The 137,272-nt window shown below is 33.7% G+C and overlaps 10 protein-coding genes, 4 long non-coding RNA genes and 1 pseudogene across 19 annotated transcripts; 6 read left to right on the forward strand and 9 right to left on the reverse strand.

Annotated features, from left to right (window-relative positions):
- Positions 1-6,556: 6,556 nt before the first annotated feature.
- Positions 6,557-6,898, forward strand: LOC123886556 (annotated as a pseudogene).
- Positions 6,899-16,679: 9,781 nt separating this feature from the next.
- Positions 16,680-17,763, forward strand: LOC123885155 (flowering-promoting factor 1-like protein 1). The gene has a single exon (XM_045934421.1). The coding sequence runs from the start codon at positions 17,106-17,108 to the stop codon at positions 17,448-17,450; it is 345 nt and encodes a 114-aa protein (XP_045790377.1). The 5' UTR covers positions 16,680-17,105; the 3' UTR covers positions 17,451-17,763.
- A 13,188-nt stretch (positions 17,764-30,951) lies between these two features.
- On the reverse strand, positions 30,952-31,878 carry LOC123887046. The gene is made up of 3 exons (XR_006801327.1): positions 31,450-31,878; positions 31,186-31,354; positions 30,952-31,041 (listed from the first exon to the last, which is right to left on the reverse strand). It is a non-coding gene; the product is annotated as an uncharacterized LOC123887046 (long non-coding RNA).
- A 5,301-nt stretch (positions 31,879-37,179) lies between these two features.
- Positions 37,180-37,836, forward strand: LOC123885396 (flowering-promoting factor 1-like protein 1). Its single transcript, XM_045934672.1, has one exon. It carries the CDS (start codon positions 37,266-37,268, stop codon positions 37,611-37,613), a length of 348 nt encoding a protein of 115 aa, XP_045790628.1. The 5' UTR covers positions 37,180-37,265; the 3' UTR covers positions 37,614-37,836.
- Positions 37,837-41,384: 3,548 nt separating this feature from the next.
- LOC123885423 (flowering-promoting factor 1-like protein 1) lies at positions 41,385-41,922 on the forward strand. The gene has a single exon (XM_045934706.1). It carries the CDS (start codon positions 41,469-41,471, stop codon positions 41,811-41,813), a length of 345 nt encoding a protein of 114 aa, XP_045790662.1. The 5' UTR covers positions 41,385-41,468; the 3' UTR covers positions 41,814-41,922.
- Positions 41,923-45,372: 3,450 nt separating this feature from the next.
- LOC123887120 (vesicle-associated membrane protein 724) lies at positions 45,373-49,008 on the reverse strand. Its single transcript, XM_045936409.1, has 5 exons — positions 48,714-49,008; positions 46,866-47,007; positions 46,641-46,761; positions 46,011-46,073; positions 45,373-45,927 (listed from the first exon to the last, which is right to left on the reverse strand). The coding sequence occupies exons 1-5, from the start codon at positions 48,901-48,903 to the stop codon at positions 45,778-45,780; spliced, it is 666 nt and encodes a 221-aa protein (XP_045792365.1). The 5' UTR covers positions 48,904-49,008; the 3' UTR covers positions 45,373-45,777.
- Positions 49,009-65,653: 16,645 nt separating this feature from the next.
- Positions 65,654-68,683, reverse strand: LOC123887492. Its single transcript, XR_006801522.1, has 3 exons — positions 68,417-68,683; positions 65,839-66,408; positions 65,654-65,726 (listed from the first exon to the last, which is right to left on the reverse strand). It is a non-coding gene; the product is annotated as an uncharacterized LOC123887492 (long non-coding RNA).
- A 4,748-nt stretch (positions 68,684-73,431) lies between these two features.
- LOC123884946 lies at positions 73,432-76,220 on the reverse strand. Its single transcript, XR_006801035.1, has 2 exons — positions 75,679-76,220; positions 73,432-73,671 (listed from the first exon to the last, which is right to left on the reverse strand). It is a non-coding gene; the product is annotated as an uncharacterized LOC123884946 (long non-coding RNA).
- A 2,911-nt stretch (positions 76,221-79,131) lies between these two features.
- Positions 79,132-80,723, reverse strand: LOC123885209 (coiled-coil domain-containing protein 1-like). The gene is made up of 4 exons (XM_045934481.1): positions 80,666-80,723; positions 80,308-80,409; positions 79,867-80,223; positions 79,132-79,415 (listed from the first exon to the last, which is right to left on the reverse strand). The coding sequence occupies exons 1-4, from the start codon at positions 80,666-80,668 to the stop codon at positions 79,266-79,268; spliced, it is 612 nt and encodes a 203-aa protein (XP_045790437.1). The 5' UTR covers positions 80,669-80,723; the 3' UTR covers positions 79,132-79,265.
- A 24-nt stretch (positions 80,724-80,747) lies between these two features.
- On the reverse strand, positions 80,748-82,242 carry LOC123885210. Its single transcript, XM_045934483.1, has 3 exons — positions 81,475-82,242; positions 81,118-81,389; positions 80,748-81,032 (listed from the first exon to the last, which is right to left on the reverse strand). The coding sequence occupies exons 1-3, from the start codon at positions 82,196-82,198 to the stop codon at positions 80,820-80,822; spliced, it is 1,209 nt and encodes a 402-aa protein (XP_045790439.1). The 5' UTR covers positions 82,199-82,242; the 3' UTR covers positions 80,748-80,819.
- A 13-nt stretch (positions 82,243-82,255) lies between these two features.
- LOC123885211 lies at positions 82,256-83,849 on the reverse strand. The gene is made up of 3 exons (XR_006801103.1): positions 83,707-83,849; positions 82,688-82,748; positions 82,256-82,344 (listed from the first exon to the last, which is right to left on the reverse strand). It is a non-coding gene; the product is annotated as an uncharacterized LOC123885211 (long non-coding RNA).
- Positions 83,850-95,280: 11,431 nt separating this feature from the next.
- Positions 95,281-97,092, reverse strand: LOC123886558. The gene is made up of 8 exons (XM_045935865.1): positions 96,955-97,092; positions 96,553-96,826; positions 96,393-96,451; positions 96,141-96,300; positions 95,965-96,055; positions 95,714-95,915; positions 95,472-95,629; positions 95,281-95,377 (listed from the first exon to the last, which is right to left on the reverse strand). Exons 1-8 carry the CDS (start codon positions 97,090-97,092, stop codon positions 95,281-95,283), a joined length of 1,179 nt encoding a protein of 392 aa, XP_045791821.1.
- Positions 97,093-99,747: 2,655 nt separating this feature from the next.
- LOC123884757 lies at positions 99,748-102,285 on the forward strand. Its single transcript, XM_045933951.1, has 7 exons — positions 99,748-100,024; positions 100,128-100,163; positions 100,271-100,324; positions 100,426-100,479; positions 101,689-101,742; positions 101,826-101,897; positions 101,993-102,285. The coding sequence occupies exons 1-7, from the start codon at positions 99,980-99,982 to the stop codon at positions 102,119-102,121; spliced, it is 444 nt and encodes a 147-aa protein (XP_045789907.1). The 5' UTR covers positions 99,748-99,979; the 3' UTR covers positions 102,122-102,285.
- A 7,765-nt stretch (positions 102,286-110,050) lies between these two features.
- LOC123885260 (heavy metal-associated isoprenylated plant protein 35-like) lies at positions 110,051-111,836 on the forward strand. 2 transcript variants are annotated; one of them, XM_045934534.1, is made up of 3 exons: positions 110,051-110,286; positions 110,404-110,479; positions 110,849-111,836. In XM_045934534.1, exons 1-3 carry the CDS (start codon positions 110,239-110,241, stop codon positions 111,607-111,609), a joined length of 885 nt encoding a protein of 294 aa, XP_045790490.1. In that variant the 5' UTR covers positions 110,051-110,238; the 3' UTR covers positions 111,610-111,836. The 2 variants fall into 2 exon arrangements, with proteins under 2 accessions (XP_045790490.1, XP_045790491.1); XM_045934535.1 differs by having other exon boundaries at positions 110,894-111,836.
- Positions 111,837-115,238: 3,402 nt separating this feature from the next.
- On the reverse strand, positions 115,239-119,790 carry LOC123885607 (probable protein phosphatase 2C 40). Of its 5 annotated transcripts, XM_045934894.1 has the most exons (6): positions 119,633-119,790; positions 119,485-119,534; positions 117,942-118,025; positions 116,732-117,820; positions 115,721-115,985; positions 115,239-115,638 (listed from the first exon to the last, which is right to left on the reverse strand). In XM_045934894.1, the coding sequence occupies exons 4-6, from the start codon at positions 117,809-117,811 to the stop codon at positions 115,511-115,513; spliced, it is 1,473 nt and encodes a 490-aa protein (XP_045790850.1). In that variant the 5' UTR covers positions 117,812-117,820; positions 117,942-118,025; positions 119,485-119,534; positions 119,633-119,790; the 3' UTR covers positions 115,239-115,510. The 5 variants fall into 5 exon arrangements, with proteins under 5 accessions (XP_045790850.1, XP_045790849.1, XP_045790851.1 ...); XM_045934893.1 differs by having other exon boundaries at positions 116,732-118,025; XM_045934895.1 differs by lacking the exons at positions 119,485-119,534; positions 119,633-119,790 and adding an exon at positions 118,544-118,739.
- Between the last annotated feature and the right edge of the window lie 17,482 nt (positions 119,791-137,272).

The raw sequence follows: 137,272 nt of genomic DNA on the forward strand, positions 1-137,272 counted from the left end.
ATCACTTTTCCCTTTCTGATATCCCAATGGCTGCATTACATACACATCTTCCATTAATTCTCCATGAAGAAAAGCACTCTTGACATCAAGTTGTAGCACAGGCCATTTTTCATAAGCAGCTAAGCAAAGAATTGTTCTTATAGTATCCCATCTTGCAACAGGTGCATATACCTCACCATAATCAATCCCATGTTTTTGTGAATATCCCTTTGCTACCAGTCTGGCTTTGTACTTCTCTATCTTGCCATTTTCATTAAATTTGGTTTTGAATATCCACTTAACACCTATTGCTTTTTCTCCTTGAGGAAGAGTAGTCAACTCCCAAGTATCATTTGATTCTATTGAACTGATTTCTGATTCCATTGCTTCTCTCCAAACTTTCAATTTTGCTGCTTCTTCATAAGTTTTTGGATCTTCACTTATGCTGAACATGGCTATTGCAAGGTTTTGCATTTGATCAATGTTGTCCAGCTCTTCAGTTCTGGTTACATAATCACTGAGATATCCAGGGGGCCTTCTTTGTCTGGGTGAAAGTGATTCATCACTGGTGTTTTCTAGGTCCATGTCACTTTCATGATTACCATTGACATCTTCATTGTCAATGTCAGCCTCATTATGATTAACATCTTCATTGTCTGCTGCAAGATCATTATTGTCTTCACTATCACTGATATGATCAACAATTTTTGACGCTTCAACTTTCTTATCCCAATTCCAACTTTTATTTTCTTCAAACACTACATCCCTGCTGACAATGATTTTCTTTTCTTTTGGATTGTAGAGTTTGTAAGCCTTGGATTCTTCACTAACACCAAGATGAATACATTTGATGCTTTTTCTGTTCAATTTCTTTCTCTGAGCATCTGGAATGTGTACATGAGCCATACATCCAAATATTCTGAAGTACTTTACTGATGGCTTGTGTCCACTCCATGCTTCTTCTGGTGTGATGTTCTTCATAACAAAGGTAGGACATCTGTTCATCACATGAGTGGCCCAATTAACTGCTTCTGGCCAAAATCTTTTAGGTACTTTTCTGCAAGATAACATGCTTCTGACCATATTTAATAGTGTTCTATTCTTCCTTTATGAAACTCCATTTTGTTGTGGAGTGTAGGCAGTTGTCAATTGTCTCTTTATACCTTGAGAACTACAGAAATCATTGAACATAGCAGATGTGAATTCACCACCCCTATCATTAAACAGTTCAAATGCAGAAGATTTTTCTTGCATAAAGCAAGTCCAAGTTTTCTAGTAAGATCATCAGTGAAAGTGATAAAGTACATGTTCCCTCCATTGGACTTAGGGTTTAAGGGACCACAGATATCTGAATGCACAAGTTCTAATTTTTGAGAAGCTCTCCAATTTGTCTGCTTTGGAATGTTGTCTCTGTGTTGCTTCCCTGATAAGCAATCACTGCATTTCTCTTCATTATCTTTTAGTTCAGGTAAACCTTTGACCATGTTTTTTCCAGTCAATACCTTCAACCCTTTAAGGCTGAGATGTGCATATCTTTTGTGCCATAGGTCAGTTTCTTCATCTTTTGTCATTTGCAGACAATTTGGAGTTATCACAGGTGCATTGATGATGTACATTTTATTCGTAGTCATAGCAGTACTTATGATTAATCCTTTCTCTTCATGAAATAGTTGACAAGTATTATTTTTAAAAATAATAGTGATGCCCTTCTGTTGCAATTGGCCTATACTAAGTAGATTGTTGCTTAAGCCAGGAAGGTAGTACACATCAGTAATCACATGAATTCTTCCTTCAATGTTTAATTTCACATTACATTTGCCCATTACAGCCATCTTTGAGTCATTCCCTAATTTCACTGATTCTCTAAAACTTTCATCAAGTTCAAACAACCAATCTTTGTTGCCAACCATATGATTGCTGCAGCCACTATCAAGGTACCAAGCCTCGTGCTTGTATTCAGTGTTCATATCAGAAAATGCCATCAGAAGCATTTCTTCTTCACTACCAAACTCAGCATAGTTTGCATTTGCATCCCAATCAGGACACTATAAGAATGAGTGCCCTCTCCCTCTTGAGGAAGAACTACGACCTCTCCCTCTACCAACATTGGAAATCTTGAGAGCCTGCTCCGCTCCAACTGTGACACCATGACTCTTGCCTTTCATTAACTTCTCATGAACAAGAAGACTGCTTTGTAACTCATCTATGGACATAATAGTTACATCATTTGATTCCGTGATTGAACACACCACGTAATTGAATTTCTCAGTCATTGATCTAAGAATCTTTTCAACTACTGTCACTTGTTCCATCCTTTCACCATGTGCAGTCATGTTGTTTGCAATTTTGAGGGTTCTTGCAAAGAAATCAGTGACAGATTCACTTTCTTCCATTTCAAGAATCTCAAATTCACGTCTTAGGGATTGCAATTGCGCACGTTTTACCTTGGTTGAACCTTGATACTTGCGTCGCATTGCATCCCATATATTCTTTGCAGTGTCACGTTCCAATATTATTTCTAAGATTGTTCGATCAATTGATTGGAAAAGATAGTTCTTTACCTTCAAATCCATGAGCTTACTTGCATCTGCAAGTTGTTGTTTTGTGTTGTTGCATTCGCCGGAGCTGCAAGAACTCCATTTTCAATCATTGTCCAGTATTCTTTCGATCGGAGAAGATTCTCCATAAGCATGGCCCAATGTTCATAGTAACCATCGAACTTTGGGATAGATGGTTGAGCGAAATTTGAAGATTTTGCCATGATAACTCGAAACAGAGGAAGGAAAGAATTGAACAGAAGGCGAAATCGTGCAAGAAAGATGGTGAAAACGATTAACAACCACCGTAACTGCTCTAACTGTCACCGGAGAAGAGAACATCAGTTCTTGAGAGTTAGTTAGCGCGTGCGAAAAACAGGTCTTGGATTAAGGCTTAACTGATACCACTTGTTGGTAATCAATGATCCATACTATTCATTCATTCACAAATGCCTCATATGTAGGCTTACAAAGTTGGGCCATAAGTAGCCAAGCCCAATCAATCTAGGCCCAATAACAAATGCTTCCTAACAAATAATAATAATATCACAAAACTTGTTACTCAAACAAATTTATCCGTAACCATACAAAAATACAAATTATATTTCTCAACATTCTTTCACACACATTTTCTCAACCAATTGCTAGAGCAAATTAAAGGTGTCTAACCTCATTATTCTCTAGCCAATCAATTATCATAATTTGCTATACATGATATTCATTTTGCATGTGTTAATTATTATAATCCCTCTTTGTACTAGAATAAGTTATTCTCATCAAAACAAAACAAAGATTCTCTAAAGTGGGGTAACAATACTTTGGAATCAAGAACCCCTCACCCTCCCCATCTCCCTCCCCCATTCTGATTAAGACCAATGCACATGAAATTTAACACCCACAACATCCTTTATTCAAATGTACGTACATGCTCATTGCCCCAACTTTTAGAATTAGTTTATTAATATTTTTATTATTATTAGAAGTTGCTTGTGTTGATTGTTGTGTGGTTATTTAATTATTTTGATGTGTTGAATAATTAATTATGGGGAAAATAAATGAGCAGAATGGTGTTGGTGAACTAAAATAAAATTAAAAGAATGAGTAGAATGATGTTGGTGAACTAAAATAAAATTTTAAAAAAAAGAAGTAGAAAAATTAGATAATGAGGTGTTGAGAGCTAAGAGGACGGGTGTGGATAAGATTGTAGTAAAAATAAAAATAAAAGAAAACCATGTTTTTAATTTTAATAAATTCATTTTAATTGTATTGAAAATCTTGTCCTTTGAAATTAAATGATTTAAAAGGGTTGGGGTTAGGAAAAATCAGCATATCGATACAAACAAAAACAAACACAAAAACTAGTGCTAGTGGGTGAGAGAGAGAAAGAGTTCGTGAGAGAGTGAAGAGAAGCAAGAGAAGGAAAAACTTAACATCAATCTAAGGAGTTCACTGCAATCCAAGTAAGGGAACTTTATACTTTTGAAATTCTGAATTCAATAGGAATACTTTGTGTACTTATTATGTGTGTGCTTTGTTGCTCTTATGCTTCCTTCTATTATATGATGTTGTTGTTGTTGTTGTCGTCGTCATCGTCGTTGTTGTTTTGATTTGAGAGGAATCTAAATCCGATTCTGATTTCCTTGTATTATGGTTTGTGTGTTCTGTTTCGTGAATAAGAGGTCGTGTTTATCGTTGTTAATACAATCCGTACGAGTCTTGGGGTTCAAGGATGGTGTTGATTATTTTGAAAAAGAAAAACTTTAAAATTGGATGAATTGTGGTTTTGGCCTATTAATACACAAGTCTCAGTTTTCATAACAATTTAAGGGTCCAAATCAGTTTAAGAGAGTTGTTACAATTTTTTGGGATTGTTCTTGAGTTGTTAAGAGTTTGAATTTTCGGAATTGAATGATTCTCAATTTTAAAACGTTTTCGAGTATTCTAATTTATCTAAAACGTGTCTGTAAAGATTTTAAACTTCCGGGATTCGTAAGGGTCGAAAACCAATCAAACCGAGAGCTTTGGGATGATTTTAATTGTGTTGTTGTTGAATTTCAAACAGAACTTTTGTCTCCTTTTTATATGCGATTCGATCGCCGATTTTAAAAACTAACACCGGGAACCTTCCTAAAATTGAACTACGATTAAAACGGTATAAGGTTCGTCGCCTATCGTTAAGAAATGACAGAGAACGAACCGGGTCAGAATCCGGGTCGCGTGACCCGTTTTACAGTAAACCGGGTGAAGGAGGTGAACAGTGTCTCCTCCCCTCGCTCAGTCGCAGCCCCGGAGCATGGGGGCGCGTGCAACGTCTATATGACTCCTGTATATTTTATTGTTTTTATAGAGAAATTTTAAATAATGTTCTTGAAATTTTGGTACCACTTTGGGAATTTTCGGACACCTGTAGCTATTTTTAGTTAATTATTTAAGGTAAAAAGGTCATTAAAAATATTATAATTTTATAAAAGTTTCTCAAAATTTTATGTACAGTATTTTGAATATTTTAGAACTCTCTAGTGTATCTTACTCTCCCTGCTTTTATATAATGTTTAGGATTTGAATTATTTCACAATTGTTATTAATTAAATTGATTTAAAATTCATACGTTTCGTTGATAAACTAAACCGAGTTAAAGTTGGTTAAGAGTTCTGTTAAAGACGAGTAATAAGTTCTTGTCCTAAGAGGAGTGAATTACTAATTGAGTTATTAAATTTTAGTTGGCGCTGTAATCGAAGTTGCTAATAATTGTTGTGTAGCGGTGTTGTTTTCAGTCGTTGCTCGTTGATAGTAATTGTGTTGTTTGAATTGTTGTTTTGTTGAATAATGATGTTGAGCTATGTGGTTATAACAATGTTGAATTATCTCTTTTAATGATATTGGAGTTGTGCCGAAATTATGATGTTGTAATCGTTGTTGTTGTGGTTGCTTATGGATGTTGTTTATTGATGTTGTTATAATGATGATGAAGTTGTCTATCGAATTTGTTAAATGATGTTGCCTATTGACGTTGCTTATTATAACATGATATGCATTCATTCATGTGTCCAATGACGTTTCCTATTGAAGTTGTATAAATGATGTTGAAAATGACGTTGCTTAATGAAGTTGAAAATAACGTTGCTCATAATGAAGTTGATCCTTCATGATGTAAAACTGGAAATGTCGTTGTTATTAGTACCGCATGCATGTAGCGAGTCTAGACGCATTGCATGCATTTTAATTATATTTGTTCATTTAAATATTGTTGTTTATTTCTCTTTATTTAATCGTTGATTGATGATTGTGGTTGATTGATGAATGCGCGTGGCCATCCGCTTAGGTGGTCTTGTTGTTGTTTATGATGCTGCTAGTTATTACGTTGTTTTAATTCAGTTATTTTCTTGATGTATTTTCGCTCACCTTTATATTCCCCCTTCTGGCTTGGCCCTACGGTGTGCAACCGTAGATTTTCAGGTAGGAGATGAATCATAACTAATGTGTTCGGATAGCTGTTGCTTTGCTATTTATTTGGCGTCGCTCTGTTAGGATGTTGTTGGGGAGAAACTTTATTTAATTATGTTGCTAACTTTTTATAACAATTGAGCTATGTCATTTGATTCAGTATTTTCAAATCGGACTTTGAAACTTATATTATTTTGGTTTAATTTTTATTCTCCGCTACATAATATCTAAACATTTCAGAATATAATTACGTTGAGTATGTGTGGCATACTTATTAAATAAATAAAATTAATTTTTTTCGAAAATAAAATAAAGGGATAAATTAAGAATGTTACACTCATAACACTCCCCAAGTCCCACTTTAGTTGTTCTCACATCCAAATATTATATCCTTACCATTTGGAACAATTTTGACTATATTATGTAAATAAAAATATTAAAATTGAGAGTATTCTCACCCATCATTTCATTTATAAATACCTCATTCACCCATCATTTCATTGCACACTCATCTCTAACCACATAACAAAACCTTAAACAAAACAACACACTTGTTCTTGTTTCTTTCTTTCTTGCTTCTATTGTATAATCCAAGAATGTCAGGGGTTTGGGTTTTCAATCCGAATGGCATAATGAGGCTAGTAGATGGTGTGGAGGCATTGGAAGGTTGTTCCCAGGGGTCAGGTGGACGGCGCAAGGTGCTTGTTCACACCACAAGCAATGGGATCATCACTTCTTACACGGTTTTAGAGTGAAAACTTTATTCGCTAGGATGGGAGCGTTACTATGATGACCCTGACCTCCTTCAATTCCATAAACACTACACCATTGATCTTATTTCCCTTCCTATGGATTTCAATAGGTTCAAGTCCATGCACATGTATGACATAGTTGTGAAGAACAAGCACTCCTTTGAAATTAGGGACATGATGAAGTAGTCCAACAAATTAACAACAATTAATCCCTATGCATGATCTTTTTTTTTAAGCAAAAATTGAATTATAAAGAATACAAGGGGTACTCAACCCTTACAATTCTTATAGCAACTATTACATGATAATAATGCATTTTAATGGATCCTTACACCAATCTAAAAACACAAGAAGACTTACTAGCTATTTTACCTATAAAAATACCTGATTGAGTAAGCCCCCATCGTCTGTTATCTGCGTCATTGCTCACATTAGTCTTGAACCACACATCATATTCTCAATATCCCCAATCTTCATAATATCACGCCACCACAAAGATTGACATTTGACATTGCTAAGATTAGAGTGCAAAAAATTATCAGCCAAGCTCCCATATCTATGCTCTAATAGTTTGGTCCATATGGTATTATGATCACACAAACCTCTCCACTTCCATTTACAAAATAAAGCTTGGTTGAAATAATTTAGATTCTTTATACCCATATCTATGCATGACCTTGTAATTTGGATTCTTGGTTTGGTAGTGTTTTTTTTTTCTTTTTTTCTTTTTTATTAGTGTGACTTTGCTTGATTTAGTCACATTAATCTGTGTATTTTTTGCATAGAGGCACGATGTGTTTGTACTTGAGTGTGGCTGTCATTTGTGTTGGGGTACGTACGTGCTGTTAATATTAAAGGCTGGGTTCTTTATTACAAAATTTATATCAATTATGTAAATTTTGTAAAACAAATTAAGATAATTTTTTTTTAATCAAGACAAAATGAGATATATCATAAGTAAAAATCAGCCTCGTCAGCACAAGGTGTGCCAGGATAGACTAACAAAGTTTAAAAAGAGACAAAGAAAGAAAAAAACAAAATTCATACAAAGCTCAAATATAACAAAGGACTAGACCACCAACTATGGTAGTTTAAAACTAAACTAACACTCGTCGTCTTCAATCACCTATAGGAAAAGTTTGATCTTGTCCAACAACTGATGAAGAGTACTATTTGAGCCTCTAAACAATCTATGATTTATTTCCGTCCATACAACTCATACGCTAGCCAGCCAAAAGAGCTGCAAAAAAGACCGCATGCTCAAAATCCACCAACTGAACAAGTAAATTGAACAAAGTGATCCTGGATAGTAGTGGAGCTCAGCGATGAAATGTCAATCCAAGTGCAAACTAGAGCCCAAAGTGAACCAAAGAAGCGGCAAGAGATGAATAAATGATGAGCCGACTCTGCCTCCCCACATCCAGATACGCATAAATGTGCTGCAAAAGATAAGATGCCTCGAGTGACCAGGTTGGACTTTGTGGGCAACCTGTCACGCAATAAACGCTACGCAAAGATGAAAACCTTCAAAGAAACCTGAGGGTGCGCTCCGCGTCATCTATAATAACCACAAGCATGACCTTTGTTTTTCCTCATATTCCTCAATTTGTTTAATCACCACCTTTCAATTCATTGTTTTTTTCCTTTTCCTTTTCTCTCTTCATTCAAATCAATGGCTCAAAAAACATTTTACCCTAAATTAACATAAGAGAATTCTCTCTCCTATACTTATTCATTACACCAGATCCACTTCTACTTGATTACCAAGCTAAACCAAGAATTTAAAACTATTTATTAGAGATTATGAGGAAGCTCTGATTGAAAAGAACGAGTTATAATGATGGACAACACTTACCGCAGTCAAAAAAGGACACAGTTTAACACATTAAATCTCAATCACTCATTTCACATTAGTCGGTTTAGATCATATGTATTATAATTAAAATGATTTTAACCATCTATGTCAACGGTTTTACAGCAGCAAATCTGTTCCTTATGAGGATGATATCAACCAAGAGTGTTGATCACAAGAATCATCAATTCCCCATCTCACAACAAATTTCTCAACCAATTGAAAAAAGCGAAAAATTAACTCAAGGATAAGGGCTTATTTACCACCCCACCTTTTTGGAGAAATGATTAATCATATCATATACTATGATAAAAAAGAAATCAAGCACGTGTGTGAAGACAAATATTCTCATCTAAATAATTAGATGATGAACACAAATTCAACTTTATTCACATTAAAATCATGGTCATTATAAGGCATATTATGTGGGTATTATTCAACATCGAAGTCACTGGACCAATGTAGCACGAGGAGGAGATGGGAAAAAGAGAATGTGCGTCCTAAAGCCCTACATTTTTTATGGCTCAATATCTAACTTCGTTTTCATTGGCTCAATTCCCTCTCAAGTTGTTGTGTATGTGCTTGACTTTTCTTAAACCACGCTAAATTCGTTTGTCAGACCAATACTTTCATGTATATTAAGAAAAGAGGGATAACAATAATAATCTCACAAGCAGTAAATAAACACCATAATAAAAGAGAGGAAGAAGAAATATACAAGAACTAACCTTCGATCTCAATTCTACTATTTTCTTGAATCTTTACTGTGGCCGGACTCAATTTTTTTTTAATAGCAAATATATTATATAAATATAAAAATGAAAAAAATGCATGAGAATGTTCTGAAAAATAATTGAGGTACCGGAAGTTCATTATACCAAAACCCAACAATCTCAAAGGTAAGACATAAAAACAAACAAGCAAATAAACTACAAGGAAATAATTATTGGTTTGATTGGTAATTCAAGCTCTGAAGCAGTATAACCTCTGAACCAGCACTTCAGAGTCTGAAGCAACATAGCCTCTGAACCTCTCTGCCTCTGAAGCTGATACAGGCTCTGAAGCATAGGAGGCTCTGAAGCTCTGTTTCAAGTTCTGATACGCGTTCTGTTTTGTTAGCTTTCAATTAGCAGTTAGTTAGTTAGTTTTGTACAGTTGTAATTCAGTTACGTTTTGTTTGTCCTAGGTAGTTATGCAGTTACTTGCATTTTGAAGTAACCACCTATTGTATATAAACAATTAAGGCCCTTTGTGGAAGAATAAGATTTTTACTTTTCCTTTATTCAATTTCTGCTTATTCAAAATTCATTCTTCATTCATCTTTCATCCTTCAGTGCTCTTTGTTTTGGGTTAATCCCCAACAAAGTGGTATCTAGAGCTTTCACGATCCAAGGGATCTTGATTCGGATCTTTCACCAAGAAAGAGCATCAAAGGTTGCAGTGATTCAATCATGGCTGGGAAGAGTAATTTCCATGCGAATTTGCCAATTCTTGATGGAAAGAACTGGGATACATGGGTCAAACAGATGAATGTGATATTCATTGTTCAAGAAGTGGATGAACAAGTGAAGACAGTTCTTGATCCATTACCAGCAAATGCAACAGCAGAACAGAGAACAACATTCAGAGAAGCACTGAAGAAAGATAGCAAAGCTCTATTTCTCATTCATCAATGTGTTGATGCCAAGGTATTTGAGAAGATTGCAGATTTCACAACGTCCAAAGAGGCCTGGGACACTTTGCAGAAGAGCTATGGTGGTGATGCAAAGGTCAAGAAAGTGAAATTGCAAGCCTTGAAGAGACAATATGAGCTGCTGGAGATGAAGAATGATGAGACAATTGCAGATTACTTCACAAGAGTGGTGACTCTCACCAATCAGATGAAGAATTGTGGAAGTAATCTTGCTGAACAGGAAACAGTGGAAAAGGTACTTAGAACTTTAACTTCAAAATTTGAGCACATTGTGGTGACAATTGAAGAAACAAAAGACTTAAGTGAAATCAAGATTGAAGACTTGCAGAGTACACTTGAGGCTCATGAGATGAAGCATGGTGGAAGAAACCATGGCAAAGAAGATGAGCAAGCTTTGTTTGTAAAGTTCAAAAAGTACCAAGATGACAAAAAGAAGTGGCAGAAAAAGAAAGAGTTCAAGAAAGGGAAAGAAAGTGTTGAAGACAAGCCTGAATCCTCAAAAGAAGGAGGAGGGAAAAAGAAGAATTATCAAAAGAAGGATAAGAGCACCATTCAGTGTTACAATTGTGACAAATATGGTCACTATGCTAAAGAATGTAAGGCTCCTAAGAAGAACCAAAGTCAAAACAGTGGAGAAGAAGCAAATGTGGCACAAGATGATTCAACATCAGAAGATGATGTGAATTTCATGGTGACAATTACTGATGAAGCAGCAGATTCCATGGTTTGGTACTTTGATACAGGGTGCTCAAATCATATGACAGGGAATAGAAGCATCTTAACTGATTTTGACAAGTGTTTCAACACAAAGATCAGGCTAGCAGACAGCAATTCCATTGCAGCTGAAGGCATTGGAAATGTAGTGATACAGAGAAATAATGGAAGGAAAGCAGTGATTGAGAAAGTTCTATATGTGCCTGGTATGAAATGTAACTTGATGAGTGTAGGTCAGTTACTTGAGAAAGGGTTCAGGGTAGTGCTAGAAGATGAAGCACTGAAACTCTTTGATTCAAAGAATAGATTAATTCTGAAAACAGCACAAAGCAAGAATAGAACCTTCAAGAGTCAAATCAAAGCAATTGAAGTTGAATGCTTAGTTGCAACTGCTGAAAGTAAAGACAGTGACTTATGGCACAAGAGGTATGGTCATTTGAATTTCAAAAGCTTGTCTATGCTTAATTCAAAGAACATGGTGTTAGGACTGCCTAGTGTTATACCTCCAGTCGATACATGCACTGTATGTTTGTTAGGAAAACATCCTAGATCATCTTTTAAAAGTAACTTGCCTATGAGATCTAGTGAAGTGCTAAATGTTGTGCATTCTGATATTTGTGGACCAATTGATGTGTTATCAACTGGTGGAAACAAATATTTTATCACATTTGTTGATGAGTATTCAAGGATGATATGGCTATATCATATAAAGGCTAAAAGTGATGCATTTGAAGTGTTTAAGAAATTCAAAACACTGGTTGAAAAACAAAGTGACAAGTCAATAAAAGTGTTGAGAACTGATGGTGGAGGAGAATATACATCAAAGGAGTTTGAGAATTATTGCAAAGAGCAAGGCATAATTCATGAAATTACAGCACCATACACTCCTCAACACAATGGTCTTGCTGAGAGAAGGAATAGAACTATCCTGGATATGGCTAGAAGCATGGTAAAGCAGAAGGGTTTGCCACATAGATTTTGGGGTGAGGCAGTTTCTACTGCAGTATATATCCTAAACAGATGTCCTACCAAATGCTTAGACAAAGTGCCAGAAGCTATATGGAGTGGTTCAATTCCATCTGTGAAACACTTGAAGGTGTTTGGTTCCTTGAGTTACAAGCATGTGCCAGATGCAAAGAGAAAGAAGCTAGATGACAAAAGTGAACCTGTGATATTTGTTGGATATCATAGAACTGGTGCATATAGACTGTATAATCCCACATCAGACAAGATAGAGATCAGCAGAGATGTGAAAGTACTTGAGAATGAAAGCTGGGATTGGAAACAGAAATCTGTATCTAAGAAAACTTGTGAAGTGGACTTAGATGATGGATTAAGCAACATAGATGAACCAGTTACTTTTGTTAATCCAAATCAAGGTACTAATCATGAAGAAGATATGCACACCTCAAGTGATGATGATGATAGAGTTCATCTGACACCAAGACCTCACAGAGTTACTCAGATTCCAAGAAGGTTAGCAGATTGTGAAATGGTTCCAGATAATGCTGTAGACAATGAGGGTGACATTGTGCATTATGCTATGCTTGCAGACACTGAACCTTTAGATGTCAAGAGTGCACTAAAGAGTAAAGTGTGGTTAGAAGCAATGATTGATGAGCTGAAGTCAATTGAAAAGAATAAGACATGGGACCTGTGCAAGCTACCTTCAGAGAAAAGAGCAATTGATGTGAAGTGGGTGTACAAAGTGAAGCAAAATCCTGAGGGCCAAGTAGTCAAGTACAAGGCAAGACTTGTGGCCAAAGGTTTTCTGCAAAAGCAAGGCCTAGACTATGATGAAGTATTCTCTCCTGTGGCAAGGCATGAAACTATAAGGCTGGTTATTGCACTAGCTTGTAGCAGAAGATGGCCTTTATTCCATTTAGATGTAAAGTCAGCATTCTTAAATGGACCATTGGAAGAAGATGTATATGTCAAACAACCACCTGGTTTTGAATTAAAAGGTAAAGAAGATAAAGTGCTGAAACTGAACAAAGCCTTGTATGGTTTGAAACAAGCTCCAAGAGCTTGGAACAAGAGAATTGACCAATTCTTTGTTGTACAAGGATTTGTGAAATGTAGTGTGGAATATGGTGTGTATGTTAAACACAGTGAGAACAAGCATATGTTAATCATATGTTTGTATGTTGATGACTTGTTAGTGACTGGTAGCTCACTAGCAGAGATTGAAGATTTCAAATCACAGATGAAGAGTGAATTTGAAATGACCGACTTGGGAAAGCTCACCTATTTCTTAGGAATGGAGCTGTTATATACTGCAAAGGGGGTGATACTGCATCAAGCAAAATATGCCACTGAGATTTTGAGAAAGTTTGAAATGCTTGATTGCAATTCATCAGTCACACCTGCAGACACAAGACTTAAGCTAGAAATAGATGAAAACAGTGATACTGTGGACCCTACTATATTCAGACAATTGATTGGTTCACTAAGGTACTTGTGTCAAACTAGACCTGATATTAGCTATGCAGTTGGCTATGTAAGCAGGTTTATGAGCAAACCACTGAAGCCTCATCTACTGGCTGCCAAGAGGATACTCAGATACATCAATGGCACAATACACTATGGTGTGCTATTTCCATATTCAAAAGATAGTGTAAAACTTGAATTAAATGGATTCTCTGATGCTGATTGGTGTGGAGACAAAGTAGACAGGAGGAGTACTAGTGGTTATTTGTTTAAATTCCAAAATGCACCAGTCTCATGGTGTTCTAAGAAGCAGTCAGTGATTGCTCTCTCTAGCTGTGAAGCAGAATACGTTGCAGGATCCTTGGCTGCTTGTCAAGCTAATTGGCTACAATCACTTCTCAATGAAATGAAGATCATTGACAACATCACGGTAATGCTGAAGATTGACAACAAATCAGCAATTAACTTGGCTAAAAATCCTGTTAGTCATGGTAAAAGTAAACACATTGAGACAAGATTTCACTTCCTTAGGGACCAAGTCAACAAAGGAAAGTTAAGCTTGGAGTATTGTTCCACTGACAATCAGCAAGCTGATATAATGACTAAGGCTGTGAAGAGAGATCAGTTCCTCAAGCTCAGGAGGGAAATAGGGATTGTATGCTTCGATAGCTTGTCTTAAGGAGGAGTATTGGTTTGATTGGTAATTCAAGCTCTGAAGCAGTATAACCTCTGAACCAGCACTTCAGAGTCTGAAGCAACATAGCCTCTGAACCTCTCTGCCTCTGAAGCTGATACAGGCTCTGAAGCATAGGAGGCTCTGAAGCTCTGTTTCAAGTTCTGATACGCGTTCTGTTTTGTTAGCTTTCAATTAGCAGTTAGTTAGTTAGTTTTGTACAGTTGTAATTCAGTTACGTTTTGTTTGTCCTAGGTAGTTATGCAGTTACTTGCATTTTGAAGTAACCACCTATTGTATATAAACAATTAAGGCCCTTTGTGGAAGAATAAGATTTTTACTTTTCCTTTATTCAATTTCTGCTTATTCAAAATTCATTCTTCATTCATCTTTCATCCTTCAGTGCTCTTTGTTTTGGGTTAATCCCCAACAATAATGATGCGCAACACCAACAAACTAGAACCCCTCAAAGGCACCACAATGAGAAGAAGAATACCGCTCAGGACGATCGAGACAAGAATCAACCACAGGCAGGACAAAACACCAAGATGGCTTCCAATCGCTCTGACCCATCGAAACCGAACACGACACCCCAACATACAAACTCAACCGATTCAAGCATAAAGTAGGGTAAATACCCCGCTCGTAAAAGGAATAGGGGAAGCCCGAGTTTTTACCTAGAAATCACTTCCAAGATATAAGTTAACCAGACATTCGAAATAAAAGGTCCCTTCCAAAAAGAAAACATAATTTTTAAATTTTCAAATAATTCACACAATAGTTTGCCAAAACAACAACCACCCCAATTTATTTTAAGTATTTCACTTTTGCCAAAATAACAACCACCTTAAAATCATGATCATTATAGGGAAAATTATGTGAGTATTTGTTCAACATCACAGTCACGGGACCAATGTGGCACGAGGAGGAGATGGGAAATTGAAGTAGAGTCACGACCATGGTGTTGGGTTAATGAGAATATGTGTATCCTAAAGCCCCTACAAGTTTTATATGTCTCAATATTTAACTTTGTTTTCATTGGGTGCATGGGATAGGGCGTTGGAACCTACCTCTAATTCTTATTCCCTCCCAAGTTGTTGTGTAATTGACTTTTCCTAAATCTTCAAGAAATGTAGGGATACTAATTAAATTAGACATTTAATATGGTGGGTGTTAATATAAGATGACATATGATTATTATAAATTTGAGAACTATAATATTATAGTAATAATATTGGATGTGTTTGGATATTATTTTGTGAAAAAAAATGCTTTGATCGGATTATTTATTTACTTTGATTGAAGTAAAATTTAAGGTAGATCGGATTAGTTATTGTCTTAAAATCGACCCAAAAACGGTACAACAAACACTCCTACTTTTTGCTTAAAAAAAAATCCTACTTTTAAGTAGGCTAACCGTTTGTTGAAATAGATATCATATTATATATTTTTTTATTTGAAGCAATAATATTATATATTTAAGATTCGTTTGTATTGAATTATTTAAATTTATATATTAACATAAATTTTGTGGGAGTATCTAAGGGAATTTATGAAAATAGCTTATTATAAATTTTCAGCTTATATATTTTCATAAGTTTTCCGATATAATTTATAAAAGCAGCTTATATATAATTTATAAAAATAGGAAGAAGGGGAATGTCATAGATAAAAGAGATGATTGTTATAATTTATAAGTGTTAAATGTTGCCACATAAATATATTTTTATTCTCTCAATTCACTTGAATTGAGAGCATTGAATTTGTAGTTTTTTTTTTTAAGAAGCTAAATTAGCCCACCCAAATTGACGTCAGAGAGAATCGAACCTCAGATCTCAGGAGGAGCACACTCCCAGGTCCCAAGTCAATACCAATGCATCAATCCAAGCGGGTTTATTGAATTTGTAGCCCTTGATTTGGTATGTGTAAGAGAAGAAATAGAAAGAAAGGGTAAATTCCAAAGTGAAGGTTTTCCGATTAAGAAACATGTAAAAAATGGAGAAAATCCTTTCTCTCACACTACATACGCATTTCCCAATAATTGATATCCTTCCTACAAATTATAGGATATATATCCAACGAAGAACTTGTAGGGTGTAGTACACAAAGAATAAATTATTTCATTTCAATCAAATTTTTATCATATATAAAAACCAGATATTAAAATCTTGACCACTTATATAAAGATCCAAATCCTTTAACATTTATATTAATTCACTATTATTTGAACATCCTCATTTCCACTCAAACAAATTTACTCCTTAACTACACCCAAATTATATTTCTCTACATTCTTAAGCAATAGCTAGAGTTAATCAAAAGGTTGCCTAACCTTGTTATTCAGTGTCCAATCAATTACCTTAATTTACTATTCATGAGACTATTTTGCATGTGTTAATTATTACAGTTTTAAGTGCTTAAAACTTAAAATCACAATGCTGTAATAAATTCACATTGTTACACACAATACGAAATCATATTACAAATCGGTCAGCTCATATTGTATCTTAACAAAATCAGTATAACATAATCTCAATCAATAATTTCTAATCATACAGTCATGATTAATAACTGTGCGAAAACCGTGTGGATATTTACGGTAGGAAATCCTGCTCCTAGAATAAGTTATTCTCCTCAAAATCAAACAAAGATTCTCTAAAGTGGGGGTAACAATACTTTGGAATGGAATCCACAAGAATCAAGAACCCCTCCCCCACCCCATCTCCCTCCCCATTCCGATTAAGACCAATGCACATGAAATTTATCATCCTTTCTTCAAATGTACATGCTCATAACACTCCCCAAGGCCCACTTTAGTTATTCTTATATCCTTATCAATTGGAACAATTTTGACTATTTATAAATAAAAAAATTTAAAAAATTGATAGCATTTTCACCCCATCATTTCATTTATAAATACCCCATTCACTCATCCCCAACTATCATTTCACAAAACCTTAAAAAAACACAACACACTTTATACTTGTTTATTTCTTTCTTTCTTTCTTGCTCCTCTTGCACTAATCTAAGAATGTCAGGGGTTTGGCTTTTCAACAACGCTAACGGCGTGATGAGGCTAGTGGACGGCTCAGAGGCCATGGAAGGCGGTCGCCATGGGTCAGGTGGACGGCGCAAGGTGCTTGTTCACACCGCAAGCAACGAGATCATCACATCTTATGCGGTTTTAGAGCGAAAACTTTATTCCATGGGATGGGAGCGTTACTATGATGACCCTGACCTCCTTCAGTTCCACAAACACTCCACCATTGATCTTATTTCCCTTCCTATGGATTTCAATAGGTTCAAATCCATGCACATGTATGACATAGTTGTGAAGAACAAGCACTCCTTTGAAGTTAGGGACATGATGATGTAGGCCAACAAATTAACAACAATTAGTCTCTATGCATGACCATGTAATTTGTTTGGATTCTTGGTTTTGCTTCTAAGTTGTGTGTTTCTTGGTTTGATTTTTGATTAGTGTGACTTAACATGAATATTGTTAATTTGTCACATTATTATTATATTCTATGTATATTTTGAGCATAGGTTTAATTTGTGTTTTGAATACTATACTATATATATGTAATATAGAGATACTACGGTGTGTTTGTGTTTGAGTAGCTCTCATTTGTATGAGAGTGCTGTAAATCTTAATTTGTAGTTGTTTTAAAGTTGAAGTTTTACCAATTTAACTCGTGTGTGCTAATTAAATGTTCACATTTTTGTGCTTCTACTGCTACTTCTCTATCCTCACATAAATTGAGGGTATATGCTCTATGCTGACATGACACCAATCAAATTCAGCCATATACGTGTCCAAGTCAAACATAAATAATTTTTTACCAAAACGTAATTTTGACTACTTTAATTTTCAAATAATTATATTTTAGGTTACTACTTTTCATTTATATTTTAGGTTACACACATTCATATCATTTACTAAAAAACACTTTTCACAAATCTTATTCATCTTTTCTTACGGATCATCTTTTCTTTCTCCGTAAGATCAAAAAATTTCGCCGTCGCTGCTTCACTTATGATCCTTCAAGATCGACGCTTCCTTAGGCTCCGGAATCACTTCTCCATCATCGGCCTCTTCACAATTGACTTTCAGAATTTTGTTTCGGCTACGTTTGTTCCAGAATCGGTTCATCTAGGTAATTAACATTGATTTTATTTTTTATTCTCTTGTATGTTTTAATCACTCTCTGTCGATTTAATTACTTGAGGGATTTGTAATTGTTATTTGAATTGTTAAATTGACAAATAGTGATTAAAACATACAAGAGAATAAAAAATAAAATCAATGTTACCTAGATGAACCGATTCTAGAACAAACGTAACCGAAACAAAATTCTGAAAGACAATTGTGAAGAGGCTGATCTTCAAGGATCACAAGTGAAGCAGCGACGACGACAAGTGAAGCGGCGGCGACAAGCGAAGCGCCGGCGAAAAAATTTGATCTTACGGAAAAAGAAAAGATGAATCCATGAGAAAGATGAATAGAATTTGTGAAAAGTATTTTTTAGTAAATGATAAGAATATGTGTAACTTAAAATATAATTAATGTAAAGTAATAATCTAAAATATAATTATTTGAAAATTAAAGTAGTCAAAATTAGTTTTGAAAAAAATTATTTATGTTTGACTTGCACACATATGACTGAATTTAATTGGTGTCATGTCAGCATAGGGCACCTACCCTCGAGGGTTAATTAGAAAAAACCCCAGTTTTTCAATGTTCATAAATAATAAATACTTGTATAAATGTGTATATACAGAATTTAAAAACTATGCATTGATCTATTCGACAAGAGAGACGCTTTCTCATATAGGGGATTCCTTAATCAACTTCAAAATATCTTCTTTCTGTCAATGATGCAATGTAAAACTGTATAACCAATTGATACACATTTGGATAACAACCTGTATGTTTGACAAATTTAAAAATATAAATAGCAGACATTGTTTCATCAGTTGGCAAAGTAAATGATAACATTTTAATTTCTCAAAAGTTTTCTTTTAATTTTCTATTAAGATTATTGATATACTTTGTGCTGGGGAAGAAGTTTTCTTGGTTTAGCCCAGACGGTATAGCTATGAGCCGCTTAGACAGGTTCTTGTTATCAGAGGGCTTCTTGAAGAAGAATGATGTTAAGGGGCAATGGATCGGAGACCGTGATATATCTGATCATTGTCCGGTTTGGCTCCTCAGCTCGTCATGTAATTGGGGCCCTAAACCTTTTAGGGTGATAAACGGTTGGTTAGAACATCCAGAGTTTAAGGGTTTTGTGGAATCAACTTGGAAAAGTTACGATATTAAGGGTATAAAAAAGCTTTTGTCTTGAAAGAAAAACTAAAACTTCTTAGAGAGAGTGTAAAGAAGTGGAACAAGGAGGTGTTTGGTTATTTGGATCTAAACATAGAGAAGACAGTCTCCGATATTAATGAGTTTGAAGGCCTTCTTTCAAGTACTAATGGGGATGTTGATTACCTTATGTTAGAGGGTCTAAATAAGGAGTTCTGGAAGCAACTTCATTTTAAGGATAGCTTACTCAAACAGAAGTCTAGATCAAAGTGGGTTAAAGAAGGGGATTCTAATACCAAATTTTTTCATCAGACTTTAAAGGGTAGAAGGAGGAATAACCAACTAGTGGCGTTGAGAGATGGTGACAAATGGGTTCAAGGGGTCGATGAGATCAAGTATTTTGTAAAAAATTATTTTGCTAATAACTTCACCGAAGAATGGCGTAACCGTCCTACTCTAGATGGGCTTTCGTTTAACTCCCTGTCGGAAGCAGATAATTCTTCTTTATTTTCTCCCTTTTCGGTTGAGGAAGTTAGAGAGGTTGTGTGGAATAGTGATGGCAATAAGTGTCCGGGTCCTGATGGGTTTAACTTTAACTTTTTGAAAACTTGCTAGGACATCTTAAAAACAGATGTTATGGAGTTTCTGAACGAATTTCACAGTAGTGCTTCCCTTTCAAAGGCGATCACTGCATCTTTCTTGACACTAGTACCAAAAAAGTATCATCCTCAGGTTTTATCAGATTATAGTCCAATTTGCCTTGTTGGTTGTTTGTATAAAATCCTTTCAAAGGTGTTGGCGGCTCGTCTAAAAAAAGTTATCGGTAAATTGATCTCAGATTGTCAAACGGCCTTTGTTCCTAATCGTCAAATTCTGGATGGAGTTTTGGTAGTGAATGAACTGATTGATTTTGCCAAGAGAAGAAAAGACAACTGTTTATTATTGAAGGTAGATTTTGAGAGGGCGTACGATACGGTTAATTGGAATTTTTTGGAGTATATGATGCGGAGAATGGGATTTGCGCAGAGGTGGCTGAAGTGGATGAGAGCCTGTATTTTTACTAGTTCAATGTCTGTGCTTGTAAATGGTAGTCCTACGGCGGATTTTGTTGTTGGTAAAGGGCTGAGACAAGGGGATCCGTTATCTCCCTTTCTTTTCTTGATAGTTGCAGAAGGTCTCACTCGCTTAATGCAGAAGGCTGTTGACAATGGCAATTATCATGGTTTTAAAGTTCATGATGACTTACAATTTCACACTCTTCAATTTGCAGATGACACCGTTCTAGTAGGTGAAGGGAAGTGGGAGAATTTATGGTCGCTTAAAACTGTGTTGAGAAGTTTCGAATTAGTATCGGGACTGAAGGTTAATTTTTACAAAAGTAAACTCTATGGCATTAATCTTGATGATAATTTTTTGTCTGCAGCGTCCTCCTTTTTACACTGTGAAGTAAAATCAATCCCTTTTCGTTTTCTAGGAATTCCAGTTGGAGCTAACCCAATGAGAAAGGTCACTTGGAATCCTATAGTGGAAGCTATGAAGAAAAGACTTAATACTTGGAGTGGTCGAAATTTATCATTTGGCGGAAGAGTTACACTCATTAATTCGGTACTTGATGAGATCCTCATCAGTCACTATTTTTAGAGTCTTTTTAATAAGTTTTAATATCATTTTATTAGTTTAGTGTTTAATTTAGAGTCATTTTAAATAAATTGCAATTATTGATTTATTGAATCAATTAAGTGTTTTTCTCTATTAAAATAATATTTTGTGTAGTTTTTATTTTCTTGGTTCAACTTAACATGTTTATGGTTGAGTGCAAAAATTATATTAACAAGTGTTTTAGTGTAATGGGTTGGTGTGAATAGAAAACAGACTGATGAATAGCCCAAGAAAATGCAACATGCTAAAGTGGCCCAAGAAGATACAGGAGAATTCAATGCATATTTTGCATATAACAAGAGGAGCTACGCTGGGGAAGGATATCACGCAGAGGAGGAGGAAAACATGAACAGTGCGTGGGGCACTTGAAGGAATGAAGGAACGACTCCAAGCTACAAGCTGACACCTTATTAATTGGTTTTAGTTTCTTTATTTTTTTCTTTTGTTTTCATTATGAGTAGCTAGTTCTCTTTTGATTGGTTTTGTAAGATGAACTTGTATGAATCTATGGGTTTATATGTTAGGTCTTTGAACTAATACTCTTTTGATTAATTCAATTCGTTATTCAATCAATCTTGTGTTTAATGCTTTATGGGTATTGATGAATGTTCATGTATGATTTGAGATTCATATTGATTAAGAGATTAATTGTATGAATTGGACCTAAATTGATTGTTCAACCTTGTAATTGATCTAGAGATAGGGAATTAGAGGTTGTGACTTATGGTTTAACGTTCAATGTTTGCCTATTTTAACTATTCAATTGGCCTAAGAGATTAGGGTATTATAGTGTAAAATAGTGAGTTATACACCATGAGAATGGGTATAGTGGCTTAGTTAAACCGTCGTGATAATTGGATTGATCATTATAAGGGTATTAGACGCTAACATCCATACTGAAATACGAGGGATTCGAAACAAACCCAATCGCTTTCTTTAATTGTTGAATTTAAACCTTTTTACTTTCAATTGTTAATCAAATGCTATGCATTCCCCCCAAAATGTCATTTAATTTCCTCCTAAGAAATAGTTTAATTGTTTTGCTTTAGATTAATCTCAATCCCTGAGGATCGATAATTTTTTACTACTTGGCGATAATTGGTACACTTGCCAATAATTCATCAAGTTTTTGGCGCCGTTGCCGGGGATTGTTGATTAATTTTGACAAGGCAATTTAGCTTTACTTAGGATTTTAGTACATAATTATTATTATTTTTCTTTCTATTATTTAGCCTTATTAGTTTTTCTTTTATATTGTTGTGCTGCTTGGGTATTTGTTTGTTTGTGTTTGCTCAGGTACAATTGAAATGGCGGAGGTGCAACCACCGCCACCACCAAGGAGAACCTTGGGAGATTATGGTAGAGGAGCAAATGGAGATCAAGATTTTAGAGGGTTTCAACCGGCAAACCCGGTAGCTTTTGATATCAGAAGTTCCGTCATAAAAGCTTTAAAGGAGAACAAGTTTTCTGGGGCCGACTCAGAGTGTCCAAATCTGCATTTGAGTAACTTCTTAGATGTGTGTGATTACACCGACCCTCCGGGTGTCTCGGAATGTGCTAAAAGGTTGAGGCTATTCAAATTTTCTCTTACCGGAAGAGCCAGAGATTGGCTGGATACCTTGCCTAACGGGACAATTAAAACATGGAACGAATTGAGAGTCAAATTTTCGGAGCGCTTTTTCCCAATTTACAAGTTCCTAGAAAAAAAAGCCGAGATCACAAACTTCGAACAAGGAGATTCCGAGTCTCTTTATGACGGATGGGAAAGGTTCAAACTCCTCTTGAAGAAGTGTCCCGATCATGGTGTGGATAATTTGGCTCAAATGCAATATTTTACTCAAGGTTTAAGAGCACAAACTCGCATGTTACTTGATGTATCCGCGGGTGGTTCCATTAATAACAAGGTTGCAAATGAGGCTAAAGAGCTTGTGGAAGCCATGGCGCAAAATGAATATAGAGCTCTTAATGAGAAAGGAGCTAAGAATAAAGTGAGTACGATGGAGCTTGACACTCAAAGGGCTTTGTTAGCAAATTTCAAGCTCATGAATATTCACATGGAGACTTTTATAAAACACTTGACCACCAACAAGCTTGTTCATGCTCAAGTACAACAAGTGTCAACATCACAAGCTCAACTTCCACCAAGTAGACCTTCACCATTGGAAGAAACTCTTTCTCAAGTCATGAAGATGATACAAGTAAATTTCGAGGCTATGAAGACAAGTCAAGAAGCTATGAAGATAAGTCAAGAATCAACAAATAAAAATCATGAAGCCTACATCAAGAATTTAGAAACACAAATGGGCCAATTGTCTAGGCAAGTTGCGTCGTCATCTAATGGCGGATTTGAAGGAAACACATGCAATAATCCTAAAAAGGAGAGTTGTAATGCAATTCATTTGCGAAGTAGAGTGGTGCCTACACCGGTAAGTGAGCCACGTTCCAAGGAAAATATGTCAAATGAAGTTGAGGATGAGGTGGTAAAAGGAAGGAGTGGAAAGGAAAAATATCATGAGGGAGAAGTTGAAAATGAGAGAAAGGTGGAAGAGAAGAAAAAAGACGATGCAAGATTTGTCGATAACGACTCAAATTTGAAGAAAATTAAGAGTAAAATTTTGAAAGATGGAGAAAAAGCTCAAGTAGTTCTACCTCATGAAAAGCTACCCTACCCTCACAAAAAGAAGAGTAAGAGAAAAGATATTGACTTTAAGAAGTTCATGGAGATGTTTAATAGCCTTCAAGTCACAATTCCGTTTATGGAAGCTTTGGAGCAAATGCCTATGTATGCCAAGTTCATGAAGGAGTTGTTGACTAAGAAGAGGAAGCCTAAAGAGGATGAAATCGTGTTGTTGACGGAAGAGTGTAGTGCAATTCTTCAAAGAAAACTCCCACAAAAGAAGAAAGATCCCGGTAGTTTCACTATACCTTGTTCTATTGGGAATTTACATGTTGGGAGAGCACTTTGTGACTTAGGAGCAAGCATCAACTTGATGCCCCTCTCTATGATGAAAAAAATACCCGGTGCCATAGCTAAACCCACCAAGATGCAATTATCTCTTGCGGATCGGTCAATCACGTACCCCTATGGAATCTTACAAGATGTTTTGGTAAGAGTTGCCGAATTTGTCTTTCCGGCGGATTTTGTAATTCTCGATATGGAGGAAAATGCCGAAGTGCCTCTTTTATTGGGAAGACCCTTTTTGGCAACCGGGAGAGCTCTAATTGATGTGGAGATGGGTGATTTAATGTTGAGGTTCAATGATGAGAAAGTTAACTTCAACATCTTTGAAGGTATGAGAAATCAAGATGAGATTCCACAATGCTTTAAAGTGGATGTCATTGAAGATGAGAGTGAGAACTCAAAGACAGAAGCAACAAAGTCAATTTCTCCGGATTTGAAAGCACTCCCTTCTAATGGGAAATTTGTATTTTTGGGAGATGATTATAAGCAACCCATGTGATCTCTATGGTCCATTTCTATCCTTTTTCTCTCTCTCTTTCTCTTTAAGTACTTTTATCTTTTCTTTTTAGTGTCTATAATAATTGACTGATCTTGGATGACTGTGATGATCACTTGCACATTTTACTTTGTTTTTTAATGAGCACCTTTATCTTTTGGAAAGTCCCATTTGTTTGACACCATCTTTTCATTCACTTCTATATACAATTATCTTGGTTTTTAATTTGAGCATCTGGAATGAAATTTCTTGCGGTGCAACAGATTTTTGCGATTGGTGGATTGAAAGACAAGCTGATGAACATTCACAATTTTGACAGTTCGATAATCCGGCCGTTTAAACCGTGAGATTTTGAGTCTAAACACTTGGATTGTTTCTCGCTATGTGAGTCCACTACTTTACTTATTCTCTAGAACTTGCTTGCGTTCTTTTAATTAATTGATTGCGATGATTACACACTGAGGCAACTTTTGTTGGTATCTTGAGCCTTTGTAGCCTACCCTTGCATGGTTATATCCTTTGCTTAGCCCCTTTGAGCCTTACATTTCTTTGTTCATCGATCACTTAACCCATATTTAAAAAAAAAAAAAATCATTTTCTTGGAGTTAAGTTGATTTTCATTACATATTGCAAATGCTTAAGTTTGGGGTTGCTAAGTTTGGGGTGGGTATACTAGAGAACTTGAATTGTGAAAAAAAAAAATGAAAAATGTTGAAAAATCAAGAAGCCAAATGTTTGTAATTTTGAAAAGAAAAAAAGTGACTTCTTCAAAAAAGATGAAGAGAAAATAATGAAAAGAACGAAAAATAGTTTGTGATGGTCTGATGTTTTTATGTGTTGAGATTGAAAGATAATGTGGAAATAAGTTGTTCTCTAGTGTGTTTCTTGAAAATTTTGTGAAATTGGGTATGTCCTTAACTCCAAGTTTTTAACTCACTTCCCAAAAACATCCACCCTTACCTAAGCCAAATTATGACCTTTAAGACCTCAAAAGTGTGTATTTAATTTGCTTATCGATTGATTGTTAGAATTCTTGCAAGCCTATGGTAGAATAGTTTGGTTTGTGTTGATTGAGTGATTACCCGATTAAACAGTTGAGAGAAAGCGAGTGAGTGAAGTGATTATTGAGCTTGGTCAAATATTGTGAATAATTCTTTAGTCTTGTTTGGATTGAAATCATTGTGAAGAGAAGTTGCATTGAAGGTTTGATCATTGAAGTGCTTAGAGGAATTTTCAAGTCGATTGTATTTGAAGTTGTGTAAGGAAGTTGTCAACCCTTTGTGATTGTTCATTTGATAAATTTGTTCCTTGAGGACAAGTAACAGACTAAGTTTGGGGTTGTGATGAGATCTTCATCAGTCACTATTTTTAGAGTCTTTTTAATAAGTTTTAATATCATTTTATTAGTTTAGTGTTTAATTTAGAGTCATTTTAAATAAATTGCAATTATTGATTTATTGAATCAATTAAGTGTTTTTCTCTATTAAAATAATATTTTGTGTAGTTTTTATTTTCTTGGTTCAACTTAACATGTTTATGGTTGAGTGCAAAAATTATATTAACAAGTGTTTTAGTGTAATGGGTTGGTGTGAATAGAAAACAGACTGATGAATAGCCCAAGAAAATGCAACATGCTAAAGTGGCCCAAGAAGATACAGGAGAATTCAATGCATATTTTGCATATAACAAGAGGAGCTACGCTGGGGAAGGATATCACGCAGAGGAGGAGGAAAACATGAACAGTGCGTGGGGCACTTGAAGGAATGAAGGAACGACTCCAAGCTACAAGCTGACACCTTATTAATTGGTTTTAGTTTCTTTATTTTTTCTTTTGTTTTCATTATGAGTAGCTAGTTCTCTTTTGATTGGTTTTGTAAGATGAACTTGTATGAATCTATGGGTTTATATGTTAGGTCTTTGAACTAATACTCTTTTGATTAATTCAATTCGTTATTCAATCAATCTTGTGTTTAATGCTTTATGGGTATTGATGAATGTTCATGTATGATTTGAGATTCATATTGATTAAGAGATTAATTGTATGAATTGGACCTAAATTGATTGTTCAACCTTGTAATTGATCTAGAGATAGGGAATTAGAGGTTGTGACTTATGGTTTAACGTTCAATGTTTGCCTATTTTAACTATTCAATTGGCCTAAGAGATTAGGGTATTATAGTGTAAAATAGTGAGTTATACACCATGAGAATGGGTATAGTGGCTTAGTTAAACCGTCGTGATAATTGGATTGATCATTATAAGGGTATTAGACGCTAACATCCATACTGAAATACGAGGGATTCGAAACAAACCCAATCGCTTTCTTTAATTGTTGAATTTAAACCTTTTTACTTTCAATTGTTAATCAAATGCTATGCATTCCCCCCAAAATGTCATTTAATTTCCTCCTAAGAAATAGTTTAATTGTTTTGCTTTAGATTAATCTCAATCCCTGAGGATCGATAATTTTTTACTACTTGGCGATAATTGGTACACTTGCCAATAATTCATCAGTACTCTCTAGTCTCCCATTATATTTTTTCTCTTTTTTCAAGGTACCGGTGTGTGTGTTACAAGAATTGATTACTATCCAAAGGAGATTTCTTTGGGGAGGATGTTCTGATATTAAGAAGATTTGTTGGGTTAGTTGGGACACAATTTGCCTTCCAAAAGATAAAGGTGGTTTGGGTATAAAGAATCTAAATTATTTCAACCAAGCTTTACTTTGTAAATGGAAGTGGAGAGGTTTGTGTGATCATAATACCTTATGGACCAAACTATTAGAGCATAGATATGGGAGCTTGGCTGATAATTTTTTGCACTCTAATCTTAGCAATGTCAAAGGTCAATCTTTGTGGTGGCGTGATATTATGAAGATTGGGGGTATTGAGAATGATGCGTGGTTCAGGACTAATGTGAGCAATGACGCAGATAACAGACGATGGGGGCTTACTCAATCAGGTATTTTTTCGGTGAATTCGACTTACGAGTTCCTTCACTCTCGCGAAGTTGTTGTGGCTATTGATGAAAATGTAGTGAAAGCTTTACAACAATTATGGTTAAATGATGTTCCATCAAAAGTAAGCATTTTTGGATGGAGGTTATTATTATCAAGACTTCCAACTCGAATGGCCTTGGCAAGAAAATCTATCCTTGTTAATCCGCATGAGCTATGTTGCATTTTTTGTTTTGAAGAACAAGAGGAATTATCTCATGTGCTCTTTAATTGCTCTTTTTCTCAAAAGTTGTGGAAGCGGATTTTTAAATGGATTAATGTGGATTTCATCTCTTTTGATGACGGGTGGAAACATTTTTCCTCTTTTGGAGCTTTATTGAAAAATAAGAAATATGAAAAAGCTCGTCACGTTATTTGGTTGGCCATCACTTGGTGTATATGGCGTGCGCGTAACAATGTGGTTTTTAGAGGAGAAGCTATTAATTGGAAAGCCTTAGAAGACAGGATTATTTATATTTCATGGTTTTGGTTTATAGGTAAAATAGCTAGTAAGTCTTCTTGTGTTTTTTCAGATTGGTGTAAGGATCCTTTAAATTGCATTATTAGCATGTAATGGTTGCTATAAGAGTTGTAAGGGTTGGGTACCCCTTGTACTCCTTATAATTCAATTTTTGCTTATAAAAAAAAAAAAACAACCGTATTTTTTTTTATGTTGACTGGTAAGTGCTAAAAATCAGCAATTTTAGATATGTAATTTAAACATTTATTGATTTGTTTTGTAAGTTATTTTAATTGGGAAAACCCAACTATGCGTAAATATTAGATTTTCACGTATTTTCCATCTCTTTTGTAGATTTTATTAGTTTAATGGAAAAAGGGAAGCAGGTAGACTACATACTTGGAGACCGATAAAAATTACAACATCCGTCCTAATTATGAGATTCTCTTTGACAAAAATGTACTATTTATTTTTCTTGTTTTGACCGTATTTTTTTAATAATATATAAATGTAAATATTAGCATATAAGATCTTCTTCAATTTGTTTCGATGAGTATTTTAAAAATATTAAATTTTTATAATTTTTATTAATAGACAATTAAATATATTAGTGATCAAAGTTGTGCATTGGCATACGTGCAGTGATCAAATAGAGTCTTATAATTAGGGACGGAGACATTATAATATAATTGGACCTAGACACCATTTGTCCCCTTAATTAATAAAGAATCTTTTCTATTGGACCAAAATGCAGCACTGATTTTTGTTGTTAGCTATTAAGCTTCCTTGACTATTAAGAATAGCATAAAAAGGTGTAACCACCGCCTTGTACTGGCTTAGCATTCTAGTTATCTTTGAAAGCCTATAAAAGGACATGCATCGGCCATTTCAAAATCATTCATTCTGGCAACACCAGAACCTCATAGAAACAGAGGAAATGACTCACGGTGGAGGAGAAAATAGTGAGAGGACCCGTAAACCTAACACCTTAAGGTTTTTGGTTAATGTGTGGTGTCTAACTCACTTGTAGAGTTGTTCTTAATTCCAATGTGGATGATCTCCCGACCACCTCATCGTGATGTACCCAACAACGGATTCAACTGCATTTAATTCTTTCTGTTATTGGGATTAGGTTAAATGATTATTAGACTCGGAAAGCTCTTATATTGATTAATCGCTCGAGACATCGAGGTTTAAAGGAATAAACGGAACTCTTGTCGTGCTCTGGATACTGACACGTATGTGAGCGATAGGTGAAAGTATAATTGAAATTTGAAAAGTATATAAATCGATTTAAGAGTTTGCATTAGTTAATGATATGTAATCCCAGTAACTTTATCTCTGTGTTATTTCTTCCTAAATTTCTATGTGTTGTAAGTTTGGAATTTAACAAACTTCTTTCTCTATACTTAGAAAAATATTAATTGTTGAATGACATTAATATTACATCAATCCCTACGAAGACGATACACAAAAATACTTACTTTTGATACTACATCATTGACACAAATAAGCAAGCAAACATACTTGATATATATCAACAAACTTGCGGTCGATCACTAAAAGGAAAGCCCAATTAAAATTGGATCAATTATTTGCAATTTTGAGTTTAATTGCGGAAACATTTTCCTCACATCCTTACAATTATACTTTTACCCCTACAAATTTATTTATTTTCTCTATTTTATCCTTTATTATTTTTGGTAGAATAGTTTTACCAATTATTATTTGAGTTTAAAAGAAATTTGACTTCCAGTGACAGACAAAGCTGTCACTAAAAGTAAAAATTCTATAGATAGATCTTGTTTTCACCATCCGGTTTCCTATTTCTTACCGGAACACCTTCTTTAAAAATTCTAGTACAGTGATTTAAGTACAAGAAAGTTGACTTATAGTGACAGACAAAACTGTCATTAAAAGTCAAAAATCTGTAGATAGATCTCATTTTCACCTATACAATTTTTTGATGTTTAGCTTTTTGTTTGTCACTATATTTAAAAGGCTTAATTAGTAAAATGGTCCCTTAAAGATATTTTTGGTTTCAGATTGGTCCCTTAAAGAAAAAAAGGTCCAAAAAGGTCCCTTAAAGAAAAAAAGTCTGAATAGGTCCCTTAAAGACATCTCCGTTAATCAGTTTGGTCCTATTTAGACCTCTTTTTAGGGACCAAACTGATTAACGGAGATGTCTTTAAGGGACCTATTCGGACTTTTTTTTCTTTAAGGGACCTATTTGGACCTTTTTTCCTTTAAGGGACCAATCTGAAACCAAAAATATCTTTAAGGGACCATTTTACTAATTAAGCCAAAATATTTAAAATATCTTGTATTTAAATAAGTATACCAGAAATTCTAAAGAATGTGTTCCGGTAAGAAATAATGAACCGGATTACATTAAAAAAGAGTTCTGGTACATGTGAAGACGCGAATATTTTTCACTTTTAGTGACAGCTTTGTCTGTCACTGTAAGTGAAATATCTTTTAAACTCAAATAATAAAGAGTAAAATTATTCTAACAAAAAAAATTGTATAGGGTAGAGGTATAATTGTAGGCATGGGAGGAGAATTTTTCTTAATTGTATACCGATATTCTCTACACAAAATTATAAGAGTTTAAAGATAGTTCACATACAGTGTTACTCTTTACATGGTCGGTTAATAATAATTTATTGTTTTGCCATGTCATATTATTGTTATTTTAATATTAATAATCGCCCCTTTAATAAATAATTAAATACAAATTTGTAAATCACTAGGCTACTTGACCAAAAAAAAAATACAAATTTGTAATTGTTCTCTTCCCCCACTATCTCCATCATTGTTTCTCTAGAATCAACAACTCATCTCCATTAATGAGAATCAATTCTCTGCAAATCCGATGTACTTCATCTCTCATTGCACTCAAAGCAATACTACACAAGATCTGCAATTGTGTGGGAGAATGGGGTATTTGATGGATTTTACAGCACAGCCAAACATCATCAACATAACCTCATCCAAATTAACAAATAAATGGATTTTACAATGCTTTAGAAGCAGTAGCACTGCAAGCAGCTGATGCTCAACACATGTAAAAGAACGTTGTTGCTGCACAAGTGAAAGTGAAGCAATATATATTAGTTATCTATGCAATAATTTTTTTTTCAAACTTAACTAATAAATCAAAATATATAATTAATTTATAACCTTGTGATTGATAAAAGGAATGTCAAATTAACCCATCAAACTTACCATTTACTAATCTTCACCATATTTCACTAGGCAGCTAAGCATTTATCAGCGTTCAAAATCACATGGAGCCAAACTCACAAGCATGCTACATTCCAAAATGCGAGGTTCAAAAGAGTGGCATGTGATGTTTGAGTCATATGTGACTCCAAAATATCAAAAAAATGCATCCCTACAAGTAATTAAATTAAATTAGTATATATAAATAAAAATTAATGAAGTACATAAAATAAGAGAAAGAGATAGACAAAAAATTGAATTGTATACCATAAAAGGGAATCAAACAGAAGGTCCAGCTGCTGGAAGTGCTTCCCCAGCAGTACCAGACCGAGATGCCCCACTTGTTCTAACTCCAACTGAGGGATTCAACCAACTTTGAGTACATATCAAAGCCTCTGCCATACGTGGGCTCAATGAACTCCAACATGTGTTTAGAACACTACCACCCTTGCTAAATGTGCTCTCAGATGAAACCCTTGACACATTTCCTATTCCCCATTCCCTCAATACCTCTTCAACTTTTCTTTCAATTGAGTCCTCTTTGTCATCTAGAATTAAAGTGAAACTAATGATTCGGTTTTTATCATTCCCATCATTGTCAGTGAAGAAGACAGTAATGACCAAGTAACTAAGTTTTTGAGGTGATGTCCAACGATCTGTGGTTAAGGCTACACTAGTGCAATTAGTTTTGAAAAATGTCTTGATCCTTAGCAAATAGTCCTCCGTGAAGGGGCAGTGAATTGTGGTTGTAACTGTCTACCCCATTGTCTAAACCCCTCACTTCCTACACATCTAAATGCATTTTCGTTACTGAGAACAAAATGTGTAATGACTTTTCTACACTCATCCATTTTGAATATTTGGCTTTGTGATTGTGGTTCAGCAGATTCTGAAACAATTATAATAAATTAAATGTTTTAGATTTGTAAACTATTAATTTATGGCAAAAGAAACTAATGTGTTTTTAAATATTGATATAACCTTGTGTGCTCCCAGTCCAAGTTCCTTGCAAGATCCTAGCTCTTTGCGCCATCTTTCAACATAAAAAGAAAAACATGTTTCAAAACATGCTTACAATCAAAACTAAAACAAAACAAAAAAAAACTAATTACAAGTGTTTTCTTTAAAAAAATTCTTAATAAAATGACTAAGCATCAACTAATGATAATAAACAAGATAGGTGTAAACAGAGGGAAACAGAGGAATCAAAAAACATCTGATTTATTTTTTTTTAGCAGCAAAAAAGATTTTATTGAAACTACTCACCAAATCATAAGGCATGATTTGAGAGCATATAGTTACAACAAGAAAAGAAAAAAAACAGAACAGTAAAACAAACAAGGCTATAACAAACACAGGTAGCCAAATAACAACAGTCAAATAACAACAGACATAGCAGAAAAGCAAATTAACATGGTAACAATGGATCAAAAACAGAAGAAAGCACAATAAACTGAGAATCATCTATGAAAATCATTAAAGAACTAACCTTGTAATAATAAGGAACAAATAGAAAACAAATAATACTAGACTGAAATTAAAAAAGCAACAAACAAATAAACAATGTTATTACCTTTCAAGAACAGGATAATAAAAACTCTCAGGGAAACAAAGTAATAAAAACTACAACACCTAAACTAGATAAAACTAGATACAAGAACAGGATAATATGATAGTAACAAAACCAACCACAAATGTTCAAGGAAATATATCATAAATAAATCCAATAACATAGATAAGTTCAAAAACAAAGAATTTTAAGTTTGAATAACAAGTTGTGATGATTTTAAAAACTACAGAAAATAATAACAACTTTGAATAACAAACCCTAAATCAAAAATCCTAAAAATCGAGTGAAGAAGAATGAGAATGGCGAAATATAGAAGATTGAGAAAGATGAAAAAGAATGAAGAACACAAACAGAGATATCTCTTGGAAAGAAAAGGTGTGATAGATCTTCTTGCAAAGAAAACCATTGAATAAAGAAATAAAACACAAAGAAAGAAAGGATGATAATCGTACCTTCTTTGAAGACGGTGGCTGAGTGTGCGAAGATGATGGTGGATCGGAGTTTCAGATCTTCACTCTTCTCTCTCTGGATGCGGTACTGTGCTAGGGTTTGAGATTGGAGAGAAAGATGTGTTGTTAAGGTGAATACGCGTATAAGTTACAACAATAACATAAATAATTAAAATAAAAATAAAAACTGTGTAAGTAGTACGGGTCGGTTCGGGTACCCGTGGATCTCATTTATAGAACCAGACCCGACCGCATGGACTCCCTTGAACCCGTGAAACAGACCCGCGGGCTCAAAAAACCGCACAGATCCGACCCAAATCAGTTTTTTTTTTTCCGATTTCAAGTGGGCTGGGCTGGTTTTGCGGGTCTTGTCCACCCCTAGCCCTTAATCTCTCCATTCTGCACTCGCACATCCATCTGGATGGTATAATGCTTGTACAGACAAGCTAGCTATTCATGGTCACTATTTATGGAGTAGCATGGTAGGATTCTTCACCTTTTATTAGAGCTGATTTTTTTTTTAGGACCGCTTTGGTCTTCCTTCTATTAGGTTTTCTTAACCCCATGTTGTATTATTTTTCCTTTTATATATATTATTAGTAGATTTGTCGCTTTGGGGGGAGGGTGTCAACCTTGTTGGGATGTTCACAACTACTTTGATACCCGATGATCTCTTAATTTATCCAAATCCAAATAATAATAAAGGGTAAAAGTAGAGTTTAGATAAAACAATAAAGATAAAAATGGAAGAAAATATGATAACTTATAAGCTCAAAAGTTAATTGAAATAGTGTATGAAATATAAGCTATAAGTTAGTAAAATAAGTTATAAGACATAAGATACATTTTTTTGTCTCGCCAAACAAACCAAATCTCTTACCGTCTACCATTTAAATTAAAGGTTTTGCTAAACAGTGCCCCCAAGGAACTCTTTATGCATTCCATTTAAAGAAATAATTTGTATAAAAATTGACTTCACATATTTTCATAAAATTTTAACAAAATCTTACTACTCCCTCCGTTCCAAATTGTAAGTTACTTTGAGAAAAAATTTGTAACAAATTATAAGTCACTTTACGTTACCGATGAAGCATTTAACGATAATTTTTCCATTATACCCTTAACTATTTATTACTCCCTCCAGTCCTATATATAAGGAACACATTGAGAAAAACACGCATACCAAGGAGACTTATTTTTTTAATTAAAAATTCTAAAATGTTATGTGTTATTCCAAAATTAACCTTGGGAATGTGTCTGTGTAATTAATGCATAACATTGGAATAAGTTGCATTTTATACAATTTAATAAGGGTATATAAGGGATTATCGATTTAATAATGAATAAATTTAAAGAGTGTTTCTTATAAAAAGGACCAAAAAAAATTTCCAAAGTGTTCTTTATATATAGGACCGGAGGGAGTATTCTCTCTTCTTTCAATTATTCAATTTATCTTTCATATACCATTAATGAAGAACAATTTTGTAAAGAGCCGTGCTATATGGCACGACGGCACCCAGCGACGAACTGCACGACATGGTCTTTTGTATATAAATTCGGTGCAGGTATATTAGTATTTGTTTTTTTTTTTGACTAAAAATAAAGGATATTCATTCATTCAAACTGATAGAGTACATCGATGTAATACAAATTCAAATTTGCTAAAAACAAAAAGGATGAATCTGCAAACAAACTCACAGCATCCATGTTAATAGCATAAAACGGCAAATTACATAAGCCTACATATATGACTATATTGAAGTGTCTGGAATGTCCATGCCCCCAGATCTGCAGCGTTGATGACACAAAAGTCGACATTGGATAGATTTGTACTTGATCGGATCTAATCCTTCAACATGAAACAAATGAACACCACACAAAGACGGGAAAACAAAATATACCGCACAGAGACGGCACAACAGAATACACCGCACAAAGACGGGATAACAAATAACACAAAACCAAACAAATATGTGAAAAATCACACTTATTTAACAACGAGAAAGAAAAAACAATTTGGAGGGGTGATTTTAGGTCAAGATTTGACCTGAAATCACCCCTCTTTGATAAATTAAGAAGAAGAAAAAAGGTGACGGCTAGGGTTAGAACTTAGGAGATGAGAGAGAAAAAAAAGGGGGGATATTTTGTTTGTCAACGTGCATGTGCGTACATTATTACAGTAATTAATATTTATTAGTCTAACAAAAATATAACAAGGGGACTAGTGCACAAAAATAATTATTTTAAGAAAAAAATAACTTTGTTCATATTCTCTGATTTCATATCTAAACAAAAAATAACTTTTTACATTGGCCAAATAACTAATAATTATAGATTAGATTTATTAATTATTCGATAAATTTTAAAAGTAATTTTTTACTTATAATTAAAATCGAACGGAGCACACCAATCATTAGTTGGTCTAGTGATGATTATCGTTGGATACCTTAACTAACTCCGAACCACCGTCAATGAGTAATTTAATTTGATGATTTAATAATTCTATATTTTATTTAAGAAGTTAAATTAGTTCATCCAAATTAACATTAGAGAGAATCGAACTTGAAACCTTAAAGAGAAACATATTATCAGGTCCCAAGTCATTATTATCGGACCAACCAAAGTGGGTTCAATACATAATAATTCTATATTAATTAATGCACCCGTGGTTAAAATCATTATGAATTAATTGAAATTAGAATAGAAAACCAAATAGCCAACGTAAATGAAACATATCGTGCAACTTGCACGACAACAGTGCCTCGTGCACTTTAGCATTTCTCTTTTGTAAATTAACTCAAAATTTCTCTTTTCCATACAACATTAATTACATTTCTTAATATATGTAATTTTCCCAAAGTAACTTACATTTGGAACGGAAGGAGTATTTAAGATACTTAAAGAGTGTCTGGGCACTGTATACCATTTTTCTTAAATTAATTCACTATTGTTTGAACATCCTCCATGCTACTCAAACTACTACTAGAAAAATTAAATTTAGAGAGGGAAGAACCGACGACACAAAATTCGTACCCAATTTATTCTTAGAATTTTGTCGCTAATTAGGGACGGATTTCAGTCCCCTCTCTAATTTACAACGGATTTCAGATTCCCTCACTAAAATTTGTGACAAATTTGAAATTACCTCACTAACTTTGAAATTTGTTAGATTTTGTGAGGGAATTTATGACGGATTGTTACGGAGGGATTGTTACGTATTCAAATTCCTCACTAACAATTATTTGTTAGCTTTTGTGAGGGAATTTGTGACAGGCTGTTAGTGAGGGATTTATTCCTTTACAAATTTTGTCACTAAATTTAACATTTTTAATTCAATAAAAGAATATAAGATTATGTCTATTTACATCACAAATTGTGAGGGATACAATTCCTTCCGTCACTAAATTGTATTTTTTTAGTAGTGAACAAATTTATTCCTCAACTATACCCAAATTATATTTCACCACATTCTTTCACACGCTTATATTTTTCTTAACCAATAGCTAGAGCTAACCTCGTTATTCTTTGTCCGACAATTAGCTTATAATTTGCTATACATGGCATTATTTTGCATGTGTTATTTAAATTACTATTATAATTTAAATTGATTAAATTAAAAATTAGTTATAGAATAAGTTATTCTCCTTAAAACCAAACATAGATTCTATAAAGTGGGGTAACAATACTTTGGAATGGAATCAAGAACCCCTCCCCCTCCCTCTCCCTCTCCATTCCGATTAAGACCAATGCACATGAAATTTAACATCCACAGCATCCTTTATTCAAATGTACATGCTCCTAACACTCCCTAAGGTCCACTTTAGTTATTCTCACATCCAAATATTATATCCTTATCAAATGGAACAATTTTTACTATATTATAAATAAAATTTAAATATTTTGATAGCATTCTCACCCCCATCATTTCCTTTATAAATACCTCATTCACCCATTCCCAATTATCATTGCACACTCATCTCTAACCACCTCACAAAACCTTAAAAAATAACAAGACACTTTATTTTTGTTTCTTTCTTTCTTGCTCATCTTGTACTAATCCAAAAATGTCAGGTGTTTGGCTTTTCAACAACGCTAACGGCGTGATGAGGCTAGTGGACGGCTCAGAGGCCATGGAAGGCGGTCGCCATGGGTCAGGTGGACGGCGCTACAAGGTGCTTGTTCACACCGCAAGCAATGAGATCATCACATCTTATGCGGTTTTAGAGCGAAAGCTTTATTCGCTAGGATGGGAGCGTTACTATGATGACCCTGACCTCCTTCAGTTCCACAAACACTCCACCATTGATCTTATCTCCCTTCCTATGGATTTCAATAGGTTCAAGTCCATGCACATGTATGACATAGTTGTGAAGAACAAGCACTCCTTTGAAGTTAGGGACATGATGATGTAGGCCAAAAAATAAACAACAATTAGTCCCTATGCATGACCATGTAATTTGGATATTCTTGGTTTTGCTTCTAAGTTGTATGTGTCTTGGTTTGATTTTTTATTAGTGTGACTTAACATGAATATTGTTAATTAGTCACACTATATTCTATGTATATTTTGAGCATAGGTTTAATTTGTGTTTTGAATACTATATATATTATATATATGTAATATTATAGAGATACTACGGTGTGTTTGTGTTTGTGTTTGAGTGGCTCTCATTTGAGTGCTGTAAATGTTAATTTGTACGTAGTTGTTAAAGTTGAAGTTTTACCAATTTAACTCGTGTGTCCTAATTAAATGTTCATTGTGCTTCTACTTTTCAATGTTCATATATAAACACTTTCTCATAGGGGATTCATTAATCCAACTCATGGTACCTCGTGTATTTTTATACTTTAGATATAGAAAATGGTAATCGTTTAGTTTTCACATGCCCCTTATATATAGGTCTTTATATTGGGAGTGGCTCATTTGAAGGGAGGGTAGAATTAATTCATGTTTAGAATATTATTTGGTGTTTTAGCATTAAATCTATATAATTATGATATTTTTGTAAGGTGTGTTTGTTTTCTGGTTTCAAAATTCATTCTTGAGATCATCTTTCTTAGGAATCCTATGTGTTGATGAATATTATTCCCCCAAACGTGTTTGGTAAATTTTTTATATTTTCAGGAACAAAATCTATTTAGGCCCCGTTTGGATTAGCTTATTTTTTAGCTTATGCAAACAACTTATGCAATTTTTATGTATTATTATAAGTTTGTCAAGGTAGTTTATGATAAAATAGCTTATAAAAATATAGTTTTCATTAGTGTGAACTTATAAAATAGCATAAAACCTAATTTATATTGCATAAGCCGTTTGCATAAGCTCAAAAATAAGTTAAATCAAACAGGGCCTTAGTTTTACAATATAAAATAGAAATATATAAAAGTAGTGAAAAGTGTGTAGTTATTGATAATTTATTTATTTTTGGAATTAAAAATTCCCACCCTCGGTATTAAAAAGTGGGTAGAGAAGATCAATTTAATGTCGCCAAAATCACCAAGTCGCTAAAATCAGTCTCTAAAAGTAGTTGGTGAATCAATCGCAAAACACTAACACTAAATTTCGGTCTCTAGTTTGGTGGCCAACAACTAGCGCTAGTGGTTTAACAGCAGAAAACATTTGTTCTCTAATTTGGTATCTAAACGAAATCGCAAATGATTTTATTGTTTAGTGACCAAAAAATTTCTAGTAGCGTATATATCCACATACTCGAAAAGGTCGTCCAATCACATTAGTGAATTCAGACATCACTCTTTATCCAAAATCATAAAGCAATACATATATGAGTGTTTGGGTCTACAACTTGTACCTACAATTTTGCTCTGTAGAAAGGGTTGCTTCATGGGGTTTTGGTGCATATGTTTTGTAGTAGAATAATGTAACACCTTATTACCCTCACAATTTTACCCTAAGAATCTAAGTCTCCCTTTTATAGTAGCTCATTTAGGACTTTGCCCTCACAAGGATCATCCCAATTATTGTCTTGCCCCAAATTCATAGGAGATGAGAGTCCCAAGGACAGGTTATATGGCATGATGTGGTTTGCACTTCAGTGAATGTAATTCTATTGGAGACATGTCAGACACTAAATATAAATACCTCTTCAATCAAGATTTAAACTGTAGTTTGTCACGTTTTGAGGGTCTAACTCCTTCTACGGACCCAACCTCTAGTGGCTATCCTATAGAGCTCTTTAAAGGCATTTAAATTATTTTTCTAAATGCTTTGCTAAATGCATTTAAATTATCCTAAACTCAATTCATACACCATGGGAATGAAAACGCAAAGAGAAATATATATATATATTCTCACTTATATGTCGTCGGCACTATTTCTAACATTTTATGGGTCTTAGGCCAAACATAAGAAAAAAGAACTTATTTCATTTAACATAATACACATTAATACAAAATAATAGTCTTACAAAATATCAAAAAAAAATACTTTTACTCGAAAATTCAAAAGGAGCAAAGGAGCAGTTTCTTCGAGCATTTTGAGATGCAAAATGTATAATCACATCAACATCATGTTCTCCAACATATCCTTCTCAATTGACAAAGCTCCCAAACCGTTCAATATCTCTTGTGACATTGAGGATCTCAAGTAGATTTTAGTCAACTTCAATTTTGAAAAACTTTTTCCATCGATGCTACAATCACGGGCATTGTCGGTAGTATAACTCTATAAACAATTGATACACATTCGGATAAAAACCTGCATATTTGACAAATTTAAGAATATCAATGGCAGACATTGTTTCAGTTGGCAAAGTAACACTTTTCATTCCCTGAAAAGTTTTGTTTCCAAATTTCTGTAATAAGTCAAAACAAGCATTTTTTTTTTTTTTAATATTCTGAAGTCTCGCAGTATTCACCTTAAAATCAGGATATTATAAGGAAAATTATGTGAGTATTTGTTCAACATCACAGTCACAGGACCAATGTGGCACGAGGAGGAGATGGGAAATTGAAGTAGAGTCACGACCATGGTGTTGGGTTAAAAGAGAATATGTGTATCCTAAAGCCCCTACAATTTTTTATATCTCAATATTTAACTTTGTTTTCATTGGGTGCATGGGATAGGGCGTTCGAATCTACCTCCCAAGTTGTTGTGTGATTGATTTTTCCTAAATCTTCAAGAAATGTAGGGATACTAAATTAGACATTTAATATGATGCATGATTATAAATTTGAGAACTAGAACATTACAGTAATAATATTATTTTATGAAAAATGTTTGGATAGGATTAGATTTTGGTTTTTTTTGTTTGCAGTAAAATTTAGGATAGATCGGTTAAGTTTTTATCTTAAAATCAATCTTTGACATTATAACAAACACTCATACTTTTAAGTAGGTTCACAATTGATTGAAATAGATCAGATTACATATTAAGGTTTATTTTGAATTTACTTATTTAAATTTATTCACTGACATAAAAAATGACCTATTGACATAAATTATGTGAGAACATTTAGGGCAACTTATGTAATATAGTTATGCAATTTATAAAAACAGTTCGTAGCATATGTAAAACTTATTCATAAAAATGATTTTTGCTTTGCATTTTTTGCTTCCAATATCATAGTCCGTGAGTTTTCTGTAAAATATTCAAAATGACATGCATAATAATGGTGTGTCTCTTACAATTGTAAATATTATTATTTTCAAGAGCAGTGATTTTGTTATTCAAGACGACGTGTCGTACGAGTGTCATACAAGTATCGGACACGACTACACACCTCATCATAAAGGTGTTTGTGTTTCATAGGTTAATTATTACAATTCTAACCTCCTACAACTTTGTTATAGAATAAGTTATTCTCTTCAAAACCAAACATAGATTCTCTAAAGTGGGGGTAACAATACTTTGGAATGGAATCAAGAACCCCTCCCCCTCCCCCTCCCCCTCCCCATCTCCCTCCCCATTCCGATTAAGACCAATGCACATGAAATTTAACATCCTTTCTTCAAATGTACATGATCATAACTCTCCCCAAGGCCCACTTTATAGTTGTTCTCACATCCAAATATTATATCCTTATCAATTAGAACAATTTTGACTATATTATCAAATATATATAAAAAAAAAATGTAAAAAGATTAAGAACATTATATTCTCACCCATCATTTCATTATATAAATACCCCATTCTCCCTTCCCCAACTATCATTGCACACTCATCTCTAACCACCTCACAAAACCTTAAAAAACACAACAAACTTTGTTCTTGTTTCTTTCTTCTTGCTCCTTTTGCACTAATCCAAGAATGTCGGGGGTTTGGCTTTTCAACAACACTAACGGTGTGATGAGGCTAGTGGACGGCTCAGAGGCCATGGAAGGCGGTCGCCATGGGTCAGGTGGACGGCGCAAGGTTCTTGTTTACACTGCAAGCAACGAGATCATCACATCCTATGCAGTTTTAGAGCGAAAGCTTTATTCGCTAGGATGGGAACGTTACTACGATGACCCTGACCTCCTTCAGTTCCACAAACACTCCACCATTGATCTTATCTCCCTTCCTATGGATTTCAATAGGTTCAAGTCCATGCACATGTATGACATAGTTGTGAAGAACAAGCACTCCTTTGAAGTTAGGGACATGATGATGTAGGCCAAAAAAATTAACTACAATTAATCCCTATGCATGACCTTGTAATTAATTTGGATTCTTGGTTTTGCTTCTAAGTCGTATGTGTGATGGTTTGATTTTTTATTAGTGTGACCTAACATGATTGTTAATTAGTCACATTAATCTGTGTATTGTTTAGCATAGGTTTTATTTGTGTTTGGAATACTATATATCTAATATATGTAATATAGAAATACTGGGTGTGTTTGTGTTTGAGTGAATAACTCTTGCAATTATAGACATGATATTTTTTTTCTTATGAAATAATTTTTCTTAAAATACAAAAGTCAACAAATAAATTTTTTATTCGTAAAAATATTTGTTAATTTATTGGTTTAAAAAGATATACTAAAACACTTCAATTAATAATGTATCATAGAAACTCTCATTTGAAAATAATGATATAATTACATATGCACTTCGAATAATTTTGTTTTGCATTTCTTTTATAATAACTTTTATATTGAATAATAACCAATAAAGAATATTGGTCGAAGTAGTAGGGACTTTTGGTTTCTTAGCAGGTAATCAAGTTTGATTTTTTAACTCCTACGTATAGAAAGAATTCAGTTGGGAGGAGAGAGCTAGAACTCACCTTATAAGCCCCACAAGCTCTTTAGAGATTAATCATCATAAACAGGAGTAAAAACTTCGTATTTATAAGATCATAAAAAAAACTTGTACTAAATACATTCATTTCTTTAAACGCCAAGACTATTATAATATTTTGTCTTTAAAGAAAGAATATTTCCTTTGTATTATCTACTTTGAAAATCTTCCATACCTAAAAATATTTTCTCTAAGATTTTACAATACCACCATGCATTATATATTTGACCAAGCAATGTATACCCTTTTTTATTGAAATTGGTCACAAGGATCTTTAATGCCCCATCCTACGACCCCCTTTTCAATCAATTGAAAAAAGGCACAAAAATTAACTCATGGATAAGAGCTATGTCTATACCACACCCCACCTTTTTGGAAAAATATTTAATCATATATGAAATATAAGAAATGAAAATCCCATAAAAAGAGATAGCAAGGAAATTCCATGCAAAACTTAAGGGTCTAACCAATAATAGTCAACGGTATGGTGCGATACATGAAATCCCATTATGGTATTGAATGAGTGGTCAGTTTCTTCCCAAAGATGAATAATCATATTTGATCATAATCTATTAATCTATATATAAATTCTAGATAGTTATCTTATTACTCGTCTAAACTCTAATCCTTAAACTAATAAAATTTCATCATTTAACCAAATCAGCCACTTACAATGCCACATCGCTTCTTCTTACATCATTGTCATCTCTATCTACTTTTCATATACATACGTTTATAACATTTATATATGATATAAATAGATGGCTTTTCATGTTGTGCACATTGAAACATGAGAACCTATATACTAAAAAAACTAAGTCCATTCCTTTAAAAAAAGAAAAATCGTTGCAAAGAGCAATTTAATAATAATAATGGAAAATGGGCTTTTTCTAATATGAAAGAGTTAAGGAAGTGGTGTACGGTGCACAAGTTCCGAATAACACTATAACGAATACGAATTTTACAAAATTCACTGTTGGATTGAAAGATTATATCATATAGATCATCCTCAATTTTTTTTAGAAAAATTGAAAATCATTTGATATGTTATTGAGACCCATCAAAATTAACGGTAAATAAAAGATAAACGAACAACAAACCGACAAGTTCTAACCTCTGAATTCATCTCTATCAACGGATAAATTTGTTGCAAAAGTCTCTGACCACCAACATTACCCCACTGCCTTATGATTTAAAGAGTTGAGCAACACTACCTTCTGATTTAATATATGTTTTGTGTGTGAATGGCTAGTTTATGTTTAACGTCTCAGGATTTAGAGGGTGAATATCAAACATCTCCATCCTCGAGGAAGTCTTGTATGGTCACAAAATCAAATGTATAGTGTTTAGGCTCGCACACACAAAGAAACACAATTCCCAAAATATTAATCAAATTTTTATTCATTTTATTTGTATGTGTGACTAAACACTACAATATATATTTGGTCTCGTGGCCATACAAGACTTGCTCCTGCTCCACCCCTAATTTCAATAGGGAAAAAACTAAAGGAAAAATTTGCGCAAAATTATTCATCTTTATCAAATGCAAAAAATGAATATCTTAAATTTTAACATGTTAAACAATGAAACAATTCGATGTTCACTCAATATTTAGGTCATTGTATTTAAGTGGTTAACGGACTACAACCAAGATTGAATCGATCGAATGGACACTTGGAATTCGATCAATTGAAACAATTATTAGTTAAACTTTACTAATCTTCCAAACAAACTTCAAATTATAAGAGCGATTGAAAAATCATTTTCACCTTAGTATAGCCGCATTTAAGCTCACTCGTAAAACTAAAATATACTTACCATTTTTCTTCTTAGTGACCCAGTAATACCCCATCAAAGAGCCTGCCTATTCGTGATAAGCCCTTTTCACCCTCACAGTTGATTGGGATGCAGATTCTCAAACAAAAACACATGTAGCTCCTTCTCAAAGACCGGGTTCTCAAGCAGGGGTTTTGAAGCTTCTTCTATCATTCTCGGTATCAACAAATTACCTCCTCTATTACGTATTAGGAAGAGAAAAAAAAAAAAGATAACAATATCTCCTCACTGGAGTTCTTTGCATTGGGCTCGGTTCGTCTGTTCATTGTAGGAAAGTGTGAAAATTTTACTAGAATAATCATATTTGCAATTGCTTATCTTTTTCTTTACAAGATTTGCAATTACTTATCATGATGAAGGCCGAGTTCAACCCATCGATTTTTAAAAACACGTTATCTATGATAAATTAAATTAAATAAAAAAAAAAAAAAAAAAAAAAAAAACTCAAATTCTAGCTTATCACTGAATTCAACTGCACTGCACAACCAGTCAACCATACATTTCATACACAATAACTCCAAAACAAATTCCAGCTCCACATTCCACCATTAACATGTATTCAAGCTCTCGACAAGGTAAGCATTTATATGTGTTCAGTTATGCATCTATAAGAGTTTAATTATTCCATTTATATGCATTTATAAGAGTTTAATTATGTGTTTGGATTGGTAATATCAAGTGGAATAAAATCGGATAGAAATCATGGAATGGAACAAACTAGTTAGATTTTAAAAAACTCAACTTCATCCAATACCACCAATCCAAAAATACCCTTAGTAAGAAGATTTACAGTAATGTGTTTAATTATGTGTTTGGATTGGTAATATCAACATTTTCATGGAACGGAATCCCTTGCTGTAAAAGAAAGTCACAGTTTCACACAGTAATGAATCTGAGCCACCAATTTGAGATCGGTCAATTCATATTACACATTTATAAAATCAGTACAAAACAATTTCTGCCATTGATTCAACACCGGACAGCCGTAATTCATTACAGCGGGCACACAGTCACTGCACGCAATCCATTTCTCTTTATGGTATATTAAAAAGTAAAAACTAAGAAGAAAAAAAAAGTAGAACTGTAACTGAGTGTAGATCAAAGTCAAACAGTCCATCACAGGATACACTGATATACATTTTCCCTCTATTCAACAATTTCTAGTAACATTCATATCTTTATCCACCAGCAACAATGTAGGAAATTTTTCCTATTGACATATTGCCCCTCCTGGGTTGATTTTCTTCTAAGTTGCACATTTAAACATCATTTATAAATAAAAAACAATAACTATATACTGGCGGTATACAAAAATTTTACATAAACGTCCAATCATATTTTCACCATCTTCGCACGATCAGTAGCTTATGAAGTGATATTATGGCGTAGTAAAATGGTAAAATATGATAAGAGGTCTTAGCAAAACTTTTTTATACCGTCAATCTATAGTTATTATAAAACTCTTAAAAGAAAAACCTGATTTGTAATCTTTCAATTATCGCTAATTTGAACAGTTAAATCCACCACAAATAGAGAGCCAGATAACCAGGACTAAAAACAAGAGAATTCCGAGAACAACCAATTTAATTTTCATGTTCTGATACCACATCTTCCGACGGACTTGTGTTCCTTGCTTTCTGAAATCTTGAGCCTGAAAATTATGAAATAACGTTAGTATTAGAAAGCATAAGTTTGAAAAACAATGGTGTCTAACCTCAGTCATGTTATTCTTACCTGTGCGCGCAATGTCTCAGTCTTGTCTGAAAGAACAGTTAAATTTTCTCCTCTATCAATAGCCTGAAAACATAAATAATGAAGATGTTAAGTATATACATATTGTCTTGTCCATTGAAATTTGAAATTACTGAATCTAGCTTCAATAAAACTTAAAATAAGGCAACTAATCAGAGATTCGGTAACACGTACAAACAGGACTTTTGTCAATAGGAAGGAAATTTTTTTATGGTTATACAAAAACTTCATAGGTAATAATTAAGTCACTCAAAGTTTCAAGTAGCTAGAACGATTTTTTATTTTTGTCTGCAAACAGCAGTGAATAACTAATTAGGAGCAAATAGTTTCTTTAAATAAAGATTTACGAGAATAACCATTAAACGAACATTGCAAGTCATAACCAAAAAACTGGCAGGGTGTGGAAGAAGCAAGCATATTGCTTGTCCAGGAATGTCTTTCACATTGTTTTTACATCAACACGTTTTGAAATTTTCTGACGAAGTATTGAGGGGGACATTAAATGATGGCGACAGAAATAGCAATTAGCAACCCAAACAGACAAGTCAATCCAAACAGACAAATATCTAAATAAAAAAAAATATCCAAGTTTTATTCCTAAGCAAACAGTACCTTGTCTATATTTTCTAACATGATGCTTTTAACTTCTGAAACTTGAGCCTTCACTTTTAATAGCTTTTCAATCTCTTCAGCGTGATCAATGATATACTTCATGTGCTCTTTCATAATCGGTCTGCAATTGCGCACCCATATTATTAAACTTTCTATACAAAATTTGTCTATCCAAGCATTAAGATATCTACAAATCACCAAGGGTTTAGAACAAAACAAGTATACCCGAACTCCTTGTTCAGACTTTTGGCAATAGCTGTATCTGCTTTTCCACCACCATATCTCTTCTTAAAGTCGGCTTTTACACGTTCAAGGAATGCAATAGAGATCTGCTTGCTAACAGAATCTTTGGCAACAACACAGTAAGCTGCAATTTATGGAAAGTGCGGATATAAAGCATTAAAACTAAAATATTCATTGTGCTGCGACTTAATGTTTATAATCATAAGTTGGCGAAAACAATCAGTAGTGAAAAATACACAAACATAGACACGTATACAAGGATTCTATCTGGTGAGAGCATGGGTTGATGTAATCTTGACCGTTTGTTTATGTTATAAAGTTAAGATCATGTTCCTTACTTACAAAGAAGCTTTTAATTTAATATTTTATATGTCTGTACTCTGTAGGTGTTTATGGAAGCTTTTAATATTGTGGTGTAGAAGTAGAAGCTGGTGTTAATTTATGACGAGAGTATAAGTTGACTATAATTTATGGGAAAGAATCATTATCATTGCAAAACCCTTTCAATTTTTCTTTACCTACAAGTGCCTAACTATAAAGTAAAAAGTTTATCTAAACTAACACTAAAAACTGCAAATACCTCCACTGACCATCCATTTCTTTTGCACCATAAGCACAGGTCAAAAAAATGTACACAACTTAACAGACACTGATTGAAAAAAATACTTCACAGACACAAAATTAACCCTGGTTTGAACATTATCTGTTGCATGACTATCTCTGAAGGATAGTCACGAATCAAGATTCTTGATAATTGACGGACAAGAGTATGGCATGATGGTGAAGGCTTGGGACTTTGGAGAATGTTCCCCTCAAGGTCTCATGTTCGAATACTCCCAGTGCCACTTCTTGTGTTGGGTCAGTCCATATAGAACAAAAAACTTTGGCTTAAATCCCCCCCCCCCACACCACCACACCCTAGTAGACGGTGGGATTGGTGTCCCTTGGATTAGTCGGTCCTTGGCCGGATACCGAGTCTTAAAAAAAAAAAAAAGGTGTTCCTAAAAAGCATGCATAACTAAAATCATATCCAAAAAATTCAACAAAAGGCACCCACGGATATTGGTAGCCAGGTTCATTCAAAAAATGAAAATATCGCTAGCCTGGTATTTTTTTTTAAAAACTCAGTATCCGGCCAAGGACCGACTAATCCGAGGGGTCCAATCCCACCGTACATGTGTGGGGGGCCCATTTAAAGCTAGAGCAAAGCTCTTTATTGACTAGCCCACTGAAATTAGCAACAGGGAAATCGAACCTAAGACGTTGAGAGGAGCACAATCCATAGTCCCAAGCCAACACCACTAGGCCAAGGTGTCAATGTCAATTCAGTGGCAAAAATTTGATCTTGTGATTTCACGGAACAAAGTTCAAATCCCCTCGGAAACCATGGTAAAATGCTTTTTACTGTCACTTCAATTGATATAAATTTCCTTCTTCCCAAATTTTTTCATAAAATAAACTTGTAGATGGATACATCATCTAATGGCACAAACATACACCCCAAAAATCACCATTTATCTTAATTAACTAACAAACCTTAATTAGAACCCAGTAAATCAAATTAAGCTCCTATTAACAATCAATTCATTTATTTACTTCAATCGCCAAAACATAACAAAAATCCATAAAACCAAACAAAACCCACAAACCAAATTAACTCAAAACCCAAAAAATCAAAACTTTATGCACAAACAACTGGATCCACCACCAAAACCATGCAATTCAGATTCAATTCCAATTTCAGCTCCAAACAACAAAACAAGCCATTCAAATCATGCAATGAAACAACAATACAAAGATGAACATAAAGAAACAATAGATCAAACTTACCATAACCATCTTCAACCAGAAAATTGAAAGTGTGATGGTCACAGTTGTAAGTGAACTTGTTATTTGAAGAAGGTAGTTTTTGAAGACACTGAGCTGCAATGGCAGGGAAGTTTCCAGTGAACTCGGTGTACTCAGCTAACACCATTGTTCCACGAGCTACAAAGCTGTATATGAACGATTCCTGACTCATTTTGGTCTGTAACTGAGTTAACTCGGAACTCAGACAGAATGAGAAAGCTTGGTTTGGTTGTTTTGCATCTATCTACCGCCCTATGTTATTATTACCAATTTCTAGAATTCTTTTTAGCCGTTTTATTAGAAAAATAATTTCCTTTATTCAAAAAATATCCTTGTCATTTTATCAACAAAAAAATCCTTATCAATAGAGATTTTTAAAATAAAAAATAATTTATTTGTATTCTTTTTTTTTTTTTGAGGAAACAAAATTATCTATAACCGTTACACATAGATATAATTTATAAAAAATAGTGCTAAAATTATCTATAAAAATATTTTAAATTTTCTTTAGTATCATATAAAATTTTCAACAATTTTTAACCACTTAGATATTTTTTGTTAAGAAATTTTATACCTATTTTTAAGTTAATTCATTTATATATCATTTGATTTTTATTTTTTTTGTAATCATACGTTATAGAAATTTCTTTTACTCTCGTCAAAAAAAGAAAAAAATTTCTTTTACACAAATTTTATTTTTTTTAACCATAGTTGAATTAAATATGTATTTTTAAATTTTTTACGTTAAAAACTCATATTTAATTATATTATGTTAAAAGAAATTAAATTTTTGTATGAAATGTTCTTAAATCCCGACTAATTTCTTCGAGGTAGCTGAGATTCATTCAAGGTGTTGATATCTCAAACAAATGTTTCTCCATATATGCACCTGCCAAGGATCGACCAAGTGGTTAAAAAACCCAAATATTTACTTGTGTCATACTATATTGGTTCATTTAAGACTAAGGTTCGTTTGACCTAGTTTTTTTGAGATTATGCAAATAGTTTATGCAGTATAAATTAAGTTTTATGTTATTTTATAAGTTCACATTAGTGAAAATTATAATTTTATAGGTTATTTTATAATAAACTACCTTGACAAACTTATAATAATATATAAAAATTGCATAAGTTTTTTTGCATAAACTCTAAATAAGAAAAAAAAAAGTCTGATCAAACCATACCTAAATAAATATGATTGTGTTGTGTCTATCTTAGTCTTTTTGAGCTGTCATGATCCAGTATGGCTGACTATGTTTGACGAACGAGTGTGAAACGAAATCTACAACTACACTACAAATATTTTCTTTCGGCGATATGTTAATTTTCTCTCATATGTTAATGTTAATTTTCTTTCGGAGTATTATATATGAAACTAACAAATTTGATTGGAAGAAAAAGTAGATGATTATTAAAATGACATAATTACATTATTAAAGTGAAAGTTAGCGGGAAATGTGGTTGGGGGATCTGCTTTATCTTTGCTTGTTTCCATTGTTTTGTTTGGTTCTTTCTAAAAGAACAAAATTAATATAATTATTGCTTGTATCCATGCTTGAAGAGGCATATCTCACTTATTACTTTAATATTTTTCTCCTCACTATTCTTTTATGTTTGTGTTGTGAATTCGGATTGAATCACACCAATAATCTTGATGTGTGGAGCAAATCAAATAAGCAATCAAAACGTGGAAATAGCAATAATAATCACGAACAAAAGATAAGCAATAAAACTGTAAAGAACACGAAGCAATTGTTTACTCAGTTCAGTCAAAACCGACCTACTCTGGGGGAGAGAGTCACTCTCCGTTCCACTATCAATGAAAAGCTTGATTACAACGAGATTCACTACAAAAGATTTGCAAGAATTAGACTTCAACCCTAATTCTACCCTTTTCCCAAATCTCTTCCCGTGACCAAGAGATTTCAATGATAAGTGATTACAAGATGAAAGAATCAACACCCAAAACCTAGAGATGAACCAAAAGTAACCCTGTTAACCCTAGCCGCCGTTTTGGTGAAAGAAACCCTCAGAACTTGCTGTCAAAAAACATAAAACGTGACCCTTTAAATACCCTGCAGCAATTTTCGCCCGAGGCACCATTTTTTTCGCCTGGGGCGAAACTTTTCGCCTGAGGCACCAGTTGTTTTCGCCTGAGGCACGAAAACAGAATATCAGCTCCATTTCCTGCTTCAAATTTCGCCCGGGGCACGGGTTTTTTTTCAACCGGGGCGAAAAAAAAACAGATTAGTGTTTTTTTCCACGTTTTCAAGGCAATTTGCAACAATCTCCACCTTGCCTTTAAAACGATGGTGATGCAAACTTCCCATCAACCACCGTGCTGCTCTCTCCACTTGTTTACACCACACCTTCTTCGGCCCCCAGAGTCTACCTCTCCGTACTCCCGAAAAATGCTTGCCTTTAATTGCCGTTGGATTTTTAGGGCAATCCACAAGCTACACCGTACCCTCTTCAAACCCCGGATTGTAGCTTTCCGTACTCTTGAAGATATGCTTGCCTCCAACCAACCTTGGAATTTTTAGGTGGTTTCACAAGCTACAACCTCAAACTCTCCTTGTGTCCAACTACCTCCAGCAGTCTAACAAGTTACCAAGCTTGATCACCATTACTTCCACACAAGGTCTTCATAGCCATACCACTTTGGTATACCTCCACCTCAAACCGAGATTCCTCCACCAAAGCCTTAAACCGGTATATCCACTATGTCTTCCACCTTGTAACTGAGTATTCTTACCACCGCCTCTCCAGGCTGATGTTGAGTATTATTCCACCGCCTCTCCAGGCTGATGTTGAGTATTATTACCACCGCCTCTCAAGGCTGATCAGCAAACTATGAGTGTCAACTGGTGACTATGAGTGCTCCCGCACTCTCATAGCCTTCCTCCTCATCAACGGCAACATGAGCTGACGAACTACCACTGCCCCTTCTCTGAGGACAGTTCTTCTTGAAGTGACCCGGATCCTGACAATAGAAGCATTTGAACCTGCCACCATTATCACCTTTTGGCCTAGACTTGGACCCATATTTCTTCCCTTTTCGTCTACCTTCGATCTCACTTCTATCCCTCGTCACATTCAGCCCTTCCGCACTATCATCAACCCTCAAGTCTCTCAACTTTGTCAACTCCTTGGTCCTCAAAGCCGATTGAACATCATCCAAGGTGATAGTACCTTCTTTGCCATAAAGCAACGCATCCTAGAGATTTTCAAGTGACTTGGGTAAAGCACACAACAAATGAAAGGCCTTGTCCTCGTCTTCCAAATTCACGTCAATGTTCGCCAAGTCGTCAATGATCTTGTTGAACTCCGAAAGTTGCTCCACCACAGGCTTGTTCTCCACCATTCGAAAGAAAAACAACCGTTCTTTCTAACACTGCTTATGTGCCAAAGACTTCGTCATATACAATGCATCCAGCTTGGTCCACATAGCCGCCGCAGTTTTTTCTTTAGCTACTTCCCTCAACACATTATCCGCGAGGCACAAGATAATGACACTCAAAGCCTTATCATTCATCTTGCTCTTTTCTGCGTTCGAGAGAGTATTTGGCATATTCGATATGCCCAACAATGCTTCAACACACTTTTGTTGTGTTAATATTGCCCGTACCTTCACCTTCCACAAACCGAAATCATTTTTACCGGTGAACTTCTCAATCTCCCACTTAGAACCCATGATACTTAATTCGTTTGATCTTATGCCCCACGGTGGGCGCCAATTGTTGTGAATTCGGATTGAATCACACCAATAATCTTGATGTGTGGAGCAAATCGAATAAGCAATCAAAACGTGGAAATAGCAATAATAATCACGAACAAAAGATAAGCAATAAAACTGTATAGAACACGAAGCAATTGTTTACTCAGTTCAGTCAAAACCGACCTACTCTGGGGGGAGAGCCACTCTCCGTTCCACTATCAATGAAAAGCTTGATTACAACGAGATTCACTACAAAAGATTTGCAAGAATTAGACTTCAACCCTAATTCTACCATTTTCCCAAATCTCTTCCCATGACCAAGAGATTTCAATGATAAGTGATTACAAGATGAAAGAATCAACACCCAAAACCTAGAGATGAACCAAGAGTAACCCTCTTAACCCTAGCCGCCGTTTTGGTGAAAGAAACCCTCAAAACTTGCTGTCAAAAAACAGAAAACGTGACCCTTTAAATACCCTGCAGCAATTTTTGCCCGAGGCACCATTTTGTTCGCCTGGGGCGAAACTTTTCGCCTGAGGCACCAGTTGTTTTCGCCTGAGGCACGAAAACAGAATGTCAGCTCCATTTCCTGCTTCAAATTTCGCCCGGGGCACGGGTGTTTTCGCCCGGGGCGAAAAAAATAGCAGATTAGTGTTTTTTCCACGTTTTCAAGGCAATTTGCAACAGTTTGATTTTATGATATTTGTCACTTCTTATCATGAATTTATTTCTTTGTTTTTTAGGTGAGAGGAGTGGTTGTATGAGAGGGTGAAAATTACACATTAGATTAGCAAAAGAAATTGACAATTTTATTCTTTAGTCAAGTTGCACTTCTCTCATGCAAACACTCATACCTTCACTTGGTATGTTTTCTTGCGTATATTATTTACTTTCTCACCTTAAAATTTATATTGGTCACAAGAGTTGATGTTCAATATTGAAATCTGGCACGCAGTGAACATAATGCTGCACAGGATGCTATAGCATATGTTGCAGCAAGACAGTCGCAGAACACAGTAAATAAATAAATAAATTGCAGAACAATAAATAACGCAGATAATTGTTAACCCAGTTCAGTGCAACGTCACCTACTCTGGGGGATACCAATCCAGGAATGAATCCACTATAATAGCTCTAGTTCAAAGCCCTCGACCAACACCCGGTACTTGACTTATCACCTAGACACTACCCGTGCAATCCTACCTAAGAACCTCTTAGATAATGAGACCCCGTCCCAAATTCCCTCTAACAACACGTACCATGTTGCTGTCAATAATAATAATCAAGATGGAGACACTCTCCTAGAAACTAGACCACACTCTTGCTTAAAAGCTTATGAGTGAATCACACACACTAACTCCGTGCTTCAAAGCTTAGGAGTAGCTTACAATTAACAATAAAAACACAGTCCTAAACTTGCATCAGAGTGACACAAGAAAGGCTGACAAAAGACACAAACTCTAAACCTTAAAAATTCACACTTTGTAAAAACACGGTTTAGAATACATGAAAATAATAGCTTGAGGCTTCACATATTTATAGTCTTCAATGTCTTGATGGGCAAGCTAGGGTTGCAGACAAAAACCCTTGCAACAGCTGCGGCCAAACCTAGATTAAAATTGAAAATATGTTTTGTGTTGTACCAAACAAAAAAAAGCGAACAAAAATATAATATAATTATATTTTTGTTTTTAATAACTTTCCTTAGGCCGACTTGGACAATTCTTGTGCAGTAAGTCTCGTCTTGCATATACACACGTGCTGGAATTAATATTTGAAGCAAATCTTGAACGAGATTGACAGAAAAAATTCTGCACTTAAAACAGAGCTTCAGTATGCTGTACTATAATGCTACAGCATCTCAGTCCAGCATCTGGCTGGTTGGCTTTTGCAAAATGTAGCCAATCAAAACACCAACAATCTCCCCCTTTGGCAAATTTTGGCTAAAACAACCTTAGGCCAGTGCATAGAGAGATACAGTCTAAACTTTCCTTCGAGTCAACATAAGCACACAACTAAGAAAGAAAGTAGAACGATGCTAAGCTATTTAAACTTTCCTTCGAGTCAACATAAGCACACAACTAAGAAAGAAAGTAGGAAATTCATCAGATGAAAAGATAGCTAGCACGTAAGCATCAGAGGCATGCAACAGCGGAACATAACACATCTTAGCCTCAAAGTACAGACAAAGAGAAATAAACTCTCACATAGTGGATTCAAGATAGGAGAAATAAACTCCTTAAAATTTAACTCCCCCTCAATATATGCATAAACAACTTTCACTCCCCCTCAAATTATGCATATCACATAAAACATGCTATACTAGATGCTATAGCATTCTTCATCACATCATTAGCATTCTTCATCACATTATGCACAACAGATATTACTCCCCCTTTTTAGCCATAAATTCTGACAAATAAAGTCAGTATCACACAGTAGGAGCAGAACTTCCACAGAGTTATCAGATCATAGAGAAACATAGAGTTCAGAGATAATCAGAGCATAGGAACTCATAAAGTGCATATTACAGATCATAAGGGCATAGAAAACCTGGAGTATCGGACCCAAAGACATGGATTATGCATGTTACAATCCAGAGAGCATCAGGGCGTAGCCCAACAAAATTAAAATCCAAAAGGACATGCAAATAAAGCATAAGCAGGTCACATAGAAGGACTTGCACCAGAGTCCTCCTCCTTTACCTCAGTATCACCACCTGCATTATCATCGAGAACACCAAGATTGACATTGGAAAACACCTTGAGGTCAACAATCATTTGCTTCCTAGGCAAAACATCAATTGACTGATTGACAGATGATGCAGCATAGTCTGCAGCATGTGTACCCTCAAACAGTCTAAAATGAAAAGACAAATCACAACCTCTCTTGCTAGGCACATCACCCTCACTATAGATGCTAGCATGTTGAGCTAGAATAGTATCACACATCAGTGTAGGAAAGGCTATAGGCATCTTCACAGCACATGACTTAACATCCAGAATAATTTCATCAAAAATATAAGAACCAAAGTCAGAAGGTGATCTGGTCCCTACAACATATATAAACCGAGTCAAACCTGTAGTCAGAGTATTGGAATGAGTAGTTGGAGTCGGTTGCAGTTTTCTGCTTTAATCAAATCAACAAGCTTTTGGCATTGTAAAAAGTCTTCACTTAAATTCCTTTCCACAACATGCCTTCTTTTTATCAAAAATTTCCACCTGTCAATATTTTCAACTCGATGAAAGGAAATGTTGCCCATGGGTACAAGGGATACATCTTGAGGGATCATCTTTTTCTTCACAGACTTCTTTGAGGATGCTGCAGGCGATGCAGTAGCATGTTGGTCTTCCTCAAACTCTGAATCACTAGAGGAAATAGTCTTCCTCCTCAAAAGCTTCTTCTTTGGCTCAGAGGGCCCAGTAATCTTACTCCACTGTCTTTTAAGACCATAGATTTTCTTTTCCTTGGCAGTCTTGACAGGAACATTAGAAACAGCTACACCTTTACCAGCATTGCTCCTTAACCTCCTAGTACTAGAAGCAGGAGTCCTCTCAGTAAGGTTGAGATTGTCCACATAAATAACATTTGAATCTTTCTCAGCAGATTCATCAACATTCAAAGGAACAAACATAGTTTTACCACTATCATCAACATAAGGGATCACATAGATATCATGAACAAAAACATTATCAGTAGTAGTTGCTTCAGAACCCTTTTCTTTGTCAGGAACAATAACATCGTCTGGAGACTCGGGTATCACGATGTTATCCAAATTTTCCCGTGCTGCAGATGTTGTAGCATCATGTGCAGTGCAGCATCTTTCTCAGGAACACTCTTCTTGACATGTTCCAACACAAAGTCATCTTTGACCTCAGTTGGAGCGCTAATATCATTACCAACAAATGTTAAACACAGCAGGGGGGAACACCACATAACTTTCTCTGACAAATACTTTCTCACCACAAGAAACATCCTTATCATCAACAAACACACAATTCTTACCAAATCTTCAGATGTTTCAACATTACCCATAACAACGTGCATTACTAAATAAGTTGAAGAGAAAACTGCACGCCACACTTGCAATAATTGCTATAACTCTTCAGATAGGCAAATCCCAAGTTTGCCTCGCAATTTTTCAAGTTGGACCGCATCTAGAGCCTTAGTAAAAATATCAGCCAGTTGTTCTTCAGTGGCAATATGCTCAAGAGTTATAATACCTTCTTCAACAAGATCTCTGATGAAATGGTGCCTAATATCAATATGCTTCGTCCTGCTATATTGGATAGGATTCTTTGAAATATTGATGGCACTAAGATTGTCACAGTATAATGCCATAGCATCTTGTACCACATTGTACTCCAGCAACATTTGTTTCATCCATAATAGTTGGGAGCAGCTACTACCAGCAGCTATGTACTCAGCTTCAGCTGTAGATAAAGACACACAGTTCTGTTTCTTGCTGAACCAAGATATTAGATTGTTGCCTAAAAAGAAACAAGCTCCTGAGGTGCCTTTTCTATCATCTGCACAACCTGCCCAATCAGCATCACAATACCCCTCTAGCATAGACTTGTTCTTGTAGACCCACTTGGTACCAATCACATTAGTAGTTTCTGGTCTAGGAACTAAGTCCCAAACTTCATTCTTCTTGAACTGATTTAGCTCTTCTTGCATAGCATTTATCCAAAACTCATCAGTGAGGGCTTCCATCACATTTTTGGGTTCAAACTTAGAAATAAAACAAGCATTAGGAACTAAGTCAAGTGTCCTTCTAGTAGTAATTCCATGATTAGGATTACCAATAATCAGATCTGTAGGATGATTCTTTTGAGTACGAATGGATGACCCTTTCTTTGAAGTAGCAAAGATTGGTTCAGGTGTAGTAATCTCTGTATCATTCTTGAATTCCTCAATAGTTTCAGAATCTATACTACCTGGGATAGATGCTGTAGCATCTTCTGTATCATCTTTCACAACTTCACTTGAAATATCATCTATTACTACATTTATAGATTCCATCATGGTTTTGGTTCTGTAGTTATATACTCTGTAGGCTCTGCTATTTGTTGAGTATCCCAAGAATACGTCTTCATCACTTTTAGGATCCATTTTAGTTCTTGGTTCTCTATCAGACAAGATATAACATTTACTTCCAAACACATGAAAGTACTTAACAGTAGGTTTTTTACCTTTCCACAATTCATACAGAGTAGATGTAGTTCCAGATCTCAAGGTGGCACGATTATGAATATGACAAGCAGTGTTCATAGCTTCTGCCCAAAAACCATGAGAGAGTTTCTTTGCATGTAACATTACTCTTGCAGACTCTTGTATAATTCTATTCTTTCTTTCTACTACACCATTTTGTTGTGGTGTAATGAGAGATGAAAATTCATGGATGATGCCTTCAGAGGCATAAAAGTCAGAGAATCTAGAGTTTTCAAACTCCTTTCCATGATCACTTCTGATCCTTAACACAACATTGTTTTTCTCTCTTTGAAGTAGAATACATAGATCTTTGAATACGTCAAAGGTCTCTGATTTCTTTCCAATAAAATTTATCCAGGTATATCTAGAGAAATCATTTACAACAACATAGGCATACCTTTTTCCTCCTAAGCTTTCAGTTTGCATAGGTTCCATCAAATCCATGTGTAGAAGCTCAAGAACTCTGGTAGTGGTAAGATGCTGCAGCTTTGGATGTGGCTTCTTGGTTTGTTTTCCAATTTGACATTCACCACAAATGCTTCCTTCTTCGATCTTGAGATTTGGCAAGCCCTTGATGGCTTCTTTAGGTATAGCTTTCTTCATGCTTCTTAGGTTTAGATGACCAAGTTTTTGGTGCCACAATTTTATTTCATCTTCTTTCGTGATTAAGCATGTCAACACATTTGCCTCTTCTTGGGGAACCCATAAGTAGCAGTTGTCTTTTGATCTGACGCCCCTCATCAAAATTTCACCCTCATCATTTGTAACCAAACATTCAGACTTGGTGAAGTTTACCTTCATCCCTTGGTCGCATAATTGACTGATGCTTATTAAATTTGCAGTCAATCCTTTTACTAACAACACATTGCTTAGTTTAGGCAAGCTATTACTGTTGAGCTCCCCTATACCAACAATTTCTCCTTTAGTACCATTACCACAAGTTACAAAACTAGTTGAGTAAGACTTTAAATCAACAAGAAATTTTTCAATTCCGGTCATGTGTCTTGAACAACCACTATCAAAATACCAGTCTTCCCTTGATGAAGCTCTAAGTGATGTGTGAGCAATCAGAGCAGTAATCTTCTTCTCAAGTTGAGTATCATCACTGGTCTTCACATTCTTACCTTTAGGTTTCCATTCTTGTTGAGTGGAGGCAGTTGTGGAAACTGGTTTAGGCTGATGATGCCTGTTAGGGTATCCAAACAATTTGTAACAAAAAGGTCTTATATGCCCTTTTCTGCCACAGTAGTGACATATCCAAGAGTGATGTTTTCTTTTGTTCTTTGACAAGGGATGCTGCTTATGATGTTGTAGCATCTGTTGAGGCATCTTTCGCTTATGAGTTTCTTTTGGATGCATGTACGTGAGATCTGGGCTGTAACCTTTGTGTTTGTTGACATTCTCATAACTAAGCCCAATATGTTTAGGCTTTAGAACATTTTTCTCTAAGATTTCTTCTAGTTGACCATCAGCTTTATGAAGTTTATCAAGATGATCATCATCTTTATACAACATGTCAGAGAATTTTCTCAAACGCCAAATGTCAGCATTTAATTTTTCAATGACTTCCTTAGCTTCATCAAGATCAGAGGATAGATAATTTACCTTCTTCTGGAGCTCATCCATCTTTGATATATTTTCAACTTTTTCTGCCTTCAATTGATTGATGGTTACCTTTTGTTTCTCAATGACTTTGCATATTTCTCCACTCTTGAGGCAGAGTTCTCTGTAAGAATCAGCAAGTTCTTCGTAGGTTACCTCTCCATCACAAGATTCTGTATCAGATGTAATAGTACCTGTTAAGACTGAGATATGTTTGGCAGTCACAGATGCTGTATCATCTTCTGAGTCATCATCATCAGACCAACTGACAGTTAGTCCTTTCTTCGTTCTTTTCTGATATGTTGGACATTCAGGTCTGATGTGACCATATCCCTCGCATTCGTGACATTGAATATTCTTGTTTAAGCTTGACCTTTCATCACTCTTAGGTTTTCCTTGATTCACAATACTGCGCATAGTGCCTGGAGCATCATTCTTAGAATTTGGTCTGGGTCTTTTGTCCATTTGTTTTAGAACTTTGTTGAACTGTTTTCCCAGCAACTCCATAGCTTCAGAGATACTTTCATTAGATTCTTCATCCTCTTCTAGATCTTCTTCATCATTTTTGGATGAAAAAGCAATGCTCTTATTTTTCTTTTCACTTCTTCCATTTACAACACTTTCATAAGTTTGGAGTGATCCAACCAGTTCATCCAGCTTCATCTGAGATATGTTTTTGGCTTCTTCCATAGCTGTGACTTTCATATCAAATTTCTTTGGAAGAGATCTGAGCAATTTTCTTACTAACTTTTCTTCGGGAATTTTCTCCCCCAAAGCATCAAATTGATTATCATAATCTAGAATAGTCATATGAAAATCTTGAATTGTTTCCTCATCCTTCATACGTAAATTTTCAAACTGAGTAGTAAGGATCTGTAATTTGGACATTTTTACCTGAGGAGTACCTTCATGAACAGTTTCAAGAATCTTCCATGCTTCCTTGGCTGAGACACATTTTTTGATCAGTTTGAAAATGTGTTTGTCTACCCCATTGTATAATGCATATAATGCTTTTGAGTTTCCCAAAGCAAGCTCATCTTCTTCTTTAGACCAGTCCTCCTCAGCTTTTAGTTCAAGTGTTGGCTTTCCATCCTTGTCCATGACCACAGGGGGGTCCCATCCTTTCAGAACAGCTTTCCAAGTTTTGCTATCCATAGATTTTAGGAAAGCAATCATGCGTGATTTCCAATAATCATAGTTGGAGACACCAACTAGAAGCGGTGGTCTGCTTACAAGCCCTCCTTCTTTGTCCATGTTGCCAGACATTCTCCCTGGAGCTCACCCTATAACCGGAAAGGGTGCCTGCTCTGATGCCAATTGAAATCTGGCACGCAGTGAACACAATGCTGCACAGGATGCTATAGCATATGTTGCAGCAAGACAGTCGCAGAACACAGTAAATAAATAAATAAATTGCAGAACAATAAATAACGCAGATAATTGTTAACCCAGTTCAGTGCAACGTCACCTACTCTGGGGGATACCAATCCAGGAATGAATCCACTATAATAGCTCTAGTTCAAAGCCCTCGACCAACACCCGATACTTGACTTATCACCTAGACACTACCCGTGCAATCCTACCTAAGAACCTCTTAGATAATGAGACCCCGTCCCAAATTCCCTCTAACAACACGTACCATGTTGCTGTCAATAATAATAATCAAGATGGAGACACTCTCCTAGAAACTAGACCACACTCTTGCTTAAAAGCTTATGAGTGAATCACACACACTAACTCCGTGCTTCAAAGCTTAGGAGTAGCTTACAATTAACAATAAAAACACAGTCCTAAACTTGCATCAGAGTGACACAAGAAAGGCTGACAAAAGACACAAACTCTAAACCTTAAAAATTCACACTTTGTAAAAACACGGTTTAGAATACATGAAAATAATAGCTTGAGGCTTCACATATTTATAGTCTTCAATGTCTTGATGGGCAAGCTAGGGTTGCAGACAAAAACCCTTGCAACAGCTGCGGCCAAACCTAGATTAAAATTGAAAATATGTTTTGTGTTGTACCAAACAAAAAAAAGCGAACAAAAATATAATATAATTATATTTTTGTTTTTAATAACTTTCCTTAGGCCGACTTGGACAATTCTTGTGCAGTAAGTCTCGTCTTGCATATACACACGTGCTGGAATTAATATTTGAAGCAAATCTTGAACGAGATTGACAGAAAAAATTCTGCACTTAAAACAGAGCTTCAGTATGCTGTACTATAATGCTACAGCATCTCAGTCCAGCATCTGGCTGGTTGGCTTTTGCAAAATGTAGCCAATCAAAACACCAACAAATATCATATAATTAGTAAGTTGACTTATAAACCTAATATGGTTTGACACTTTGGATGAAATCGTGGTGTTAAAAGTCGTTTGTGTGATTGCTTGTACGTAGTCCAATGTATCGATCCAATCTAGTGAGACTCTCCATCGCAGTCCAACAGTGGTATCAGATCACAGTTCGATTTGATGGGGGAGAAATAAATGAGTGGTGATGGATTGTGGACAGGATGAGACTCAGACTTGAGGAGAGATGTTGGGATATATCAAGTGTGAGTTAAGTCTAACATTGATCGAAAGAGTTGTTGAGCAATGTTTTAAGGTTTTCGGTGAAGATGTGGTGTCACTAGTTGCTCTTGGCCCAATATGCCGATTCAACCTAATGAAACTCCCCATTACAGCTCAACAGTGCTATTAGAGTCCGGTTGGTGAGCAATAAGGTAGTGGTGATGGATTGTGAAACATATAAGTAAGAGGACCTATAAACCTAATGTCTTGAAAATCTTAGGTGAAAATATCATATCAAAAGTCACTTGTGTGGTTGCTCTTAGCTCAAATAAGAACTCATGAAGTTTTTTTTTTTTTTTTAACATAGACAAAATGACAAAGTCATCATAAACTTGCACATGCAAATAAGATAGTCGGAGTTCGAACCCCAATCATAATGTCCGACCTAACAATTTTGTCATTTTGTTGTTAGTTGAGTTATGACTTTGGACGGAATTCATGAAGTTTTTACCATTATAAAATAAAATATTAAAACTAATTATAATTTTAAAAATATAAATTGTCTTTAAAATAATTAAAATAACACTTTAATTAGAGTCATTTAATTTTAACCACGGTACTCCGTTATTGAATGAAAATAGGCGATATATGTGGTAGCATGTTTATGTCTCACTAGCGGGCCAGGCAGACGCGTTTCGCATCTGCCTGTGTCTAACTTATGTTAAAATATAGGCTTAATTAGGAAAATGGTCCCTTAAAGTCATTTTTGGTTTCAGATTGGTCCCTTAAAGAAAAAAAGGTCCAAATAGGTTCCTTAAAGAAAAAAAAGTCCGAATAGGTCCCTTAAAGACATCTCCGTTAATCAGTTTGGTCCTATTTAGACCTCTTTTTAGGGACCAAACTGATTAACGGAGATGTCTTTAAGGGACCTATTCGGACTTTTTTTCTTTAAGGGACCTATTTGGACCTTTTTTTCTTTAAGGGACCAATCTGAAACCAAAAATATCCTTAAGGGACCATTTTACTAATTAAGCCTAAAATATATATGTGTGTGTGTGTGTGTGTGTGTGTGTGTCTTATGTTATGGACAGTTTGTTAATAAAATATTTTTGTTGCTACTAAAAAAATTCAAGGATATTGTTGGTATTATGAAAAGTTCACACCAAAACTCATGTATTCTCTTTATATATAGTATAGATATTCAATTGAAATATAGGATCGAGGGACAAAAGTATCACATTTATGTAAATATCAATAAAATTTACATATGATTTTCACCTAATTACTGAGTTTTATGATCAACGCAATCTAAAGAAAAAAATTACCTGCGTTAGGGGTAATATTCGTGAATGAATAAATAGATAAATAGTACGACGCAAGTGTCGTGCGAAATTTTACGAATGACCTGTAGGTTTCATTTTCGATCCGCTTCTCTTTTGAGTTTTAAAGGAAATGATTGAAAGTATTTTGCTTACTCTACATATTAGTATTTCAGAACTCCATCGGGCATCAATGTCTCAAATAAATCTGCATAATCACTATGACCATCACCTTTTTAAAAGTGAATCCACCTCTTGCATTTTGGTATAGTTACACAATTTCACAAAGACATAAATTCAAAACAGGTTAATAAAATGGTAAACATGTTCTTGTGAATTAAGTATAAAGATTATGTTAATAAACAGGTTAATTTTGAAGATTAGACAATTCATACGATTTTTTTTTTTGACAAAAATTCATACGAAATTAATTTCCTCTTGTTCTCATGAATTAAATATAACTAGAATCATGCATTTCATTAACAAAGAACGCCAACTAACTATATCTCCATCAATATACTATTACTACTATATTGTAATGAATAATATCTCATTTTTTTCATGTAGTAAATATGACTCTTCATATTACGTGATAATGAATATTATATGTGATTGAAATATAAAGTTATTGTAAATTTTAACCCTATTAATTTATTTTATTGTTATGAAACTCATATTACATTTATGTATCTATTATTTATCTCATTCAAAAAAAATGTATCTATTATCTATTAAATAACTTATTATAATTATATAATCGCATAAAATTTTGTAATATTCAATACTTTATCAAAAATTAATTACTTATTTGTTAATCTTTCACTTGTTTTCATCTATTCTATTCTATTGTATTTTATTCTTTTCATTTCTTTATTCTTTCTGAATACATGCATAAAAATAAGAGACACAGTGAAAAATACACTAGTATTAAAAATTGTTATCCTCTTATCATTAACATATACTATTCTTAAATATAAAAATTAGTAAAAAAAATTGTTACACCTCTAACAATTAACATATATTATCATAAAAATGTCCCTATATATGTATTATTAAATAACTCGGTGCTATAGTAAAGATTATTAAAATAGTGAAAATGTGTGAGTTTAAATGATTTTATAATTTTACAGAGACTTAAATCGTATCAACACATTTTGACTTGTGATTTTACTCAAAATGATTACATGAAAATGAAGGGAAAAAAAATATTACTAGTGCATTTTACTGATTTTACCTACATAGAAAACAAATGTAATTTTAGTGGTATGCACTAATTTTGTTGATTCAATTCTTATCATCTTGAACTTGGTTTTAAAGTGTCGGGCCAATAACCTCATTTTCTCGAACCTAGGCTTGAAAGTGCCTTGACTTGGGCTTGAGCTTGAATTTCATCATAATTTAGTTGATTCAATTCTTATTATCTTGAACTTGGCTTTAAAGTGTCTGGCCAATAACCTCATTTTCTTAAACCTAGGCTTGAAAGTGCCTTGACTTGGGCTTGACGCTTGAGCTGCCTGTACCTCAAATGTTCTTTTACTAACTATTTTGTCATCCATACGAGTCGTGCATATGCTATCCTATAAGCAATATAAACTAGTAATAGACCCGTGCATTCGCACGGGTCGTAACGTGACGCCGTTAATTTTTTTGAGTCACACTTTGGGATAGCAGATTAACAAAAAAAATATTTGAATATACACTCTAATTATAAGTTAAGCAGAATTTATTTAAATACGCAGTATGTAAAAAATAATTGTTCGACAACTTCTTTTTAATTGCTGAAAGATATCAATAGATAGTACATAAGTCATATGTACAAAGGATGTCAATAATATTTTATCAATGAAGCAATAGATGATGTAACCTATCAATGCCATTTGAATATAATTTTATTCATCGAAGCATTGTAATACTAATATTATATTCTAACATACCAATTGATAATAATTCTTATATAGTGGCAAAACAGATTCATAACAAAGATGATCTACATTAAGAGATAAGTAAAATGAACTTAATGCTTAGATAAGTATCAAATTTGAAATCAAGCAGCCAACATATTACCCAAACCATCATAGTTAAGGTTCTCTAACAATGTAAATACATCATAAAACTCATACAAAAGATAGGACATACAACTTGAACACCAATTAAGCTTGAATTTGTTCAACTGACCTACAATACTAATTATTAAATAGAGCACATACAACTAACTAGAATTCATTGTTAATGTTGGCACATAGAACTTCACATTACATAGATCACGTCATAAATTCCATAAAACTTCAAATACAACCTCAAGTAACATACAACATGTCATAAATTGTCACTGATCTAAAGCTCCCTATTCTGGTCATTGTTTTTTTCGAACAATGTCAATGTGAAGAATATTCGATCCCCTCTCAAGTTCGAAATTCAACTTGTCTCCTTCATTTATACTATTAGCCAAAACCCAGGTATACCATCCTTTGGTCAAATATTTCTCAACAATCTTTTTTTTTTCTTATCCTTGTTCTTTCTTTCATATGTTTTAATGGTGCACCTAATTCCACTCATTTTATGGGGAGTATCTATGTATAGGTACTCCTTGTCAGTCAGCACTAACTCAGCAGTTTTAGGTTGTATGTGCTATCAGATTGAAAAAATTACTAATCATAATCGTATTAAATCAAAAGGTATGATATTAAATAAAAGAATTTACTGTATGAATGGTAAAAAGAAGAGTTTTGTATTTGCTTACCAAAACTTGTGATTTAGTCCTGCTTGCATATGCTTTACTGACAATGAGGTCCCATTTATACAGACTTTCATCATTTATTTCTTCATTCTCATCAATTGGAGGTTCCGGGATATTCTCATATGAATGAGCAGATCTTTCAGGACTCGAAACAATAAAGCAATCAGAGTCATTCTCATGACCTGATATATCAAAGATGTCTTCATTATTTGTAAGAGTCATGGTAAAAAGATTATTGTAACACCCAAACCCGTTATTTAATTAACTCTGCCTTTATAAAATCTTTTTCAAAAATACGCAGCGGAAAAATTGAAAATCTGATTATAAAGCGCTGGTTTGAATATCACAAAATACAAAATCCTCCGCATCAACACGATGCGTTATAAGTTATACAAAACCAATACTTTTCACAAAGAATAATTCTTATATGAAAACATAAGCAATTACAGAGTAATTTTCTAAAGGAATTTATATATATATATACAAAACCCCTTTTCTCCCCGTGTCACAATCAGAGCGGAGCTTCACCATGCTACTCGGACAAGCTAACATATAACCTGTCAACCTGGATATCTGAACCCCCAAAGGTTCCAATTAACACAAAGCAGAGAGTTAGTTTACATGATCAATAAAACAAGCATAAGAATGCACCTACGCTTTACACCACTATCATCCATACTACTAACTCACACGCACATTCATCAACAAATATTCCATTATAATTTACCAGACAAATTATAATTCAAACATCACTTGTACATCAACAATTATCACATAATCAATCATCCACAAAATACACCAAACATATAGTTTCACGTCGTCTCGGACAATACCAAAACATCAACAAATATCACATAACTCAATTACCAATAGGAATATACATAAAGTTCCTAATGTAATCTAACACCACAAATACATTGTTCAGATTATGGTCATGACGGACCCTGCGTTGTTCATTTTATAGTCATGACGGACTCTGCTCCTCACATACGGATTAACAATCAACATTTACCAAGTATGTGTCAAACATCATCTATCATAAAATGCGCACATAATCCCTAATGCAATCTAATGCTTCACATTCATGCTATGTCCTCTAGACACCTCTAATGCATGTGGTATCATCGTCTTTATCAGAGTATCTCACCTCCGATATCCGTCTTTATCAAACAAATATAGTTCGATATTCGTCTTTATTGGACAAGCCAATATTCCTAAATATTCATGATGCATGCACTCAAAACTCATGAATATATCCATCAACAATTGGCATATAGCCCATCAACAATAACGTGGAACACTATCCAACGTCCGTCTTTATTAAGATAATCAATACCTTAATATCCGTCTTTATTAGAATAACAAGATCCTAATATCCGTCTTTATCGAATAACATAATTCGATATCCCTCAACAATTACGTCAACAACATCAACTAACATATATATCAACACATCATCAACATATACATCAACACATCATCATTCATCAACAAGCTATCATCACATAAACATCAACACAACCCTCATGCAATTAATATATAACAACTATATTAAGCATGCCTCAACTCATAAAACAAACACCGGAATCGGAGTCTACACGAAAAACTGAGTAAAATAGGTTCCAGGGTCGAAAACCCTCAAAAGTCAACCAAGAGTCAACATTTTCAATCCTGTGAACAGTGTCTGCGCTGGGGCGCCAGCCTTCGTCACAAAACAGAGTCAAAATGGCATTTCTAGACTTCTATGGGCGCCTGGGCGCGACTCCTCTAAAACGGTGCGCCACAGACAAATTGTGCAGGATTTCTGCAGGACAGCCTCTCATTGCAACGATCATAACTTGGGCTACGAAAGTCCAATGGAGACGCACATATACTGGTTGGAAAGCTAACAAACAGGGCTACAACGTTTATGTTGGCCACTAAAACCAGTTCACAACGAAAAGAGGTAAAAAATGCACGTAAAGGTTCAGACCTCATAGATAACAATTTTCTACATTTCTCATTTCAAACTCTAAACTCTCAAGACTCTCACATAGACCATTTTTCATATTCTAAACTCCATCACACATATATACATACTCAAAGCACTTACAAAAGTCCATTTAAACATCAATACATCATTCATTACTTATTATTCAAAGAAATTCATGAACATTTTGCAAAACTCATCAACACTTTGCAAATCATTGAGCTTGGCTAAGGCCAATCTAGGGCATAGGCAAAGCACACCAAAATAACCACACATCAACACAATCAACCAAGCACATTCATAAGCACTTAAACACAAGTATTTTAACCATCAAAAACACTTATACACATAGTTATGATTCCATTTATACAAGCTTGTGAACATATCAAAATTCATCAAGAACACAAACTTTTTCCTTAACAAACATCTACATATTCCCTCATACAATCATGTCATGAATAAATAACATCTCATGATCTTTTCCTTTCAATGATTCATGAAGAAAATCACCCAAAACCTCAAAGAAAATGAGTGAGAGAGTTTGGGAATGGAGGCCTAGACAACCTCCCCTCTCTTGAACCACTCATGAATCATGGAAACTAACTCTCTTACCTTAGAAATTTGATGAATACTCAAGCTCCTCATGTTCTAGCTCTCATGAGCTCCTCTCTTTCTCAAGCCCTAGCACCCTCTTGCTTTGCTCTCTTGCTTGCCCTAGCTTAGGGATGATGATCCTTGAACTCCCATGATTCCAACAAGCTTCTAATGGATCAATTTGGTGAAGAAATGAAAATTTGTGACGGAAGGGAAATGATGAAGAAATGCCACGGCCAAAGAAGAGAGAAGAAGAAGGATGAATGAACTTTGTGATTTTTCTCCTGTTCTTATCTCCTTTCCACCTTTATTGACTTTTCTTACCAACCAAGTAGAAGAAAATATCTTCTCCTCCCACTTGCATCATAAACCGCCCCCCTTTCCCTTGCCTTGGCCTATTGGGCTTCAAGCCCACTTAACATGGTTTCGCTCACGTAACGCTCCTAACTCGCATATTAACTTATATTCGCGCCAATTAATTATTCGCCGCTTAATAAAATAATTATGAATTACGCCCTCGCGTAATAAAATAATTAAATAACGAATAATAAATTTCGGGTCGTTACAACTCTCCCCCACTTAAAAGATTTTCGCCCTCGAAAATTACCCGACTTAAAACAACTCCGGATAACTCTTTTATCCGATTTCCAACAAAACACTTCAAACTCCACGTATTAATAAGTTTGACAAAATTAGTCTATCCCAACCAACACAATCTAGTCTACTACCAACAATAGATCAAGGACAGCTAATCCCTCGATTTGTCGATAGATAGTCAACAATCATGATGTCGGTATAAACCATTCTTATCAAACCACCAAAACGTCCACTTAATATCTTACGGTACTCACTGCACCACTCAAAACAAACTCTAATCAGTCTAATACACCTTGAAAGAGTAAACAGCCACTTTCGTCCCTGAAAGTGTCGTTCGCTGTCATAATAGTCCCTGAATCAACATAAAACATTTAAAAGTCCCTGATTCGAACCTCTGTTAGTCAAAACAGTCCCTAACGTTATTTTTCTGTTTGTTTTTTATGATATGTCCCAAATTTTGACTATTTGACCAATATGTTACAATTTTTTATTCAAATTCACAGCCACCTATGCAAGGATCAAATTGACAGTGAAAATCAAAATTATTCTTCATCTTCTTCCTCCTCTCTCCCTCACAAATCTTCATCAATTCAAGCATCAGTGTAGTACCACGTTCAATGAAATGAAGAAGAAGAAACATAATCCCTGAAGATAATAAATTATTCAAGTACCACATTCAACCTATAATCTTGAACTCAATTTTATCTTGGTCACATAGATTCATCAATGAAGGCTACAAATTGGAATTGAAAAAATCAAAACAAAAAACAATTATTTTTCATCAACAATCAAACTTGCACACGAAATGAACCTATTTTCCAAACTCAACTGCTACTAGAAACAACAACCACATCCTTGCTCTTAGCATACTCATTCAAAATACAAATCCCAGCAGTTTTAAAAGCAAAATAACCCAACCTAAAAAACTAGCACCATGAAGAACCAACCAGGGTTATTACTAAATTGCTACAAGAGAAGGGGAAAAAGGAATTGCAGCAACACCTTGCCTTACTCCATCGACACCAGATCCAGCAACTTGTTCTACACCGCCGTAACCCCCGTCATGTCCATCTAGCCACCATTCCTCTCAATCACAACCCCTAATGTTTTCATCCAAACTTCATTCCTTAACACGTCAATAGATTTTTGGGTGGTTCATGTATGTTCAACCGAATTGCTGTTGTTATTGTGATAATTTTTATAGTATTGTGATGTTTCTCAACTTTGGATGAATTTTCCAGGTTGGAAGGTAGATAGTTGGTATGAATTTCTTCTTTTAACTTTTTTTTTTTAATTTTTAAAATTAATGTTAATTAGAATAAAACACAAGTGGACATAAAAATTCAACAAAATATTAAAAATAACACAGTCAACTTGCCACATCAGCGTGTTCTGAGACACATCATCATAAGTTAACAGATGTTTAACGTTTTGGACTAAAATGACTAACGGAATTAATATTCAGGGAGTTTTTTTTAACTTTCATTGATTCAGGGACTTGTTTGACAGCGGATGACACTTTCGAGGATGAAAGTGACTGTTTACTCACCTTGAAAAGACGTTTTCGTTGAATACCTTACAACTTTTCAAGTTCCATAAGTCCTCAACTTTTCTTCAATCACTTAACTGCGTCGAATCTTATTCCAATCATTTAGTCGACAACACAACCTCAACATTCCTTTGTTGATCAACTCCTCAAATTTTTCTTGACACTTATCAAATTCACCACCTCTAACCGTTAAATTCTTAGATTACGTAACATAACATTTCCAATGTCGTTTTTCCGCCGCGATACCCTTATCAAAATATTATTTTAAGTCACCCATAGACTCACTGTTGTTTCACCGTCCATGATGAAAATATTCGAAATCCTTTACTCCTTTACCACATGGTATAACTTTACTATTCCAACGGATACGATGTGTCCAACATCTCAAATCTCCACCGACTTTTCCAATAAGTCGTTGTCAATCTCATTCTTACTTCCGAATGTTACAAAACACTCTCTCTGATACTTTCTTATTTCCAAACATCCAAAAATGATACTTCGCTCTCAGTTCCATCTCAACCTCCTAAGGTTTCATCCAACTCCGACACTAATCGTCCGATCATTATCCAAATGAAATTATTTCTTTCTCGACAAGCTCTTACAAAATCCATCAAATTGTCACCCCACTTCCATCTTGAAATAACTCTACTATTCATACCATCCTCTACTACTTGATACCCTCACAAGTTTACTAACCCTACTATGGTATCTCTTAATTCCATTCTCATCTACTATGAGAACTCACTTCTTTTCCTTGGTTATACAACACTAATGGTTCTCTAAGCTTAACATCTATATTCTAAGCTTCTCAAATCTTTCCAAGAAATGACTACTCGATTCTAACACACTCAACCGCTATAAATCCTTCCTAGGCTCTTCTCGATCACCTAGTAATTCCATATTCAATCTCGGTGACTATCCAAAAGTTGATTTCCAAACAACCACAGTTCATATCTTGTTGATTCCAACAACGTCCTTATTTGTCGCACACAATCCAACTAGTCACGTTCCTTATCGTTCTTCACTGTGACAAACATACTTTTCTCCATTCGACCAGTTCTTATTCGCATCTCGTGACTATCTTAAAGTCATAACATCCTAAAGTTCATCCACACAAAATCTTTATTCCAATCTTGACAAGTCTCTTCGAACTATTCAAAATGTTTACTTTCCTAAAAGGTTCACTTGCTAATAATTAACAAGTTTAGCTCACACCGATACAACTCTATAGGTATTCCCACCATTCTTATAACCATCACCTAATCATCACTAGGTTCGCCTACTCTTAACGCATAACGTCTTCTCCGTTTTCCAACAACGGTTTCCATTTAACATCTCTGTCCGTTCCACCATTCCACAATGGTCACATTCTCTTTACGGCTAAACAACTTTAGTTCGACTCATTCTGAATCTTCCGGAATGATCATCTAATATTTCCTCCAAAATACTCTCCAAATAAGAACTTTACTTTCAATCCCTTATCAAATTGACGTCTACTCGTCCTTACTCAACTTGTCTGAACGACAACGTCCTACTCCTTCCATTCCATGGTATTGCTTCTGAGAAATTCTTGTAGTTCTCATCCGCCTCTAGTCCATACTCTTTTGTACACTACACGATCTCCAATCATTTCCAAACGGTCTTCATCTTTCTTAACCAATCTCAGTGTTGATCCCATGACGAACACTTAGTCCAACAACTTTTCATCTAGCAATCCTCACAACTTGCTGTCCAAGTTCCTTCCACTTCGAACAACACTAATCAATCTTGAACAATCTACTTCAAGAGCATCTCCATCCATCCTAACTTCTTCACATTCGAACCATCTCGGAGAGACACAACTTTCTCCCCCACTTATCTCAAACCCATCTATACTCTTCCACTAGAACTTCCGGTATAAACTCCTAGTCATTCTATCGATTCTAAATATATTCTCCCAAAAAGAATCTAGTACCGACAACATTCACATGCGTGTCGCATATAAGGGTAAACGTAAGGCATTAAACCTAGACATCTACACAAATATCCTGTACAGTCCTCTTGACATATACGCCACTACGCAAATACATAAATATTCTATTCCCCACATATACTAGTGTAACAACCTTCATATCAACTAGCATATGCAAACACAACATGTCAATACATATATTTATAACTAAAATATATGTAAGACAACAAAACATCCATGTACACAAGACATCGAGTCAAGTACATGCATTACATTTCATTTGCTCGCATACTTACAACATCTACTCAAACATGTATAAAACATAGCATGTTCTCAAACAAGTTCTCATCATGAGAATACATTCACATAGTTCAATTAAAGAACCACACTAAGTACTAGTAATCAATCTACCACATATTATAAACAAACATATAACAACACACACTAGGATCTACTTACATCCTACTCCTTTCTCACTCTAGTGAAAAATTCATTTTCACTTACTCAAAAGAAAATAATCTTATATTTTCAACAAAATCTTCATCACATGCAGTTTTACATCATGTCGGATCATCAACAATTAGCAATAAGCATCTACAAACCAAAAGTTCAAACCACACAAATTTTTAAAACTTTAAGCATAAAAATAGACAACCACTACTTTACTTGATAACTTATAACAATGATAAGTATCAATCGCATCAAGTACACACAACAAGAAAAGACAGACACAACTGGCACACACGATCACTCGATCTGACTGCACAGAACGGCTCTGATTGACACATAACCTCACAGTCCGAAGATGACCCGCTCTGATACCACTTTGTAACACCCAAACCCGTTATTTAATTATCTCTGCCTTTATAAAATCTTTTTCAAAAATACGCAGCGGAAAAATTGAAAATCTGATTATAAAGTGCTGGTTTGAATATCACAAAATACAAAATCCTCCGCATCAACACGATGCGTTATAAGTTATACAAAACCAATACTTTTCACAAAGAATAATTCTTATATGAAAACATAAGCAATTACAGAGTAATTTTCTAAAGGAATTTATATATATATATATATATATATATACAAAACCCCTTTTCTCCCCGTGTCACAATCAGAGCGGAGCTTCACCACGCTACTCGGACAAGCTAACATATAACCTGTCAACCTGGATATCTGAACCCCCAAAGGTTTCAATTAACACAAAGCAGAGAGTTAGTTTACATGATCAATAAAACAAGCATAAGAATGCACCTACGCTTTACACCACTATCATGCATACTACTAACTCACACGCACATTCATCAACAAATATTCCATTATAATTTACCAGATAAATTATAATTCAAACATCACTTGTACGTCAACAATTATCACATAATCAATCATCCACAAAATACACCAAACATATAGTTTCACGTCGTCTCGGACAATACCAAAACATCAACAAATATCACATAACTCAATTACCAATAGGAATATACATAAAGTTCCTAATGTAATCTAACACCACAAATACATTGTTCAGATTATGGTCATGACGGACCCTGCGTTGTTCATTTTATAGTCATGACGGACTCTGCTCCTCACATACGGATTAACAATCAACATTTACCAAGTATGTGTCAAACATCATCTATCATAAAATGCGCACATAATCCCTAATGCAATCTAATGCTTCACATTCATGCTATGTCCTCTAGACACCTCTAATGCATGTGGTACTATCGTCTTTATCAGAGTATCTCACCTCCGATATCCGTCTTTATCAAACAAATATAGTTCGATATTCGTCTTTATTGGACAAGCCAATATTCCTAAATATTCATGATGCATGCACTCAAAACTCATGAATATATCCATCAACAATTGGCATATAGCCCATCAACAATAACGTGGAACACTATCCAACGTCCGTGTTTATTAAGATAATCAATACCTTAATATCCGTCTTTATTAGAATAACAAGATCCTAATATCCGTCTTTATCGAATAACATAATTCGATATCCCTCAACAATTACGTCAACAACATCAACTAACATATATATCAACACATCATCAACATATACATCAACACATCATCATTCATCAACAAGCTATCATCACATAAACATCAACACAACCCTCATGCAATTAATATATAACAACTATATTAAGCATGCCTCAACTCATAAAACAAACACCAGAATCGGAGTCTACACGAAAAACTGAGTAAAATAGGTTCCAGGGTCGAAAACCCTCAAAAGTCAACCAAAAGTCAACATTTTCAATCCTGTGAACAGTGCCTGCGCTGGGGCGCCAGCCTTCGTCACAAAACAGAGTCAAAATGGCATTTCTAGACTTCTCTGGGCGCCTGGGCGCCACTCCTCTAAAACGGTGCGCCACAGACAAATTGTGCATGATTTCTGCAGGACAGCCTCTCATTGCAACGATCATAACTTGAGCTACGAAAGTCCAATGGAGATGCACATAAAGACTTTTATAGATAACAAACAGGGCTACAACTTTTATGTTGGCCACTAAAACCAGTTCACAACGAAAAGAGGTCAAAAATGCACGTAAAGGTTCAGACCTCATAGATAACAATTTTCTACATTTCTCATTTCAAACTCTAAACTCTCAAGACTCTCACATAGACCATTTTTCATATTCTAAACTCCATCACACATATATACATACTCAAAGCACTTACAAAAGTCCATTTAAACATCAATACATCATTCATTACTTATTATTCAAAGAAATTCATGAACATTTTGCAAAACTCATCAACACTTTGCAAATCATTGAGCTTGGCTAAGGCCAATCTAGGGCTTAGGCAAAGCACACCAAAATAACCACACATCAACACAATCAACCAAGCATATTCATAAGCACTTAAACACAAGTATTTTAACCATCAAAAACACTTATACACATAGTTATGATTCCATTTATACAAGCTTGTGAACATATCAAAATTCATCAAGAACACAAACTTTTTCCTTAACAAACATCTACATATTCCCTCATACAATCATGTCATGAATAAATAACATCTCATGCTCTTTTCCTTTCAATGATTCATGAAGAAAATCACCCAAAACCCCAAAGAAAATGAGTAAGAGAGTTTGGGAATGGAGGCCTAGACAACCTCCCCTCTCTTGAACCACTCATGAATCATGGAAACTAACTCTCTTACCTTAGAAATTTGATGAATACTCAAGCTCCTCATGTTCTAGCTCTCATGAGCTCCTCTCTTTCTCCAGCCCTAGCACCCTCTTGCTTTGCTCTCTTGCTTGCCCTAGCTTAGGGATGATGATCCTTGAACTCCCATGATTCCAACAAGCTTCTAATGGATCAATTTGGTGAAGAAATGAAAATTTGTGATGGAAGGGAAATGATGAAGAAATGCCACGGCCAAAGAAGAGAGAAGAAGAAGGATGAATGAACTTTGTGATTTTTCTCTTGTTCTTATCTCCTTTCCACCTTTATTGACTTTTCTTACCAACCAAGTAGAAGAAAATATCTTCTCCTCCCACTTGCATCATAAACCGCCCCCCTTTCCCTTGCCTTGGCCTATTGGGCTTCAAGCCCACTTAACATGGTTTCGCTCACGTAACGCTCCTAACTCGCGTATTAACTTATATTCGCGCCAATTAATTATTTGCCGCTTAATAAAATAATTATGAATTACGCCCTCGCGTAATAAAATAATTAAATAACGAATAATAAATTTCGGGTCGTTACAACTGTCATCAATTTCATAGTTGAGAATGACTGAAGTGGGTTTTTGAAAGTAAAACACAGTTGAAGCAATTCTTCCAGAAGTAATATAACAGTCAACATCTTCCAAACATAAACTTATCTGAACTACATTTCTATTTGGATGTCTAATCCATCCATATGACTGTTTCTGAAGTTCATGAATCCAAGAAGCTTTAAATTTGGGACAAATTTGTATTCTTTCCTATATGGTCACAGATACAATTTATGATAACTAAATTAAATATTGTATGATGATAAATAATTTGAAATATCATGGTCATAGTCTAATTTGATAATACCTTTTTTGAATAAATCATGGTTTTAAATGATCTTGTTTTCTCTCTTTCAGACACATCTCTTGTCAATTTGAAACTGTAAATATGTAATGAAAACAGTTGGCAATAGTTAAATTGATAAAATGTTTTATTTGTTAACTTTATCAACGATAATAAAGACATTAATATGTTATGTTGTTATATGAATTTCAAAACCAAGATAGCAGCATATAAGGAAAATATGTGAAAACCCTAAAATAAGAATTTGATCCTTTAGGTAATGTAACATACAGGTTTGGTTTTTGATCAACACTTAGCGCCTTTTCAACAGGTTCATCATGACCAACATCTTGAAGCTCTTGTGCAGGTTCATCTTTTTCAACTCCATCCTGAAAATATAATTATATGTTACAGAATATTAAAATTGGAAAACCTAATCAAATTTGTCCCATAATAAAATGAAATTAAAAAAGTGTACTTTACCAATACTCCGGTTGATGTAAGGGATTGGTCATCAGACGATTCAATCAAACTCAATGAAAATATGTTGTTCTTAATTTGATATTCTAGACGCACTTTTGTTGGTCTTAGAATCCCAAATGTGTAGGAAACCTCATATCCATACATAACCTTTTCAGTATCATTGAATTCAAAATAAACACGTACTGATCGATCATTCCATACGATCCTACCATAATCAAGGCGATGCAGTTCTCTTTCCCATTGTTCATAAAAATCAATTGGAATTTGAATGTTTCTCTAAATTTGACAAAAAACTCAGTTATAAAATGTTCATATTTGCATTACATCAATAAATTTAAATATAGATTATATTAAAATGCCATATACCTCAAATGGATTGATTATCGTTACGAATGATGTTGCCCTATTCTGATTATCAACACTTCCAATTATTGTCATTTCAAACACATTGTTCAGGATTTGATAATCCAATATAACTTTGGTGGGTTTCTTAAAACCAAAGCTTTCAGCCACATAATGCGCATAATACATGAAACATTCGTCATCGGTTAAACACAAACGTACTGTTGAGGATTTTTGATTTGTTCTTATCTGGGCATCTTGTTTTTTCAGAAGCTCATATTTCCATGCATCAAAAAAATTCCTTGGTATTTCAATTTTTCCCTAAATTTGACATGAATTATTGATTATAGAAATACATGAAACAATATCGAAAGCAAAGTATGTAAATTTAATGATATACCTCATCAGGGGAAATAATCGTTTCAAATCTGTTGTTTCTTTTGAATTCACATCTGATATCAACAGTTCATCATCATCAGTTAACAAATTATGACCGTAACATATACAAAATGAATTCTATCGCAGAAACAGATGTATCACATCTTTCATTTTTTGTGAATAGATTATAATATATAACATTCTCATATTTTTCAAACAAATTTAATTGATTAAAAACTTGATGGCTTTGATAAACTCTAAAGCAATTTTCGACCAAAAAAATGAAAAAGAGTGAAGTATGTGAAGCATGCATTTGTCGATTTCGATGCGTAAAAAACTGAAATTAGTTGAGAAAGTTTAGATTTTTACCTTTTTGAGGAAGATTCCATGGAAGATCTTAATGGCTGGGTGAGTTCTTGAATATGGCGTTCGGAGATCCAATGGTAGGAGATGAAGGAACAATGTGATTTTGGCGTGTAGATAGTTAGTGATCTTTCTCAATTCTGTTTGTCCTTATCTTGAAAAAGGGTATAGTTACAGGAATATAATTGTTTGATATGGATAAAGACAAATTGATATGTTTGGTAAAATAAATGAAAACATTATTTAAGTGATATATCTCTATTATTTTGGCAAATGCACTATTGGGTCCACAGTTTGTTCTAAATATTTAAATATCAGGCACCATTCATATATCAGTTGGACATCAGAGTAAAATATTTTGTATATTAAAGCAACAACATGTCACCTAACAAATATATAAAAAACAAAAAACATTAAAAATCGATTATCTTGAAGACACTACAACATTTTTCGCTTTCAACAACTACTGAAAACCGTTGTAAAATGTACAAAAATCGTTGCCTAAACGTTTAGTCAACAGTTTATCAGGTGTGGTGTATACGGGCATTACCTATTCGAACATGCAACGCTTTTTGACTTTTTACCAACACATTCAGTAAACCGTTGGCTGAACATATGCAAAGACAACGATGTTTGCTCTAGTTTTAGGCAACGGTTCCCTTAAAGCAACAATATATAACCGTTGCTTGAAAGCTAAACGTCAACGGTTTTATACAGGCAACCCGTAAATAGCCGTTGCATAAAATATATGGAAAGGCAACGGTTTTTATCAAGCAACGGATAAAACTTGTTGCCTATCGGTTAATTCAACTGTTTTATATAAGCAACAAATTTGAAAGTGTTGTCTGAAACTTGTTGACTAAAAATATAATTAAATTATTTAAATTTACTATTATATTCATATGGTGATACAATTGTAGTTATCATGCTTTACGCAACATTCTCGATAAATTATACTAAACACAATAATCTCATAATAAAATGTTCCATATATCTTCAAGTCTAATTATATAATTGTCAATAATATTCTAATTTGCATAATACACATGGTACATAATGTATTTTTCAAGATAGATCCATGCGATATAAAGTAGAAGTTAACTTTACAAAATAGATCAAAACGAAATAAACTACAAGTTAACTTGTTACAAAAAGCAAAACATAATCTTCCATGCTTGAATCAATATTGGTCTTCATCACCATCTTGAAATTCATCATCTTGAGGATCATTTTGAGAACAATCAAGATTATCTTCTTGATCATAAGCAGCATCATCATCATCATCTTGAGGATCATCATCATCTTGATCATGATCATTTTCATTTCTAACCTAAAAGTATATGAAAATATAATACAAATCAAACTAACAATAGCAAAATTAAATACAAATCAAGCCTAAAAATCAAAAGCAGCCCTGCTATATATAACATCCAAAAACTCAGGTAAAGCAACAATCAAAACTCGGGCACACACAGAACAAACTCATCATCTTGACAAACAAAGCATATGTTCACAAAAACCACAATATCTAACAAAACAAATAATATCCAACAAAACTAACAGTTCACAAGTAGATGTCCCATAAAGACAATATCCAACAAAACTAACAATTCTTAAACAACCAAGGTCATCAAGGTGTCTGAAAAAACACTAAAAACAGTCCTAATCTAAGCACCAACCCTTTCAACTAGCAATAAAGATATCCTAAAAACTACATGATTTGTGCAGCAAAAAAAACAAGGTACAAGAACAATGTTGACTAATGCAAAATGAAGTTATACCTTAAGATGAGCAGGAGCATATGTCGATGTCGACGAACGTGCTATTGGACTATTATCATCACCATGTAAAGTATTTCTAATCATATTATCTACATCTTCTTCACTTAAATGTGGATTTTGTTGCATGTACATGTTTTTTAAAAGTACTTCCATTGCTCCCATCTTCTGTGACATGTCAGCAATTTTCCCATCATATTGCTTTTTCACTAAAGAAATTTCTTCTTTTTTCCTTAATGATGATGGTGTGGCAGTTTTTCCATGACAACGCACACTACCAGGCTTTTCTTTCCCAAATAGTGAGTGAAATGTTTCTTTGGCAGTTTCAGGTGAATTATCAATAGATTCTTGAAGTTTGTCCTAATTATACAAATTGTCGGTATAAAAAATAAAATGAAAAACTATGTACGTATTTTGGATGAATACCAGAATTTTATAACTTACTATAGCAACTTGTGTTTCTCCATCAACTTCTTTTCCTCTTCGACTTTTGCGAGTTTCAATAAACACCTCAGCTTGGGTGACTTCTCCATCCTTCTTAGCCCGCTACATTATTAATCATAGAAAAGAAGTTCAGTTGGTCATCGTTATAACCAGATTATGACAAACATTTGCATCAAATAAGAAAATAATTTAAGTCGGTCCTCATTATATATAACCAGATTATGACCAACATTTGCATCAAATAAGAAAACAAGTTCAGTTGGTCCTCATTATATGCATCAAATAAGAATAGTTGTCAAAAAGAAGCCTCATTATATGCATCAAATAATAAAAACTAGAACAAAATTTAATACCATACCATTTTTGCACGAATTCTAGCAAAGTTCGTTGGTCCCACACGATGCCTAAACTTTTGCTTGCTCCTGTTAACTGCATTTTTTTGGCTAATGGCCTACATACAAGAAAAAACTATTGAGCAAAAATTTCTTGAAACTATTGAGCAAAACAACTAGCTAACTTACTTGGACATTGCTATCTTTCCAATATATCAACAGTTTCTTGAAATGATTTTCAGATATGCTCTCAGGACGATTTTTTAATCTCTCCTTCATACTAGTGTATTTCAGAAAATGTTTTTTTTTCATATCGCACTTATGGTGTCTCCAAGCCCTATTTATTGTAATAAACACCACTTTTTGTCCTTCATCAGGAATAATGTACTTCCTCTACAAAAAAATAAAATAACAATGGTCATCAAAAGTTAATAAATATTTGATTATTGAAACAAAAATGAAATTTGACTCCACATACATTAACAAATCTCCATATACGTTCCTTACGGTCCATATGATCATTTTTTGTTTCCTTTTTCAGCATCTCTTTGAAGTTTGTATAGATCAAGGGACAGAAATCTGAATTCCTTGCTATAGAGCCAAGGAAATTGGCAAATTCTGCAACAGTTTTGTCATCGGGTCCAATTACATCTCCGTCATCGTCTAGAGTAACTTCTTCACGTTGTTTGAGAGACCTTGCATATATTTTTAAACACAGTGTTGGTCCCCGAGTTCTTTTCTTAGTTGTCTCTGCTTTGACATTAGACAATATAATGTTAAGATAAAACATCACACATAACATACACCTTTGATTAACAAAATATATAAAATTTACCATTTGTTTCAGCAGCTTCTTCACAATCCACATTTTCTTCTTGTTCTTCCATAACAATGTCTCCCTCATCTTCAATTAAATTCCGGATCTCGTTTTCAACATCTTTTCCATTTTTCTTAAGGTAGTCATCAATTAACATTGATGGACACAAAGGGGTTCTTTTTGACTTCTTTCTAGCACTTTCCTGCCTTGCCCTTGAGTCATCTTCAACAACTATCCTTTTCAAAGGTTTCTCTTTTACCCTTGACTCATCTCCAGACACTACTACCCTTTTCCTAGGCTGCTCCTTGGCCTTCAAACTACCATTTCCAACATAATTGTTTTTCCCAGTTTGCTGTCTTTCCATTGATCCATCTTCAATCATTGTTTTTTTCATGGGCTGCTCCTTTGGCTCTTGAATTTGTGTAGGTACCGGTCCTCTACCTTGAGCCAAACTTTGCCCTTTTGAATCTTGAATCTTCAACCCTTTGTGTTTTTTCATGGAAACTTCCTTTTCTACACTCCTTTCAGCAATAACATTAGGTTGAGTCCTACTCGCATTGTCTGAAATTTTTTTCTTTGGATTAGGCTTCGTGACTGGCTCTTTAATCGAATTCAAATTTGTTTTCGCAGTTGTTGCAAACATAGATAACTTGAACGGTTGAGTAGTTGGTGGCTGATTTTGTTTGTTACTAGGAGCTCCAACTTTAGTTATAGATGCATTCGTTTGTTGAAGATTGGCCATTCCCTCCTCACGCTTGATTTTGTAACGCTTAGCCAATAATTCATTGCTTGACTTAAACTGTGGAAGCTCCAAACTGGAAGCACCCCTTTGATTCTTGACATGAGATTTCATATTTGTCTTGTTGTTTGCTTCCTTTTTCATTTGTTCTGAAAGTATTTAAACACAAAAAAATTAGAGAAACATCTACACATAATGCACTAACTAACAACCAAAACAGCATAAAATCATAGACACACCAGCACTACCACAATTAATGCTTAAAAATCACAGACACACCAGTCCTGAAGCTACACAAATAGATTATGCAAGACAAGCCCTGAAGGCACACAATAGATTATTCATAACAATATTATAAATCAAACAATGAAGGATGTACAGGAAGATTTCTTGTCTAGTAGAAATTGTTAGAACATAAAGAATTCTTTTAAATCTAATGTAAAGATAACTCATGTTACATCAAATGATAAAAAAAAACTTATATTACGTTACCAGTTAGAAGCCGTCTAGATGAAAACTGCTTGAGAAACACTGTCCTGTGAGTACTGCTACCCTGAAAATAAAAATAGGAAACATATAAAAGTAGCAAAAATACTATGTAGTGGAAATTAATTAGCAAAGTGTATTTGGGTGAGATAACATATCACAAAGTACTTACGTGTTATAATCCCCCTCCCCTGTTTCTATTATTTTAACAAAGCTAATTAACAATCTCTTTGATTAGTGTGTGTGTGTGTGAACCCATTGATATATATGTTCAGTAGCTTTATTTCCATACTACTTTGCTCCAAATATTTGTTACTTTTATTAGTCCCTCTATAGAAATAAACACATAAAAGCTAGAGCTTGAAGCTCAAACAATGCTAATGGTATCTCATCAAAATTAAATCAATTGTCCTACTATATCTAGATGAGGACTACAAGGTCCAAACATGTATGATGGCTCATTTTGTTAACGGCAACATAACCATATGCAAATCTAAAAATTGTCAAGTATAATAAAATTCTATTAGTCACACTTCAATTTTACACTTAAATTACATTACCAATATGAAGCACATACACATAAACTGATACTGAACACGACACGGACACATCGACATCGATAATAATTTGAGAAAATAACACAGTTCAATGTAATTATAAGTGTCGGTGTTCGACATCGACGCGTGTCCGACACCGGGACACGCCTAATCCGAGATGTGTATGTGCTTCATATTAATTACTTAAGAACCTTGCTATGTTAAAGTAAACATATTGTCTCCATTGTTTCAAATTCAATGACCAGAATATTCTTAAAGCAAAAAAAAAAAAAAAAAAAACGCATAAACAAAGATGTGAAGGCATGTGTGTGAAATATTTAAGAGCCACAAAAATGAGATGAAATGCTTTAGAAAACCCTAGGTACAGAGCATAATAATGAAGTTTCTCATGTTTTCTTCTACCAAGGGAACCCTAACAAAGAAAAAGGTTTTATTCACTTGAGATAAATGAAATATTACAAACCTGACCTTCAATCACAACCAACTGAGAGCTTCAATCACAACCAGTTGAGAGCTTCAATCTTTGTTTTGATTACAAACCCGAGTAAATCGATGAAAAGGGATTAGGGTTTTTTGTGAGAATAGTTCACGCGATGGAGGAAGAGGAAGAAATCGATGGAATGGGAACAATGGAACGGGAACGATGGAAGAAGAGGAAGGAATTGATGGAAGAAGCTTAGTTCACGCGATGGATGAAGAAGCTTGGTTGAGTCTCCATTGTTTGTGTTTGCCTTATGTTTTTGGGTGAAGAGAGAGAACTGTGTTTTTTGTTTGAGTTTGGTGTTTTCTTTTTGCCTATTAATGTGTCTAAATTTTTTATTTTAAAATTTAATAAAAAAAAGAGGGAATCTTAGAAAAAAAGAGTGGGAGAATTTAGCGCCCAATGAATTTGACAAAATTGAAATGTATGACTTTGGTCAACAATTTTATAAATTTTTAAGCAACAGTTTTAAGATGGTGGGCTAAATTGGTTAAAAAACCGTTGCTGCAATGGGTTTAATCTACCATTCACAAGGGTTGCCTATAGGATATGAAAAGTCAACAGTTTTATGTAGTCAACACGCGTAAAACCGTTGCCCCAAATAAATAGCCAACGCTTTTACAAGAGAAGTGAACAAAGTATAAAAATTTGGCAACAAGAACAAAAGCGTTGTCGGTGACCCCTTATTTCAACGGTTTTTCAGGCGTTGCCTATAAATTCGTTGCCTAAAGCTAAAAATGCTGTAGTGAGACACTGAAAAAAAATGGAAAAAATAAATCAAATTAAAGAATACAAAATTATATTATTTTAACTGATAAAGTAAAAAACATGTAATTCAAAATATTTGAATAATATAGTATAATACTATATATTTTCTTTATCGATGGACTATTTATTATTTATTTTTTACGATAATAGTTTGTATACGTAAAGAAATGACATTTAAATGCATGAATATTTATTTTTCAAATGTTATTGAGTTTGTAAAATTATTTCCATCATTATCGAAGGCTTAGATCTAAATTAGTATTTCATTATAAATTGCGTGCGACATTTTTTTTTAACCATCGGAGAGAATAACGTTTCATTGTTCTTAAAATGAGTTGTTGTTTAAAAAATAATGAAGTATAAATAAACAAAAAAATAAATTAATTTATTAGTTAATTCATCCTATAAAAGATATAAGTATGTCTTTTAATATCATGTAAAATGATTAAAAAAGTAAAATAAACATCTTGTTAAATGACTAATTAACATATTTTAAGGAATAGTACATATTACCACAGTCAATAAAAGCCCAAAAAAACATAATACTACAAAATACAAAAAAGCTTAAATTGATGACAACCAAAAGAAATTTGAAAACCATAATACGTTATTGTTCAAAGTATTGATCACAATTCCAGACATGAACATAAAAATGATAAATTGACTTAACATAAATTACATATAAAGTAATGAGTTAATTATTCTACGATACAATATTTTTATAGAGCAATCTTAAAGATATGAACCATGTGACTTTCGTTAACACATGCAAATTTGAAGCGGATGTAGTCTCCAACTTTGAAATTGTTTAGGGTACAAAATAATTTTCATTCTTCTTCAAGATAAGAGTATGTTGGAGGTGAATATTCAGTCATTATGTTTGCATCAAGTTTTTTTCCCTTCTTCCCACAAAGGACAAGATATTGAAAGCCATTTTTGTTGATGTAGTCACAAATTTCAGGATCAAAAATCTATTTTGGTCATGTTAATAATTTAGTTAGAGTTAATATCAATAAAATGTGAAAAAATGACGTAATTGAAAAAAAGGTTGTGCTTACCAAGTAAGATTTGTTTGTAATATAGTGATAAAAAAAAATTGTTTCACCAACACTTGTACTTCGACTATGAAAAGCAGGGAATTGTGAAGTTGAAATATTTGTAGAACATTTGTTTATTTTAAAATGATTTCTACCATAGTAAGAAATTAAAATTTCAACAAGGTCTTCCAAAGAGTAATAATTTCTTAATTTTTTCCAACCTTTTATGAATAATGGATGACAATAGTCTCCGTTGAAAATAAGTTTATGAGCTCTTCCTTGCTCATCTATTAACTTCCAACTTTTTTCAAATCGGTAGTTGGTAAGTCTTGTAAAGAAATCTGGGTTGATTTCTCCATATGGCTGATGAAAATAATTGTCAAAAATCTTAAGTTACATAAATATCAAAGTATAAATTATGATATTGAAAAAAATCTATATAAATTAATGATGTCCTAACCTCATTTGGAACATGTATAGTCAAAAAAGCTCCTATAATTTCACCATCAAAGACATTTTGAATTGAAGGCATTGTTTGAAGATTGAAATTTCCAAATGGTGTTTAGGTTGAATTAAAAGTTTGATGTTTTGTAATCTAATATTGAATGGTTTATATAATTGAAAAAGGAACATTGTACCAAAATCTGAAAAGCTATAAGATTCACTTATTGAGTAGACATTACATTTAATATTCACACACTTATGACAATGATAGGACAACACGAAATATTACATCACCATTATTTTATTTTTCTAATAATGTTCAATGAGTAATAGGTAAATCTTCCATGTTGAGCAAAAAAAAATTGATTTGGGCAAGTATAACTTTTCAGAGGCAACTATCATAGCATGTGAAGTTATATTATTCACTTTTCATAAGCAAATATAATAGATGTGAAATAACATCACTATCAGTTAAGGTACAAACACATGCTCTATCTGATTATATATATATATATATATATATATATATATATATATATATATATATATATATATATATATATATATATATATATATATAATTTAATGCTTACTTTTAAAGTACAATGACATCCAATATGAAAATTGAAACATATATAATTTTTTGACCAAATTCATACGATACATTATTGTTCTTGACCAAATTACAATTAAAAAACTTAGTAGTACAAATCCTTGTAAATCAAAATTAGCAACATAGTAGTACAATTTGATGTTCAACATATACTCTTAATAAAACCACAGTTAAGTTAAGTCAATAAGGGGACATTCAAAATTCATCATTGACCATTGAGATTGGCAATGTGAATCATCAACCTTGATGGGGGTTGGTCAAGTTTGAAAATCAATTTTTGACCAATCTTGAGATTGTTCTTCTTTTGAAATCCACACAATTCCTTAGATATGTACTTTTCAAATTCATGTCTGTCTGATGTGATAATATTGCAAGAACAATTTTTCAAAGTGATTTCATTTTTTTTAATTTGAAGCATGGTTGTAGTTACTTCCTTGGGCAAGGCAAATCTAGCTATATATCTTGGTAGGTGCTTCAATTGAAAGAAATCAAAACAGTGTTATCAAATTGATATTATATCAAAAAGTAGTATAAGTTGAAATAAAATTCAGTCGTATATATAGGTTTCTTACCAGCACTTGAGTTTTCTTCTTTCTAGCCATTGCTTTGGTTACAATTTTTTCCCATTCATATTCTCCAGCTTGATTTATCTTCACCTTAATTGATGATTTTTTCCCATTCATCAACAAATTTATGTTCTTGTGACTTTCTTTTGCAACCTACTTGAGAATGTAAACTATCTGAACCCTTTTTGTTTACCGTGTCATTAAAGTTTTTCATGAGATTAATTCCAGTAGATTTAAAAACAAATTGTCTATGAGGTATGTCATTCCCAAAGTTTGTATAGGCTGGTTGGGTTGTATTATGATGTGGCTTCATGATATTTGTAGAGCAATGGTTGGCCTTATTTTGTGATCTCTTTGTAATGTCAGCAAAAGGAACATTTGCAGTAGGAGCTGAGGATTTGGAATTTAAGACCTGTGTGTGGAGTGGAGTATTTGTAATGTTAGAAGATTTTGTGGAGTGAAAGTTTTCTGTGTTTGTTGGAGGAGTAGAAATGACATCAGGATTTATATTATCATCAACAACGTTCCAATAATATGGTTGTCGTTTGCTACCTACTTGAGGAGTTGATTCATTAGCAGCAATTAGTCTAACTATATCATTAAAGTTTTTGTTTATGTTCTTTCTAGTTGATTGAAATACAAATTGCCTATTAGGAGCTGAATTTGGAATATTCAAATGACATGGATCAGATGTATTACCATGGTTATGAAGGTAATTGTGAGTGGCCTGATTGACTTGGTTCAAATTTGTTGTGCTAATGTCTGAAAAATCAGCAACATCTTTCAATGTAGAATCCATACCAGAAATAGATGAACTGGTGGAAGGATTTGCTATCTGACTGCATTGTTTCTTGTTTGCTATAACTCCTCTTCTCCTTTGTCTTGCAGCTGATGAATTTTCTTGAGTTGATTTCTTGTTTTTATTCATTTTAACTTGGTACAGCTTAGCCTATTTCAAAACGCAGGAAAAATGTGTTACAAAAAACATGAGTGTAAAATGTCACAACTGAATTGCAATAATCAGAAAATAAGTGTTGCTTACCTTTTTAATCACATCTGAAAATTAGTTTACATAATTTTGAATGATTCTAATGTTATTGTTTATAAAGCCTATATATTTAAAATGTATGTTATTATATGAGTATCTTCGTTTTGGTTTGTGTTTGATATGGAACTCAAAATGTGTTTTAGTCTTTGTAAACTAACAGCATGATATAGGAACATATAATGAAATGTTATATCAGTTTGAATTTTGAAAACTTCAAATTTTGAATTGCAATTAATTTCCATTATAGTGGGAAGTTTCAAATTTAAGTGGAATTCAAATTTATGAAGTTGGCACCTGTCTATGGAAATGTAGGTAACTACTTTGCAGCTGGCAAAAGTTGAACTATGCATTTTTTGTTTGTTTACTTGTATGTTACACTAACAATGTCAGTTCATTAAATGCCCACCTATTTATTTATGCAAAATCAGCATGAAATGTGGAACAAAAGGTCAAAGACATTGTGCTCAAATAATTATAGGTGTAACACTCATATTTACACTATACAGTCCAGCTGTGATAATTGTCGTAGCATATAGGTGTTTGACTTCAATCGAAGTAAAGACATTGTGGTTAATAACCAATAATTATTTGATGCAATTGTACTATATGGATATTATTTTATTAGTATCAGATGTTGGGAAGAACATAAGTGAAAAGAAAAGTCATATACCAAAGTGGTTGTTAACAACACCATTACTTCAATAGTACGAACATAAAGTAAGAAAAGATGACATAATAGCTAAGATCAAATCCAATACAGCTGTAATGGTCATTAGCATTACAAAAGCAGAAATAACATTAGTTGATTGTTGGATTAATTAACAATTCTATCAATGTCAACATCAACTCTATTACTCTTTGCAATATCAAAGAAACTGAACTTCAGTACATCCCCAGCTGAGCAATAATTTTCAGAGCAGAATTTGTGTCATGCTTGATACTCTAATTTTTTGACTCCATTTGGACCTGGTGTTTGAATAATTTCAGCCAAATGAGGTTCAGCAACTGGACCTTCAAGCACCAAATAAGAATGAAAAGATGTGATATAGGCACCAAACCACTTGTTTAATATCTGCATAATATGGTTTTAAATAAAGGGAAATGTGTAAGTATTAATCCATAATAAGGAAAGGAAAAAAAAGTTTGTTTAATCAAATGAAAATACTCAACTAATTCTTCTATTGATCCATTTGAGTCACTTGCTAATACAATCTCAAATGTAAATGGTTCTGGGAGTTTGGTAGATAGAGAGTGAAATGAAGGAAACTCATTAGTTGGACATGGTTCTGTCAAAGGAAGAAGCAGCTGGAAAATGTTATCACCATAATAAACCAAATCCATTTTATGAAACTGGTACTTTAACTGAAGTAATTCACGAAGTTCTGTCCATCCTTTTGATATTAGAGGTTGTTGAAGACATTGATTCCAAGTAAGTAAATGCAAGTGATTGCCTGCATACACTTTCCACTGAGCGTCTAACTCATCAGAATACATGTAAGCAAACACAGGATCGATCTCACCAAATGGCTGCAATATTGAAGATGAAATTAGTGATAAAAGTCAGATATAATGATTAGCTAAAAAAAATAGTGTAAAAACTTGAAAAATGTAGCACTTACAACATCCTTGACATGTATTGTAGTTAAGATGGATTTTTGGAACCTGGTACCAAGAACAGTATTGATATCTTCATAGGCATATACAGCCATGTTTTAGATGGGAGAGTATTGTAAAACAATGTAGTAGTTATGGAAGTGGAAGACTATTTATAGATAGAGTTATGTGTTAGTAATTGCCATTATTGATTAGTTGTAGGTTGTTACATGATATTAAATGGAGGAACTCTAAAATATGAACCTGTCATGAGGTAGATAATGAATGTGATACCAAACTATTTGACCAAGCAATAATTATACAACATGTATTTATAATAATAATATAAACTTTCAATAATGAGATAAACAAATAAAGTTGCAACCATTTAAAATACAATATCAAAATAGTTCAGTCACATTGTTGTACTTAGATGCAACACATTACAATACATCCAAAATATACGTCATAGAAAATATCCTTGAAATAATGTAATTATATGACCACAACACAAAATATTTAATAACTTAGCAACAGGAGGTAAAAGTTTGTCCCAGCAAAATGGCTAACTAAACAACATGTAACATTTTTCATATAGTGAAACATTAAACTTCTTGAAGCAGCTATTCTTTTTTATGTTTCTTGAGCATCTTTGTAGAGGAAGCTTTCGATGCTATGACAGAGCCAACATCGATTTCAGAGGGAGATTGAAGTTGTTTTCCTGAGCGCTTTGGTGGTGTACTCATATCAATTATGTCAGGATCCACTTCATAAGAGGCAGACAAAGAGACCTATAACATTGACAACTAAATCATTATACATCATCATATAATGTTAAACAATCGCCTTGATTAAATCAGAATTGTATGAAATTTACCGTTGAAAAAATAATGTTGTCACTTTTCTGAGAAGATTCAGCAGAAGTATTGTCCTAAAATTGATAATAGCAACATAATAAGATGTAGTCATTCGAGTTTGAATATTTATTAAAGCATATGAAAATCAATGTAACATTATGGTCACCTCATAATTGGCATCTTTTGCAGGTAGTTGCAACTTTCCTTGAGGAACCTGCATAATGGTAATGCTGGAATAAGTAATTTTATTTTGTTTTGAGAATGGATTTTAGTCGAAACAAACAGGAAACAATTCCAATACTTAAGTAAAAGACTAACATTAACAGGTGGAAATTGAGATTGAATGTCCAGGGCAAATTCAGGACTTTCATGGATACCAATGACAGACCCAGTTTTCCATTTAGCTCGCCACTTAAGTTTAACAGCCAAAGTTTTGCCAGCAATGTCATCCATTATTACTGGATAACTCAAAGGATCATTTATTCCAAGCTATTCATTAACAAAAAAGGCATCAATATAAAGTGGTTGTAGAAATAATTCAAATTAGTATTGTAAGGAAATTTAAAATAAAATGAATTGTCACCGCAAGCATTTCAGCACGAAGGTCAGCTGCACTAATTCCCAATCACTACAAGAAAAAAGTCACTTTGCGACACTTGCATTGCGACATTTGGGTTTTAACCGTCGCAATGTGTTAATTTTAGAATTTTTGTGACAGTCTATGCGACAGTTTGTCAACCGTTGCAATATTTTGCTTTCAAAAGTGTCAAATGTTTCCCTTTAGCGCCTATTGAATTTCTTTTGGCCCCAATAGTCATTTTAAAAAAAAAAAACACTCACCAACAAAAAAAAACATACAAACACTCACCCACACAAACAAAACAGAATCACGTTCAATGTTCCCAAATCGCCAAATCCTAAAAATCAAAACACCCATTCCTGCGCCACCTTCATTATCGTTAATCATTCTCCAATCTCTTCACTCGACCTTTCCAATCCCTTTATCGTTCCCGTCGAGAGAAGCGAGAACCCTAGACCGCCGACCCTGAATGCCTCATTGCCTCTCTACCGAACCTCCACCTCACACTCCGGCGCTCCTCCGTTCTACCGAAGATCGACTGCTCAGTCTATAGTCTCTGCTTCTTGTCGCATTTATTGTTGGTAAAGGTATGAATAACTCAAACTTCCAAGATATAGATTCTCCATCTTCTTTTTTTTTATTTTTTTTTTATTTTAACGCTTAGATTTAGAATTATCTTTTTTTAGTTCTTTCTGAAAGTGAATCTCCACTTCCTTGAACTCTGCTTTCACCAATCTCTCCATGGTGATGGTGGGTAAGAGTGGTCAATTCTAAATAGTTTCTATTTTGTGTTTATCAAATTTGACGGAGAAAGGTGTTTGCTGGAATGAAGTTGTTTCTTTTGTTTCCTATTTGTTTAGTTGACTTATATTATTTTCATTACTATTGTTATTGACTTTGGGGTTCAGAAATTTTGTGTGAATTGATTATTGGTGATTTGGGATTAAATATATTTTATATTTGTATATAGATATTTATTGGTTAGGGTGTTACTGTGACACTGACAGGGAAGGTGTGGGTGGGATGAAGAAGGATATGATATGAATTAGTAGAGAAGACTATAACATGTTTTTTCTTTTAATGTTTTTGCTATTGACTTTGACAGGACATATACAAGCTAAAGGGCATGTGAATTTTAACCAATTCAAGCAGCCATTTTTGTGGAATCGATTCATTGATTCAACGCATACATATTTTGACAGGGTAGAGGTGAAACTTTGAACCAGTTCTTCCATCTCATGTGAGCATGTATATTTATTTATTTATTGACATTTCTTTGGTAAAAGATGATCTTTGTTTTGTTTTGATGAATACCATGTGTTTATATATGTAGAAAATATATATAAAAAAAAAAATAATTTAGTTTTCCAAAAGGTTGGGTACTGATTGAGAGGGAATTACAATTTTACAAACCTTCTGGCTTGTTGAATTGCCACAGTGCATATTGTTTTTTAGTACTATGGAAAGTGAAAAGAGAGCAACTTGTGTGTATATACTCATTTAATATTCTGCACCACACTGGTTTTGGTTGTATCTGATTCTGGAGATTATTTATCAATTTGATCTAGTGGTTTAATAGAAAACTACCGAGGTTTCCATTTCAATTTTTAGGTACTTAATGCAGGCTACACAACAATGCTATACTACCCAATGCCTAATGCATTATATATGTTGAAAATCCAGTGTTCACCAAAATAGGTTTGCAGAAGGTTCATTAGCCTTACAACCTGTTCATCAAAATAGGGTAAGACTCAACTATTTGAAGGTTATTCTTTCCAATTAGAATAATGTACTGACCTATTATTATTGTATAAAGCAGGTTGGAATAGTTCTTGATGATGCTATTGAGGAAGAGCTTCGGATTCGCCAATTATAGGTAGCTGATGCGGCAATGGCTTCCCTTGGATTGCATGTAGTGGAATATGTTGCTAGCTTACCTGAATGCATATTAGTGAACCTTATAAACCATGGTGTGTTTACACTAGATGTCTATGCTGCTGCCGAACCTACCTTACAACGGTGTGACCTTAGGTTGCGTTGGTGCTGCACATACAACAATGGGTGGTTTTCTGGTACTCTTTCATCTGTACCTGCCACCATTGCTAGGCTCTATACCTATTGAAGGTAAAGTTTATCATTAATCTTATTCCAATGCCTATGGCAAAATTAGTTTTCATGCCATTGAGTTTTTTTATACTGGTTGTAGTTTTGTTTAGATATATATATTGAATTATAATGATTGAACTTATTTTGTTTAATTTAGTGTGTTGATTTTACATGTTAGAAGGTTTTTTGTCACATTCATGTAGTTTGCAGCTTCAGATTTCCAGCGTTTGAGTATGTAGATTATTATGCTTGATTATACAATTCATCATAATTTCTTATATTCTTAAAGATCATCGTTCTCAAGGTAAAATCTCCTTCTTTAGATTCATAATCCACTGGTCTTGTTGTTATCATTTGCATTCTATTATGGTTGTTGCAATAGTAACCTCATTCTATCATTACAGCCATGAAATTTATGAAACTAGGATCTCGTCCAGATACCTTTCTACACTGCAGGATCAAAAAGGTAATTCACAAATTAATTAATTTAATTTTTATCTCATTTTAGATTACAATATATTAGCTTCTGGTAAGTAATAACATGAATTTATCATAATGTAGCTTCTGCTATGAATTTATCTGAATGGAATTGCAAAGTAAAGGCCTAACTAATACAAGGTGTTTGTGGTTTTTGCTTCCCCACCCACCCTTGTCATGTTTCCAGTTTTCATCTTTGTTTTCTTTTGTTCAAATGTGAATATTTGGCTTGATTGACTTGTAGTTTTTTCTTTGAATTTTTACTCAACTTTGTTTTCCCTTTTCTTCATTTTCTCATGCAGATCAAGAAATTACCGCTACGCAAGGAGGTTGCTCGCACCTTCGTCGACAACGTCAAGTAAGTTCATACTCTTACTTTCTTTATTTCTAACTTCAAAAATCTCACTTTACTTTGTTTGGTTTGATTGTGTTAGTTCATGCATTTGAAAGTAGCTCAAAACCTTTGCTGATATCTTTGTTTTTGTATTTGTGATTGTGTTTGAGACATTGTTTGCTAACATGTGTGTGTATTTGAGAACCTTTTCTTCTCGTTGTTTTCACTTGGCGATTGGGGTAATTTTGGGAAGCTGAAGTTGATGATTGAATCGGTGAAATGGAAGGATAGGGAAGCTGGAGTGTTTGAACATAAGAGGGAAATTACCTTTTCTTCTAGTATTTTGAACTGATTTAAATTTGAGGATATTTTGAATTGATTTAAATTTTTGTGGCCTTTTTGGATATGTTATTGTATAGCTCACAAACAATTTGACGGTGCTCCATTTTATTGTAGTCATTCAACTCTTTGATTATCTTGAAGTTTATTTGATTTGTTAAGCTGTCATTATTTGTTTTTTTAAGTATCCTAATATATACTTATGTTTTTTCAGGTAACTGAATTAGAAGAGTCAAGAGATAGTAGGCGTTCTAAGTCTAGCTAGCACTAATTAAGGACCATGAAGCAACATCACGAACTAGGGAATATTTAGATTTTTGTGAACTTATTTTGAATGTTTGAACTACATTACTTCTCTTTTGGAGTTTCAAAGTACTTTAATTAAAATTTTTATGTATGGATGTTGTCACTATTGAATGAATTATATGAATGAGATTAAGTTATTCATATTTATATATTTGTGGATTTTAATTTTCTTACTCTTGTGCGGATGTTGTAACTAATACTTAATAAGGCATCAAAATGAATTAAAAATATTTTGAATTAATATTTTTTTAAAAAACAACTTTGCGACGATTTTGTAATTGTTGCAACCTTTGCTATTACATATGTGGGAAAAACATAAGGATGGTTTGACACTGTTGCAGCATCAATTGCGACGGTTGTAACGACGGTTTTTAGAACTGTCGCAAAGTTGTCTTGCGACACACAAATCATCAACGGTTTCAGAACTGTCGCAGATGTAATATTGCAACGGTTTCAACCGTCGCAAACTGCAATAATAACTGTCGCAAAGTGCTTATTTTCTTGTAGTGAATATTTGAGCACATTCACGGTCCCAAAAGACAAAAGTTGCCTTTACATCACCAGCAGCAACCTCAACATCCACTTTGTACCTGTAATGAATAAATAATGAATATATAACCATTCCATTGAAGAACGAAAATAAGTTTACTATGAATGTATAAAATCATATACACCAATATTAACCTTATGATCTCAGTCTCAGTTTCATGATCATCTCCACATTTATAAGGAGGAGCTACTCCAAAACATTGTTTTGGGCATTTGAAACAAGTAAGATAGTACCAACCACTTCTAGTGGGTTTAATCTTGAATGTGGTAACGACTGTGACGCATTTAGCATCCTTGAAAAAACAAAAAGTGAATTTGTTAACATAAGAAGAACAATGTACACCAGCAGGGAAATAATGTGAAACATAACATTAAACCTGAGGTAGTTGGACAATTTTGCTAAGAGGCATGACTTCCGCATTGTAATAGAATTTCTGCTCTGATGTATATGGAACAAATTGTGTTGCTCCACTTGATTGAGTCATCATTTGAGATGGAGTCTCAGCAACAGCATTAATCGTTCCATTTTCAATACCAGCAGCTAAATTGAGATATGAATTTTGGATACAGTTAGCAGAACTATGTAATGTGATTGTTATAAGACACATAGAAACTTTTTATTATCTACCATTTTTTGAATTCAATAATCTCTGGGACATCATCATTGATGAAAAGCTTCGTAGTACTCCAGGTGTTTGAAATGTTCAAGGCATATTTGCCTACAGAATAAATATGTTATTAATATATGTTCTATATATATGCATAAAATTGGATACACAGTTATATGTATATAATTTATCAAACATGCAGCTTTAACTTTGGCATATTTCATGAATACAATAATTGGACCATCATTTGCTTTGTTCTGTACATTGAAGAATTTCATCGCATAGTTTTCCCACAGAGTGCAATTAATCAAATTGTTGCTACATATGTATCCAATATAAATCATAAGTGATTTGAACTACAAAATGTTCTAATAGATCAAATAAAATTTAAGACAGTTATCAATTGCATAATATACCCTAAGTCTCAAAGAAAAAAGTTTGATTGAACTTTCCTGTTTCCATGATTAGGTTGTTGAAAACCTTGTTCATCTACCATTCCAATGATATCTACAAATAGACAATGACAAAGAATGTAAACTTTTAGCATGATACATCAAACAACAAACCAAACATAATTCACTTTAAGCATAGAAAATGACAGTATTTACCATATAAGTAATCTTCACGAAAATTTCCATTAATAATATCCACAAAAGATTTGAACTTTGTAACAGGGTCAGCAATTTCATGAACATTAACATCATTAACTAATGTACCACCATTGAACCTCAACTTGAATTTATGATGTGATGGCTTGAATTGGTCATCATTCTTTGAAACTTGAAAGTTCTGCATAGTGTAAGTGTTTTTGACAATGATAGGAATCTCATTTTCAAATTTCTGTTTCAACTCGTTTGGAACTAAGACAAATATATCATCTCCCTGAAATTAAATAATATTCATCTCTGTATGTAATGTTTGTTTTTTTTTCTTGACAAATGATGAATTGTAACATTATTTCTGAACATCAACCTCAAAACTAAAAGTTTTCATTTTTTATTTATTTTTACCTTTGAATCTACCACAACCATTTCAAAGTACTCCTTCCCATCTTTGGTAGCACTCCATTTGTCTTTCACTTTCACAGCTACTTTCCATAGATCCTTACGGTCAGTGATGTCTTTGATAAACTCAAAAGCCCTTGCCATTTTCCTGAAATATCCAAATATACATAAAAAGGACAACACTTTATTGGCAGTTTTAAAACTAACATGACTTCAAAATCTCTAAGACAACTTCTTCAACATTTCAAGCATTAAAAGTGAGTTACAAACAAAGCTTTTGAAGCATTAAAACTCAAATATGAACACATCAAAAGATCTAAACTTTGAAGCATTAAAACTGAAAACATGAAAATAAAACCTCAATAGAACATAACTTAAAAAATTTCTAACACAAATGACCAACCGTTAAAGCAAAATCAAAAGAACCAACATTTCAAGCGTTAAACCGACATTTCAAAAAATCTTTTGAAGCATTAAAACCCAAATATGAAAACATAAAAAGATCTAAACTTTGAAGTTTTAAAACAGAGTATTAAGTTTTTGAAGCATTAATAACCAAATATGAAAACATGAAAATATCAAAACTTTGAACTTTAAACATGAAAATAAAGTGATGAAAACATAAAACACAAAAGTGATCTTAGATTTTAAAAGTGATCTTAGATAAAGATCTATGACAACTGTTAAACACAGCTCAACACCATGAATGGAAAACTTTACTCAAAAGCTAAACTCAGACTTGTGATATTAGATTTTAAAGTTTGCAGAAGAAGATGAAAACATCTTAAGAATCGGATGAATGAAATGAAAGGAGATGAAATGAAAGAAGATGAAAAGCTTACCTCAAAAGCTTGCTTGCTGCGATAAGTTTCTGGGGAGACAACCAAGACAGAGTTGTTGAGCGTAATGTGTATAGAGAGAGAGGGAAAAATGTCAGTTTATTTTAGACAAAATATGTTTTGTTGCAAAAGAGGTTGATTTGACAGTAGAGGTGGGAATAGGCTAGGCCGAGCTAGGCTTTGCCAAGCCTGAGCCTGGCCTGTCAAAAAATCGAAGGTCTGAGCCTGACCTGTGGCCTATCATAGGCTTAAATTCTAGGTCTGAGCCTGGCCTTTTGAAAGTCTGATGTGACATGTTAGCCTGTTTAAAAGCCTATTTCATATGAACATATTTAAATAAATAATTATATTTATTTTGAAATATACTTATGAACTAATAAAATAATGTTCCATTTGATATTTTAGAGAATTTGACTATATATGTCATCATATTTCAATTCTAGTTTATAATAATACATTTATATATGTTAAAAACTAATGTAGATTAATAAACTTAAATTACTTAAAAAGTTAATAGATTTATAATTTAATCAAAGTATAAATTTTAATATATAAATAATAATCGTAATAAAAATATTATTCATGTTAACTTAAATAGGCCGGCCTAGTAGGCCTCAAAGGCTTTTTTAATGGCCTACGGCCTGGCCTTTTTAGCTAAATAGGCTTATAAAAAAGCATTGGCCTGCTCTATTTAAAGAAATAGGCTGGCCTGGCCTGAACCTATGTAGGCTAAGCCTTAAGGCCATGTAGGCCGGCCTGACCTGTTCCCACCTCTATTTGACAGGTGTACTTTCGTTTCAATTGGAACCGGCTCAATTAGTTTCCAACCATGGCTTATCTAAAAAGTGAATTTGTCTCACAATTGTGTACTTGCGGCTTGGTTATGTCAATATGGCTTGGTTCAACACAATTTAGTTCAGTTAGAAGTTTTTTGGACAACAATTACCCTCAATATGGACACATGGCAGTTTTTAAAGCAGGGGTATTTTTGAATTTACCAGGGACAGTAATATTCTTATATTGTATTGGATTCCATGCAAGTTGGGCATTCTCTTTCAGACCTCCACCTGAGGGCTGAGGGTGTTGACGTGGTTGAGGATTCTTAGCTATAGCTATTGTCAACTAGTATAAAATGTTACTATACCCATAAACTTGATGCATTATACCGATGGAAAAATGGGCTAAAAAACAAGGAGGACAATTTTGTCCCCTAGCCTACAATCTACACGATGTTACATGTCATCTCACAACTTTTTGCTTTTAATTGACATATAAACATGTAAAAAATTCTGCACTATAGTACCATACATAATGGCAAAAAACCAGTTTTACTTATCAATAACAAACATTTATTATGTGATTTTGTTGTCCACTCAGCATTCCTTGCAAGTCTGTAAAAAAAGTTTCACCAGAGACATTGGTCTTATCACAAAACGCCGGTAGTGATAGTAATTACTTTCAATAGATTAATATATATTGGTTTTCTATTTTTATGCGTAATTATATTAACTGATATTAATAATTAATAGTCGATAGTAGTAGATTAATGGTAGTTGTAAGAAGAAAAAAAAAAGTAGGCTCCTTTCAAGGTCTCATGTTTAATGGTGGACCATGTTTAATTCTCTCCAATGTCTTTAGTGGACTATTTCATTCAGAGTAAACGAGAACTAATAGTAGCCATTTTTGCCGATCAAGATTAACTATAACATAGTGAAAATACTTATTATTTTTTTTGTTAAGTAACTACTAGCTTAGTAGCTTGAAATTCCACCTTAAACTGGTACGGACAAAATAATTGAACTTTAAGGCACTATCTAGTTGTGAGGAAGTTGGATAGAATGTTAGAAGTCATAGGTTCGATCCTCAACTCAATGTAAAAAATATTAAAAAATTGAACTTTTGGAAATAAGAAAAAGGTGTAAAGAAAATAGGAAAAATGGTTACTACACTACTGGAAAAGAGAAGTGAGTGAGAGTGAGAGCGATATCCCGCCTAATCCTAATATCTCGTTTCTCATCGTGACTTTTCAAATTCAAGCTCCTCTTTTGTCTCTTTCTCACTCTCTCGTTTATTTTAACGTTGCTGTTTTCTTTTCCTCATTTTTCATCACCGACCAACAAAAATTTCAAATTGATTTTCACCAAACCCTAAAACTACAAATCCCTAATTCTTCAACCCTAATTCGATCCCTAATGTCTTCACCTGATTCCACCGCTCCTTCTCTTCCTCTCTCCACTGTATGCATATCTTCTGCTCCTTTTTCTTTTTTCCAATTTTATTCTATTTTTCTTCATTTTCATTATTAATTATTAATTATCACTTCAATTTTTTGTGTTTCAGAAGGAGAACATTACTCCAATTTCCTCAAAAATTGAGGTACTTACTTTACTCTTACTTGCTGTTGCAAAACATTTATGGAACTTCTAATACCATGTTTATGTTTTTAATGATGTTTCATTTATATGTAATTATTGTTGTTTTAGGAACTTAATGAATCAAGATCAGAGCTACTCGGTCGAATTCAGAGTTTGAAACAGGTAATGTTTTTATCATGTTTATACTCATGTGATAGTTAAGTTTTCATTTTTAGCTAATTTTATTTTCCTTTTGTTTGTTTTTTTGGATCTATTATTACTAGGATTTGCAAGGTTGGAGATCGAAGTTAGATACACAAGTTAAGGTCTATAGGGATGTAAGTGATTGCTGTTAATCTCAATCTGTTAAATACCGGATTTTGCTTGTGTTTTGTTGAACAAGAAGATTATTATTGTTATGTTTTCTGTAACTAATTTTGATATTAGTATCTTGGGTTTTTTCTAAGGAGGAAATGTTATTATAGTTGAACACTTGTTTTAGTTGCATGTGTTAGATCGTGGGCTTTGAGTTAGGACGGCAGGGGGCAGTTCCTTCGGGGAAAGCCGAGGTCAAACCCCTGCAATATGGGGAACCTAGGGGTGTAGAAATTGTAAATTTGTGTGAATGGTTGTGTGTCTAGATAGAGCACACCTTGTTTCTATTTATAATAGAAATAGAATCAATTACAATTAATGCTGATTAAACATAATTGGTACGATAACTAGGAAATCATAACATTTGATTTCTAATCGATTCTAACAGATAGTTGTATGTTTTGATAGGTGGTAGAGTAAAATGCAATGGCATAAGCGTAAGAGAGTTTATTAGAAACTCTTCCAAATAAAGCCTTAGGAGGCACATAACAATAACAGACATGATATACAAACTGATATTCGTGCTATCAAATATCTAATTTTGTGGTCAAATATCATGAGAGTACCTTTTCTTACTTTGTGTGGATAGACTTGTGTAGTAATCTAGAACACTATACTTGGAAATTGGCATCTCAAGTTGTATAATTTGGTTCATTTAGATATCCAAGTCACATCTTTTATGCTTCTTTTCTTGGAGAATTGACTCCATAAGGTATTTCTTATGCCAAATCATTCTATAAAGAAGAAAGTTTCTAGGCTGTAATTTGTAAGCTTTTCAACTTCATTGCTATTGATTTGTTATTTTCGTATTGAACAACACTGCATTTGATTAGAATTGCTGAGATCTCATCACTTGGGCGTGACGGTTTTTCCAAACCGGAAGGGTAAAATCAAGTGTGTTCAATCAATGATTTTAAAAAAATGTAATGGCTCCTAGAATTTAGTGGATGCTTAGTCATAAACTGGCAGCACAAATAATGTTTGACCATAATGTTTGACATAGCTCTTAAGGATTAATAGATTTTTTTATCCCCTTCTGGGGTCTTGTTTGTTTTTTGGTTATAATTATACCTGACCTCTTCTTTTATGACTGATTCTAATAATACTTACCTTTATCCTTATTTTATGTTTGCAACTCTTAAATCTTGATGCATTTGATTTTGTTTATGCAGGAACTGACAGACCTTAAGAAAACACTTAATGTCGAAGTGGAACAACTTAGAGTAGTAAGTGTGCTTTTTTAATCTTTCTCAAGTGCCCTCTTTCAAATTAAATCTGTGTAATTTTTTGTTGATAAAATCGAAACTAGGAATTTCAAGATCTGAGGACCACTCTTCAGCAGCAACAAGAGGATGTTACAACTAGCTTAAGAAACTTGGGGGTAAGTATCGAAAATTGGGATAATCTTTAAAAGCACTTCTCAAATCTCAACGATACTTTAATTAATAAATGCAGTAACATCAAAATGTATTGCAGCTTCAGGATGTCTCAGGAGATGTAAAGCAAGCTCAGTCACAAGAAACCAAGACTGAAGAAATCGCCAAGGAAGAGCAGCCTGTGTTACACTTACATGAGGACGAGAATACCAAGATAGCTGAAAATTAAACAGGCTTTTGTTTGGGGGTATTTGCTACTATTGATGTATACCCTAAGAAAAGCTGAATGATTTTCTGTGTGCTTGTATTATTATTAGTGTTATGTTCTGTTTGATTAGTACTGTTGAGTACAATACAGACTCAATTAAATCAATGATAAAATTTTCTTGTTAACCTCATTGTTCAATCTATACTTTCTTATACAATTTGTTGCTTGCTTCTATTTACTATTATTTATATGGATTTAGTTGATCAGACATAGCTTATTGTTAGTGACTGAGGTCCCTAGTGAAGTTCAGCTGATAAAACATTGAAAATGTGGCCTAATTCTTAGTACCTAGTGATTAATTTCCTTGTATTCCATGATTTTCTCTACCTCTTTCCATAACCCTTTACTATGTAGTCTATGTTTATGAATGGTCATGGAGTGTGAGTAAAGTTAAGCACATTGTTTTATTCTCGTGTGGATGCATGAGGTTTTGCGAATGAGAGCTATCCCATGCTTCATCAGTAACTTTTTAGTGAGAATTTCTTTTCGCGTCCCTTCTATGTTTGTGTGCTCCTTGAAATTTCAAAATATGTACATACATTTTATTCATTTAATTTGTATAAATGTTTTATTAAAAGATATTTGGCAAGTAATATATTACCGTTGGTATGATAAGATTAGTTAGATTTAAATTATATTTTGAATGTTCTCATAAGCTTAACTCAATTGATAAGGGGCATTGCATTTTATATACAGATGTCGGGATTCGAACCCCGGACACCGTTTTTTTTTCCTACATATTTTTAAGTCTCAAGTTTTGGCCCAATACCCCTTAAATGAGAACAATGGATATTGGATAAATTGATAGAAGAACCTCCCTCCCCCCCGGACCAATCCAACTTGGTGGATATGGCTCATCTCAATTAAAATACTTCACTTTTGGTTTCAAAATAGTATTTTATGCTTACATACTATATATATAAAGTTAATACAAATTTTTAATGTGACTTCCTTAAAAAAAATAAAAATCATGTGACTTATTCTTTTCCACTTTTATCCTTTTTGACAAATCAAATAACTTTTTTTTTTAAAAAATAATTAGATACAAATTTTCAGATTCTTTTTATCATAAAACTACTCTATTCTAAAATGAATGATCTTTTTGCAAAAATAAAAATAATTTGTCCTAAAATAACTTACCTTTTCAATTTTCAAAACAATATTCATTTATTTTTTTTATCTATTTCTAATTTTCTACTCTTTAATTAAGATTATTTATCACACTTTTAATTCGACATATTCTATTTTACATTTATGATAATTGTAAATACACCGCTACATATCAATGTTACTTTTATTTTTAATTTAACGCTCTGATTCCTAGAGAAAGGGACTCTAGGAATTCAGAGTTCAGCTACATGATAAATAAAATCTGTCTAAAAAATTATTCTATCTAGGAATCAAAGGGACGGATGCACTAAGGGGCATGGTGTGGCTAAAGCCACACCAGATTTTTTGATATTTTTTTTATAAACATATATATAGATATATATTGTGTTAAATATTGTCTTCGGATACTAGTTAAATATATTAATAAGGAAATTTTATCTTGTATTTTGTGTGCTTAATACTTTAAAAATAAACTACTACAAAGTTATCTTTTCAATATTAATTTTATCTTTGATATGACTCATAAAAAAAAAGGTTAAATTGGACAATTAGTCCCTTAACCATTTATGGGTTTCATATTGGGGGCATTAACTAATTAACGTTACAAATCGTCTCTTAACACGCCTACCAATATTACTCATAAATAAATCATTGTCATTTGGAGCTTTAGATGTGAAAAATTATCATCGTATTTCTTAACATCGCCCACCCTCCCCATAGCTACCACTCACCAAATTTGAGTCCCTCATTGTCATTTGGATCTTTAGATGTGAAATATTATTGAGAATAGTTGAGCTTAATTTATCCAAATAATTTTGTAGATGAGCCAAAAATAGTGGTGCGACATCAACTTCAAAATTATATTAGAGATGTTTAATTTTAGCCACACCAGTTTTTTATGTCTGGATCCGTCCCTGCCCCCGGACCAATCCAACTTGGTGGATATGGCTCATCTCAATTAAAATACTTCACTTTTGGTTTCAAAATAGTATTTTATGCTTACATACTATATATATAAAGTTAATACAAATTTTTAATGTGACTTCCTTAAAAAAAATAAAAATCATGTGACTTATTCTTTTCCACTTTTATCCTTTTTGACAAATCAAATAACTTTTTTTTTTAAAAAATAATTAGATACAAATTTTCAGATTCTTTTTATCATAAAACTACTCTATTCTAAAATGAATGATCTTTTTGCAAAAATAAAAATAATTTGTCCTAAAATAACTTACCTTTTCAATTTTCAAAACAATATTCATTTATTTTTTTTATCTATTTCTAATTTTCTACTCTTTAATTAAGATTATTTATCACACTTTTAATTCGACATATTCTATTTTACATTTATGATAATTGTAAATACACCGCTACATATCAATGTTACTTTTATTTTTAATTTAACGCTCTGATTCCTAGAGAAAGGGACTCTAGGAATTCAGAGTTCAGCTACATGATAAATAAAATCTGTCTAAAAAATTATTCTATCTAGGAATCAAACTCGATTTTTCTACTTATCTCGCCTTTAATATTAATGTTACTTTAGTATTTGTGAAATTTTTAATAAAATCACTTATTTGGATGGAGGAGATATAAGTAAATAAGTTAAGTTAAATTGGAGCTTACATTAATATTTTATGTGGTAGATAGCCTGTACTAATTAAGTTCTTGGCCTCATGATGACTGATTTATTGGGTATACCTAACCTCTATACCATATTAGTAGTATACGATATCTTAACAAGCTTACCTCATGTTTTCTTTTTGGGTCTCCTATGTATTTTTTATATTTTTAAATATTTCAATTTTGTCCTTGTTAAAAATTTCGGTTCGCAGAAACCGAAGTTTTTTCTAGTTCAAATTCAGGAAAAATTCGGTTAACAAAAATCAAATTTTTTTTCAATGCAAAAATATTTCGGTTCGTAACAACCAAAATTTTTATTAAAAGGCAAAAATGTAAAATTCAAGAGGGAAAAAAACATGGGTCTAAAGATAAAACATCACTACCATGCTTTGGAAAAGTGCAGTTTTTTAATGATAAATGTTGTTTAGGGACTGCTGCTTATGTCTGGTCCTTATCCGTTCTCTAATTTTCACCGTGCATAGTTGAAAACTCTGCGGCCATTGTACTATTTCAACCTAATTTGAGTCAGGTTTGATTGCTGGATATGGGAATGATAATTAGTTTTTGCTTAATTATAAAGTTAATTATAGCATCATGTTCAAATTTTCATTAGTAGTGTAAATAAATATATTTGATGATCAATGACAATGTCCAATCAATAGGTGTTAAGTATAATGTAAGAACTTAATTTTGTCATGTACATAGTTCAAATTCTATCAAAGACGATGATCTTAAAATTGAGAGCGGACCTTAATTTGATCCTACAAAACTACTTAAAAATATATATTCAGGCTATATAAACGGTGGATAGTTTGAACAAAAACCTGATAGCAGACGGCTCAGCGGATCGTAGAGAGACTTTTTTTTTGGTTTACAAATTAGCTGAGGATCGAACTCAAGACCTATAACGTACTACTCAAACCCCTCACCACTAGACCAAACATAGTGGTTTGATCGTAGAGAGACTTTGATACTAGTATTGAGTGTTGGGTCTAACTTGATTCTATAAAACCGACTTGTGATGTGAAAATTATTCTTACTTATAAACATATATTGAAGTCATCTTTCAATCGATGTGAATCTTCTTAACATATTATTACAGTTCAATTGTTACCATAAATAATTTTTTATAAAGCTAAATTTTATTTTTTAAATATTTGGTAAATACATACCAAACATTTGAGGTTATTTAAGACCAATCGGTAGTATTTTTTATCTGTAACCAAAGTAACAAATATTGAGTTTTTTAACTTAATAATATTGACATTGTCGGTTGAACTAAAACTAAAGCCGATAATATTAGGACGATGCTTCAAAGCCAAATAATTTCTTTTCAGGTTGACCCTCAAGTCAAGAATCAAGATTAAGTGCATTGCTTGAAGGTTGTGTTTTAAATGTCATTCTCAGGTGAAAGTACATGACGTGCTGTTGGTTTTCCTCATGATGTGGCATAAAGACACTAGAGATAGATCAATTCAATTCAATAACACTTCAACCAATGTTCAACTTCAAGGGGTTATGTTAAATTTGGGTCATCTTTCACTGGATATAAATAATTAATAGATATATTTAATTCAGATTGGACATTTTTCTTCCCTAGATTTTGTTGCAGTCACTTCTATTATAGATTTAATTAATTAAATATTTACTTTAGAATAGACTAGTCCTTTCTTTTCTATGCATTAAATATGGTGAAATGGACTGATTTTTGTTCAAACCAAAAGCAATCAAGAGGCCTATATTATTATTTTTCTGCTTAATTTGTTATGTATGGCAAATATTTATTTTCTCTTTATCCTCTCAGTTTTGGATCTTTTTACTTTCTCTGATGTTTATTGTTTCTCTCACGCTTTCTATAAACAGGGTAAAATAGACTAATTTCACGACTATATATAACCAGCTTGCTTAAAAGAAAAAAACAAACTCTCTATGCATGAACATAGATCTAGCGCGCGCAGTCAAAATGCACGTAGTCGGCAAATATAAACTATATGATTTTAATAGAATGATTTTATTTTTCTTTTAAATATAAAATTGTTTTTAAAATTTGAACTATCCGATCTTGTATTGGACAGCTCAGATGTGGCTGAATACAATGTAGTCAAGAAAAACTGACGATACTCAAACCAGGTTCCTCTATACATATGTTTGGATTGGTGGTGAGAGCATTCAAAACCGCGTTAAAATATTACATTTACTTTGAAGCTACAAATAGGAGTTGTTAATTTTTACGATGAGAAACTTTCAAACGCGCAGCTATAGCAACAAAACACATATCCAAACTATGTAAAGTGGAAAGAGAGACTTCACTAAACGTGGTCAACATCTTATAGTATTCTTATATAAACAATTTAATTTCTTATATTAACAAATATTCAAAATACTCTATAAATTCATAAAAAATTGTGACACTATAATACTTTTTATTTAGCCAATTTAATTATTGAAATTGTTCTTGAGGTATTAATACATCATTTTTTTTTGTCAAGACATCAATGTTTTTTTATTCAAGATATAAATGCATTACTAATTTTTCTTCTTATATGGTTTGTTTATGCTGCGATTCCATTGAGGTCAACTAATTTTTTTTTATAAGTTAGAGTTAAAAATCAAATCTATAACACTTAGTTAATTAATCTAAGTATTATTAATGATTTTTAACTTTGTAAAGAAAATGCTTTTACCAAATAGGGTGGTCAAATTACCAATCGTTAATTAGTTGAGTGGTGATTGATGCTGAACTTGATAGGAAGGATCTCGGTTCGATCAACTGCAACTGCGATCTGGAGAAAATGAAACCACTTGATGCTTGACCCTCGAACAAGATTAAATTGAGGTAAAAGAAAAAAAAAATAGGGTGGTCAAATTCAAACGGTCAAAGCCCAAAAATTTGGTTCTCATATGTTTGTTCGTGCAAGGAATTTTCTTTTATTTCTGAAGCCAAAACTGGCCAGATAACTTAATACAAATCCAACCTACACGTTACCTGTGAAATTTTCACTTTTTTTTTTTTATCTCATTTTTCATTTATTTCCTTATTACACCATTCACACAATTTTCACATTTTCTTTTTTAATTCTAAAATCTTTCAACAAATTATACTATTATTCTTGATAAATATGACACAAGTGTCAAATATGTAGAGTACACAAAGTTACAATACAATGACTCCACCAAAAAAAAAAGTTGGTACAATACAATGAAGAATCTTTTTGTGAGCAATGACAAATACCTTGTTACAACAACATAGTAATACCTAGCTACCAAATGAAATAAAAGACTAGTACATCTATAAAAGCCAAACAAAATGGGGATCAGACTATATACAAAGAAATGGATGATACAATTAAGGAACTAAGATTAATAGACAAGTATCCTTAGAAATAAAGGGAACTGGTTTGTCTCTATGTCGAAATCGTTAAGATGTCCTATATCGGTTGAAAGACTGCTTGAATATGTGTTTATGAAGTAGAGGTAATTCTATTTTGTAGGGTTGAGTTAGGTCTGCTAAGTCGCCTGCTTGGATCATCCACTATTTATATTTGCGCCCTAAATCCAACAGTACTAAATACAAAGAATGCGTTAAAAAAATCTCACATCGATTGCGAGAGAAATGGGATATTTAGCTAAAGCTAATCAATTTTAACCATTGAATTATTATCCCCTGTATTCACATAGTGGCAGATCAAGGTTATTAATTAATACTGATGTATCTACGTAGTGGCAGATTAAGGTTAATCAAGATGTATCATTAGTTTTTTTAATTTATCTTAGAATTTTTGAGTTAAGTATAATTCAATTATTTCAATCCTACAAAAGAACAAGTATGATGAGGGTGTACCATTTTTTTCATGTCATATAACAACACAATGGAGTGCCTCATGTGAGGCTCTCAATTTAAAAAATAACATCTCTTTCGTACTAAAATAGTTAATTTAGTTGATGAAACTCATGATCTTTGTTAAATTAGAAGATTCGCGTCATTTTATCTAAGTATTTTTAGGTGAGAGTAGATTAATTTTATTTAAGTAACATTATCATATATTTGTGCATTTTCAAATACGATAAATGCAAAGTAGAAAATATTAAATTGGAAGTGTTTATATGTTATACAAGTAGGATTCTGCTCCCATTCTCCCATTAAAACAGAACCAAGACTCTGATATCATTTGTTGGAGAGTTTAGGAGAATGCCAAGAGTAACAACGAGCCAACACGCAAGGACCAAAAGAGAGAGATATCACATCTCCACTCAAAATATATATATATATATATATATATATATATATATATATAAGTTACTTACCTATCTTATATATCCAACACTGAACTCATTCACAGTTATGTGTGACTAACTACTCACACTTAAATCCAACAATCCTCTATAAAATGTGAGTGTCTCATATCTTCGGTGGCGGATCTTGGTGGTAGCGGGCGGGTGCCATGACACCCCTCAACTATATTATATACACAATATTAGGCACAATTCAATATATTATTTGTGTTAGTAGTAGTGGAAAGCGAATATCATTGTTAGGACTCGAACCCGCATCTAAAAAGTGAAATTCCAACAACAACGACCGTTGTACTAATAAGTTTTTTTTTTTCACGTATATATGAAATTGTTTCATATACTATGTGAATTTTTGGTACCCTCGACAAAATTACTCAAGATCCAGAACTACATATCTTTTTTTTTTGAAGAAGCCAAAATGGACCAGAACTACATATTTTATACTTGATCTAACACAAGAATCCACTGTCCTCCACCAAATGGGACCGGTGCTTTGATACAATTTGTTGAGGAGTCTGAGGAAGAGTTGGAAATAACAACAGACCAACGCGTTAGAACAACAAAAGAAAGATGACATATCTCTACCAAAAATTTTAAAATATTAAATATATAAATCGTCTACATTTCATATCCAACATTAAACTCAAAATCGATGTAGAACTAATCAATCAAACATATTAGTCCTAACACATGGATTATTAAATAAAGTAAATATTTTAAATGCAAGTTTCTAACCAAAAAAAAAAAATGGTAAAGTATATTACTAAGTAGAGTAATGTTGAATTGAATTCGAAAATAATGAAGCAGCAGCGTGTCCCTGTGTCATTGTCACATTATACTTCCATCCTTACTTACCTGTTCACTTTGTTCCCCCACAGACTGCATTGCATTGCATTGCATATCATCCCATCCCAAGTACATTCTTGTCATTTTCCCTTCTTTTCTCATTTAAGCCCCCACTCCTCTCCTTTTTTTTCTCTGCTTTCAACTCTTCAATCCCTTCAATTCTTCTACTTGTCACAACACAAATCACTTCCACATTCAACTCTCTAATGGATCCACAACCAAAACCACCTTCACCACAACCTTTGAAATATCAGGTACTAAAATAATCATACCCTTGTAAAATGTTACACTTACACACACATTATAGTTTATTTTTTACCTTTTCTAGCTTATTTTTTGTTTTTCTCATGATGTTTTTTTTCTTCTTTTAGACATGGTTCTTGAAAGTTTCTATCCATTGTGAAGGTTGCAAAAAGAAAGTAAAGAAAGTTTTGAAGCGCATTGATGGTAATTTTACTACTACTACTACCACCACTACTATTAATTAGTAATTGTATGAATCCATTTGGGTTGGTCTGATGGTATTGGCTTGAGACCTGAAAATGTGCTCCTCCTTAAGATCTCAATTTCGATTATCTCAATTTGGGTGGGCTAGTTGTCTCAATTATCGTACATTTTAAAGCTTCAACAAAATCTTAACTAAAACTACACTTTAGAAATTTTAACAAAATCGCATGCAAAGCGGAAAAAAAAATCTTTTTTTTTATGTAGAGAAATAAAAGAAGAAACTTTGATTCAAATTTCAATTTTTTTACATACCCTTCAAGTTTTTACTAAGAATTCTTCTTTTTTCTTTTACCATGCATAACTATAAAGGTGTTTTCACTGCAACAATTGATTCACAACAACAAAAAGTAACAGTAACTGGAAATGTTGCTGTTGAGACCCTTTTAAGGAAGTTAGTTAAAGCCGGAAAACATGCAGAGATTTGGCCGGAGAATATCGACGGGAAGGGAAAAAGCTCCGGCGAAGAGAAGAAGAAGAAGAAGGATAAGAATGAACCAAAAGAACCACAAAGCTTGCAAAACAAGGGAACTGAAAGTGGTGCTAAAAAGTGTGAAAATGTTGGCAAAAACAAGAACAAAAAATCAAATTCCGGTACCGGAGAGTCGCCGGAAAAGTCACCCGCCGGCAACCATGTTGCTCCAGTGAGTGGTGGTGGAGGTGGTTCTGATAAGAAGAAAAAAAAGAAAGATGGGTGTGGTGGTGGAAATGGAAGTGATGGTTTGACTACAGTAGCTAAGAGTGGACCAGCACACACTGGATTCCAATTTCAGAATCTTGGTCAGTGTATGGCCCACCAAGTGAATCTCAGCCCTACACGTCAGCAATCATTCTTGCATTCATCAGAAACAGGGTACCCTCCAATGGTTTATGTGTCATCAGCTTACAATAGATTATATCCTATGGGAAGAGTTGGTGATCCTTCTTATTATGTTCCATCTCCACACTACACGTGTCCTCCTAGTTGCCTAGTAGAGCAATATCAATATGGTACTTATCAACTTCAATCAGGGCCGTTGGTTCCTTTTGAGTATTTTAGTGATGAGAATGCTAATGGGTGTTCCATTATGTGAGGTTTGTGAAGAAATGTAGCACTTTTGTTTTGGTTTTATGTAGTTTTGGAATGATAGGTTTTAAGGGCTGTTTTTGTAAGACATTACATTGTTCTCTCCTTGGTCTTGTAAGCCTTTAGGGGTGTTTTGGTACTTTTGGCATCTCAAAGCTGAAATGCTAAGTTTTAGCTTTGTTTTTGTTATGGATGGATTAATCATATGAAAATTTTGTGTATTAGAAAATTAAATGTTATTGCAATTCGTAAATGTTTATGTTGAGTATGGCTCATATGTATTGGTGGGCTTGGCCCAAATGTTGGCCAAGGGAGCTGGGCGCTAGACCCCGCGGTATGGTTCAGGAGTATTTGTTGTTATCTGGACCGAATTATTATGAATACCGCTTGTACATTGAAGTCTTAATCCATTCATTCATATAAAATAGAAACATGTTGTAGCAAATTCTACCGTCGGAGACGTACCCACCACTTAAGAAATTCTCTAGAGTATCGAAGAAAACACATTTTTTTTAACTACCAATATTAATAACATTACTATTTAAGGGCTTAAAGAATGCCCGGGGGCACTATTTAGCATTTGCCTTTTTTATTTTAAATAACTTACCCACCTTTATATTAAAATTACATGCAAAAATAAAAGACATCATAATTTTGATGTCTAGAATCATCTCCAAAATACATACCATCCTTGTTGTATTGTTTATCCAAGAATATCTAGATGAGATGAGATATTTCTTTTAGTTTAACTAGTAACTCGGGTTCGATTCTGAGTTTAGATATGCACTAATATTAAAATTCTTAGGGAGAATTTTCTACCTATTGAGTCTTCACGGTTGCGTTTGGAAGATACCTCATTGTTATGGTTTCATAGTGCCTTAAAAAATTTGACTGTATTATGGAGGCGTAGGGATCTCATATCAAAAGGAAGTGTATGCAATTGTCAAAGGCATTTTTTTAGGAAAGCTGTTTCAGCAAAGAAAATGAACAATATAAGAACTATAAATGTGATAAAGAAAATGTTGATATTTGCTAATACTTGATTATTAAGTATTTTAAATCTAAATCTGAGACATCAAATGTCATATGGATAGAATTTGGAAACTGGTTCCAAGAAGATAACATTTCTGCATAATTTTGGTCTTCCTTTGGGACATTTATATGTGGATGGACTATTCTTGTGGGGAAAAAGTTAGAATTTATTGAAAACACTTTCTAGTTGGGGCCATTTAACACCAGGCTTGTAAAGTAATTTCATATTCTAAACTTCAAATATTAAAGTTAGACTCTATTTTTGTACCCAAAAAAAAAAAGTTAGACTCTATTTGACAAGCTTTATACTTAGAATTTAGAAATATGTTCTCATTAAAGAATGCAACATGAGGGATTTGGATTTGTTGTCGTAGAAAAACCATGCAATTTTAAATTATAGTTCATTTTAACCGTTGATTCGGAATCGGGTGGTTCAAATTTTACATTATAGGATGTTATAACTGTGGCAAATCCAATTTTTAACATGATGGCTATAATTTGATTGATATAAATTAAAGTAGTCTATATTCATAATGTTTTTCTTTTTGTACCAAATAATATGTTTCTTTGAATGGTAGATATGAAGATGTCCTTATGGATTTCAAAATTCAGAGAGGGTAAAATTGGGGGAAAAAAAAAGAAAGAATTGGGCAGACTTTTGATAATGTAGGGTGTGGGAGGAGAAATTCTCAAATAAGAGGAATCGACTTACCTTTTAGGCCAGACCCAACCCTAATATTTGTATACAAGTTTCTTTCAGCACTTACCAGTTTTCTCAAGCGCCCTGCTAAATTACATACTCCCTTTGTCCCAATTTGATTGACACAGTTGACTGTTTCACGCATGACGGTACATAACTTTGACGATTAATATTTTTAATTGTATAATAGTAAAAATTATAAAAATTTGATATTTTGAAAATATTCATCGAGACGTATCAAACAACATCTTATATGCTAATATTTATTTTTGTTTATTAGTAGAAAAATAAGGTCAAAGCAACATGTGTGAATAGTGCACAACAGTCAACTGTGTCAATCAAATTGGAACGGAGGGAGTAAATACTTATATCCGCTACTTAAGTAACGAACAAAACCTGTCACCTAAGTAGAAGATGGAAAAAAAATTCAAAAACTAGAAAGGTTTAAGATTTCACACCCCACATCTCTCTCTTTCTAGGAGTTAAAGATGATGATGGTCAGGCTGCAACTTTTAGGGACATTCAATAAATCCCCCGATAGGAAATCTGGCATAGACGAATTCACCATAACCACCTCTACCTCTTCCTCTTCCTCTTGGGGTAAAAGTAAATCTGAGCGGATCCCGAACCCTTTTAGTTAGTCATAGAACATGAATGAGATCGTTATGACTAACCGACGACGGTCTATGTGGCCGTTTACACCGGAAATAACGAAAATGAAAAAAATAGTAAATTAATAAGAGAAAATTAGAGAAGAAATGGGAGAATGAGAAGAAATGTAAAGAAAGACCATTGACTGTTAAAAAAAAAAAACAAAAAAAATCTGACTCTACTTGATGTTAATACCTCTGCGTTGATATATGCTTTTTTTTTTCCTTTTTTTCAACTTCTACCGGTGTTTTTTTTTACTCAACTTTTACCTATGGGAGTGTATATGTCAGGTTTTATGTAATATCATTATTACCTAACACAAATATATTATAAAGTTTATTTATTGACAATATTATAATTTGGTAAAAGAAAATGACAATATTAGAATATATTAGCTATCAGTGTGAGCGCTGAGAGTGTGGCTTACGGCGGTACAAGTGTAGGATGAAGAAAGCTTCCGCTTGAGGGGGAGCATATCCAAGAGGGGATGAACTCACACTTGAGGGGGAGATTGTTGTGGCAAGTGTGAGTGGTTAAGTCTCACATTGTTTAGAAAAGTGGAGGTTGAACACTTTATAAGTGAGATGACCCATAAACCTAACACCTTAAGGTTTTGGATTGAAGTGTGGTGTCCAACTCACTTGTGAAGTTGTTCTTAAACCCAATGTGGATGATCCCCTGGCTGCCCCCTCGTGATGACCCAAGAACGTTTCTATAAGTCAATGCCTTCCAAAGAGTCACTTTCTTTTTTGACAAATTATTACCAAGAACCACTTGTGACTATCAAGTGGAATTATTACTCTAAATGAGAATTTCACATCATTGGTATATTGTACAAATACCCTTGAAAGTTTGACCGGCCTAAGGAGTAGTAAGTAATTTAATAAAACTGGCATCTAGATGAAGATACTTGTTCAAACTTCAAAGGGCATTATGAGGAAGGACCCTCATTCACATATAGTATAGATTTTAGAAATAGTCACCAATGCCTTTTTGTCCAAGCAATTAAGAGCTATGAAGCACGGACATTCCTCGTATTAGGCGTGTCTGGTGTCTGACACATGTCGGTGTCCGACACCGACACTTATGATTACATTGAATATGTCATTTTTGCAATTATTATCGATGTTAACATGTCAGTGTCCGGTGTCCGTGCTTCATAAGATTAAGAGCTTGATTTTCATCAAAGAAAAAGTTCCCGCAACCAAAATTTATAAATGAAAAACAAAAATGAACAGTAAGGATATTGTGAATTAATTTGAATTCCACAAATATATTATTATGGCAAGCAAATAATGGATTGAATTCATCATAATCTGTAAACCAACCTATATTTAATTTAACATAGATTTCTACTGCAAAATGGAACCACTAAAACAAAATATTTGAATACCAAAGGAACTAATGATTCTAAGTTCAAAATTGTCATATGTACAATCTTTGAATATCATAACTTTCTAGAATAAACTACATGACTAAGCTGTCTATCGAAAAGCTTCATACCCAAATTTTCCTTGGCGACTGTTTAGATGCAAATTGACGCCTTTGAAGTCCGTTTATTCATTCCAAGGATGATCACCATTACAGTGACATCATCATGATACTTTCTCCTCCTCCCATCCGGAACATTCATCAACTCCTCCGTGGTGAAACCTGTAAGAGAATCGATCAGGTAACCGATAATAAAACACAAATATCTATTCATAAAATTTTGAAAGAGATCTCGTAAAATTACCTGCAGAATCAGCTGCTTTTGTTACTAATTCTTCAATGAGAAATTTAGCTGGATCACCGTGAGGATTTCTTAAGATGTAAGACTCGACGAGATTTACTGCTTCCTCGTTGCTGAAGAAGTCGAATAAACCATCACTTGCAACTATAACGAATTGATCAGAAGTAGAGATTTTATGCACATTCAATGATGGTTCAGTTGAAACATATGGTGGGCTTTTAAGATCACGAACTCGAAGGATTCCCATTAATGCATCATTCAGAATTTTCTGCATGAAAAATAAAATAAAATCAAGTTTAGATATTTTTGGTAAGAAGAGTAAACTCAGAAAACTCAGAAAATTGGATAAGTAGACGAGCAAACTCAGAAAATGCACAACACTCTTCCATCTATTTGGATGCTGTATAAATTTGAAATAACTATCTTTCTATAAAGCCCACGTACATGATTCGACACCGGTGTAATACAACATATATACGAGGATATGCGACATTCTTAAAAACTAAAGATACGATGTGGTCTAGAATCTAGAATATATTGACACAGTTATACATTAACAAAAACACATTACAAAAATGCATTATATCTGTAAAATGGTATTTTTTTGTTAATATATAACTATATATGCAAATGACGATCACAACTTACAACAAGATACATGTAATAAAAACACGGAAAACACGAACATATCTTCCTTGTAAACGTGTCATAAATGTATCTTTACCCTAATTGATGTCAAAATGTAACAATATCATTAGTCCTATTTAAAGCAAGTATTGACTCTATTCAATTGCTTACTAGTTACAGTCTAATACTAATAGTATCATTTTCATCTTATTCGTAATATCCAAACAAGCATAGCTTCTAAGTCTAATTCACCAAACAGACAACTTTGTCAAATCAAAATGTTGATCAGCATCATCGAATGAATCATAACTACAAATGCTACTGCAAAAAATCAGTATCCAAAATCATTTGGAAACTAATTGGCTAAAACTTTAAAGAGATACCAACCTTTTTCAAGTAGCCAACTCCAAAAGCGCGTGTAACCTTCAATTTGCCTTTCACTCTCCCTGATACAATGGTCTTAGGATCATCAGGATGACTAGCAAGAAGTTGAGTTCTTTCATCTTCATTGTCAACAGTATGACCATCAGTAAGCTGAATAGCTTTCAATCTCTCATTCCCGTTCATTCCATTACTTGTACTGCATGTCGCAAGCACTGCTCTACTGTCCCCTAGATTGAGTGTACACAAATCATTCCCGTGAAGAAGCACGAGTAAAACACAAGATCCAATTGAGACTAAATCCGGACGTTCCTCCATTTCCTGCTCAACCATGTACAAGAAATCATTCTCAACCTGACTAAGAATGTGTTTGAGGTTATCAAGTACCACATGCGAAAATGATTTACTCGATGAAGATTGGCACCCATTAAGAATACGACTATCATCCAAACACTCGTTGTCAGAAGCATTCTTGATGGAATTTGGTTCTGAATCCCAATCTATTGTATTTAGATAAGATACAATAGAGTCATAAAGTGTACAGGCAAGAAAGTCCGCTGCATCCCTCCCATTAAAGCCGTCATAAATTGCGCAAAAAAGCCACCCCTTTTCTTCGGAACAAACTGCTTGAACTCTATCTTCGCCAGCAGCTCCTCCTGCTACTTGTACTTCCGTAGCATTATGGAAACAATCACTTCTAGAAGGAGGGCTCATGAATCTTAACGAACAAGGGTCATTTTCAAGCATATTACTTGGACTGGACGGGCTGCAACTTAGGTTTGACAAACTACTATGGAGAGAAGATGATAGCGTGTCTCCAAAATTTGGCGAAGAGGGTACCCGCCGAAATGAATTAGGAGAGTCCAAATTCGGAAGGATTTCTTCTCCTATCAAACCATTGCAGATGTTTGTGTTGGCAAGTGTAGCGTTTGCACTTATGGCAGCACCTGACAAGCAAGAGAAACTGCTCGTTCTTCGGAATTCAGGAATGATTTTGCAGCCATTGGCAACTTTGCAAGGGATGCCTTTGTGGCTATTGCATTGATAGCCGAAACTTATTTTCAGTTCACCTTCAGGACTAAGCATGGCTACCTCCTGTTTAAGAAATTCATTCTCAACAATATCAATATCACTGGTATATGTTTCTAAATAAAACAGAACTTTCAGTAACATACGAAATGTAAATGAAATTCGTATTTGATATAGAAAACTCAACTGAATGATTTTCTAGATGGTGTAATGGCACAATTGATATACCAAATAATGCTCCAACAAGGGTTTAATCGGTAAACTTTGCAGCCTGCACCACATACAGGAGTAAGCAGCCATCAGGTCAACAGATAAAGAAATGACAACACTGAAACGAATTAGCAACGAATCGTGATAACATAATCACTTTTTTGACGGTTAATGCATGAAAGTATCTAAATTTGTGTACTTTGCAGGTATTAGCGAGTATGTAAGTACTACAAAGCATGCTACTAAACGATATGACCAGAGAGCAATTTAAGTTGTGATGATAACATTAATTACATACAATAAATGGAAAAGCAACAGAGATTCATCGAAGTAGAATTATGTTTCACAGTAATATTAACTTCAATTCAAACATAGTATAAAATTCAGCGTCGGATCAAGTCTCTCAATATCTGCAAATAATGGTATAAAATTCTCCTTTGAAATCAAGACTAGTGAGGAAAGGGTTATAGGGAACATAACAAAAGCATAGACAATCAGAGAGAGAGACACACACACACACACACACACACACACACACACACACAGAGAGAGAGAGAGAGAGAGAGAGAGAGAGATTAACTCAAAGGCTCTATAAACATTAAACACAGTATCAGCATAACATCACAGAGAGGCCAAGAAGATAAACCAACTTCACAGTAAATGAATGGCAAGAATCTCAAGTTGTAAATTGACTAAATTGAGGCATTTCATTCCAAAAATACCAAATTATGTTCAATTAATTTTTTCTGTGAATGGGAAAAATACAAAAGACAAAAGTCTAGAAACACAAATCTATGTGTACTAAAATCAAATATCCTAGTTGCTTACTTGCTTCCAATCTCTCTCTTACTCAATCAAACATCATTGACAATGACACTTATATTATACTAATACTTACAACCATTGGTTAATGCAAGAGCCTAATTAACTATAACAAACACTTGACAAAACTTCATATAAAATCACACCAAAGGCCCATTGATATCACTTCCCAGCCTGTAATTATTTAACCTAATTAAAAAAAAACACGTCATACAATCGATATGATGTGACTCCTCGTAAGTAGAACCTCATAGTATTACTCATCCTTACGACTAAGACATTGACTTAATCAATGCTGATTCGGCAAAAAAAACAAGAAAACAAATATTAATGCTGAAACTAAACTTATATTTGTTTTCTATTATTTTTGTTGAATCAACACAAATTTTGAGTGATTTTCAAGTATCTACCTTAGATTATAACACAGTTTTCAAACCTAAAAAATTGAATTTTAATAAACTAAAAACAATTACTCATAATTCTCAATAGCCCATTTATTTTATTGAAGCTTAAAGCATAAAGCTAGAATCTTTTTCATAAAATAGTCAAAACCCACAAAGAAAAACAGAAACATATGACATAGGAAACTCAGAAACACAAAATCTTCTACAAACAAACACACCTTATTAAATAATTAAAAATTTCATTTTTACATAAAAATAAACTAAATATTAATAAAAGAAGGAAAACCCACTTACCAATTGATCCTTAAGAAGCCAATGAATCAGTGAAGAAGCTAAAAATGCAGCTACACACAGAAAGAGGGAAAAAAAAACACAGATTTATGATAAGAATTATGGAAGAAGTGAAGGTGAATTATGAAGAGAAGAGAAAAGGGATTGTTACTTGAATTAATGTAAGTGGAGAATAAGTGCTTTGTTCCTTGAATGAGACGCGAAAAGCGAGATTGTTGCAAATTCGAATGGTAGAGAAGAGAAGCTGTTTTTCCCCTTTTTATAAGCAACCAAATTTTTCATGGTTCATGATTCTCTCTCTCTATTTCTTTTTATCTTTTCTTTGTTTATTATTCATTTATCTTTTATTTCTTTGACTTAATTCATTTTTCGTTTTTTTGACTAAGACTTAATTCATTTATGACTAGTCAAAAACCATATTATTTTTTTCATTAAAAAAACGAACAATTATTTATTTGTCTTTTAAATTATTATTATTATCATTTAATTGTACGAGTTTGAATTTATAAAACGGTCATTAATGTTACCGTTGTTATAATAACTAATGGGTCATGCCAGTGCGTTCCGCGCCTGCCTATGTCTAACTTATTTCCAATTTAAAAAAAAAAAACTAGTTTGGACACCCGTGCCAAGCACGGGCTAGAATTTTGTCTAAATCTAATCTATATAAGAAAGTTAACTGTTCTGGAAATCTCCCAAATACCCTTACTTAAAAATCTGCCAAGTATTTAAAGTGAAGGCATTTGATGTCTAAAATTTATGTAACTTAACTAATATTGCAACAAATCAAGCTCTTTTATGAGCCAACCAAGCCATTTTATAAATTTGTGAGACAAAAAATTGCTTTTTAGCAAGCCATAGTTCAATTGAAACAAATCTGGCTTCAAAAGCAACCAAGCCAACCAAGCCATTTGTGTCACATCAATGTTTTGAAACTACTTTTCCTTCTTACAAGGCAAAAAAACGGTACCACTCACCAACTTTACACTACTTTTCCTATTTTCAAATTCAAATTTTTTCCCTCTCTTCACTTATTCAAAATTTTATACCATCTTTAGTCATTTTCATTTAATTCACTTCCCTTTCTTTCTCATATTTGTCTGATTACTTTAGTTCTTCTCTTGCAGTAAATTTGAAACATGAAGGAACTCAACACAAGCATATCTATTTTAAAGGCAACATAGGAGTTAACAGTATAAAAAGATGAAGAAGAAGCATTTAAAGCAGCAGCAACAACATAGGAGTTCAGTATTTAAAGCAATTAATTTTTATTCTTCTATATTTCATGATTTAGGCATTTCTATTTTTCTTAACTCAATTTTTGGTTTCTTATCAATGTGCAGGAATGTTATTCTTTGTTAGAAAGAAGAAGAACATGGATAAAAGAAAATGAACGCGGGTAAGGTATAACAAGCGAGAAATGCATATGTTATTTTGTTGATTTATCTGCTGTTCTTCATATTTTCTATTGAACTTTAACAAACTGCAATTTTTGCTTCAGCAAAATAACAAACTTTAGTAATATGTACTTTTATTCTTATAAATGTTGTGTTTATTTCTACAACAAACTATAAAGAAGGACATGAGAAGGTAAATGAAGAGTTTGATTATGAAAATTTTTTCTTCCAACCATTAAACATGTTTTTTGCAGGAGAAAGTAAATGCAGTATACAATAAACTACAAAAAGGACAACAGTAAGTAAATTATCAACAGTTTGATTTAGAAATTTTTTTTTCTTTCCCTTATTACTTTCCTTTTCACACAGTCAAATTCCAATATACAGAAGAAAAATCAGATTGGTAACAATGAAAACAGAATAATTCTTTTCTTTGAGATTGTCTTTTTATGTTTTCATTTTATTGAGTGACATAAATTTTAACTATCATACGGATAAACAATCCGTGATAAAAATTTCAAAATAGTTATCATATTTGAGACAAGTTATAAGTAATAAAATTTCAAAAGAACTATTTTACACTTAACAAGTTATAACTAATAAAATTTCAAAAAAATTATTTTACATTAAACAAGTTGTAACTGACACAAATTTCCAAATAACTATCATATATGGGACAAATTATCACTGACAAAAATAGAAAAAAATTATTGTATGTGAAACAAATACTAACTAATGGAATTTTAAATAGAAATATGTAACTTTAAAAAATATATCGGCATAACGTTACGACCCGTGCGATAGCACGGGTCTATTACTAGTGTTATTTAAAATTATTTTCACTCATCATATATTATATTTGTTATGAACTATTTCTAAGTATGAACAATAATATGGAAGAATAGAGAAGAAGAAGAAGAGAAAGAGAGAAGAAAAGAATAGACTTTGTATTATTATATTCACAAGTGTGCATTACATTGTAACAAAGGGGTCCTATTTATATGACACATTTAGGGGACAAGAAAACCTACACAATAATGGACATTCATTACATATTATTTTCATAACACTCCTCCTTGAATGTCCATTAAAGATATGCCTCGTTAAAACCTTACTAGAGAAAAAACCATTAGAAAAAAAAAATCCTAGTGAAGGAAAAAGAGTACATATCATCATTTATATGTGAGTTGTCTCGTTAAAAACCTTACCAGGAAAACACAGTGGGACAAAACTACGGTGAAGGGAAAAAGAGTGCAGAACATATATATTTATGTCTCCCCCTCATAAAAACAGTTATATATGAGATGAAAAAACTAAATAATCTTCGGTGCTAGTTCCTCAAAAGATTTGCTTGAAGTTGATTTTGTAGAAAGATTTGACATATTTTCTTTATTATGTTCTTCTCCAAATTAGCAGTGTGTCTGATATTATCTTCATATTGAATTGTTGCATGAACCATCATTTTGTAATAAAAACATCAAGTTTCTTGTATGTGTTGAATTACAGACCTCGACAAAAACCTCTTCTCAACTTGCTTGATGTAGTGCTGAAATTTTCACATGATTGGATGATATTGGTGTTTCTCTAAGGTATAAATATTATGCTTGACTTTGTTCCAATATTTGTGTTAGCTGAATAAAATATCACGACATGTATAAACTATATATAGTAAAGTATATCAGTGTCCTTAATTGAATTAAGATATGGTATTTCAGGACCATCCAATTCAAATTGTTCATCATTTTTCTTGAGGCATTACACGATCTTTGCTCAGATCAAATGACATCGCAACCATTTTAGTACACAACAGATTTGTCCATGTCAGACTGTTTTAATACTTTTGCTATATATTTTTATTATAAATTTGTGATTCCAAATAAACTTTGCGCATCCAACATATTTCTTTAATCTACAAATTTCAGAATCTCTTCAGGAGTTCTGATAATATTTATAGAAAATGATATTTCTCAACAAATATATTAGCATTTGATATATGGTACTTCAGGACCAATTAGTAATTCACTATTGATGAACTTACAACAATTTCATATAGAATCATGTTTTATATAAGGTTCATGATTCACGAAGCATTCTTCAAATACTTATTTTGTAAGAAATGACAATATCTCAAGCTCTTCAAGAGTCTCTTGATCATATTTTTATCATTGACATAAATCTTAAATATATCAAATTTATTACCAAATATTTTCTTAAAATGAACAAATTGTCATTTTCATATTTCTCACTTGGAAATATTCAACAAGAATATTATACAACATGCATATAGATGTTGCTCGAGTATATAAGGAGACTTATTCATTGTCTATAATCCTTAATAGACTTTGATTTATGATCGTCATTATTTCTTATCATATATAGCGCTATATTATATAAATAAACATCGTCAACGTTGATTTTCTTTCGGTTCCATTGTATTCCATTCATGACATAATTCGTCGAGATCTCTTATTTTCATAAATTTCAGGTACCTGATAAGTTCTTATGGAACTAGAAAATTAATTGTTGAGGAAAAATGCAAATCCCAATTTGATGTTTTAAAGATAACAAACATCTTAATTATATTTTAAATGTAATTCTGATCTCATTGTTATCTAACAAGTGCTCTTGAGTGTTCTAATTAGTCAGGAACAATTAAGCTTCTAATATCAATGATATTCATTATGTTTTGGCAAAAAGAGAAGCTTCAGGATCAGTCTGAGAATGATCTTTGGTTTAATTGCAACATTCTCCTCATGAACAAGAATAAATGCAAAAGCACTTATTTCATTAAGTCAACCATATACAAGACAAAGAAGCACTTTATCTTGGTTTTAACTCACAAGATTACAACAGTTCATGAACAATTAAGGCAAGGAATAATTGGAAGAAAAGTGACTTTCCTCTTTGGACAAAGTTAATGATCAAGTATGTGCAACATGATAATTTCTCAAGGCATCATCTCATCAGGTGTATCAAGAGTATTTGGACAAGAATTACATAGACCAATAAGGATGAGACAACACACATTAAACCAATAGTTGTCATGTACCTTCAATGTCATTATTTAATGAACATTCTCCAAGAGATTAATTTTTAATCAAGAAAAGGAAGTACATGGAAAGGACAAGTGAATAGTTATGCAAGGACATCACAGCTGCATTCCCTTCACATTACAGCTGGTCACAGTTCTACATCATTCTCCATTTGAAGATCAAGTGTAAAAATCGCCCAGATTGGAGAACACTCTCAGAATGATGCTGAGAATGACTGTCCTTTGCTTTTGAAGTTGCAAGCTCATCTACAGCTGACCAAAACGTGCCTAAATGGTCTATAACGGATATACTTGGTGAGGAAGCAAGGAACAACTATCTACAGCCCATTACAAGCTGTCATTATGGCCCTTTTGTTTGAAAATATGAAGAACAACAGGGAGAACGTTCTGAGAAAGAACAGTCTGAGCTTATCCACTCAACAATTCAGCATGAGCTGTCTATTTTGAATCAACTAGCCGTTGGAGAACTTCCTTTGGGACCAAGGAACTGAAGACTCAAGGTTCAACTATAAAAGGAAGGCTTTGGCAACATTGAAGAGAAAGAGTTCAATTTACAACAATCAATCTACTTGTCTTTGTGATACAAGTTTTCAAGCTCTTCTTTAAAGATCTCTTTCACTCCATATTTTGTAATTATCATACTAGGACCAGTATCCATTTTGAGTGAACAAATAGAGATTTTATTGTAACTAGCTTTTCAACTTAGTATGAGTGAGAAAGCTTTAGATCCAAACCATTATCAAAATTGTAAAGATTGGCTCAATTCAATACGTAACTATTGATTGAGTGACACCTCATAAAGTCTAGGAAGACTTAGGTAGATCAAGCAAGTGAAGCTTGGAAGATTGTGATCTTGGATTAGATCAAAGAAGAAGTGTATCTTGAGATCGGTAGAATCTCTTAGTGGACAATCTCACAGGAGCGTGGGGACTGAAGTAGCCCATACTATTAAGGGGTGAACCAGGATAAAATTATTGTGTCTCTTCTCTCCCTTAAACTCATATTAATTTTATGCAAACACTAACACACACAAATCACTTATTGTTTTTGTTTGCAGCTCAGAGATCGTTCTAAGATCATTCTCCTAACTTATATTATTTATTCTGAGATCATTCTAACGTATGTTTTGATATCTAATTTTTAAAAGGACAATTTTTAAAGGTTCACAATTCAAACCCCCCCTTTCTTGTGAAAAACTTTGCTACTTCAATTGGCATCAGAGCTCTGCCTCTAAGGTTGAGCATCTAACAAGTGCTAGAGGAAAAGATTCAGGAAGGAAGTAATGAATAAAAGCGCAAAGTTTATATCAGAGGGAGGATCTTCACATAGGCCACCACTATTTGAAGGAGATGACTACTACTATTGGAAAGACAAGATGGAACTATTTCTTAGATCACAAGATACGCACATGTGGACAGTGATTGAAGTTGGTGATTATGCTCCATTAATAAAAGACTCTACTACTCCAAAGACAAAAGATGAAATGACAACTCAAGAAGCAGATAGGGTACTTCTAAACACTAAAGCTCAATTATTTATTAAAAGTGCTTTGTGTAGGGAAGAATATGACAGGATCATGGAATGCAAAACGGCCAAAGAAATGTGGACAACACTCCAAACTCACCATGAAGGAACAAGTCGTGTCAAGGAAACAAGAATTGACATTGGTGTTAGAAAATTTGAGCTATTTGAAATGAAGGAAGATAAATCAATTGATCAGATGTATGGAAGATTCACAATTATCATAAATGAACTTAACTCACTAGGGAAGAAATTCTCTATACATGAAAGTGTGAGAAAAGTACTTAGATGTTTACCAAAAAGTTAGAGACACATAGTAACAGCAATCACAGAGTCAAAAGATCTCACTGAGGTTAAATTAGAAGATCTCATTGGATCTTTAAAAGCTCATGAGTCCATTCTCCAGGAAGACAAACCTATGAAAAACAAGATGATTGCATTAGATTCACAGACTAAAGAACGTTCTAAGAACAAAGAAGCAATGGAGGAAGACAACAAGTTTCTTCAAGAAGATGATGAAGAAGAGTTAGCATTTTTATCCAGAAGGATACAAAAGCTAATGATGAGAAGAAATCAGATTAAGAAGAACTTTCCACCAAGAAGAAATGGATCTAAACCAGTAGTGGATGTCAGCAAAATACAATGCTATGGATGTAACCAATTTGGACACTACAAGAATGAATGTCCTAAACAAAAGAACTCTCCTTACAAATCCATGATGGTAACCTGGGATGAGTTGGATGAAGTACAAGAAGCAAAAGAAGAACAAGAAGCTAATCTATGTCTCATGACAAATGCAAACATTGAAGAGGTAACTCTAGATTCTTGCTCATCATGTCAAAAAATTGAACATCTCTTTGATAATCTTCTATATGACTCTCAAATTCTAAATTCTAAAAATGGTCAACTTAGAGATAAAGTCACTAAGTTAACCAAAGAAAGAGATGAATATAAATCTGATAATGATATAATGAAGGAAATGATTAAAAATATGCAACTTGCACATGAAGGACTTTCTAAGCAAATTAAAGAACTTAGAGACAATCAAAAGATGAAAGAATATTCTATGATTCAAAAAGAGAATATCGTTTTCAAACAAAAAGTGTCTAAACTTGAAAAAGACTTAACTAAATTTGTCAGTACCACAGAAACTTTTGAAAATATATTAGGATCACAAGTTAATTCATATAGTAGAAATGGATTGGGATACAAATCTTTTCAAAATAAGAAACTGATTGAAAATGTTTTTGTTCCTCATAAAGAAAAAAGATTTCAAAAATATAAATGCACATTTTGTCACAAGGATGGACATCTTGAACCATTTTGTTTTAAAAAGAAATCTCTCTATAGATCAGAACATTCTCAGAACAATCAGAAAAGAAATTTTTATTCAACACCTCCTTATAAGAGATCATCTTATCAATATAAGAAGATGCCTTATAAGAGTACTAACCTTCAAGGACCCAAAAAATTATGGGTACCTAAGAATTTGTTAAATTCAAATACAGGAATGTCATCTAGCAATGAAGAAAAAGCCTCGGTACTTGGACAGTGGTTGCTCAAGACATATGACAGGAGATAGACAAAGCTTTCTTTCATTTGAAAAGAAGGAAGGAGGAACAATTACCTTTGGAAATAATGAAAAAGCCAATATAAAAGGTAAAGGTACTATTGGTAAGAATAACTCTGCAAAAATTGAAAATGTTCACTATGTAGAAGGACTTAAACATAACTTAATTAGCATTAGTCAATTATGTGACAATGGCCTTGAAGTTATTTTTAGATCTCATACATGTGAAATAAAACAATCTGACAAAACTCTTTTCTATGGATCAAGAATAAAGAATGTATATGTCATATACTTAGATGAACTACCTACTGAATCCTGCTTTGTTTCTCTTGAAAGAGACAAATGGATTTGGCATAAAAGGGCTGGACATATAAGTATGAAGACTATGTCAAAACTTTCTAAGCTTGATCTAGTTAGAGGCTTACCTGACATTAGTTTTGACCTAGATAAAGTGTGTGAATTTTGTGCAAAAGGTAAACAAGTTAAAAGTAGTTTTAAACCAAAAGATTTTGTTTCAACAAAAAGACCTCTTGAACTACTTCACATAGATTTATTTGGACCAGTCAAAACTACTAGTCTTGGTGGCAAAAATTATGGTTTTGTCATAGTTGATGACTTTTCAAGGTTTACTTGGGTGTTATTTTTAAAACATAAAATGAATCTTTTGAAGCTTTTAAAACATTCTGTTTACAAGTTCAAAATGAGAAAGGTACCAATATTGTCTCTATAAGAAGTGATCATGGAGGAGAATTTGAAAACTCTCACTTTGAATCATTCCTAAACAATAATGGTATATCTCATAATTTTTCTTGTCCAAGAACTCCTCAACAAAATGGAGTTGTTGAAAGGAAAAATAGAACTTTACAAGAGATGGCAAGAACTATGATAAATGAATCAAATGTTGAAAAATATTTTTGGGCTGAAGCCATCAATACTTCTTGCTACATCTTGAACAGGGTTACCATAAGAAAATTTTTAAATAAGACACCCTATGAACTTTGGAAAGGAATTAAACCAAATATTTCCTACTTTCATATTTTTGGATGTTATTGTTATATTTTGAATATCAGAGACAACTTAGGTAAGTTTGATTCCAAATCAGATAAGGGAATATTCTTAGGTTACTCTCTAACCTCAAAAGCTTATAGAATATACAATTTGAAAACACAAGCTCTAGAAGAAAGCATGCATGTCAAGTTTTATGAATATGAAGATATATCATATACCAACACCTTTAATGATGAAGAAGAAGTAAGAAATGAACAAAGCAATGATGAGAATCAAGAACCTACAGCTCAAAGACCTCCAAAGACTTGGAGAACTGTTGGTTATCATCCACCAGAACAAATTATAGGAAATACTGAAGATGGTGTAAGAACTAGAAGAGCTTTACTGAACAAGGAGAATAATCTGGCAATGATCTCTCAGATAGAGCCAAGATCAATAAATGAAGCTATCACTGATGAATCTTGGATTGAAGCCATGAAAGAAGAACTCCTGCAATTTGAAAAGAATGAGGTTTGGAATCTAGTACCACTTCCACAAAATCACTCAATCATTGGAACAAGGTGGGTCTTTAGAAACAAACTTGATGAAAATGGTAAGGTAATAAGGAATAAAGCAAGACTTGTAGCTCAAGGATATAATCAACAAGAAGGTATTGATTATGATGAGACTTTTGCTCCGGTGGCTAGATTAGAAGCCATTAGAATTTTACTTGCATATGCTTCACATAAATGTTTTAAACTTTTTCAAATGGATGTGAAAAGTGCTTTTCTAAATGGTTTTTTAAATGAAGAAGTTTATGTACATCAACCTCTTGGGTTTATTGATCAACATAAACCTAATCATGTTTTTAAATTAACCAAAGCTCTTTATGGACTAAAACAAGCCCCAAGAGCTTGGTATGAAAGATTAAGCTCATTTTTACTTGAAAATGGTTTTTCTAGAGAAAAAATTGACACTACACTTTTTTTAAAAAAAAAATTGATAAACATGATTTACTTATTGTACAAGTATATGTTGATGATATTATATTTGGTGCTACTAATGAAAAGTTATGTGAAGAATTTTCTGAACTTATGCAAAGTCCCTTACAAATGTTTGGTTGTAATATTTATAATATTTATGAATTTTAGTTATTTCTATTCAAACTCTTTTGTTATCTGGTTTTAGTTATTTTAATATTGATCACATTAGAATAAAATCTAAAGACCTAGAGAGAATGCATGTACGACAAGGTTGTCAGAACCGGACCGGTCATCGAACCGGCGAGCTCACCGGTTCAAGGTTCAAGGTTCAATTGGTCGGACCGAGTTCAATCGGGGTCGATATATGAATAATTGCTCAATATTTCACAATTTCACACATTAAAAAGATAAAATATCACAAGTTAAAATAAAATAAAATTTATAATTCAAACCAAATTAGAAATTATATAATAAACCAAGAAAATTGGTGAAATGGTGAATCTTAGAAGAGGGGATAGTGGTGAATGGTGTATTGGTGGTGATTTTAACGCTATTCTTCATTTATCCGAAAGAAAAGGAAGTAGTGTTGCTACAAGGAGGAGTGAGGTTAACTTTTTCAAAGAGTTTGTGGATGACATGGAGCTTATTGATATACCTGTGCTAGGGAAGAAATTTTCTTGGTTCAGCCCAGACGGTATAGCTATGAGCCGCTTAGACAGGTTCTTGTTATCAGAGGGCTTCTTGAAGAAGAATGGTGTTAAGGGGCAATGGATCGGAGACCGTGATATATCTGATCATTGTCCAGTTTGGCTCCTCAGCTCGTCGTGTAATTGGGGCCCTAAACCTTTTAGGGTGATAAACGGTTGGTTAGAACATCCAGAGTTTAATGGTTTTGTGGAATCAGCATGGAAAAGTTACGATATTAGGGGTAAAAAAGCTTTTGTCTTGAAAGAAAAACTAAAACTTCTTAGAGAGAGTCTAAAGAAGTGGAACAAGGAGGTGTTTAGTTATTTGGATCTAAACATAGAAAAGACAGTCTCCGATATTAATGAGTTTGAAGGCCTTCTTTCAAGTACTAATGGGGATGCTGATTACCTTATGTTAGAGGGCCTAAATAAGGAGTTTTGGAAGCAACTTCATTTTAAGGATAGCTTACTCAAACAGAAGTCCAGATCAAAGTGGGTTAAAGAAGGGGATTCTAATACCAAATTTTTTCATCAGACTTTAAAGGGTAGAAGGAGGAATAACCAACTAGTGGCATTGAGAGATGGTGACAAATGGGTTCAAGGGGTCGATGAGATCAAGTCTTTTGTAAAAAATTATTTTGCTAATAACTTCACCGAAGAATGGCATAACCGTCCTACTTTAGATGGGCTTTCGTTTAACTCCTTGACGGAAGTAGATAATTCTTCTTTATTATCTCCCTTTTCGGTTGAGGAAGTTAGAGAGGTTGTGTGGAATAGTGATGGCAATAAGTGTCCGGGTCCTGATGGATTTAACTTTAACTTCTTGAAGACTTGCTGGGACATCCTAAAAACAGATGTTATGGAGTTTTTGAACGAATTTCACAGTAGTGCTTTCCTTCCAAAGGCGATCACTGCATCTTTCTTGACACTAGTACCAAAAAAGGATCATCCTCAGGTATTATCAGATTATAGACCCATTTGCCTTGTTGGTTGTTTGTATAAAATCCTTTCAAAGGTGTTGGCGGCTCGTCTAAAAAAAGTTATTGGTAAATTGATCTCAGATTGTCAAACAGCCTTTGTTCCTAATCGTCAGATTCTGGATGGGGTTTTGGTAGTGAATGAACTGATTGATTTTGCCAAGAGAAGAAAAGACAAGTGTTTATTATTGAAGGTTGATTTTGAGAGGGCGTACGATACGATAAATTGGAATTTTTTGGAGTATATGATGCGGAGAATGAGATTTGCGCAGAGGTGGCTGAAGTGGATGAGAGCCTGTATTTTTACTAGCTCAATGTCTGTGCTTGTAAATGGTAGTCCTACGGCGGATTTTGTTGTTGGTAAAGGGCTGAGACAAGGGGATCCGTTATCTCCCTTTCTTTTCTTGATAGTTGCGGAAGGTCTCACTCGCTTAATGCAGAAGGCTATTGACAATGGCAATTATCATGGTTTTAAAGTTCGTGATGACTTACAGTTTCACACTCTTCAATTTGCAGATGATACCGTTCTAGTAGGTGAAGGGAAGTGGGAGAATTTGTGGTCGCTTAAAACTGTGTTGAGAAGTTTTGAATTAGTATCGGGACTGAAGGTTAATTTTTACAAAAGAATTCCAGTTGGAGCTAATCCAAGGAGAAAGGTCACTTGGAATCCTATAGTGGAAGCTATGAAGAAACGACTTAATACTTGGAGTGGTCGAAATTTATCATTTGGCGGAAGAGTTACACTCATTAATTCGGTACTCTCTAGCCTCCCATTATATTTTTTCTCTTTTTTCAAGGTACCGGTGTGTGTTACAAGAATTGATTAGTATCCAAAGGAGATTTCTTTGGGGAGGATGTTCTGATATTAAGAAGATTTGTTGGGTTAGTTGGGACACAATTTGCCTACCAAAAGATAAAGGTGGGTTGGGTATAAAGAATCTAAATTATTTCAACCAAGCTTTACTTTGTAAATGGAAGTGGAGAGGTTTGTGTGATCATAATACTTTATGGACCAAACTATTAGAACATAGATATGGGAGTTTGGCTGATAATTTTTTGCACTCTAATCTTAGCAATGTCAAAGGTCAATCTTTGTGGTGGCGTGATATTATGAAGATTGGGGGTATTGAGAATGATGCGTGGTTCAGGACTAATGTGAGCAATGGCGCAGATAGCAGACGATGGAGGCTTACTCAATCAGGTATTTTTTCGGTGAATTCGACTTACGAGTTCCTTCACTCTCGCGAAGTTGTTGTGGCTATTGATGAAAATGTAGTGAAAGCTTTACAACAATTATGGTTAAATGATGTTCCATCCAAAGTAAGCATTTTTGGATGGAGGTTATTATTATCTAGACTTCCAACTCGAATGGCCTTGGCAAGAAAATCTATCCTTGTTAATCCGCATGAGCAATGTTGCATTTTTTGTTTTGAAGAACAAGAGGAATTATCTCATGTGCTGTTTAATTGCTATTTTTCTCAAAAGTTGTGGAAGCGGATTTTTAAATGGATGAATGTGGATTTCATCTCTTTTGATGACGGGTGGAAACATTTTTCCTCTTTTGGAGCTTTATTGAAAAATAAGAAATATGAAAAAGCTCGTCACGTTATTTGGTTGGCCACCACTTGGTGTATATGGCGTGCGCGTAACAATGTGGTTTTTAGAGGAGAAACTATTAATTGGAAAGTCTTAGAAGACAAGATTATTTATATTTCATGGTTTTGGTTTATAGGTAAAATAGCTAGTAAGTCTTCTTGTGTATTTTCAGATTGGTGTAAGGATTCATTAAAATGCATTATTAGCATGTAATGGTTGCTATAAGAATTGTAAGGGTTGAGTACCCCATTGTACTCCTTATAATTCAATTTTTGCTTATCAAAAAAAAAAAAAAAGAAATTATATAATAAACTAAATTCAATAACACAAAATAGCACCATAACATCAATTGACAACATACTGCCTTCAAAAAAATCAATTCCTACGATGAAAAACAAATATTTCCTATTCCTACGACGTGTTGTTTTGTTTCAGATTTTTTATTTTATTTTTAAAAAAAAGTTAAAACGACATCGTTTTGCCCTGTTCTTAAAAAAAATCTGCAAAACCGCTTGGACCGTGCCGACCGGTTCCCCGGTTCGAAACCGGTTCACGCGTTTTTTTGCCGGTTGGTTTCCTATCCGGTTTTTTCTCATAACCGTACCGTTTTCATGACCGGTTCACGGTCCGACCGGCCGGTCCGGTCCGATTTTGATAACCTTGATGTACGGTACCAGGAAGTGTAGATCTGAACAGCTGCGACCCAAATAGATCGTTGGTGTGTGTTGCCTATGGCAAGAACGGCGATCTTACCGGAAATGGCACTGGAAACACATAATCGCGCCCCGTACAGGACATGGAAGGAAAACCTGGACTTTCTGGCGGTTATGCGCTTTCTTGGCAGTTGATGCGGCAGCGACAATTTATTTGGCTTTGGAAGCAGGTGAGTTTTGTCGTATTATCCTCTTTATGGTTTCAACTTTTTGTTGCTGAAACTTAAAATGGATGTTTGTTTATTTTTGGCAAAGGAGAAGGGTTTGACCTCAATTTAAAAGAAAATGAATTGGGCTTAGACTAAAATTCCAATTTATTTGTTTTTTTTTCTTTTCAAAATTACATCGTCTTTTATCTTATTTATTTGTAACACTTTGATCATTTATTTCAAACAGATACATTATTTCAAACAAATACATGTAAAAATAATGTAATCGGTGTATTAAAATCAGCTTAACAAATACACTTAAATATATTTTTGTCGTTCATCTATGATCACTGGTTTATACATTTTGCATTCCTAATAAACATGTCATACATACTATAGTTCTTATCTATTTATTTTTATTCATTGGTAACCGTTATTACATCAGAATATCTTTATCACCTTTCAATACCAACAACTGAACAAGGCACAAATATTGGCAACACATTTGTTTAGTTTTCTCCCATTAACTTACAATATTTCATTCTAATATTTTTTATTTAAAAGTTCTTCAATTTTCCCCAAACATAGAAGTGGGAGATCAACATGGACAATGAATTGTTGGATTTCGGCAAGCCAGGTTAAAAAAGAAAGCAGGTGCTTTGTTCAGGAAGGAATACTGGCAAACCAAGTGAAGCTGGCACATCAAGAACGCAAAACACAGGAAACAGTTCCAACAATATTTACAACACACATGAAAGGCGGCACACGTATGGTTAGTGTTGTCTGTTTGGTTGAAGAATTTAACATTGGAACATCTAATGATACTTCATTATAAAACGTCAAATTTACAGATTTTGGACAAGCATATATGGATCTTGGCCTTCCAGATTTTCTATGTCAAAAATGTGGAAGTACAATATGGTATGAAGAAAGGGCAAATAAACCAAATCGACCAAATCGACCCCGGAATTCTCTATTTGCTGCCTACAAGGGACAGTTGTCCTGGACTTTCTAAAACAGCCGCCAGAATATTTGAAAGAACTCTTAGATTACAGAGGTGGTATGCGCTCGATAAAGTTTAGAGAAAAATCAGGGCATACAATTCTATTTTTGCGTTCACATCCATGGGCGCTAAAATAGATACAAAGGTGAACTCAACTCCAGACCCATATGTCTACAAAATTAGTGGTCATAATTATCATAGAATTGGAGGACTCATACCTTTCCATGGACATCCGCCTAAATTCGCTCAGCTTTATGTTCATGATACAGAAAATGAGATCCACAATTGATTGTCTTCTTTGAAGACTTCTTTGAAGAGTGGGGATAGTGCAAAAGATCTTGATGCCACCATTGTCCAAGGCATAAAGGACATGCTCGACATGTATAACCGGATTGCTAGAATATTTAGAATGGCAAGAGATAGATTATCTGCACCAAACAACAAAGAAGTTCACGTACATAAAGTTAATTGGTACAAGATCGGACAGTTCACGACAATATACAATGCCCACCACGTCAGAAATTGCTGATCTCATTGTTGGAGATTTTGGCCAATCCAATGGACGGAGAGATATAGTTTTAGAGCATAAGAGAAAAGGTCTGCAAAGGATAAGAGAAAAAATTTCTCCCACTACTATTGGTATATGTTTATGTGGTAGTTCAGGTTCTCTTGTACAAGCATACTATGACTAAAATACGCCTTAACTATTGCTATGACTAATGACTTTGAGAGAGTAATATTTAAAAGCAATCGTCAACATGTGAATGTTTTGCTTAATGATTACATGTATGAGAATGAGTTAGGCAAGGTACTATATTATCCACATGTAGATCTCTTCTTTCTTCAAATGTTAATTACAACATAAATTTTATTACGAGCCAAACCAATTAATAGAGTCACTCAGAACCTTAATACTCTTTATTATTATCCTCCTAATATTATCTTTTTATTATTATCGAATGCAATGAGTTATCACTGATTCAAATAAAAATATACAATCAGGTGTAACAAAATCAAAACGTCGAGGACTATGACATATATCCATCTTAGCTAGCATGTAACATTATTATCAATTGGGCATATATGGTTCATTTTGAGGCTGCAATGTTGATTATTTTTAAAATGTGGTATTTACTTTTCTACCAACATTAAAGATAATATGATGGTATGTATTGAATCCAGGTTCGAGCCCTACTAGTGCTTTTGAGGGAGGTAAATATAATTATCTTTGTAAGTATTTTAAAAGTTATAAGGTTTTTTCCTGCCTTGGACTAAGGCATCATCCCCTCACCCTAAATGATTCTTATATATATATATATATATATATAAAAGAAACAATGATAGTTCTAGTGAGCTTAATTTCAGGGCCGGCCCAAGAGTAAAGCGGCCCAAGCTAGGGCTTTAGGCCCCCAACAAATTAATTTTTTTTGTAGAGAGTTTAGGCTGCAAAAATATATTATCTTTATAAATTATATAAATATCGAGGCCTCTGATTCAAACACAGTAGGCCCTCTAGTCCCGTTCAACTCCTACCAATGCTTGGTGTTGTTTTTCAAAAATCTTTTCTTTTCACCGTTTTTTATAATGTTCTATAGAAAAATCCTCTTAAGTTTTAACTCATGTAACCAATACATTTTAAAATAATATAAAAAATATGAGTTACAACTTAAGAGGATTTCTCTATAGAACATTATAAAACGTCGATCATCATTCACGCTGCGATCTATATAAAATGTATTGGTTATATAAAATGTAACCAATACATTAGTTAAAACTTAAGAGGATTTTTCCATAAAGCGTCGTCCCTAGGGCTCATCTAGGGCGACCGTTTCGGTCACCGCCTTCACCGGAAGCGAGGCACAAACGGGGGGGAGAGTTAACAGATGGAGGGGATTGGATTGAGGTGAGCCATCGAAGGAAGAAAGAGCTACAACAGGCATCAAGAAGGAATTGCAGGATTGGCCAATGTAAACGATACCAGAGAAATTCTATCTCTGCAACTAGGTACGATTCTTTAAATGATGATCGATCTAGTTTCCTTGATCATTCACGCTGCGATCATCATCACTACAGGTCGGCTCGCTATAGACACAGCCGCACACGTCACCGCTCTTGCCGGGAATCAAGGGTGCACTGCAGACGGCGATCGCTTTCGTTAAACTCATACAAGACGGTGGACACGGAATCAGGACGGCGGCAAATCATGGAGGATCGTTGCCAGCAGGAGGATGTTGTCGATCGGCAAAAGCATGTGAACCGCTATAGGGGTGCAGCTGTTTTCGATAGGAATGGTGGAAGGGAGGCTGAGCTTGCACGCAGGTGTGACGGTGCGAAGGAGAAAGATGAACAGTGCGATGAAAAGCTTTTACGTAACAGTGGGTTAGAGAATCTTAGGAGAAGAGAATTTGATAATTTGGGAACGGAGCTCAAACGGTACGTTTCGTTTTATTTTACTAATTTTCCATACCAATTATCAAACTTCTATCTTAGAAAAGGCTTTGAAGTTTGTGGCATGTTGGAAGATGTTTTCGTCCCTAAAAAGAGAAATAGACGAGGACAACCTTTCGGTTTTGTCAAATTCTCCAACGTGAGGGACGTTAATAAACTGTTACGTGCTTTGAATAAAGTTCATTTTGGTCAATTTTGTGTCCGTGCTAGAGTAGCCAGTTTTGACCGCCGCAATCCAGCGACAGAGCAAAAAATGGAATCAGAGTGGCCTTGCTTGACGAAGGGCAATCATAGGTCGGCTTCGCGAGAGGGTAGAATTGGTGAAACACGAACACAAAACTTAAGAGGCAATGATGGAGGAAGTGCTTTTTTGAGACCGCCGGGCCAGAATAGAGATGTTAAGGATGTTGACCCCGGTAGAGGAGGTTCTGGAGACTCTGAGGTTGTTCGGGTGGGAGAAGTTGAGGTTCCGTTAGCTGCACGTAATGAAAAAGTCGTTTTGAAGAAGCTTATGCGTAGCTATAGGACGAAGCCCGACGATGTGGCCTGGGCACAAAATGGTCTCGTGGCGACTATTATTAATGGTGAAGCGGTTCCAGTTGCGCAGCGTAGAATAATGGACGCAGGTTTCACTGATGTCATCCTCATCCCGATGGGGGCTGATAAGGTTTTTGTCTGGAGTTCGTCAGGAAATGATGTGAAGACCATT

The sequence above is a fragment of the Trifolium pratense genome, linkage group LG5 (assembly GCF_020283565.1).
Source record: "Trifolium pratense cultivar HEN17-A07 linkage group LG5, ARS_RC_1.1, whole genome shotgun sequence".
Taxonomy (NCBI): Eukaryota; Viridiplantae; Streptophyta; class Magnoliopsida; order Fabales; family Fabaceae; genus Trifolium; species Trifolium pratense.

Bases quoted from the DNA above. Each gene is read 5' to 3' on its own strand.
- LOC123885155 (XM_045934421.1), top strand. From the start codon at position 17,106: ATGTCAGGGGTTTGGCTTTTCAACAACGCTAACGGCGTGATGAGGCTA.
- LOC123885396 (XM_045934672.1), top strand. From the start codon at position 37,266: ATGTCAGGTGTTTGGCTTTTCAACAACGCTAACGGCGTGATGAGGCTA.
- LOC123885423 (XM_045934706.1), top strand. From the start codon at position 41,469: ATGTCGGGGGTTTGGCTTTTCAACAACACTAACGGTGTGATGAGGCTA.
- LOC123887120 (XM_045936409.1), bottom strand. From the start codon at position 48,903: ATGAGTCAGGAATCGTTCATATACAGCTTTGTAGCTCGTGGAACAATG. The intron at 47,008-48,713 runs GTAAGTTTGATC...CATAAATTGCAG, and splicing joins TCTGGTTGAAGATGGTTATG to CTTACTGTGTTGTTGCCAAA. The intron at 46,074-46,640 runs GTACTGTTTGCT...TTATGTTTTCAG, and splicing joins TGTTAGAAAATATAGACAAG to GCTATTGATAGAGGAGAAAA.
- LOC123885209 (XM_045934481.1), bottom strand. The intron at 80,224-80,307 runs GTAAGTTATAAA...TTGTATAATTAG, and splicing joins GAGAAACACAAGTTGCTATA to GACAAACTTCAAGAATCTAT. The intron at 79,416-79,866 runs GTATAACTTCAT...ATATACTTTTAG, and splicing joins ATGCTCCTGCTCATCTTAAG to GTTAGAAATGAAAATGATCA.
- LOC123885210 (XM_045934483.1), bottom strand. From the start codon at position 82,198: ATGGCCAATCTTCAACAAACGAATGCATCTATAACTAAAGTTGGAGCT. The intron at 81,390-81,474 runs GTAAATTTTATA...ATGTCAAAGCAG, and splicing joins AGAAGCTGCTGAAACAAATG to AGACAACTAAGAAAAGAACT. The intron at 81,033-81,117 runs GTATGTGGAGTC...ATTTTTTTGTAG, and splicing joins GTATATGGAGATTTGTTAAT to AGGAAGTACATTATTCCTGA.
- LOC123886558 (XM_045935865.1), bottom strand. From the start codon at position 97,092: ATGGCAAGGGCTTTTGAGTTTATCAAAGACATCACTGACCGTAAGGAT. The intron at 96,301-96,392 runs GTTCAATCAAAC...AACATTTTGTAG, and splicing joins CTAATCATGGAAACAGGAAA to TTCAAATCACTTATGATTTA. The intron at 95,378-95,471 runs GTTAATATTGGT...TATTCATTACAG, and splicing joins ACTGAGACTGAGATCATAAG to GTACAAAGTGGATGTTGAGG.
- LOC123884757 (XM_045933951.1), top strand. From the start codon at position 99,980: ATGTCTTCACCTGATTCCACCGCTCCTTCTCTTCCTCTCTCCACT. The intron at 100,480-101,688 runs GTAAGTGATTGC...TTGTTTATGCAG, and splicing joins AAGTTAAGGTCTATAGGGAT to GAACTGACAGACCTTAAGAA. The intron at 101,898-101,992 runs GTAAGTATCGAA...AATGTATTGCAG, and splicing joins CTAGCTTAAGAAACTTGGGG to CTTCAGGATGTCTCAGGAGA.
- LOC123885260 (XM_045934534.1), top strand. From the start codon at position 110,239: ATGGATCCACAACCAAAACCACCTTCACCACAACCTTTGAAATATCAG. The intron at 110,287-110,403 runs GTACTAAAATAA...TTCTTCTTTTAG, and splicing joins CACAACCTTTGAAATATCAG to ACATGGTTCTTGAAAGTTTC. The intron at 110,480-110,848 runs GTAATTTTACTA...ATAACTATAAAG, and splicing joins AGTTTTGAAGCGCATTGATG to GTGTTTTCACTGCAACAATT.
- LOC123885607 (XM_045934893.1), bottom strand. From the start codon at position 117,898: ATGTTACTGAAAGTTCTGTTTTATTTAGAAACATATACCAGTGATATT. The intron at 115,986-116,731 runs GTTGGTATCTCT...TTTTTCATGCAG, and splicing joins GAGTTGGCTACTTGAAAAAG to AAAATTCTGAATGATGCATT. The intron at 115,639-115,720 runs GTAATTTTACGA...ATTCTCTTACAG, and splicing joins AAAAGCAGCTGATTCTGCAG to GTTTCACCACGGAGGAGTTG.